At 54.4% G+C, this 140,817-nt stretch overlaps 1 protein-coding gene across 4 annotated transcripts; it reads left to right on the top strand.

The window, feature by feature from the left end:
- The first annotated feature begins 55,884 nt into the window (after positions 1–55,884).
- MPPED1 (metallophosphoesterase domain containing 1) lies at positions 55,885–134,518 on the top strand. 4 transcript variants are annotated; one of them, XM_021091407.2, is made up of 7 exons: positions 55,885–55,962; positions 68,480–68,811; positions 77,608–77,789; positions 108,334–108,559; positions 127,758–127,873; positions 130,207–130,320; positions 132,253–134,518. In XM_021091407.2, exons 2-7 carry the CDS (start codon positions 68,588–68,590, stop codon positions 132,369–132,371), a joined length of 981 nt encoding a protein of 326 aa, XP_020947066.1. In that variant the 5' UTR covers positions 55,885–55,962; positions 68,480–68,587; the 3' UTR covers positions 132,372–134,518. The 4 variants fall into 4 exon arrangements, with proteins under 4 accessions (XP_020947066.1, XP_084811182.1, XP_084811184.1 ...); XM_084955056.1 differs by lacking the exon at positions 132,253–134,518 and having other exon boundaries at positions 128,830–130,262; XM_084955057.1 differs by lacking the exons at positions 55,885–55,962; positions 132,253–134,518 and adding an exon at positions 65,691–65,743 and having other exon boundaries at positions 128,830–130,262.
- Positions 134,519–140,817: the final 6,299 nt, after the last annotated feature.

Below are 140,817 nucleotides of genomic sequence, written 5' to 3'. Positions count from 1 at the left end.
AGCCAAACACCCTCTGCCCCAGGCTAGGCTGCACTGGTCCCACCTAAACGGTTAGAGAAAGGAAAAGAGCCACGTAGGTGCTGGGGCTTCGCCCAAAAGAGATGGAGGAGGAGTCGTTTCCTTTAGAAAGAAATTTACTAGGCGATGACCCCCTGGGCTGGACACTGGAGACAGGAAGAGACCTGGCTCCTGCTCATGGGGAGTTCAGGCTGGAGACCCTGGCACCTGAATTTTGCAGGAAGCAGCCTGGTGAGAGGGTGTTGCCTCTCAAATCCACCTTTGTTCTTCTTTATTATGCTGCATGGCTCCTGCAACTGACCTCAGGAGTTGTGGGGTGGTTTGTGTGTGTGTGTGTGTGTGTGTGTGTGTGTGTGTGTTTTGGTCCTTTTAGGGGCACACCAGGAGCATGTGGAAGTTCCCAGGCTAGAGGTCAATTTGGAACTGTAGCTGCCAGCCTACGCCACAGTCACAGCGATGTTGGATCCAAGCCACATCTGCGACTACACCACAGCTCACAGAGATGCTGGATCCTTAACCCACTTAGAGAGGCCAGGGATCGTACCTGAGTCCTCACGGATGCTAGTTGGGTTCATTACCACTGAGTCACAACGGGAACTCCGGAATTGGTTTTTAGACCTGAGTGGACACAACTTCATAATCAGCTGTGTGTCCTCAAGGAAGTTCCTCAGCCTCTCTGAGCTTCGGCTTCCCTACATATAAAATAAGAATAAGAAGCTTTCTTCATAAGTGCTTGGTGAGGAAGAGATGAGATGACACACAAGGTTCTTGGCATGGTGGTGGGCATGCAGGTGACACTCAGTAAATGCTGGTATAAGTTTTAGACAGGCTAGAGTTAGTGCCAAGGACCACATGTAAAGAAAAGTGTATGGGGAGCTCCCTTTGTTGCTCAGTGGTTAAGGAATCCAATCAGGATCCATGAGGATGCGGGTTCGATCCCTGGCTTTGCTCAGTGGGTTAAGGATCTGGTGTTGCTGTGGCTGTGGTGTCGGCTGGCAGCTGTAGCTCTGATTTGACCCCTAGCCTGGGAACCTCCATATGCTGTGGAAGCGGCTCTAGAAAAGGCAAAAAGACAAAAAAAAAAAAAAAAGAAAGAAAAAAGTGTATGGGATGCCAGCCTGGGGCGGGGGGGGAGGAGGAGGAGCCTGGCTTAGAGATGGTCGGTGGCTCTGGATAACTTAAACCACACAAGAACTGTTGGAAGGAGGTAGGTGTCTCACTGAAAAAAGAAAAGACAGCCTAAAACACAGGCCTCAGAAGAACCAGGACCAAGGCAGCTCAGGGATGCGGGAGCTGGGGCCACACTCTTCAGGTCCAGGATGAATCAGCTTCAATGAGTCTCTGTCCTTGAGTCAAGATTCAGGTTCCCAGGAGTGAGTCTAGTGGGTCAAGCGAGGTTAATGTGCCCACATTGGTTGAAGTGGTTTGGATGCCCGGTGTGATGAGCCCCCCAGACGGCAGGCTGCAGGAGATCGCGGTGTTCCCAGAGGAGGCGCCACAGCCCGACTGCAGGCACAGCAGAGGCTGCTCTAGGGGACAAGGAAGAAGAAAGGAAACCTTGGCTGAGAACCAGCTGTGTGCCTTCAGGAAGGCTTCTTGGAGGAGGTGGCATTGACACTAGGCCTAGAAGAGGAGGGAGAATGCCACACTCCAAGGGCACGGAGGATAGGGAAAGCAGTGCTATCCTCTGCCACCAAGGGTACCTAGGAAGTACTTGCGGAAGGGTGCCACCTCCCTTGAGGGACAGTGGCATTTTTTGGCTATGCCTTCCTTGCCAAATCAGCAACTGGGCTTTAACTTCCTCTTTGGGATTCTGGTCTTAGATAATCAGTCGCATACTACTCGGTGAGAAGACAGTCCCATAATTACCATCAAACCACGGTGCTTTTGTTTGGTGGCATTCTGGTAGAGCAGTGGGCTCTAACATTTATAAAACATCTGCCGCATGCACTGTTCTGGGCAGAGCTTCTGTCTTGCAGGAACTTAGAGTCTAGTCAGGGAGAGAAATGAATAGAGAAATGAACAGAGAGTCACCTCTCAGCGACATCTGAGGCCTATACAAAATGGTGTTTTAGGGTAAAGGAAGGAGGCAGGTCTGGTTGGGTAGGGAGAGGGCACATGTGAGGGTAAAACTTCACTGAAGAGGTAAGTCGGGTTTTGTAGGATGAATAGGAGTTCAATGGGTGGCTGGCGGATGAAGAGCTTTCCAAGTGAAGGAACAGGGGCAAAACATCCTGGGAGAGCAGAGGGTACTGCGAATCATTTGGTGGGCCTGGAGGCAAAGGTGCAGAGCAGAGGGAAGCCAGGCTGGTTTCCCAGGCTATGACTTTATCCTGGAGATGATGGGGGGGGATCATGGGAGGGCTCTGGGCAAGGGAATGACAGGGCAAATTCTAGAAAGAACTCTCTGGCCTGGGTGGGGCACTGTGAATAGGGTTACGGCATTTGTTTCACCCCACCTGGATTCTTCTCTGCAGGTGGCTTTTTTCCTGAGAGCAAAATCCTGCTACTCTGGGAGTCCAGGGTCCAGTCCACTTGGGAACTACCTCTCTCTACAAGCACTCCATCCTTCTGGAGAGCTGTCCCAGCCGTTTGCGTAGTAAAGGCTCCTGGAGATGCTGCAGCAGAGACATCCCGTGTCTGCTTGGACCAGAGGGCCCCACAGTGATTTGATCACTTTCCTCCACCTTTTCAATATTAATCATGCAGCACTGTTAAGAGTCTGTGGGGGAGTTCCTGTAGTGGCGCAGTGGAAACAAATCCGACTAGGAACCATGAGGATGTGGGTTCGATCCCCGGCCTCTCTCAGTGAGTTAAGGATCTGGTGTTGCCGTGAGCTGTGGTGTAGGACACAGATGTGGCTCGGATCTGGCATTGCTGTGACTGTGGTATAGGCTGGCAGCTACAGCTCCGATTCAACCCCTAGCCTGGCAACCTCCATATGCTGCTGGTATGGCCTTAAAAAGTGAAAAAAAAAAAAAAAAAAGGAGTCTTTGGAACACTCTTTGAGAAACAGCCTGGAGCCTTTTTGATCCCAGGGGTTTGCAAAAACTGGTTTAAGTAAACCTTCACCACTGTAGAGCCAGAGTCTCCTTTGCCTTTGGCCACAGAAATCCAATTCCAGGGGCTCCCTTTGGAAACTGGAGAAAAGCCTGGGAGACTCCAGTGAGGGCCTGTGGGCACAAGTCACTAAATTCTTAATTTATACCAGGCTGTTGCTCCCAAACTCACTTCATTCGCCAAATACCCCTGCCAGGAAGGGTGATAATCCTCATTTTACAGATGATGCAACTGAGGCTCAGAGAGGTGAAGTGATGTGTTCCAGATGCTTCGGGTAAAAATACCGGGAAAGTGGGTCCCCAGAGGCAAACAAAGGAGGATTCTTATTCTTCTTTCACTAGCGGGATGAAGAGCTGACGTGTAAAGAAGAGCGTGAGGAGGGGAAAGGGGCTCAGACTAACCCCAGGCAACTTGGGGCCAAGAGAATGAATTCTTAATGGCCGAGAGTAAATGGGTAAAGGATGCAAATAAGCAGGTTACAGAGTAGGGATTCCTGCAGGAGAGAGTATTTCCAGGAACAATGAAAAAAAGAAGTCTGGGTACAACCACTAAGGAAAACAGTAGGGAGGTACACCTCAGAAAACTAAATATAGAACTACCATATGAGCCAGCAATCCCACGCCTGGGCATATAGCTGGACAAAACTTTTATTCAAAAAGATACATGCACACCTCCCCCCGCACCCCATGTTCATTGTGGCACTATAGCCAAGACATGGAAACAACCTAAATGTCCAATGACGGATGAGTGGTTTAAGAAGATGTAGTACATACACACAATGGAATACTACTCAGCCATGAAAAAGAACAAAATAATGCCATTTGCAGCAACATGGATGGAACTAGAGACTCTCATACTAAGTGAAGTAAGTCAGAAAGAGAAAGACAAATACTATATGATATCACTTATATCTGGAATCTAATATACGGCACAAATGAACCTCTCTATAGAAAAGAAACAAACTCATGGACATGCAGAACAGCCTTGAGGTTGCCAAGGGGGAGGGGGAGGGAGTGGGATAGACTGGGAGTTTGGGGTTAGTAGATGCCAACTATTGCATTTAGAGTGAATAAGCAATGAGATCCTGCTGTATAGCACAGGGAACTCTATCTAATCACTTGTGACGGAACATGATGGAGGATAATGTGGGAAAAAAAAAGAATGTATATAAATGTATAACTGGGTCACTTTTCTGTACAGCAGAAATTGACAGAACATTGTAAACCAACTACAATAAAAAATAAAAAATAAGAAGTCTACCTTCACTGCTATCATGCGATTGGCAAAAAAAAGAAAAGAAAAAGAAAAAGACCAGTAACACTTAGTGCTGGAGAGTCTGTGGGGAGATGGACAGTCTTAGTCTCAGATACTGCTGTGGGAGGTAAGTTGGAGAAGTGTTTATACAAGGCTTATCTCCATAATTTTGAATGCTCTTTCTTTACCTCTCAAGCGGGAGGGCACAGATGAGAGCATTCTGGGTGTATGTAATAGTCTATATTTTGGTCTGGGTGGGACTACAGACATATATACCTGTGTCAAATGTATGGTGTATATTATGAGCCTTGCTCCATGTGTTGTATAAAAAGGAAAAACTAAATAAAAACTAAATAAAATGCAAAATTACCTTTGACTCAACACTTGCCCATCCAGGAATCTCTACAGAAATGCTTTTGCTCCTGGACAGAGATAGCTGTGCAAAGATATTCAGGACACAATCATTAGGAACAAGGAAGGCTTGAAAACCACTTAAATATGTTTCAGTAGGGGAAGGGTGGAGTAAATACAATGGAATATTAATATGCAGCCACTAAAGAACACCTTGCAAAAAATGGTCCAGCTACATTGTGACAAACGCAAGTCTTAAAACAAGATCTGTGACCCCCATGCTTGCAAAACGCACAACTAAAAATCTCTCTCTCCTTGCATGTATGTATAAAGTCTCAGAAATCGAGGTCCAAATGTAAACAGCAGTTGCCTCCAGGGAGTGGGATCAGGAGGTTGCCACTGCGAACTTTTACCTTTTCACTTGTACCCATAATGTGTCATGGAATTGTTTTGCAATCGGCAGTCACTGCTTTGGCAATTAAAACAAAACAATAAACAAGCAAAAAAAACCCAAACAATAAAAATAAACTCAATCGGTAGAGGCACCTGGCACCTAGTAGGTGCTCGCTAAATATTTGTTAAAGCAGGGATTCAACTGTCCCTGGGCTGCAGGCGCTCCCACCCCGGGTGGGTGGGCCACGCTTGATCCTGTCTGGGTGCCAGTTCCTGCACCGCCGCCCCCGCCCCGGAGGCTCTGGGGGCCTCGGGATGTTGCTGGAATGGATGCTAATGGAAGCTTGGAGCCGGAGGCCACATTTCCCTGTGGGGACTGCTCCACGGCCAGAGCTCTGCTTGCCTGGCCCCAATTTTTATATGCGAGGAGATTAAGAAAAAATAAAATAAAACATTTAAAGCAACCCAGCCCTCCTTTCCGTCCACCGCGGGTGAACGGCGGAGCTTCGGGCGGACGGGCCCCGGCGCCTGCAGAATCGCCGGCCACAAAACAAACACGCCGATGGCGGGGACAGAAACACTTTATGCGCGGCCCCTCCTCCCGCGCTGTCACTCACCGCCCCGGGCGCAGCCCCGCCCCCGCCCCGCCCCCGCCCCGCCCCGCCGAGGACTTTTTGAAGTTGATCAATGAAACATGTTTTATTTACGGGCCCATTGGCGGGCGGGGACTCTGCAAGGCCTTCGTTAGTTCCACATAATGAAAGAACGGGCCGATGCAAGGGGGCTTGGGAGAGAAAAGACGGAAAATTAGAGTTCGGTCTGCTCACTTAAAAAAAAAAAAAAAAAGAGAGAGGAGGGGGTGGGGTAGAAGTGGTGGCTTTGCTCCCTAAAGCTCGGGCCGCATTCAGAGCCTGCGGAGAGGTCCTCGCTCAATCCTCTTAGTCCAGACAATGTAGGGCCGGGGACCCGCCGGCCTGCGGCCCGCATTCCACCAGGGGATGCGAGGGCGATGGGCTGTTTAAATTGCTACTTAAGTTTCCAGCTGTTTTACCAGTGATTTGCCCAACCTAATAGCTCTTTAAGGCTTTAAACAAGAAAATAGCTCTTCTCACGACTCAAAGAAGCGGCGCTGGTTAGTTCAGACGGCGCCCATTGTCCGAGGCTTAAACCCTTCCCTGCGCCGACTCCCCTCCCCCCAGCAGCCCCAGACTTTGTCCAGCCCGGGGGGACTCTTTATCCTTTTAACATTCTGCTTTGCCGGGCCTCCGTCCCGAGGACCTCTGAATAAGTCCTTATTTGAGGGGACTGCCTGTCTGCTGCCTTTGGGCATTTCCCAAACAAATTAGTAGCAAATAGTAATAATTGGGATGACTGTGGCCCCAACTCGCCCGCTGCCCACGCGTGTCGGAACGTGGAGACGGAGTTTGGGGTGAAGGAGAAAAAAGAAGCTTGTGGTGCTTTGCTCAGCAAAGGAGGCCGCAGCAGGCTAATGCCTTAAAAACTGCGCCCTCTTTTGGGGGAGAATTTTGGGGAGTTTTAGAGTCAAAAAGGAGAAACACAGGGTTCCAGAGAAGAATCAGAGTGGGGGTAACCATGCATTCTTCTTTCTTTGGGGGAATCTTAGTCATCGAAGTTGGTGTCAGGAGGTCTCAGTGTGACCCCGGGGGGGTCATCTGGGTTATTGTATCTTGATTTTTCCCAGAATAAAAATACTTCCATAAAGGGCCTATTGATCAGCGATTACAACAATCTCGGAACCTTCCTGAAAACGTTATGTGCTTATTATCTTTAACCCACAGGCAACTGTGCTCAGGGTGCCTCTCTCTATGGCTCACGGGTGATGGTGTTTAGGGTGCCATCAAGCAAGGGAGAAATGCCAGGAAGGGCCCCAAGCTGTTCAGTTTTAAACTCTTGATTTCTAAAAGCAGCATAAGGACGATAACGTTTCTCTTGTGCACAAGGTGCCTGCATCGTGAGCAGAAAAACTATTAAGTGAGCACCTACTGTGTGCCAGACCTTGGATGGGGCACTCTTCTTCCCTCATCCTGTTTCATTCTGGCACCCATCTACAAAGGAGGTGGGACTGCTACGATGGCTGTTTCATAGGGACACAGGTACAGAGGAAAGAGTCACTTGGCCAAGGTCACACCGCAGGGTCAGGGCTGGTCTGATTTCCAGGTGCAGACTCCTAGGCACCTGCTGCCAGGTAGCCACGGAAACTTGAATAAGCCAGGGGTGGGGACTCCTGGGATACGGGTTCTAGCTTGGTGCATCTGGCCATGGGCACTTAGAGGGCCGCTGGGCCCAGTTTCCAGGAAGTTCTGCAGGGTTAGGGGGACTGGGCAGGGGAGGAGGGGACCATCGGGAAGGTGGGGGTGGGGGGTTGACCTTATCTGTCAGAGTCTAGAGGCTGCCTTTAATTGTATGAAAATAACTCTCTCTCTAATGATCTAAAAAACAGCAGTTGTATTCCTGATGATTAAAATTATACATGTCAATTGCGGAGACCTTGAAAAATATAAAAATGAATAAAGAAGCACCCATTAAAGATTTAGCCTGGCGTGAACACTCCGTATGTGTGAACTATCCCCATTGTCTTCTTCGTCCCCCTTATCCTGAAGAAGGTACTGGAGCTGAGGGCATGGTGGTGTGTTTCCTCTCAGTCATTTTTTTCCATATATATAAACATACCCATTTTTTCCGACCTCGCCCCTAGCATATGGAAGTCCCCAGGGCCAGGATCAAACCCACGCCACTGCAGCAACCCAAGCCGCAGCAGTGACCACGCTGGATCCTTAACCTGCTGAGCCACAGGGAACTCCAGACATACCCGATCTTGATTGTAAATATGCTGTGCACACATTTTGAATACGTGTGCTTTTCTTCCTATGATTCTTCAAGCCGCAAAGCTTTGATGAAGGCTTGCTGAGTTCCCCTTTTGACCCCGATGCCCTTGATTTGTTCTCCTTGATTACACTAGATTTTAAGTAAGGGCACAGATGGTTGTGCAAAGGAGGTCGGTAGAGAGGGGTGGGAGATTTTGCAGGTGAACAGAGCACAGGAGGAAGGAAATCCCCAGATACGCTGTATGTTCAAGGTTCAGTTTGGGAGGCAGAGACCCTCTCTGCCCAGCTCATAGCAGGAGGTAGGGACAGCATGTGGGGCCTCAGAGCCAGACTCGGTCAAGGGGTGTAGCTTTACTCCTGCAGGCAATGGGGAAACACGGGTGGTTTTTTTTTTTTTTTTTACGGATGGTTTTTAAGCAAGGGCCAGGACCAAGTCAACGCTGGAGGGCCCGCCACTAAGGTAGGGGGGAAATGCAGCCCTGAGGTCCAGCCTGCCTCCCCACAGTGGAGCAGTGGCTGCTCCAACAGAGTGGAAGCTGGCTTCCTGACCTTCCTCCGCCACAGCTGGGGAATGCGGCCCAGTGCTGTGGGCCTGGGTTGGGCCATGCTGGAGCCCAAGTTGCCACTGACTCTGGCGGGGGAGGGAGGAGCTGACCTCTTACCTGCCCCTCTCACTCCAGACACTCACAAGGGAAGACCCAGTCCCTCTTTGTGGTTTGTTGCTTTTTTTTTTTTGTTCTTTTTCTATTTTTCTTTTTGCTTTTTAGGGCCACACCTGCAGCATATCAAAGTTCCCAGGCTAGGGGTTAAATTGGAGCTACAGCTGCCGGCCTACAGCACAGCCACAACAATACAAGATCTGAGTGGTGTCTGCAACCTACACCACAGCTCATGGCAGTGCCAGATCCTTAACCCACTGAGTGAGGCCAGGGATCAAACCTGCATCCTCATGGATCCTAGTCTGGTTATCACTGAGCCACGACGGGACCTCCACTCTTTGTGATTTGGGGAGTAGGTGAGAAGGGTCCATCTATTTTATTCCATTTATTTATTTATTCCATTTATTTATTTATTTATCTATTATTTAATGGCCGCACCCTTGGCATATGGAAGTTCCCAGGCTAGGGGTTGAATCAGAGCTGCAGCTGCTGGCCTACACCACAGCCGCAGCAACGCCAGATCCGAGCTGCATCCGGGATGTTGGATCCTTAACCCACTGAGCGAGGCCAGGGACTGAACCTGCATCCTCATGGATACTAGTCGGGTTCTTAACCCACTGAGCCACAATGGGAACTCCTCACCTAGATATTTTAAAACTTTTTATGTCATATTTCTTAAACTTTTTTTTTTTGTACAAAAGAATGTGTTTTCAAAAATAGTTGAATCAGTTCTCCTTTCTCTTTTTGACTTTCTCAATCATTTTAAAGACTGGAAGGTTTTTCAGCCCTCCAATATTACTTTTTGGCCAGTCTTCCTAGGATTTGATTTGCTGTATAAATTATTTATCCTTCAGGATATGTGAAATAGATTTAAACTTATATTTATTCAACATCCCTCTCCTCCTTAGCCGGAGACGCTGCTATCCTGGTTTGTGCTATTTTACGTAGGAAAGACTGTTTCTCAGTTCTCAGCAGCTCCGATTGGACCCCCAACCCCGGGCACTTCCATATGCCGCAGGTGCAGCCCTAAACATAAGAAAAGAAGAAAGCAAAAGAAATATCTAGGTGAGAAAAAGCATAAGCAATGAAAAAGTATAAGTATTAGCTCTCAGCTAATCCGGTATTTTCCTCTCAGACAGGTCTTATTCCTCATCTCTTTGCAAGTAATCTTTGGATTTTCCACTCATTTAGTTCCTCAAATGAATTTTATTCTGGCTTCTGGGTATCCTTCTTAGAAAGATCTTTCCTTTCCAAGATTATAAAGAACCTCACTGATGTTTTCTTTTAGAAATTTTTGTTGTTGTTGTTGTTGTTCTAAGGGCCACACCCGTGGCATATGGAGGTTCCCCGGCTAGGGGTCGAATCAGAGCTACAGCTGCTGACCACAGCTGCAGCCACAGCAAACACAGGATCAGAGCCACATCTGTGACCTACACCACAGCTCACGGCAATGCCGGATCCTTAACCCACTGAGCGAGGCCAGGGATCAAACCCGCAACCTCATGGACCCTAGTTGGGTTTGTTAACTGCTGGGCCACGACAAGAACTCCTTTTAGAATTTTTATAGTTCAGTATTTTTTGTTTAAATCTTGGCTCCATCCGGAATTATTTGGCTATAAGGGGTGAGGTAGGGATTCGACTTTTATTTTTTCCACGTAGTTGGCTACCCAGTTATCTCAAGGCCCTCCTTTGACTAATTCGTCTCTTTCCTCTGATATGAAATGCCGCCTTTTTCCCACGTGTTGAATTCTCACATCTCTTTCCAGAGATTCCTGTACTCTGGGCTGGATTGCGTGTCTAGTTCTTTTCCGGTACTAAACTTTAAAAATTATCCTACGTTCATAATACATTTTAACACCTGGGAAAGCCAGACCTCCTCCATCATTTTTGCTTTTCCTTAGCATTTCCCTGGCTGGCCTCCCATGTTTATTTCTCCAGATGAAATTGGGTATCATTTTGTCAAGTTCCAAAAAAGTGAAAGAAAATAAAAACCCTGCTGGTTTAGGGCCTTTCTTATCAATGAGTATAGTTCCTCCCTGCCCCCAGATCATGATTTTAACCCTTTATCCGTCCATTTTTCTCCATTTTTCCTGTGGTACAAAGATGTTTGTCTTATATAGTCAAATCCTTTCCCTCAAAAAAAAAAAAAAAAATCCTCAATGATTTTTTCCCCCTGGGGTTGCTTGCGCCCAAGGCATATGGAGAGTCCCAGGCTAGGGATCTAATCAGTAGCCGCCAGCCTATGCCACAGCCACAGCAACGTGGGATCTGAGCTGCGTCTGCGACCTACACCACAGCTCACGGCAACGCCGGATCCCTAACCCACTGAGCAAGGCCAGGGATCGAACCTGCAACCGCATGGTTCCTAGTCAGATTCGTTAACGACTGAGCCACGACAGGGTTCCCGTCCTCAATGATTTTGAAAGCTTGGAAACATCCTATTTCTCCAGAGATCTGGTCAATATCTGCATATATTTTTGGACAGTCTTCCTAAGATTTGCTTTGCTTTATAAACCATTTTTTAAAATAGCTCTACCCACGGCAGGTGGAAGTTCTCAGGCCAGGGATCAAACTTCAGCAACAGCAGCAACCCGAGTCATGCTACAGTGACAGCACTGCATCCTGAACCTGCTGTGCCCTCAGGGAACGCCTATATAAATCAATTTTGTTGTCAGTATATGTGAACAATGGGAAGAACGCATCTAAACTGATTTTTTATGGGCCACCTCCTCCATCATTCTTTGCCTATTCTAGACAATTTTTACTGTGTCTTCAATTCTTTGACGAGAGGGCTTCTCTTTCTCCATTCCATTTCATCCATACCTGCTCTGCTGTTTAATCCAGGGCTTCCTCATCTATTTTAGCACCACAGAAGGCTGATTGCTTATGTTTCTCAAAATATTCTTTGGATTTCTCACCCTTCTATTTCCCAAAATACCCTGGGCTGCGTGATTCGTTGGGCCCTCTTGAGAACCCTGTGAAAAAGGCTCGAAGCATTAATTCCATTAGCTGGGTGTCCTCTTGGACTGAGAGGGGTTGAGGGACAGACTAGATGAAACACAGCTGTCACAGCCCCAAGGGACTGAAAGTGTCCCTCTAGGATCTGAAATGCCCCTTAGGAAGCGAATCGTCTGGTCAGCCATAGCGTTGGTTGTTCAGTTTGACCTGAAGAAGGGGGTGGGGGGGATGTGTATACAGCAAGCATCCAATACTCAGCCTCATCGATCAGGGAATCTTCAGTAACGCTGCCACCCACAACTGTGAGTCGGGGTGGGGGCATCTGACAAAAGGGCAGAGGGGGAGGGGCACGAGGTGGGATGAGGTTTCTGCGCATGCCTGGGGCAGCCTCCATCCCCCCATTAGATTCTACTCTGTGATCTCAGGTCCTTGGAGCGTCTCTGGAGGGCCTGATGTGTCATTCTTTGTCATCAGCGTGGGTGACAACAGCGCGGGGCAGCCAGGCTTCTTTCAGGGAGCTTGGTTCTGAGATGAGGGTCCAGGTTAAGCATCCTGGGAAGATCCGTCTCTTGCATCGGACACAGAGATGTCAGTACCAGCAGTCCCAGAACGATCTGGAAGGTGTATGAGGATGGGGTCTCAGAGATTCCCCGCAGGAACCTTCAACCCTTCCGGTGTCACTTCCCCCCCCTCCCCCGGCCCCACGCAATGGCCCTGATGGTGACAGGGGGCCGGAGAGATGCCTCTCAGGTCACAGGCAGAGTCACAGGGGAAATCACACACCCGGCCTCAGGCCCCGCCCTGGCAGCCCTGGCTGGCAGGCTCTGTCTAGGATCAGGGGGACATTGTTTATTTCTTTTCTTTATTTTTAGCTTTTATTTTGATCAGACTCATACAGGCAAGTGGTTCTACAAGGTTTGTTAAGAAAAACAGCCTTTTCCTGCCGCCGCCGTCCCGCACTCTTTCCCACATGCCCTCCCCAGAGGCAACTATTTCACCTCCTTTAACTTGCGATTTTGGTTTTCACCTCTGTGCCTTTGGAACTGCATCCTAAATTTTTTCTTCTTAGGGTCACACCTGCAGCATATGGAATTTCCTGGGCTAGGGGTCAAATTGGAGCTGCAGCTGCCAGCCTACACCACAGCTTGTGGCAACGCTGGATCCTTAACCCACTGATGGAGGCCAGAGATCGAACCTGCATCCTCATGGATATCCGTCAGCTTCTTAACCTGCTGAGTCACAATGGGAATTCCTGTAACTGCACCTCCATGTCTCTACTTGTCGGTTTTGTTGGCTGACTTATTCTGGGAGGCAGGGATTTTGGTTTCCTGCCTCACCTCCGCCATGCACACACCTTCCTGTGTCCTCAGACCTCTCCGTATAGTCTTAGAACGCTGGCCACCTCTGTGCTCAGTCCTTGAGGGTATGGGCTCTGGAGCCTCTACCCAGGCTCCAGTCTTTCTGCTGCCACTTACTAGCTGTGCGATCCTGCACAAGTTACCCAACCTCTTGGTTGACAGCCGTCCACCAGGCCTTGCTCGGCTGGAGCTTTTTTTTTTTGTCTTTTTTTTGTTGTTGTTGTTGTTGCTATTTCTTGGGCCGCTCCCGCGGCATATGGAGGTACCCAGGCTAGGGGTCGAATTGGAGCTGTAGCCACCGGCCTACGCCAGAGCCACAGCAACGCGGGATCCGAGCCGCGTCTGCAACCTACACCACAGCTCACGGCAACGCCGGATCGTTAACCCACTGAGCCAGGGCAGGGACCGAACCCGCAACCTCATGGTTCCTAGTCGGATTCGTTAACCACTGCGCCACGACGGGAACTCCTCGGCTGGAGCTTTTAAATGAGTTCGTTCACCCAATCAAAAAAATGGGCAGGAGTTCCCGTCATGGCTCAGTGGTTAACGAATCTGACTAGGAACCTTGAGGTTGTGGGTTCCATCCCTGGCCTTGCTCAGGGGGGTTGGGGATCTGGCATTGCCGTGAGCTGTGGTGTAGGTCGCAGATGTGGCTCGGATCCTGTGTGGCTGTGGCTGTGGTATAGACTGGCGACTACAGCTCCGATTCGACCCCTAGCCTGGAAACCTCCATATGCCTCGGGTGCAGCCCTAGAAAAGACAAAAAAAGACCAAAAAAAAACAAAAACAAAAACAAAAAACAAAACCCAAATGGACAGAACTGAATAGACATTTTCCCAAAGAGCACATGAAAATACACTCCCCGTGATCAGGAAAATGCAAATCGAAACCACAGTTATCACCCTGTACCTGTCAGAATGGCCATCATCAAAAAGGCACAGGAAGTTCCCTTCATGGCTCAGTGCTTAACAATCCCGACGAGGATCCATGAGGATGCGGGTTGGATCCCTGGCCTCGCTCAGTGGGTTAAGGATCCGGCATTGGCGTGAGCTGTGGTGTAGGTCGCAGACGTGGCTCGGATGTGGTGTTGCTGTGGCTGTGGTGTAGGCCGGGGGCTGTAGCTACAGCTCTGATTAGACCCCTAGCCTGGGAACTTCCATGTGCCAAGGGTGTGGCCCTAAAAAGCAAAAAAAAAAAAAAAAAAAAAAGGAAAAAAAAGGAGCACAAATAACAAATGTTGGCGAGGCTGCAGAGAAACGGGAACGCTCCTGTACTGCTGGTGGGAATGGAAGTTGGTGCAGCCGCTGTGGAAAACAGTATGGAGACTCTCCTTCAAAAGACAAAAAATAGAATTACCATATGACCCAGCAATTTCACTCCTGGATATAGATCTGAAAAAAATAAAAACACTAATTTGAAAAGATACATGCACCTCAATGTTCATAGCAGCATTGGTTTCTTTTTTATTATTTAATTTTTTTTTCTTTTTTCCTTTTAGGACCGCTCGCTCGGCATATGGAAGTTCCCAGGCTAGGGGTCGAATCGGAACTACAGCTGCCAGCCTACGCTAAAGCCACCGCAATGCAGGATTTATGCTGCATCTGTGACCTACACCACAGCTCACAGCAATGCTGGATCCCCGACCCTCTGAGGCCAGGGATCCAACCCGGGTCCTCACAGATACTCGTTGGATTCGTTTCTGCTGCATCACAACAGGAACTCCAATAGCAGCATTATTTACAGTTGCCAAGATATGGAAATAACCTAAGGGTCCATCAAGGGATGAGTGGGTAAAGAAGCTGTGGATGTATATATACTATGGAACACTACTCAGCCATGAAAAAGGATGAAAATTTGCCTTTTGCAGCCACATGTATGGACTTGAAGAGCATTATGCCAAGTGAAATAAGGCAGACAGAGAAAGACCAAGACTGTATGATACCACTTACACGTGGAATCTAAAAACTGCAATAAGCTAATGGATATACCAAGAAAGAAGCAGACTCACAGATACAGAGAACACACTAGCGGTTACCAGGGGGGCAGGAGGGGCAATATAGGGGTGGGTCAGTGGGAGGCATAGCCATTGGGGGTAAGACCAGGCTCAAGGATGTGTTGTACAACACGGGGGATACAGCCAATATTTTGTAGTAACTGTAAATGAAAATTAACCTTTAAAATTTGTGTAAACAATAAAATAAAATAAAATGGGTTTATTCACATAAAAGGCTTCAGACAGGGCCTGATAGAGCACGTGCTCTCGAGGGTTAGGATGCAGGGGAGGCGGTGTCCATGACAACCTTCCCTGCACAGTGGTACCCCTGCTCCAGCTAATAATTATCTTGTTTCTCCTTTGCCTAGTTTTCTGGGCAGATGTTGCTAATTCAGTCCAGAACGTGCCTCGAAGGACTGCCAGGAGATACAAGCCTTCTCCAGTCCTGGGGGCACTGGGCTTGGGGGCCCTGGGGTTCCCCAGGCCTGAGGCTGGGCTGCTGTCCTGCGGTTTCCCTTCCCCAGGAGTCTGGGGGTTCCCCTTGTCTTTTCCAGCTTCCTGTATCCCATATTTTCATCTTTTTTGATTTACTCCCTCATCTGGTGAAGTAATGGCTTCACGAGTAATGTCCTGAGCAAGAGTGTAAGGAAACACAGTCCATTCTTGGAGTTATGTTCTATGAAGTCACCGCAGACACTGAGTTAGCAGATCCTGGATCATTGCTCCTAGGGGAAATACAAGATTAGGTTCCTATGCATCTGTGGTCGCAGCATTTTCATCCACTGATCAACACCTCACCTTGCTTTCTGGGTCCTTTATATGCATTTTCTGTTTAAAGTCACCTTATTATTATTATTTTGTGGCTGCACTATGCCTGTGGAAATTCCCAGGCCAGGAATTGAACCTGCACCACAGCAGTAACCAGAGCCACAGCAGTGACAATGGAGGATCCTTAACTCACTGAGCCACCAGGGAACTCCAAAGACACCTTACTTAGTATGTTGCTGATTCATGAACATTGAACTCACAGCCACCAGCACCGTGACTCCCACCTGAACAAAGCTCATTGAACAGGTGGATTTTCTCTGCAAGGTACCTCACAGTTTTCTTGCTCTTGGCAAGACTAGGCAACCCTTCAGTGCTGTGCTTGGAACCGCTTTAAACAGCAAAAGCACCAACAAAAAGCACAAGAAGTGTGAAAAAACATGGCACTAAATAGATTGCAAGAAGGATGCATTTACAGTGTAAGAGCTGGGGCAGAGGGTCACCTGAGGTGGTTCAAATTTTGTTGCCACCCTGTGCATAGGTGTGAATGACCACAAATGCACCACGAGTATTGATTTGGAGGTTACACGTAAATTCTAGTGAGTAAGTGAATGTGCAAATAAGGAATCCGTGAATAATGAGGCTTGACTATAAATCTTTCAAGACTTTAAATGATTAAAGATTCATTTAATCCTTGTGTTGGATCAATAGCTTGTCTGGGTGAAGAAATCTTGGAAATACACTTTCAGAATTTCACAAGTGTCGCTCCTGGGCCTGCTTGCTGCTGGGGTTGCGGAGAGTCTCAAGCTATCTTGGACCCTCAGGTGTGACCCTTTTCCTCTCCTTGGATGCTTGTGGGATCTTCTCTTTGTCCCAGCATCTCAAGTTTCATGGCGATGTGTCCTGGTATGAGCCTCTTTTTATGCTTTGCCCAGAGGGGTATTTGGCCAGTCCTCAACCTCTATAAATTTAGATCCATGTGCTTTTAAAAATTCTCCAAAAATTTTGATGAATTCTTTTCCTTCGTTTTCTCTGATCTGTCTTACTGGAACTTTTATGTTTTAATTTTTTGGCTGCCCTGCGATGTATGGAGTTCCTGGGTCAGGGATCAAATTCAAGCCACAGTTGCGACCTACACCACAGCTGTGGGCAACACTGGATCCTTTAACCCAGTGTGGCAGGCGGGGATTGAACCTGTGTCCTGGTGCTGCAGAGACGTTGCCAATCCTACTGCACCACAGCAGGAACTTCTGAAACATCCATTAATTGGGTGTCATGTCTCTCAGATGTCTCCAGTTCCCCCTCCCTCCTGTATTAATCAGGGTTCTACAGAGAAAGAGAACTAATAGGATCTATCTTTATCTCTGTTTTATCTCTATCTCTATATCCTATTGGTTCTGTAGCTATATCTATGTCTGTACATCTTATTGATTCTATGCCTATCTATCTATCCATCCATCCATCCATCCATCCATCCATCCATCCATCCATCTACACTCATGAGATTATGGAGGCTAAGTTGCAAAGTCTACTGTCTGCAAGGGGTACCCAGGAAAGCTGGTGATGTGGCTCTAGAGGTTGAAGGTTCGAGCTCCAGTCCAAGAGTGGGAGCAGGTTGAGGTCTCAGCTCCAGCAGTTAGGTTCAGAGAGCAAATTCTCCCTTCCTCCACCTTTTTGTTGGATTCAGGCTCTCAGAGGATTAGATGAGACCCTCTCACATTGGGGAGGGCAGTCTGCTTTACTCAGCCTACAGATTCAGATACTAATCTCATCCTGGAAACACCCTCACAGACAGAGAAATAATGTTTAGCCAATATTGGGAACCCTGTGATCCAGTCAAATTGACACATAAAATGAATCATCACACCTATTTCCATCTTTGTTATTTTGCTCTGCTTTCTAGAATATTTCTCCAAATTTATAATCCTCCTATGAGTGTTTAAATCTCTGATACTTTTTAAAATTTCCAAGAGCTCTTTGCAAATTCTTTCTATGTTCACTTTTGGTAGTGTCCTGTTCTTTTTTCATTGATACAGGATCTTCTTTTTCCTCTTTCTCTAAGAATGTCACTGGTAATTTGTTTGTTGGTTTTCAAGTTTTTCTCCCCTTGAATAGTCTCTGTTTCTTCCGAGTTGCTTTCCTCTGGCTGTGGTTTGTCTTCACCACTCACGTGCCTTGCTCCCCTCCCGTGTCTGATCATATCCGGTTGGGTTGTCTGGTCGTGGCTGGTCTTCCTGAGTATGTGGGTGGATCTGAGCTTCTCTGAGTCACTTGGATGGGATGTTTAGTTTGGGAAATGTTATCAAAAGATTTTTCTTCTTGGGCTGGTCAAATTCCCCAGAGGAAACTCTCCCAGTCTCTTGCCTGGCTGCTGGAGTTCCAGAACATGGGTGAGAAAAATCCAAGGACTCTCAAGATCCCATATATGCCTGTCCAGAGGGCCTCTGTCCTACCCTCCCCAGTGTGTAACCCCAGGGAGTGGTTGTGGGGTTTTGTCCCTTGGTGGCCTGAATTGAGGAGAAGACTCTGGTTTTGCAACTATTCCTTGCACAGATGACCGACCAGCCTGCCTCCTCATTTTAGCAAAGCCCCATTCACTTCCTTGTACAGCCCTGGCCCCAAGCCTTCTGTGGATTCATGATGAGATCTAGTTGGTCTTAACTTGCCTCACCACCAGCTTAGAATTTTACTTCCTCAATGTGGTACATATACACAATGGAATACTACTCAGCCATAAAAAACAAAAATATAATGCCATTTGCAGCAACGTGGATGGAACTAGAGGTTCTCACATTAAGTGAAGTAAGTCAGAAAGAGAAAGACAAATACCACATGACGTCTCTTATATCTGGAATCTATTATACGGCACAAATGAACCTCTCTACAGAAAAGAAACAAACTCATGGACATGCAGAACAGACTTGAGGTTGCCAAGGGGGAGGGGGAGGGAGTGGGATGGACTGGGAGTGTGGGGTTAGTAGATGCCAACTATTGCATTTGGAGTGGATAAGCAATGAGATCCTGCTGTACAGCACAGGGAACTATATCTAATCACTTATGATGGAGGATAATGTGAGGAAAATCATGGCACAGCAGAAACAAATCTGACTAGGAACTGTGAGGCTGCAGGTTTGATCCCTGGCCTCGCTCAGTGGGTTAAGGATCTGGCATTGGCGTGAGCTGTGGTGTAGGTTGCAGACGTGGCTCGGATCTGAGGTTGCTGTGGCTGTCGTGTAGGCAGGCAGCTGTAGCTCTAATTAGACCCCTAGCCTGGGAAGCTCCGTATGCTTCAGGTACGGCCCTAAAAAGCAAAAAAAAAAAAAAAAAAAAAAAAAAAAGAATGTATATAAATGTATAACTGGGTCACTTGGCTGTACAGCAGAAATTGACAGAATAATATAAATCAACTATAATTTTTTTTGTTTGAAAAAGAAAAGAAACCCAAGATTTTCATAAACTGGGGAAAAAAAAAAAGAATTTTGCCTCCTCACTGGTAAGTTCGTCCTAAAGGTGATTGTCGTCAGTATCTCCTCCCCCATCCTTTTCATTTTCCTTGGTTTCTGGCTTTGGAAAAGTCCCTTTGCTGCCTTTTTTATAGGGCTTGGGGAGGAAAAATGCTGATGCAAGTGTTGAATCTCCCAGCTCTATCAGAAGCCTCTGTTTCTTTAAAAAAATTAAAGCGCAGTTGATTTACAACGTTGTGCCAATTTCTGCTGTCCAGCAAACTGACCGAGTCATACGTCTATATACATTCCCTTTGTTATATAATCTCTTTCCGGCACACTGGGCTAGGAGCTTCCCCAAGATAAGGAGTGGGTTCTATTCCTTTCTGCGTCCCCAAAGTGAGCAGAGGACCTGGCCTCAGCAAGTGTTAGCTGGATGATTTGGAAGAGAAATGCAGGGTTGACTTTCCCACAAAAGGAAGCAGATCTCGAGCCAGGAGGTCCGACTTCAAATCCCTGGGGACTTCCTGGCTTTGGACAAGTCATTTTGTTTCTCTGTGCCTCAGTTTCTTCATCTGCAAACCGGGTATACCTAGATTCTCTGACAAAGACCATCTAAAACAGAAGCCAGGAGCTCCCTGATGGCCTAGCGGTTAAGGACGTGGCACTGCCGATGCTGTGGCATGGGTTCGATCCCTGGCCTAGGAACTTTCTCATGTTGCAGGTATGGCCCAAAGAAAAACAAACAAACAAAAACAAACAAACAAACAAAAAAACCCCACCAAAACCAAAAATATAGAAGCCAAAAGATATGTGAAGTATGAAGGCACCAAATGAGCCTGAGCCTAGTTTGGATATTTAGCTAATAAGTAATATGAAAAGTATGACCCCAATATTAAAAGTGGGCAATGGTGGAGTTCCTGTCGTGAGTCAGTGGTTAATGAACTCAACTAGGATCCATGAGAACGCGGGTTTGATCCCCGGCCTCAGTGGGTTAAGGATCCGGCATTGCCATGGTGTGTAGGTCTCAGACGTGGCTCAGATCCCCCGTTGCTGTGGCTGTAGTGTAGGCCAGCAGCTGGAGCTTCAGTTGGACTCCTATCCTGGGGACCTCCATATGCCGCAGGTATGGCCCTAAACAGTAAAAAAAAAAAAAAAAAAAAAAAAAAAAAAAGAAAAAAAAGAGGATAAGGGTGAAAAAATACAGGATTGGAAATCTGTAAATGTTATAAACTTGAACTCTCCCAATCTTATAGACTTGAAGAAATATTCTAGAAAGTAGAGCAAAAGGACAAAGATGGAACCAGGGAGATGTGACGGCTTCTTAGCTCTCCTGGGCTGTCATCCTGCTTCTGCCGCTGCTTTTTCAAATAACTTTGAACGTGTCTGTTTCTCTCCCGGTCCAGTCTCTTCCCCTCCAGCCTCATCATCACCATCTAGTTAGTATGTGTTGATAGAACAGTAAAAATGCAGCCTCTGTCACACAACAAGCCCTTGGCCCGCCCTTGAACGTGATAAACACGGTGATCCTATGTAATTACACGTGTAGTTGTGTTTATTGTTACGGCAACCTCGTGAGGTAGGCTTGCTGGCATCACCCCTCTTTTTCTGCTCAGCAAGTGGAGGGAGATGCTGGCAAGTGACTTGCTGAGGCTCGCGAAGCTGAGGCGAGGTCAGGAGGTCCTCGGACCCGGTTTTGCCTGACCCCCAAGCTTGCCTTGCCCCCCTGAACTTGCCTGGCACTGAGGCGTCTGGGGTCAACCTCTGCCCGTGTTTCGTGATTCTTCACAGCCCCCGAGGCCACGTGTTCGGCGGTTCCCTTCGGACCCTTGCAGTCCCTGGGTTTTACATCGGGAGTGTTTCAAGGTGTTTTCTTGTCAAGTTAAAATACACTTTCGCAGGACTGGCGGATCCGATGTAGACGTTGAGACACTGTTTGGCTTGGCACAGCCTCCCCGCGTCTCCCAGCCACGGCGGCTCTCTGTTGCTTTTTGCCAGGACCCGGATCAGAAATAACTCAGCTGTGAAAAAAAACATATAAGCTCGGCGGCAGCTTGAAGAAGATGAATTGCTGGTGGGTTATTTTTCCCCCTTGAGTCAGAAGTGTGAAAAGGAGCAAGGTTTTGAAAGACCCGTGTCTATTTAGGTACTAGGATTAGTTCCATTTTAAGAAAGACGAGGGCTGAGGCCTCGTGCTCCACCAGTCAGGCCAGCTCCTCCTCTGCCAAGCTCTCACGCCCAGGGGTTGGGGTTACCGACACCCACAGGCCCCACGGTTGGTTGGTTGGATTCCAGCTGGCAAGAAGTTGTTTCTTTTTCCTTTCTTTCTTTCTTTTTTTTTTTTTGTCTTTCTGTCTTTTTAGGGCTGCACCCGCAGCATAGGGAGGTTCCCAGGCTAGGGGTCGAATCGGAGCTGTAGCTGCCAGCCTACACCACAGGCATAGCAATGCCAGATCCAAGCTGCGTCTGCAACCTACCCCACAGCTCACGGCAACGCCAGATCCTTAACCCACTGAGCAAGGCCAAGGATTGAACCCGCAACCTCATGGGTCCTCGTCAGATTTGTTTCCACTGTGCCACGACGGGAACTCCGAATTGTGGTTCTAAGCGGCACGGCGAAGCTGTGATTAACCATGAGTGATGTGCAAATATCTTGCACAAATGCCACCCTTTCTCCGGCCACCTAAGTGGACCCTGGTTGTGCTTGGAATTCCTAACTTGAGCAGATGAAGCCGGTTGGGTGTTACAGTGGGGACTGGTTTGTCCATTCATTTATTCACCTTTCTGCACACATTTCCCAGGTGACTTCATGCTTTCGTGCCCACGTCATGACAGAAAAGACTGGATGCCCCTTTCTCCAGGCCCTAGAGGAGCCTGTGGTCTTGAGGGAAAGCAACCCAACGACAACCGCGGCCACCACAGCAAGCCCGTGGGTCACGGCCGTACGCGGGAGAGTGGGTGTTAACGGAAGACCAAAACAAGTTCTGGAACATTCTCAGAGGGAACGTCTGTTCCTGGCCCTCGGCCAGATTAGCTACCTTTCACGGCTCCCCTGGTTATAATTAACATGCTGGGCAAAATATTTTTTTAACTTATTTTTTGACACATTGCTGAGTTGGCGTGAACGTCGGGAAATGATGCATCTCGGGAATGAAGTGGAGGCGGCAGAGCCTCTGACCTTCTGTCTCCTTGGCTGCGTGAGATGCAAAGAACGGGAGATAAACACCGGGCACAACTAGGGGAGGATCTCGGGGGAGAGCCCTTCCAAGGCAGAGGCCAAAAGGACTCTTTCCAGAGGGGAGGCGAGGATGACAAGTCAAGCTTACCCTGCAGAAGAAACAGAAAGGAACAGAAAGGAAACCTGCCCAATTCTGACCTTGACCTTGGGCGGAGAGGAAAAAAAAAAAAAAAAATCTCCCTTGAGAATTTGTAATCACAAGTTGGCCCTCCCGTGCTGCTTGTGTGGTTCATACAAACTCAGCTGGAGAATTTAAAGTGGCCCCTGCTTGGTCAAACCGCCTGTCAACGCTACGCCTCCCTTGAAGAATTCAGCTACAGGTCAGTCTTACCGACCATCCACAAATACAACTCCAAAGAAAGGAGCAGCTCCCAGGGTAAAATAATAAACTTCATGGAGTTCCCTTCATGGCTCAGTGGTTAACGATCCTGACTAGGATCCATGAGGACGCAGGTTCGATCCCTAGCCTCGCTCAGTGGGTGAAGGATCCGGTGTTGCTGTGAGCTATGGTGTCGTGTAGGTGTCAGCTGAAGCTTGGAGCTAATCCCTGGCCTGGGAGCTCCATATGCCACAGGGCAGCCAAAGAAAGGGAAAAAAAGAAAGAAAGAAAGAAAGAAAGAAAGAAAGAAAGAAAGAAAGAAAGAAAGAAAGAAAGAAAGAAAGAAAGAAAGAAAGAAAGAAAGAAAAAAGAAAGAAAGAAAAGAAAGCCAACCTCAACACATTTCAAAGATTAGCTTTGCCGTTTGGACCTTCTGGGAGCTGGACGCTGAGATGGAGGTGAAGGTGCAGGACGTTTGTTGGGGACACTCTTGGGATTGGCATCAGTCGAGAGGGGAGAGGAGGAAGCAGGCTTGTACAGCAGGAGACCCTGAGCTGCAGGCGAATTATCGACAGAAGCCTTAGCCAGCTCTGTGGAGAACTCTGGCCCGTCTCAGCTCTCGGGTTGGGGTGGGGTTGCATCCACGTTGATCGGACGCAAGCTGACCTCTGAAGGAGGCATGCCCTTGGTTGGGAAGGGCAGTTTCTTTAGCCCAGGCAGCCCGCAGAGGCTGACAGTGGAGGACCGCCTCCTGGGCAGCTCCTTCAGCATCCTCCGCATCAGCACGCCCTTCAGTCCCGCAGGCGTCTGGAGCAGCGACCCCAGCATCAGGCGCAGTGTGTACACAAACCCTCTTCTCTGGTCACAGTCCAAATACGTTAGACGTTGCAAACCCAAAAGATAACGAAACAAAAGCTCATCCTTTTGGAAACTTGAAAACAGACCCCTCAACGACTCACAGGCCAGAAAGCTATCACCACCAAGATCAGAAAATACTTAGTCCTTGACCGATAACAAAAATATTTGTATCGTCTGGTGAGATGCCACCAAAGCAGTGTTTGGAGAAGAGTTTATAACCTTAAATGTTTGTATTGGCAAATAAGAAAAGGTCAAAATTGATAAGCCAAATATCTGACTTACAGCGTTGTTAGAATAAAAGCAGTAGAATAAACCCAAAGGCAGTAGAAGAAAGCAGATGATTACAAGCACAGAGATTAATGAGAGAGAAAATAGAGAGAAGGGTAACTGAAAATAAAAGGCAATTCTTTGAAAAAAATAAAAATATTAGACAAATACCTTACAAGATTAATTAAGCTAAAAGAGAAAAGCACAAAGAATACTAAGAATGAAAGAAGCAGTTCACACCGTGGTGCAGTGAGTTAAGAATTGAAGGAGTTCCCACCTTGGCTCAGCAGAGATGAATCTGACTAGCATCCATAAGGACACAGGTTCAATCCCTGGCCTCACCCAATGGGTTGAAGATCCAGCATTGCCGTGAGCTGTGTAGGTTGCAGACACGGCTCGGACCCTGCGTTGCTGTGGCTGTGGTGTAGGCTGGCAGTTGCAGTTCTCATTTGACCCCTAGCCTGGGAAGCTCCATATGCCGCGGGTGCACCCCGCCTGCAAAAAAAGGATTTGACCACAGTAGCTCTGGTCACTGTGGAGACGTGGGTTCGATCCCCCCACCCAGGGCAATGGGTTAAAAAGGATCTGACGTTGCTGCAGCTATGGTGTAGGCTGCAGCTGGGGCTCAGATTCAATTCCTGGCCCAGGAACGTCTGTGTATTGTGTGTGGCCATATGATTTTAAAAGAGAAAAAGAAAACATAGAATGAAAAAAAAGGGCTTGATTGTAGATGCGGCACAGATTAGACGGAGCACCTAAAAATATTATAAACGACCCTGTTTATTTGAAATCTTAAATGATATTGAAAAATACAACTTATCCAAATTGACTCAAGAAGTAATAGACACCACAAATGGTCCCATAATTATTCAATAAATTAAATTAGTAGTTTAAAAATCTTCTTATATGGAAAGCACCAGTTTCTGATGGCTTCATAGGTGAAGGCCGCTAAACATTCCAGGGACAGACCATTTCAAGTTTACCCAAATTTCCACTTCGGAGTGGAGAACTGTAGTCAATACGCTTCAATTTACTTTGTTGGATTAATGTAAGCTTGATAACCAGATAAAGGCAGTGCACTGAAGAAAATTTTCAAGTTAATTTCACTCATGAACATAGATCCAAAAATCCTTCTAACACTGCTCGCTTAGCAAATTCAGCAATAATATTAAAAAAATAGAATACATCACGTTTAATTTGTGCTTATCTCACGAAGTTGAGGTTGGCGTATTGTCAGGAAAATAATTAATACAACTCATCACGTAAGAGTTGAAAGGAAAAAATATATGATTATTTCATCGGATGAAAAAATTCGTCAATAAAATGTAACGTTCATTCATTAGAAAAATTCTTTCCAAACCAGGGGTTGAAAGAAATGTCCTTCACTTGGTAAAGGGACATAGATCCTGATGACGTCATATAAAATAATGAAATAGGAGTTCCTGTTGTGGCGCAGTGGTTAACGAATCCAACTAGGAACCATGAGGTTGCGGGTTCGATCCCTGCCCTTGCTCAGTGGGTTAAGGATCCGTCGTTACCGTGAGCCGTGGTGTAGGTTGCAGATGCAGCTCGGATCCCACGTTGCTGTGGCTCTGGTGTAGGCTGGTGGCCACAGCTCCAATTCGACCCCTAACCTGAGAACTTCCATATGCTGCAGGAGCAGCCCTAGAAAAGGCAGAAAGACCAGGAAAAAAAAAAAAAAAGAAATAATGAAAGCACTACCTTTAAGCTCCAAAGCAAAACAGTGATGCCAAATCTTCTCAACACTGAGGTTAGGTTCTAGCCCAGATTGTCGTACAAGAAAAATATAGAAAACACACAGCTTGAAAGGAAGAAATACAATCAATACTAGAAACAATCTGATCATCTACTCAGAAAACCCAAAAGAATCTACCAATAAATTATTAGAATTAGAAATTTTGTTCGATATATAAAAACACATGAAAGCCAATTGTATTTTTATACACCATCAACCATCTGTGAGAAAAAGTAACCTAGGGAGTTCCCATTGTGGATCCTTGGGTTAAGAACCCAACATAGTGTCTCTGAGGATGCAGGTTCCATCCCTGGCCTCACTCAGTGGGTTAAGGATCCAGCATGACCGCAGCTGGTGTTGCTGTGACTTTGGCATAGGCTTCGGATTCGACCAGCTCAGATTTGACCCCTATCCTAGGAACTTCCATAAGCTGCAGGAGCAGATGTAAAAAAAAAAAAAAAAAGAAGAAGAAGGAAAGAAAAATAACCTAAAAAAGAAGAAGATGCCGTGCAAGGGTCTGGAGGAAAGGCACGCTGTGGGTGGGAATGTAAATTGGTGCAGCCACTGTGGAGAACAGTATGGATGCTGCCCCCCCAAATAAAAAGAAATACAACATGACCCAGCAATTCCACTACCGGGTATACACCCCCCAAACCAAAACCACTCATTCAAAACCATAGACGTACCCAAATACTCATCGCGGCATTCTGTGCAATAGCCAAAATATGTGGTGGGATGGATCCAGGGGCTTGTGGGTGGCAACTGTGGCAGGATCCAGGCTTGCACCTCTGCAGAGTCCCCTGGGGCCTGGGACCCAAGGGAAAGGCTAGAGCCATGAGACCAGCTCCTCCATCAGACTGATGGTGTTCCTTGTGGGGGGACAGGACCCAGGCTGGCTCAGGGCATATGAGGGGCTTGGGGCAGGGGGCTGGGCCTGCAGTGAGCTAGAACCAAGGGAGGCAGTGGTGACGGTGGGGTGTGTGTGTGTGTGTGTGTGTGTGTGCGCGTGTGTGTATTTGTGGATGTGTGCCAGGAGAAGGTTCTGGGCCAGGTCCCCCCAGGACCACCTGGCTGACTCCAGCCCATGAGCATCTCTAGCTACACTGAACTATGGGCACTTCCCGGCCAGTGCTCTCCTGTGCCCTAAGCTGGTCCCTCTGCCTGGATCATGGAACAGCTGTGCCTCGGTCCCCTGCTCAGGTTGGGGATCTGCTCAGTGTCCCCACCCCATGCCAAGTGCCCCTGCAGGCCACTATTGGCCACATTCTGCTGCCTGTCCCTCCCCTCCCCTCCCCCCACGACCCAGGACTCCAGCTATAGGAGGGTGGAAATATGCTGATCCAGCTTGGTCCGGGGGGGGGGGGTGCTGCAGCTCAGGGGCCTGCGCCGAGGGGCGCCGGGGGCATCCACTGTGTGTGTACATAGTAAACCCTGCCTTCTCCCTCTTTTAAAGGCTCACAGCAGTAGCCTAGGGACCTTGGGCAGTGTTTGGAGATGGTTTAGGCTGTCCTAACCTGGGGTGCTGCTAACATCCTCCCACCCGGAGTGAAGCCCCAGACAGTGAAGAATTGTCTGACGCAAAATGTCAGGGGTACTGAAGTTGAGAGATGCCACCATGCAGGGCACGGCTGCCAGCAAGTCCCTGGGTCTCAAATGCAGATGTCTTCTGAAGCCCAAGCCCACAAAAATAAATGTATTGGGGGAAGGGATAGTGGTGTCCAAGGGGACCAAGCCATATGGCCCAGCTGGAACTGGTGGGCACTCTGTGCTGCCAGATTTCCTGGTTTTCAAGAAAACTAAAACTCTGGATTTAGGTATGAAGTCTGATGTTTGAATGCTGGCAACTCATTATAATTTTGAAAAATGTTGTAGACTGAAGGGAACTCTCTACGTCTCCCTCTGTGCTTGGCCTGGGACACTTCCCTCTGGCCACGGGTCCTAGGCGGAGACATAGGAGAGCAGCCGGGCCGCGTGGCCCTGCGATGGCTGGGACGCTGCTGCCCCCCTGTGGCTGAAGCGGGGAGGCGCCGGCTGTGACGAGGATAAGGGGGTCTGGGATTTTCCGTGAGGACCAGGGTTCAGGGTTCAGGTTCTCGCGTGAGTTGAGGTTGATTTTCCCTGGAGACCAGGGTTTGATGCCAGAGATGCCCAGTCTGCATCCAGCGCTGCCCCAGTACAGCGTGACCCTGACAATAGCCCTCTTTCCTCAACTGAAAAATGGGGGTGGAACTGGGGGTTTTGCGAGGGTCAAGTGAGATCGCCAAACAGCCAAGGATTGGCAGTGACTGGCGTGTGCACCACCAGCCTTCTTCACTCCGCATTCGGGGGCCCTGGTGCGGGCTGCCTGGGCAACACTCGCCATCAGGGCCAACTCTGGGTGAGCACTGAGGACGCCTTCTGCGTGGAGGTGAGGTCAGCGGATCCTTCACCATTTAGGAGGCGGGCGCCGCCATCATTCTCACTGACCTCTGATGATGCGGGATGCCCATGGCCGAGGTCGATAGTGATCTAAAAACAGCGGGGCAGAATCAGCCTGCCCCTCCGCCACTAGCTTACAGAGAAGCTCACGATTTACCCACAAGGGGCCTCGGAGCGGCTGCAGATACAGGGAGGGGCCAAAACTCGGAGAGGGAGGGAGGCTCCCTCACACGCACACTGCACACCGTGGATGACCCACCGAGGCTTCCCAGACGCCAGGGGGTTGCATCACTGTCCCAAAAGGAGGCAGGCCTGTCCTGGCTGCTGCCTCCGAGCCGCTAGGTGGCCAGGGAGTCCTGCCTGCCTTTACAGTCTTCAAACCGTCTCGGCTTTGGGGAAACTGAGGAGGCCCGGCACCGCGGAGGGATCTGTGCATCTCTGCACCCGCCGATGAGGAGAGACGAGTGGAGGGGGGGTTTAATTCTTCAGATCAATCCAGGTCTTTAGTGTGTCCGCTCTGACCTCTCACTAGACAGGAGGGGAAGTGAGGCTGGGGGAGGAGAGGGCAAATTCCCAGGTGACCCGGGGACCGGCACAGCTTCCTGCAGGGCCCTCTTCTTGAGTGGGGGTGGGGAGATGGTCTCGGGCAGATGACGTTTGTCGGCTTGGTGTTCTGTCTGCGCATCTCTAGCGGGGAGAAGAGCAGCTCTTGTCGGGGGACCCGGCCTAACTCTTAGCAATGGGGGAAGCCCACCCAAACCAGCCTCCGGAGAAACAGCTGCTCCCTGTAAGGAGGAGGGAGGGCGTCAGGGGCTGTTTTTGCAGCGCAGCAAAGGGTCTTCTGGGGACCCTGTACCCTGCCACCTGCTGGGGCCTAACAGACCTGGCTCCCTATTTGAGCTCCATCTCTTCCTGCTGTGTGATGTTGGGGGAGCCCCTCCACCTCTCTGAGCCTCATCTGGAAAGTATCAGTCACCTCCTTCCTACCTTACAGAACTGGTGGGGGTCATGGGGGGGTGTTAGCTGAAGCCATGTTGCCCCCTCTTCTTCCCCATTAAGCATAGTTGTGCTTATAATTAAATGGTTCCTGACTGGTGAGTTGTTTAATCTTGGCCTCCTGGCCTCGGAGCCCACAGGGACCATGACGGTCTTGTCGGTCACCATGACACCTGTGCCTAGCACAGGGGCTGGCCATTATAACACTTTTGGGGGGTTAATGAAGGTTTAGAGTGTCTGACACACTTCAGATGCGTAAAAACCTCACATCTATGAAAAGCACGTGGAGCAGCTGTTTGGGGAAATTTCGGGGAGGAGGGTGCTGCGCCCCCGCCCCCACCCACGCGGTGGGAGCCCGGGACACACCTGCCCAGGGCTGAGCACAGCTTCATCCTGAAGGACCGAAGGTAAGAGGCACCAGACACACTTCTCACCTATGTCCAGCAGGTGGCGCTAGCCCCTGCCCGCTGGCCCGTGGACGTCCCGCTGCTTGCGGTGGCTTTGCTTGGGCGCCGCGTCACAGTGCTTTCCTCTGCGGGGGTGGGTCAGCTCCCAGCTCCCTGCGGGGAGCAGAGGACTTTTGGTCCTTCATCAGGGCCCAGCTGAGGGGCAGCTCCAGGGAGAAGCGACCCTTCCTCAGGGCCTAGCCTAGGGGTCTGTCTGGGGAAGATGCTCAAATGCTGAGACCTGAAGGATGGCTTAAGGCAGGTGGGAAGGGAGGGCGCCAAGTGGGCTGGGGGAGGGGAAGAGAGGAGGCGCCCTGGCTCCCACGTTTCCTTTGCCTAAAATGAAGAAATGTTTAAATGTATCAATTCATGTGTTTGAGTAGGTGATGAGTGGACATAACAGGAATGAAAAGAAGGAGAGGGGAAGGGAGAGGAGGGAGGAAAAGGAACAGAGGGATGTAGTACAGAAAGGGCGTGAAGTAAAAATGAGGTCTTTCTGTCCCCCACGCCTACCCCCAGTCCCCACCCTAGGGGCCCTCTGAGGTCTTGGCCGCTGCTGCTGCTGCTGCTTCTTCTTTTTAGGGCTGCACCTGTGGCCTATGGAAGTTCCCAGGCTAGGAGTGGAATCAGAGCTGTAGCGGCCCGTCTACACCACAGCCACAGTCACTCGGGATCCAAGCCACATCTGCGACCTACACCACAGCTCATGGCAATGCTGGATCCTTAACCCACTGAGCGAGGCCAGGGATTGAAACTGCATCCTCAAGGATCCTAGTTAGGCTCGTTAACCACTGAGCCGTGACAGGAACTCCGGTCTCGGCTTCTTGAACATTCTTCCAGAGACATCTACCTGGCTGTGTGTGTGTGTGTGTCTATGGGGGCTACACAGAGCCACACCATATAGAAGAGATAGACTTATCTTGAAATACTCCTTTGCCAGAAAGATACAGGTCCAATTAGGGCCAGACTTTCTTGGCACTGCGTGGGGGTGGGGAAGAGGGTGGGGGTCAGACCCTGCGCGGGAAATTCAGGGACTGACTCCCAATATGAGCGCCGGTCATGGAGGCCAGTGCGTTGTGGTTTGTAAAGCCCCCCCCCCTTGGTTTCACACTCGGTGTTGGGTTTGGGGCTCCCAGCAGCTCAGGTTGGGGACTTACAGGTTCTCCATTGTATGGATGGAGGCCAGGGCTGGGCAGTAAAGGGATGGCTCCGTGCCACAGCTGGGGACAGAAATTGGAGCACAAAGCTGGGTATCCAGGCTGCCTCCTCCCCTGGCCCCTCTCCCCCGACCCCAGTGATTTCCCAGGTCCAGCTAGTTAGGGAAGGGCCATCTGTCCCGTGATGGGTGGCCTGGTGGGACCCAAACCAGCTGACCTCACCCAGGCCCTTCCAGGTTTGTGGTTCCTAAAGCCGGTTAGAGACCAGCCTTCAAACTATTTTCCTCTTCTCCCTCCTCCTCCTCTCCCTCCTCCCTCTCCCCCTTCGTCAGGAATCTGCGAGAAGAGTGGAGAGCGGATTATAATTGCCCCCTGCGGAACTCACCTGCCATGAAAGGGTGTTAAATAACACGCAATTTACATGTCTTCCCTGTAGGAAATTATAGAATCAGAGCTTTCAAATTAGCAATAGATTTTTCTAATTGAATCTATTTCCCGTACGGCAGGTGACGTGAGAAATGAGCGGGTAGCTCAGTTTCCCCTGCAAATGGACCACCAGACAATTGAAGGAATTAAATGCTTATTAAAGGTACGGGTAAAATTGATATTATGTTTCTGGGAAATATGTCTGCAGAATGATAGTGTCAGTGCATCTGGGTGTGTTTGATCACTTTCGTGACAAGATAAAGGATGTCTGTACCCAAGGAGAAGAAGGAGGTGGACAAAGGGTGGACCTTAGAGGAAAAAGGGAGACCTATGGTCACCTGTGGGCACCTGTGCCTTTAAGCCGCTTCTTGGCCAAAGCCAGGGTCTGGGTTTTGGGCTTTGCTCTGTCCTGTTAACCTCTCTCAGTCTGATTTTTCTTTTTCTTTCTTTCTTTTTTTTTTTTTTTTTAGCTCCACACCTGTGGCCTATGAAAGTTCCCAGGCTAGGGGTTGAATCAGAGCTGAAGCTGCCAGCCTACGCCAGAGCCACAGCAACGCAGGATCCAAGCCACGTTGGCAAGCTACGTCACAGCTCACAGCAACGCCGGATCCTTAACCCACTGAGCAAGGCCAGGGGTCAAACCTGTGTCCTCATGGATCCTAGTTGGGCTCCTTACTGCTGAGCCACAGAGGGAACTCCTCTGAGTCTATGTTTTCATCTGCAAATGACCCAAGATGGTTATGGTGAATGTGAGGAATGAGTCAGACAATGTAAGGGAAGCACTTAAAACAAATGGTGGCTTGCACATAGTAGGTGCTCACTAAACAAAGATGTCTTCCTGCAGTTACTGCTTCTTATCATCATCATGTTTGTCTTGTGTAGTGGTTGTCCGAGATAAGCCACCCTGATACTGAGTGGCTTAAAGCCACATGCATTTATGATTTCATGGTTTCTGTGGGTCAGGGGTCTGGGTAGAGCTTAGCTGGGTGCCCCAGCTTCAGAGGCTCTGGTAAGGCTACGACCAAAATGTCAGTCCAGCCCCTGCAGTCTCACCTGAAGGTTCACCTGGGGACAGGTTTGCTCCCAAACACACGTGGTTATTGGTGAGACTCAGTTCTTCTGCTGGAGGCCACCCTCGGCTTCTCCACGTGGGCTTCTCCAGGGTGGCGGCTCATAGCGGGGCAGTGCACATCATCAAAACCAGCAGTGGGGAGTTCCCGTCGTGGTCAGCGGAAACGAATCCGACTAGGAACCATGACGTTGTGGGTTCGATCCCTGGCCTCACTCAGTGGGTTGAGGATCCGGTGTTGCCGTGAGCTGTGGTGTAGGTTGCAGACACAGCTTGGATCTGGCATGGCTGTGGCTGTGGTGTTGGCCCGCAGCTACAGCTTGGCTTGGACCGCTAGCCTGGGAACCTCCATACGCCACAGGTGTGGCCCTAAAAAGACCAAAAAAAAGACAAAAAACCCCCCAAAAAACCCCAGTGGGGGTGGGAGGTTGCAGTCTAGACTGGAGTCATCACCTGCCATGGCCCCTGGGTTAGAATCAAGTCCCAGGTCCTGCCCATGCTTGGGGCAGGGGTGTCCCTGGGGCCTTAGTAGAAGCCACTAGCTGCAACAGTAACCAGGGGCCTGAGGCAGAGAGGACCACACCCTGGCTCTGGGGTGGGTGCCCTGATAGCAAATCTTTTGGTAGCCGGGGGTCAACACACCCTGAGCTCTTCACCCAGAGCAGGAGAGATCTCAGTGGAAGAATTACCAACCCCAGGAGTTCCCGTTGTGGCGCAGTGATTAATGAATTTGACTAGGAACCATGAGGTTTTGGGTTCAATCCCTGGCCTCGCTCAGTAGTTTAAGGATCTGGCGTTGCCATGAGCTGTGACTTGGATCTGTGTTGCAGATGTGGCTTGGATCTGGCATGGCTGTGCCTGTGCCTGTGGCTGTGGCATAGGCTGGCGGCTATAGCTCCGATTAGATTCCTAGCCTGGGAACCTCCATATGCCGTGGGTGCGAAAAGGAAAAAAAAAAAAAAGAATTACCCACCCCAAAGCAAACCCCGACAGGAAAACTTACTGATGGAGGGCTTGATGGAAGAATCAAAGCTTTTCAACCAATTTATGTCATGTATTCATTTATTTTTGGCTGCCCCTGCGGCATGTGGAAGTTCCCAGGCTAGGGCTGGAACGTGGGCCACAGCAGCCACCCCAGTCACAGCAGTGACAATGCCAGATCCTTAACCTTGACAGCCACCAGGGAACTCCTCAAGCAAATTTAGAACGTGCAACATGGGTCTCTAAAATATTGGCCTTGGCAGAAAAAAACTGACACCTAAGAAAACCCCCAGTGGCAGGAGCTATGATGGGCAAGATGTGACATGACTGCAAAACTGTCGGGAAGATGAAATTGCCAGTGCAAATGTCATGGGGAAAATATCGATCCTAATGAAAGTAAGTTCAGTAAAAAAATGAAAGCGAAAATAATAAACTAGAAACAGGTTAATCGCATTTGATAGAAGATTGGCCGAGAAACTAAATTAACATAAGGAGCTTCAGTCCAGAAAATCTTGCTCTCAAAAATTATACAGTGCCGATGGAATTCTGCTTCTTCTTATTTTTTTTGGCCATGCCTGTGGCATGCAGAAATTCCAGAGCCAGGTATCAAACCTGCTCCACAGCAGCGACAACACCAGGTCCTTAGCCCACTGAGCCACCGGGGAACTCCCAGTGCTGATAGAATGCTAATGAAAATATTGATATTTTCATAAAGAGGAGGTCCGATGGCTGGGCCAGGACTCTGCCCCCAGCCAGCCCCAAGCTGTCCCCCCCGCAGGCAGGGCTCATGAGATCTGTGCCAGCTCTTCGCTCTGTCTCAAGGGGGTCCCTACCCCGGCTCCGTCCCCTTCCCAGGGCTCCCAGGGCTCCCAGGGCTCCCTGGGCCTGTGGGGCAAGTGCTCCCCTTGTCAGGGACCCTCAGGTGGGACGATGGCAGGGGCTCAAGGCAGAGGTTTGGGAGCAGAGACCAGGCGGGCAGGCGGGCCAAGGGGGCCGTAGCCATGGGGGTCTGTCCAGCCCCAAGCGCCTAGGTCAGCACTGGGGTGGGTGGGGGGTGCTGGGGAGGGGTGGTCAGCTGAGTCTGGGAGATGGGAGACTGAGGAATGGGGAGAGTCTAGGAAAGAGAGTGGGGGGAAATGGCCATTTATTGAGCTCTTAATGTGTGCCTGGCCCCTGACCACTGTAATCCGGTGCAGACCCACAACCCCACTCCACTCAGGAGCCACTGTTTCCGTGTGTCCATTTTTTTTTTCCTTTTTCTTTTTAGGGCCGCACCTGCGGCATATGGAAGTTCCCAGGCTAGGGGTTGAATCAGAGCTACAGCCGCCAGCCTACACCACGGCCACAGCAACGCTGGATCCTTAACCCACTGAGCAAGGCCAGGAATTGAACCTGCATCCTCGTGGATACTACTTGGGTTCTTAGCCCGCTGAGCCACGACAGGAACTCCTCCACGTGTCCATTTTATCCATGAAGATACAGGCCCAGGGCACGGAGGTCCCTGGTTCAAGGACATACAATGAGCAGGTGTCAGGCCCACGTCCGTCTGTCTGTCCCTCTGTGTCCCCACAGCCCCCTCAGGCACATGGCCTCTCAGCCCATCAAGATCCTTTCTTATGGATTAACCCCTCCCCAATTAGTCTCTCTAATGAAAAGCGCCCTTGTCTTTCGCCTGGAAACCCTCTCTCAGGAAGGGCTTCACTCCCCTCTGGCCCTTTGTCCCAGGCTTTCCCAACCTGGGCCTGGCCACCACCCCGCCCCCCTGGTCCCACCCCCCTCCCTCCCGGGGCCCCATCTCAGGAGGCCCCTGGTGAGGTCATCTCTGTGTCAACGGGAGCCACACAAAAGGGCTGGGGTCTGTCTTTCTGCTGAAGAGGGAGATTTGGGGTGGGGAAGAGAGGCAGGAGCTGGCAATTACAGGTTCCACAATGGGGCGTCAAGGGGCCTCTGCCAATTAGAGCTGCTGCTGGGGGAGGGGTTGGGGGAGGGGGGAGGGGGGGAGGGGTGGGGAGGGTGCAGCAGCCTGGCAGGGCCCAGGAGGATCAGGCCAGGTAGGTTCCGACATTCGTTGTTCATTCACTCCCCACAGATTCACTCATCCCTGTTAACATTGTCTGTGCGCCTACTATGTGCCAGGCGCTGTGCCAAACACCAGGGGTGCAGCTGTGACCCAGCAGGTGAGGCCTGGCTCTGGTGGAGCAAACACTGGCAGATAAACACATGGGAAAGACAAACGTGTGTCCCAGTTTCAGAGTCAGGGGCCGTGAGGGAAATCAAACAGCAGGAAACCTTGGAGGGGCAGGGGTCGGGGGGCGCGGGCAGGGGAACGAGAGGACCAAGGTGGTCAGGGGAGGCTTCTGGGAGGAGCTGACATTTGAGCTGAGACCTGGAAAGCAAGACCTGGCCAGCTGTGCCACAGCTGGAGGAGGAGCGTTCATTCCAGGCAGAGACCCCAGCAGAAAGTGCAAAGGCCCTGGGGCCGGTATGTGCTGGGCACGTGTGACAATAAGGCCAGTGTGGCAGGAGCAGGGTGGGTGACAGAGGAGAAAAGGAAGCCGCAGTGTCGTAGAGATGGCGCCCATCAGCTCCCCGGGGCCCTCGGTTCACAGCTGTCCCCATCTCACTGTGTAGGTTGGTAGCCTGACTGTTTCGGCAGTGCTCCCCACCAGGGGTTCCCCCCGGAGACCCGCTGCTAAGGCTGACCAGCACACTGTTGGGTCGTGCGCGCGGGGGCCTATGTATTGTATGGAGCCTCAGCATTTTATTCCCAGTATTTAACCTGATAACCACCCCCGGTGGCCAGCCAGGGGGGCTCTTCCCGTGGCATCCAAGGAAGCCTGAGACCCAGGAGGGGGAAACACCCACGCAGGGTCACCCCCTGCACTGGCTCCCTGGTCTCTGGCTGTGGGGTGACCTTGGGTCCCGAGGCTTTTCTCCTCTAGGATCCCAGCACCTCAACCCCCTCCCACCCCACTCTCTGGGGTGTCCTGGCCCCTCCTGCTGGGTGGATCCAGGCATGTGTGTGTCGTAAAGCCTTGGCGGTGGAAGCCACTTAAGGGACAATGAGCTTCTGTCCTCCCCGGCAGTGGAGGGAACTCTGCACGTGTGTGTGCGCGCACGTGCATGCAGGTGTGTGTGTGTGTGTGTGAGAGAGAGAGAGAAAGAGAATAAATGAGCAAACATCTTTTCCCAACTATTCCCAAGGTCAATAGGTAAAACGTAAGTGAGACTGACATTAATTAAGCTCCTACTGTGTGCAGACACCTCCCAGACCTCTGTAAGCACGTTCTCATTCGATCCTTGCAAAAAGGCTCAGAGAGGTTAAAATGACACGTGGTCACCCAGCTCTTACATGACGGAGTCAGCACTTGACCCCTAGGCGTGGGCTCTCCCCACTTGCCCAGGCCTCTGCCTGCTGTGCCCGCCCTTCTTCGTAACCCCTACTCATCACCCCTAGGTGCATGGCTGCGTGTCTGTGACCCTCCAGCGTGCAGCTCACAGGAGGGCTTGGGGGGCAGGACATGCACAGCCCTCCTGCTGGGCACCTACCACGTGCCCGCTGCCTCGTGGTCCCAAACTTGGGCGTTTCTCCCCATGGTCCTGGGACGTGGGGCCTCGTTTACAGATGAGGAGACGGTGGCCCAGGGCGGCTCCCCCAGGCCCTGGCTCAGTGCTGGGGCTCTGGGCCTGCAGAGCGGGGACGAGGCTGATCCTGGCCGCTCCCCACCCTGGGCAGCCTTGGCCGGCAGGTGTCTGGGCTTCTACTAGGACGGTTCCTTGTTCCAAGATACACCATCCTGCCAGCGCCTGGGCTCGAGTCATTTGAGGGGACGAGAGATGGGCCTAAGGGGAATTCTGGGCAGGAGACCCCTGGGAGGGGGCATTGGGAGGGGACAGAAATTCCTTGTGATCATTGCCCACCGCACCTGCGCTGTATCGATGACGGAGGTGACCTTGGCACAGGTTGCCTCTCACCAGCCTGCCAGGGAGGCCCTCAAGGGCGCTAGCGGTGCCCCGGGAAGCGGGGAGCGTGAAGGCCACTCCGAGGTGGAGGGGCCACTGGGCGGGCGGAAGGACGGGCTGCCCTGGCCCTGCCTGAGATGTGACCATGGGGCTGCTGGGCTCTTAGGGTGCACGGACACTGGGGCAGGATCCTGGGGAGCCCCAGGGCGTCTGCCATCCCCTGCACACTTCTCCCTTCCTCCTGCCCAGTGGTTTTCAGCCAGGTGTGTGGGTCAGTCAGTCCAGGCCCCACACACCCTCCTTGTGGCTTCGGCGTGACCTCAGTTTCCCCTTCCATTCTGTGGGTCTGCCAATGGTCATCTAGCAGGGGCTTCACGAGGATGGAGGGAATGAGGATAAAGCCTGTTGTCCCCTCCTCTGAACCCGCAGTCCCTGGCACCGACAATGACAGCAGTGCTACCGGCCGTGGCGTCTGCTGAGCCCGTGCCGTGCCAGGCACTTTCTAAACACTTCACCTGCCCTGACTAACTGAATACTTGTACGAGGTGGCAGTTATAAGTAGCAGCAGCAGCAGCAGCCCATCTTACAGTTCAGCTGAAGAGGCCCAGAGCAGTGCAGTGACATGGCTGCGGTCACCCAGTGGGTGAGTGACAGGGCTGGGGGGCTGGTTCCTGAGCCGATGGGCTCCTGGCCTCTTCCCACAGCTTCTGTTTCTCCCTGGGCAGGAGCCCAGCTTGAGCACAGGGTTTGGCACAAGGGCTATTTGTGGAAGGGCTGAGGGATGGAGGGGACTTGGCCGGGCAGAGTGTTGCCGACTGTGTATTGGAGGGCTGAGGTGGCAGCAGGAGGCCCCGCCGATGAGGCCAGGGCAGGGCTGGTTGCAGGGAGCGGGCCCTGCTTCTCTGCTAAGCCGCTCAGCAGGGCCAGGCCACTCAGCGGGAGGACGCCTGCTCACCGAGGGACAGCACGCCAGGCGGCTCCTTGACAACGTGGAGACAGTCTGGCCCTCCACCCCCATGCGCTGCACGTGGGGGAGACAAGAGGGACAGGGCAGCCCTGGGCAGCTGGGGCACTGAGAGCCCCTGGGACCAGGGCAAACACGCAGCTCGGCACCTGGGCGTCTGCACCTCCCTGACGCAGCAAATCTCCCCGCAGCCTCTGTTTGTGGTGTAAACACCCTGCTTCCTGCTCAGGGCTGCCCGGTCCTGCCCGCCCTCCCTTGGTGCCAGGCGAGAGTGGTGGGGGGTCCACTTGGCTTCCTTGGGCCTCCTGGGCCTGTGGGTGGCGGGTATTTGGAATGTGAGCTTCCAAGGGGCCATCTGAGTGGCACCAACGACCACTGTCAAAGAGAGGAGGTGAGTTGGCACCAAGGGACTGGCTCCAGGTTAAGACGAGAAGGTGCAGCACAGGCCTAGAAGGATGGGCCTAGAAGCAAAGGGCGTAGGCAAAGGCCACGAGGTGGATCTTATTTATCAGAAACATGAGGATCTTGGGGGTCCCACAGGCCCCAGCTCACTACTGTATTGGAGTACCCAAAGCTACAGGAGGGCGGATCTTGCCCTTCGTCCACCTTTAACTTTCTGGCTGGCTCTTTCTGGTCAACACCCAATATAAACAGGGCGCCTCCCTCTTCATGCCAGGCACCTGCTTGAAGGACAAATCAAGCCCTATAGTAGCCCTGGGAGACCCCTAGAAAGCCCATTTTACAGATGAGGAAACTGTCATTCAGGTAGTAAGTAGAAGAGCCAGGATTTGAACCTGGCCCGAGCAAGCTCCAATGACAGTGCTGGCTCCAGGAAGCCACAACACCCCTGGAACTGCCCCCCATCTGAGAGCCCATCTGCCCTCATGCCTCCTTCTTGAAGTTACCAGTGTGTGGCAGCTATTCCCTGACTGACTGGAGTGGGCATCAGCTCAGGCCATCTCAGGCCTCACAGGGGCCAGCTCTTACCCATGAGGTCTCCTCATTAGAGCGGGAGCTCTTGCAGGGTGGGGCTCTTTCTGGCCTCACCAGATGGTCTAGAGAGGTCATTGTGGCCAAGCAGAGGCCCAGCTCTGGCTCCTGGGTGGAGAGGAGGAGGCCTGGGGAGAGAAAGTCTAACTAGAGCTCCTTCCTCCACCCCACGGCCGTGACCTCCACTCATAGCATCCCTTGGAACATGGACGGGGCAGGAGGAGAGTGTGCTGGGCTGGGTACCAGGGTCTCTAGTCCTGGTCCAGCTCTGCCTCTGATGTGCTGTGTGCCCTTAGGGAAGCTGCTTCCATTTGTTTTCTGATCTGTAAAATGAAGATAACCTCGGCTTTGCAGGGGCGCGGGGGGCGGGGGGGGGGGCAGGGGTTAGAATGCAGATATTTCCCAAAATGTTTCAGACACTGGCTCTCTCCAGGCAAAGAAATCTCTGTCTGAGATGGACATCCGAGTCATTGTTTTCAACATAATGGAGAAGTTCTCCTGAGTATGGAGATTCAGGGGCTCAGTGAGATGCTTTGTCTGGAAGGGGCATCTCCCCTGTCTCACCTCCATCGCCCCAGCCCCTGTGGGGGGGTCCAGTCCTCCAGGTCTCTTATGACCTTCTGGTGGTTGAGTCCAAGTTCTCCTGGGGCCCCTGACCTCCCTTCCTGGAGAGGGTCTCTTTCGCCAGAGGCCTCCTCTCCCTCCACCTGCTACCCGAGACTTGGATCATGCTGTTGGCCCTCCCGACTCTGTCCCTCATCCATTCCCTCCCGCTCCTGGATCACCTCCTGGGCCCTCATTCCCAGCCTTATTGCCCAAAACACGGTGGTAGTCACGCCCGCCCTGCCCCATGGCCTGAAGCCTGCCCACCCCACTGAGGGTCCTTCCCCCTGGGCCCTACCCCACCTCTCTTCTGTCCTTTTTACTGGAACACGCCTGGCTCCCTCTCGCTACAGGGCCTTTGGGCTGGTCCAAGGGTGCTGGGCCGCACTAGGGACGGACATTTAATCCTGGGAGCCTGTCAACCTCCCACGTGTAATGAGAAGCCGCGTATCAGCGACTGCCCTGCCCAGAGACGCTCCTCTCGCTGGGATAGGCCAGACGCACTCGGTGCTATGTGACTCCGCCCCCGCCACAGATGATTGGTCCAGGCTGAACACCTGACCCAAGCGCTGCCCAATGGGATTCTCTCCCGTGAATCTGAAGCCGGAAGAGGGAGACCTGGAGCCTGGAAATGGGAGGGCTCGGCAGGTACTGATGTGTGTAGGGTCGAGGGTCTCAGAGCCACGTGGGTCTCTCCCTTCCACACACTCGTTTCTCAACTCTTCCTTCAACCCGTTGTCCTCCCAGATAACAGCCTTTTTCCTCACGCTCCTCAGACGTGGTTTCTGCTGTAGACACTCTTCTCCCTCGCAGTTGCCCGGCCAGAATGGCAGCCCTGGACCCCAGCCTCAGCAGGTATCCTGGGAGCCATGAAGTGGCAGACGGAGCTGGCTGGCTGCCTTTGCCGGTCTCCAAGGCCCTCCTGCCGCTCAGATCTGCTCCCCTCCGGAAAGAGGGCAGCGGGAGGCTGGGCAAAGGCGGTGGCCCACCCCCGTCCGGACCCTCCTTTTACCCGTCACCAGGCTGACCAGGAAGAATCAGGATCGCTCTGGCAGAAGGGAAGTGAAGGCTTGGAGAACCACGGGGGTCTCCACGGAGGGGACCTTGGAGCCTGGGCGGCCTCTCTTATCCTCACCTCAACACCAAGGGCAAGGGACAGTTTCCCAAGGCCACCGGCTTCTCTGCGAAAGTCAAGTGTTCCCCTGCCGCCTCTGGGGGCACGGTCAGGATGGGGGCAGAGGTCCAGAAGTCAAACATAACTGTCCCGAAGGGCCAACTGGATGTCCACGCGTGGGGAGAAGCAAATAGACCAACAGTGGGGCCACGTGAGGCCCCATCTCCCACCCCTGAGCTTCTTTGGCCATCAGGCACCCAGCTGACCTGACTGTTGGCGGCATCTGGGGTGAGTGCTCACTGGGGCTTTGACCTGGGTGAGGGTGGGGACCCTTCTCTGAGGAAAGGCCTGCCTTCGCTCAACTCTGAGGGGCTGCCGAGAGGTTGAATGAAGAACGTGTCAGCAGAGGGAACTACCTTCTACAGACCTCTGACTGTCACTCTGCTGTTGATTTCACTAACGTAGACAGTTTCCAAAGAGGCCTGATTGGCCCCCAGCCTCAGTTTCCTGATTTGTAATGCGGAGGTCTGGCTCTCCCAGCACTGACCCTTCCCTGCCTTCTGTAGCTGAGGGCAGGGGGCTGGGTGCTGGGTGCTCCTGTCCTGCTGGCCTGGAGTCTGTGCCTGAGGACACGTGGGAAGCGGCCAGAGGTGGGCGTGTGCCAAGGCTGCTGCTGGCGCTCCCTCTGGCTGCCTCAGGGCGATGAAAGGAGCTGACGGCTTGGCAGCGGCTCTCAGGGAAGGCAGCAGCCGGGCTGGCGGCCCGGCCGTGGGGATGGTGGGAGGGGCTCCCCGGGAGGAGAACAAAGCACTGAGGGTGCTGGGCTCCAGGGGCAACCAAAAGAGGTGGGAGGTGAGGGAGTGGGCAGAGTTCTGGGGCTGATTTGGAGTGGGTGGCCCACACGAGGACCATGGCACAAGGCGGGACGTTTGGGTGCAGGAAGTGCAGCCCACCTCATGGCTTTGTGAGCCCAGAAGGGTAACTTAGCCTCTCTGAGCCTCAGTTTGCACACCTGCTCAACAGGAACAACAATACCGACATGGCAGTTCACTGCTGTGCCCTAGTGTTTACAAAAGGGTGTGGCACAAAGTAGGTGCTCAATAAATATTTTTGGAATTAATGTATAAACATGGGAAGATGGAGGATGGGATGGGCGAATCCATGCTTAGCAGGATGCCTGGCACATAGTAGTTCTAGATAAGCAATAGCTTTGTGGGGTTTTTTCTTTCTTTTCTTTCTTATTCTTTTTTATTTATTTACTTTTAATTGTTTAATTTTTTTTTTTTTTAACCAGGGGCAGAGGATTGAGCTAGCATGGAATCCCAAAGCCAATAAGAAGGAAGATGGTAGGTGTGTTTGGAGAGTAGGGTGGAGGTGGGGCATGGAACAAGACTGGAGATGCCCCCAGGACAGAGCATGCAAAGCCACAGCCAGGAGGCTGGACTCTGTCCTGGGAGCAGGGGGAAAAGCCCAGATGGCTGGGGGTGATGAGCGGAACAGTGACAGACACCAGGAGGCCACTGGTGACCTTGCCTGGCCTGAGAAGAGGGCCAGGGAGGCGGGGGAGCAGAGGCAGCACGTGTGGAGGCCTTTTTCAGGAACGTTGGTTGAGAAGGGGAACGAGATGGGCAGTGGCGGCAGGGTGGTGGGGAAGGTGCAGAGGTCTCATGTCTCAGGTCAGGAGACACGAGAAGGTAGAAATGCAGGTGGAGAGATGCTTGTCCGCTGGGGGTGCCTGAAGATGTAGAAATGCAGGGACTGGCTAGAGGGCTCCCTGGAAGAGGCAGAGGTGGGGGGCAGCCCCTGAGAGGGGGCTTTGGGACGGGCTGCAGCGTTAGGTTTAGGCCAGGAGGGTTCCCGTGGTTCTGTGGGCTACAAAGACTGGGCATCTTTCAGGCAGGAGGTAGAGAGCTTCAGGCAGGGGAGGGGGCAGGTCTCGGGGGGACGAGGCATGCTGGAGGGTCAGAATGCTCTGGCGGACCATGGGAAGGCCCAGCTCAGAGAGACCACCCTGCAGGGAAGCGACTGCTTCTGTTACACAGGGCAGGGCAGAGCTGCCAGCCAAGGCTGTGGGCAGGTGGGAGCCCTGTGGGTCCAGCGGTCCTTTGGGAGATGCAGGTAGACAGTGTTTGTAGGGCCAAGCCCTCCCAGTGGCTGCCTGGACCCTGAGCAGGTGTTCTGGGGCAGCATCCTTGTTGACAGGAGCGATCGCTGCAATTGATTTAGTGATGTCTGCTCGGGGCACGCAATGGAAGGTGTAGGGCTTGAACTGTTTCTGTGCCACCCCTCTGGCCCCTGCAGCAGCAAAGAGCCAGAGGCAAGGGATGGGCCGGTGCCAGAATGGGTGTCACTCCAGCTCTACCAGGGACTCAAGGTGTGACTTTGGGCAAGTCCATTCTCAGCTCCCACGTGTCATCTGTAAACTGGAAATAACAATGCCACATTCCATGTGATGACGAGGATTTAAAGCGCTGTCTGTGTGCTTAAACACAGCAGGTTTGTCACCTTTGTGACAGGCTGCAGCAGCAGGGCGGTGTTGGGGGCACTGGGATGCTGCATGAGTGATGTTCACTGGGGAGGTGGCCTGGGGACTGCATGGCCACACGCATCTTTCCTGTCCCCTCAGCTGTCTACAGACCACTCACTGGCAGGGAGGGAAGCCCATGGAGGTTGGGGTCATTGCAGTCCTTTTGGCCAGGTCACCCAACAGCTCCAACCTCACTTTAAAATAAGACAAAGTGGAGTTCCCGTCATGGCTCAGTGGTTAACGAATCTGACTAGGAACCATGAGGTTGCGGGTTCGATCCCTGGCCTTGCTCAGTGGGTTAAGGATCCGGCGTTGCCCTGAGCTGTGGTGTAGGTCACAGACGCGGCTCAGATCCCACGTTGCTGTGGCTCTGGCGTAGGCCAGCGGCTACAGCTCCGATTAGACCCCTAGCCTGGGAACCTCCATATGCCATGGGAGTGGCCCAAGAAATAGCAAAAAGACCAAAAAAAAAAAAAAAAAAAGATTTAAAATAAGACAAAGTAAAATAGGTGATTATGCTGACGAATCGGAGCAGTAAGCTTTATGGGCAGCCCTGTGGCCTCTGGCATCAACCACCCTGGATGGAGCAATCATGAAAGTCTGTTTTCAGCTCCCTCCCTCCACCCTAAACCCTCCTCTCCAGGGACTGCTTATCCCTCCTTCTGATCAGAGGACAGATTATGCCCCTCCTATGTTTCTTTCTCAATCTGGGCCTTAGTTTCCTCTTTGTACAAAGTAGGTCCCTACTTTGATGAGTCTGACTCAAAACTGCTATTAGGATAGGGCTAGGAACATTCAGACTAGAGTGTGAATGACTGCCCCTGCAGCAGAACAACAGTCCTTTGCTGGCTTCTTCCCTCGCTCCATGCCCACCTAAGAGCTGCCTTTGGTCTCAGCACTGGTCTGGATGCCATTCCTCTCAGGGAAGAGAGAGCCTGGGGCTCATCCAGAGAAGAGGACTGAGATAGGGTGGGGGCAGGCTGTGTGTGGCCAGGTTAGCTGAGGGAGGAGGAGGAGGGGCGGGCATCGCAGTTGGAGGAGGGGGCTGTGAGTCTTGGGGGAGCAGACTCAAGTGTTCTGCTGATGGACTCTGGGCTCCTCGGGGCCATCCTGGAGGGAGCTGAAGGTGTAGCCCTGGAGGTGGGTGGGGAGCAAGAGAGGAAGCAGCTGCAAGCTCAAGAGAGGGAAGAACCTTCTGCCAGGCGAGGTGTTAGATGCCTGCTCTCTATGTCTGTGAGTCTGTTTCAGTTCTGTAGATAGATTCATGGGCGCAGGAGACCTACAAGTAGAGGCACGAGGGCCCTTGCGGGAATGGGGGAGGGGTTTCCTTTCGAAGGAGGGGGTGGGGGGACATCGCAGGAGGAAGCTGGCACTCCCACCCCCACTGCAATGCCTCCCTGGAATTTTGCCTTTCACCAAGGATAACAGCTCCCCAGTGGGGGGATTTCAGGCATCGGAAAAAGGGAATGCTTCCTGGAGCTCCTCTGTCTAACACATCTGGTGCGTTGTGTCTACTGAACACCTGCCCAGTGGTGGGAGTGGAGCTGAGGTCCAGCAGTGAACAGCACGGGGATGCCGGTGGTCAAGGGGGGCTGGGACAGAGGCCTGCCGTGTCACTGCTCTGTACTCGCTGAATCACCGCCGGCCCTGGGCAGTCTGTGGTCCTTATTCCGCGTGATGGGCATAACCAAACGGGGCAGGTTTCTTACCCTGGCAGGCGTCTAACACCTTGGACTGTGCTCACCCGTCCAGCACTGCCTCTCACAGGTGCGGGGTGCCGGGAGAGGGGGGCTTCCAGCGGGAGAGAAACGGGGTGGGGCTCTGGGATGGTGCCAGGAAGCCCCAGACACCTGCAGCTGGACCCCAAGCCTGCTCAGCTGCCCCACTGACTCTTTTTAAAAAAATTTTTTTATTAGAGTATAGCTGATTTACTATGTTGTAATTGTAAATTAGAGCCAATTTCTGCTGCACAGCAAAGTGACCCAGTCATACATGTGCATACGTTCCATTTCTGATATTACCGTCCATCATGGTCTATCCCAGGAGACTGGATAGAGTTCCCCGTGCTGTACAGTAGGACCCCCATTGCTTATCCATTCTAAATGTACTAGTTTGCATCTACTGACCCCAAACTCCCACTCCCAACACCCCCCCCCCCTACCGCCTGGCCACCACAAGTCCGTTCTTTATGTCTGCGAGTCTGTTTCAGTTCTGTACATAGATTCATTTGTGCCATATGTTAGATTTCAGATATAAGCAATATCACATGGTATTTGTCTTTCTCTTTCTGACTTAACTCTTGTAGTGTGAAGAATCTGTAGTTACATCCATGTTGCTGCAAATGGCATTATAGCATTCTTTTTTTATGGCTGGGTAGTATTCCCACTGTATATATGTACCACATCTTTTTTTTTCTATTTTTTTGTAGGGCCCACACTCAAGGCACACAGACGTTCCCAGGCCAGGGGTTGAGTTGGAGCTGCAGCTGCCAGCCTACGCCAGAGCCGCAGCCACTGGGGATCCAAGCTGTGTCTACAGCCTATACCACAGCTCAAGGCAACACTGGATCCTTAACCCACCGAGCGAGGCCAGAGATGGAACCTGCATCCTCATGGATACTAGTTGGGTTTATTACCACTGAGCCACCACAGGAATTCCTGTACCACATCTTCTTTATCTGTTCTTCTGGTGATGGACATTTAGGTGGCTTCCTTGTCTTGGCTGTTGTAAACAGTGCTGCGGTGAACACTGAGGTCCTGTGTCTTTCAAATTATGGTTTTCTCCTGAGAGATGCCCAGGAGGGGGATGGCTGGATCACATGGTAGTTCTGTGTTTAGTTTTCTGAGGACTCTCCATACTGTTTTCCGTAGTGGTGGTACCAATTTCCATTCCCACCAGCAGTGTGGGAGGGTTCCCTTTTCTCCACACCCTCTCCAGCATTTGTTATTGGTAGATTTTTTTTTATTTAATGATTTTATTTTTTTGTTATAGCTGGTTTATAGCGTTCTGCCAGTTTTCTACTGTACAGCAAGGGGACCCAGTCACACATACATGCATGCATTCTTTTTTCTCACGTTATCATGCTCCGTCATAAGTGACTAGATACAGTTCCCAGTGCCGTACAGCAGGATCCCATTGCTTATCCATTCCAAAGGCAATGGTTTGCATCTATTAACCCCAAATTCCCAGTCCATCCCACTCCCTCCCCTCCCCCTTAGCAACCACAGTCTGCTCTCCAAGTCCATGAGTTTCTTTTCTGGAGAGAGGTTCATTTGTGCTGTATATTAGATTCCAGATATAAGTGATATCATATGGTATTTGTCTTTCTCTTTCTGACTTACTTCACTTCGTATGAGAGGCTCTAGTTCCATCCATGTTGCTGCAAATGGCATTGTTTTGTTCTTTTTTGTGGCTGAGTAGTATTCCATTGTGTATATATACCACATCTTCTTAATCCATTCATCCGTCGATGGCCATTTAGGTCGTTTCCATGTCTTGGCTATCATGAATAGTGCTGCAGTGAACATACAGGTGCATGTGTCTTTAGATTTTTTTAATGATGGCCATTCTGAACTGTGTGTGCCCCATTGACTCTTGATCCCACCCAAGTGGGATCAAGACCCTGGCTCAGGACCCTGTCACTGGCCATGGGCCGAGGTTGAGGGCCAAGTAGTTACAGTCCCATAGTGGGCCCAGGAGGGGTAGGTTGCCTGGGTAAGTGCTTCCTGGGTGGGATGGCAGAGCCCCCCCCCCCAACCTCCACCCCTACCAGCGGGATATGGACTTAAGAGCAACGGGGAGCCCCTGAAGGTTCCCACGCAGGGGAGGGGTGCCCTGAGTGCAGAGAGGGGAACAGGGGCCCAGGGAAGGCATGAGGATGGGAGGGCCTGGGCTCAGGTGGGCAGGACTGGGTTTGCTGCCAGATGCAGGAGAGAGGGACAGGAGGTGGGCACAGGGGCGTCCAGGTTTCAGGTCTGGCTGCCTTTGAAGGAGGTGCCTGCTCTGAGCAGGTGCCTGGTGCCTTCACCTCCAGCCCTCTGCTCCCTGGGGCATTTGTTCTAGGGTCTGGCCCACCCTGGGGGCTCTGCTCTCCGCTTGGTCATGGCCCGAGCTTCTTACCAGAGCCTCCTTGCGTGAGTGGGAGCAGCAGAGGACTGGGCCCAGACCTCACTCACTTGATCTGTTCCCAGGTCCCAGGAACAAATCCCACTTTCTTCATGTTTGGCACCGACACCACCGCTGACCAGCCTGGAGGTCAGACAGTCTGACTCGGACTCTGTGTTCTCACTATGGTCATGGTACCTGGACCCTCTGTAGGGTTCTTGTGAGGGTGGGGTCACCCCTGTCCCAGTACCCTCAAACCCAAGCTGCTTTTTTTTGGGCCACCCTGTGGCAGATGGAGCACCTGGGCCAGGGATCTGTGGCAACACCGGATCCTTAACCCACTGTGCCGAGCTGGAGATCGAACTTGCGTCCCAGTGCTCCCCAAACCCTGCTGATTCCGTTGCACCACAGCAGGAACTTCTCAAGCTGCTTTTGAACTGGGTTACGGGGTAGAGCTGCTCCTAGACAGCAGTCCCAGAGCGGGGAAGACACCGGGCATCCAGCAAAGGCCAGGGCTGCCCAGAGAGTTCTGGTGAGCTCCAGCAGCAGCACCAAATGCCCCCAAGGATGGAGGGCCGGGTTTTCAGGGCCCACTGACATCTGTGCTTCACCTGAAGCCACCAGGACCCCGGAAGGCAGGCGGTACTTTCATCTGTTTTTCAAATGGGGATGCAGAACCAGGGCCACTGAGCAAATCATAAACTGAGCTGTAGGGGGGACTGGCAGCCTGAGGACCCCAAGTGTCCACAGCTCACCCACCACTCCATCCTGAGCAGGTGCGTGGGCTGTGAGATCGGATGAGAAGACACTTGTAAAATGCCTGAGACTTGGGAGTTCCTGTTGTGGCTCAGTGGGTTAAGAACCCAACTAGGATTTGTGAGGATGCAGGTTTGATCCTTGGCCTTGCTCAGTGGGTTAAGGATCCAGCATTGCTGTTAGCTGTGGTGTAGGTTGCAGACACAGCTGGATCTGGTGTGGCTGTGGCTGTGGCCGGCAGCTGCAGCCCCAATTTGAACCCTAGCCTGGGAACCTCCATATGCTGCAGGTGTAGCCCTAAAAAGCCTGACTGTTTATTATCTAGAGGTCACGGAGCCCTGGCCATTTTATCTCCAGGGCCTGTTGTCACCACCCCTCTGTCCCCTCCTCACACCATCCACAGCCGAGGGATCTGGCCAGGCTCCACTGCCTCGCCTGGGCTCTGCTCTGGGCTTCAGGTGGTGCTGGGTGAGGTGCCACCTCTGCCTGCTCTTCTCTCTGAACCCCTCCCTTCTCCACCCCAGGGTGCCCTTTGGTGTGGGCCTCTGGGCCTCTGCTTGCTCCGCCCCTCCCCCAAGTGCCCTCCCCCCTGCCCTTGTCACTTTGTCACTGTCTGAGCACCTTTCCTTCTTTGCCCCCAGGAGGGACACAAGGTCCCTTGCATCTGTCCCCCTCCGCTCAGCAGTGTGTGGTCATTGTTGGTTTCTGGGACCCACACCCTCTGGACCCCTTGCCCAGGGGCAGGGCCAGCTCCACGTCCTTCTGTGTCGCTGGCTTTGCCTGGCCCAGAGGAGGCGGTCGTGGTGTCTGTGAACTTTGTTGAATAGGAACCTCCTCCTGGCCTGCCCTATGTTGCACCCATTTTTCAGGAAAGGAAACCAAGGCTTTGAGAGCTGAGGTGTCATATCCAGGGGCCCACGGAGTGCAGGCGCTGCGGGGATGGGAGCCTGGGGCAGGCCCAGCTCCACCTGTTCCCACGTCCTTGCTGTCTAGGAGGTTGGAAGAGGTGGCTGCCGGGGAAGCACCAGAGAAGGCTGTGGGGCAAGGTTGGCTTGGCCAGGACCCTGGATAGCTCAGCAGAGCTCAGCAACCCTTGGTGGTGCTGGCACAGTGCCTGGATGGGGAGGGGGGGCGCTTTAGTGGGGTTGGAAGGAGCTGGCCTAGCATCTGGGGGCAGCAGCGTGGGTGGAGGAGAAAACAGGTGCTCTGGACTTTGAAGACTGGCTTTGCAGTCCCGACTTTACCCTATCCTAGCCGGACAGGACTCAAAAAAAAAAAAAAAATCTCCTGGTGCCTCAGTTTCTTCATCTGTAAAATGGGCTCTTTGGTCTCCCTTCACAAGGAAAAGTGCCCCTAGCCGTGGTCCCAGCCAGACCCTTGTGAGAAATAAAACCAGCTCTAAGAAATCTGGAAGAATTCTCAAGAAACAGTCAAGGCTCAGAGACAGCAAATGAGGGGCGGGGCCGTGGGTGCTTCGAACCCAGGCCACTCCCATTAGCTGTGACTGGCAGTGGCAGCAGGAGCTGAATCCTCCCCCCAGAGGCCTCTGGGCTGCAGCATCCTCCTGGCTCCTGCAGCCCGGAGGAAGCGGAGGGTCCTGCCTGGGCTTGGCCTCTGTCCAGCTCTTGGGGACACCAATCTTGGAGGAGTATCGCCTGGGGCAGAGAAGGCCATTCTGGAAGCAGATCTTGGGCCAACTGTCCAGTGATACATTTGCCTCACCCTCCAGGCTGACTGTCCTGGGCTGACCTCTTTGGAAGCATCCGCTAAGAGTCTGGATCTGGTTTTTTATTTATTTATTTATTTATTTATTTTTGTCTTCTCAGGGCCGTACCCCTGGCTTATGGAGGGTCCCAGGCCAAGGGTTGAATCGGAGCTACAGCTGCCGGGTGACACCACAGCCACAGCCACGCCAGATCCAAGCTGCATCTGCGACCGACACCACAGCTCATAGCAACACCAGATCCATAACCCACCGAGCGAGGCCAGGGATGGAACCTGCGTCCTCATGGATCCTAGTCAGATTCTGCTGAGCCACGATGGGAACTCCTGGATCTAGTTTTTCACAAGGGCCCGTCGCTGCACTTGGCTTGCTGGGTGATGGCCCGAGGGTCATATGGCGGGGGAAATACCCTGGAAGGTGGGGGTGGGGGTGGGGAAGGCTCGTTTGGCCAACAGCCCAGCCGGATCCTCAGCTCGGGGCAGGAGGAGGGACCTCCTGGCGTCTTTCCACATCTAGTCCTTCATCTTTGAGCAAGCCCAGCAGCGAGCTGCTGCGACACTCTCTCCTCAGGTGGAGAAAACTGAGCCTCAGGGAAACATGAGGCCCCTCGCAGGTTAGTGGCAGAACTGAGTTAGAATCCAGATCCCGGAGTTCCCGTCGTGGCGCAGTGGTTAACGAATCCGACTAGGAACCATGAGGTTGCGGGTTCGGTCCCTGCCCTTGCTCAGTGGGTTAACGATCCGGCGTTGCCATGAGCTGTGGTGTAGGTTGCAGACGCGGCTCGGATCCCGCGTTGCTGTGGCTCTGGCGTAGGCCGGTGGCTGCAGCTCCGATTCGACCCCTAGCCTGGGAACCTCCATATGCCGTGGGAGCGGCCCAAGAAATAGCAACAACAACAACAACAACAACAACAACAACAACAAAAAAAGACAAAAAAAAAAAAAAAAGAATCCAGATCCCCAGACTTGGTCTCTAGAACCGTGAGGGCATTTGCAACCCCGACTTGCTCAGCGCCACCTGTGTACCACGTGTTCTACACCCACTGCCCTCGAGGTAGAAATTACCGTGCCGGCTTTACAACAATAAAAACGAAGAGGCTGGGGTTCAGAGTCACAAGCTCTAAGTGGCAGGGGCAGGATTTGAACCAGTGGGCAGGGCATAGCTCAAGAGTTGAGGCAGTCATTACAGGCTGTAATGAAACCAGAAGTGGGCGGGGCCTGGGCTCCCTGATAGGCTGTGGCTTCGGGGCTCTGGGTGGAGAGCAAGGCCTGGATTAAGGCCCACGCCAGATGGCTGCATTGAGACCGACCTGCCTCTGGGCTGTGTCAGGATCCAGACGGGCCTGTGCCAGCAGGCGGAGCCTCCAGAGGGGTGTAAGTGGGCAGAGGTGGGGGTGCAAAGCCAGGCTTCATCCTTCCAGCCCCAGCTTGGGTCACCTCCTCCAGGGAGCCTCTCTCAAGCCCTCCCAGCCCATGCTGACTTCCACCTCCCCTAAAGCCCTCTGATCTCCTCTTCTGGGGGGGTTCCATGGCCTGACACAGTGCCTGGCATGCCGGAGGGGCCAGTGAGTAGCTACTGAATAGCAACTGTGTCCCGCAGGCTGGCTCTGAGCCAGGCACGGCGGAGGACCTGAGGAGATGCTGGAAAACTAAGATGCCCTGTCAGCGAGGCACTAGAGACCTCCATGGCCCGGGCCTTGCCAGGCCTCTGGGTCATCCCAGCCCTGCATGCACCCCATACTCTGCTCCCACCCCTCTTCCCGAAAGCACCCCACCCCTCCATCCCTCACCATATTCTGATGATCACAAGAAAGTTGGAGACAACAAAAAGATCCCGGAAATAAAGTTAAAAATCACCTAGGGAGTTCCCATTGTGGCTCAGCGGGTTAAGAACCCGACTGGTATCCACGGGGATGCCAGTTCCATCCCTGGCCTCGCTCCGTGGGTTAAGGATCTGGTGTTGCCATGAGCTGTGGTGTAGGTGGCAGATGGTGCTCGGATCTGGCGTTGCTGTGGCTGGGACCTAGGCCAGCAACTGCAACTCTGATTCGACCCCTAGCCTGGAAGCTTCCATAGACCAAAGGTGTGGTCCTAAAAAATCTAAGAAAGGAAAAAACTCAATAATCTTATCCCCAGAGCGGACATGTCGCTGTACGTACTTTTTTCTGTTTCTCAGTTTTCAAAGCCCAGAGTCAGGTGTATTCTGGTGGAACCTGCTTCACTTGTTTTCGGGATGTGCGCGGAGCACGGATGTTTTCCCGCCACATTACATGTCAGCCACTTGATCTGGCCCCTTGAAATTCCCTGGACATACTGCCAATTTTAAAACGGATCCCCTCTGGCTGGGCAGCTAGCTTGCTTCCGATTTGGGGCTCCTGTAAACAGCCTGTAGTTATTGCCCTGGAACACCTCCTGGGAAGGTGAATTTCTGGGTCGGGATAGCACCATGCTCTTTCGAGACTGCGAGCCTTTGCCCGGCTGCCTGGTCCCTCGCCTGGCCTGTCCCCATCCCTTTTATCGTCAGAGTAAAGTCTTCCTCGGCCGCAGCACGCACCGTCACCTCTTTCCGAAACCTCCCTGGGCTCCATCTGCGGCCCTTCTCCCCGCCCTCAGCCGCCCTCTTCTCTCTGGTGTCGGGAACATCTGCTGACCTCCTGCCTCTCCGAGGGCAGACGGCCTGCCTTCTCCCACGTCTCTCTCCCTGGCTCCCAGCACATAGTAGGCGCCTGGGAAATGTTTCCCAGCTGAACGAGCCATCATCCCCTGGCTGATTTCGCAGTGTGGGATCGTGTGGTGTTTCTATTAGTCTCCATGAACAAGTGCCACTGTGTTATTAAATTTTCCAAAAGCAGAATGTCTGCTGTGTTTGCCAGATTGGTTGCTCTTTTAGGAGCGGGTCTACCCTGCCCATCCCGCATTCCTCATTCTCTGTCTTTCTGAGCCTGTTCACAGGGCACCCAATGAGCTCCGGGCCCGCGGGATGCAGTGCTGGGGCCTGAGGGAAACTGACCCCCAGGAGGCAGCCTGGACCAGGGTAGGCGTGGGTCAAGTTCTGAGCTCAGTGCCTGGGACTGGCTAGTGCAGGTCGTGGCGGGGCCCCTCGGTGGGGTGCTCATGCTTTGCTCCGAAGGAAGTGCTAAGTGCCAGGCATACAGTAGGTGCTTAATAAATGTACATCCCAGGAAGATAAGAGACTGTGTTCTGGGAGACGACGGGGGTGCTGGTGAGGTCAGAGGTGGAGAGGAAGCTGATCTTGGAGGACGAATGTCACACAAACATCTCTGCTCTGCCCCAAGACCCCAAATTCTCCGCTGTCCCCAACCACGTGTCTGCCAGGGTGTTCCGAGGCTTTGTCCTTGGCAGGTAACAGGTGGAGTCTGTTGGCTATTGAGCCCAAGTCCTGTTTCCCAGGCAGGTATGATGGACCCATGGAGACCCTGTGCTGGGGGGAGAAAGATGCTCCTGGCCGAGTCTGAGCTGCTCCTTCCCAGCCCAGAGTTGGGCAGCCAGCCTGGAGGAGCTGGGAGGCTCTGTGTGCTTAGGGGAGTTTAAGTCAGCGCTTCTCATCCTTCATCTGCTTATTCATTAACTCATTCACTTGACACTGGCCTTGTCCCGGATGCTGGGGCACAAGACACCACAGGGCATCTCGCTCAGATACCTTCAGGGGCAGCCACGAGCTGCTGAGCACGGCATTCAAGGCCTGCCTTCTGGGCCGCTCCAGTCCCTCGGGGCTCCCTCCCTGCCCCTCTTCCTGTGTCTGCTGTTCCTGCCGAAGGCAGTGCCCAGCACATATTCTGCTCTTTCTTCCAGACCCCGTCCCAGACCCTCTTCCACGAAGCCCTCCCCCATCCCCCATCTCTCCTTCCCCACCTGACGCTCCGTCTGGGGTGATCTCTGCCTTTGACGCCCCTTCGGCTTTACTCTGGCCACAGCTGGATGGCAGGGGCTGCACTTGGGTGTCCTTGGATCTCTGGCCACCCAGCAGGGGCCTGGCAGAAACAGGGTTCCCAGGACAACCCAGGTACCAAATGGATGTTGCAGCCGCCTGAGCAGCAGAGCCGACAGTGGGTTTGGGCCACTGACCAAACCTTCTCTGGGGCAGCAGGCCTGTGCTTTTTCCTGAGATTTCTTTCCTCAATTCCTAGGTGACTGCTCCCACACTCTCCTCTGCCTGGCCTGGGAGAGCCTGCTGCACTGGGCATCTGCAAAGGTCAGCATGGCCCCGGGGGCCAGAGCAAGTGATCATGGGGCGGGGGGGCATGGACATTGGGGAACCCTCTCCACTGTACCCACCCACCACATGTTCCACCTCTCTCTCCCACTCCCTGGCTGACCTTGGATTGCCAGTCTGGCCTCTTTACTCTGCCCCAGAATCGTCCCAGTGATTCTGCAAAGTGAGGTCCACAGACAAAAGTATGTGCACCTCCAGGAAGCCCTCCTGGGTAGCTGTTCCCACTTCCCCTTCTGCCCCTGGCCCCCCTCTGGCCTTAGGGCCCCAGCCAGGCCTCCATCATCCCCCTCCTCTGTCAGGGCTGCTTGAACACATTCTAAAAAGAGGTCAATTTCAAAGATGCTCCTGAGCAAAAACCTTCTATGGCTCCCACTGACAAAAAGCCTACCCCCTTGGGCAGCCATCCAAGGCCCTTCCAGATCTGGCTCCTCTCCCTCCTCGACCCCCCATTTCCTCTTTCTCCAGCCCCACTGAAGCTGCCACCCCACATATGCCCAGGCCTTTGCAAGCCCCGTTCCTTCTGCCTGGAATGCCTTTTCCATACCTTTTCTCCTGGGCATACACTTGGCTGGGGTGTGTCCATCTCCAGGAAGCCCTGCTGGGTAGCTGTTCCCACTTGCCCTCCTGCCCCTGGGAGGGGAATTTTTCTGTGCCCCTGCCTGCCTCCCTAAGGCCAGGCCAGGCCTGAGGCACCACACATAAGTTGTCCTGTCTTGAGGGTTGTGTCTGAAGCTCTGATAAAGTCGGGAGCAGAGGCACAGTGTGATGTGTGTTGGGCGAGGGGGACCCACGTGCATTTCTCGGGGTGCCTGAGACCGGCCTCTGAGGGGCTACACCTCCCTACCTCCTTCTCAGTCTGGGAGGCCCCAGCCTGACCTGTGCCCTGTGGACTGCAGTCTCCGTCCATGGCAGAGGCTAGAGGTCACGAGGGGCCTCTCGAAGTCCCCAGGGTAGGGCCACCGCTCCCAGGGGTGTGGCTCTCCCCCCACACCCCCCAATAAGGCAGGGCCTTCTTCAAACCAGGGGCCAGGTCCTCGGCCCCACCTGCGTGCTTACCTGCCCACTCCAGGTTAGGCCTCCGCTGGCCACCTACGGTACCCCGGGGTTGGGGGCCTGGGGCCCCCAGGGAGAAGACGCGGGGGGCGCAGGAGGGGGCCGGGCCTAGGCAGCCAAGGGGCTGGGGTCTGCAGCTCTCGGAGAGCGGGGCCGAGGGGGAGTCTCAGACTCCCGGTGGGAGGGGCCCGGGGCCGGGTGCCCTCGCCGCCCCGGGAGAGGGTCCGGGCCGGGGGCGGGGGCCGAGGCGCCCCGGAAGGAGCCGCGCACGCCCCAGCACGCGGTGCCCGCCGCGGCGGCCGCGGATCCGGAGGTGAGAGCGCCCCCGCCCACCCCGCGCGCGGCGGGGCTGGGGGCCGGGGCCGGGCCGGAGAGGGGCGCGGGGCGCGGCGGGGCGGCCGGCGGCCCTTTTCCGCAGCGCGGGCCCTGCGCCTCCTCCCCGCGCCCGGGCCCGCCTCCCCGCTCCCTTCTTCGGGGCGGCGGGATGCGGGCGCCGGGCCCGGGCGGGGGCCGAGGGCCGAGGCCTGGCGGGCTAGGCTGGGGCCCCGGCGGGCGGCCGCGCGGGGCCGGGGACCCAGGGCGCGAGCGCGCCCCTCCCGGCGCCGGGGCGGGGGGAGGCGGGAGGAAGCGGGGAGGGCGGAGGGCGGCGGCGGGCGGGGGAGCCGGGGGAGCTCGGAGCCGCGCGGCGGGCGGGCGGGCGAGGGAGCGGGCGGCGGGGAGCCCCCCGCCCCCCGAAGGAGGAGTCTGGCTCCCACTTGCTGCCTCGGACGCGCGGCGAGGCGGCCGCCGCCGGAGGAGCCCCCGCCCCTGCGCGCCTCCCTCCCCGGAGCCGGGCCCCTGCCTCCCTCCGTGCGCGCTGCTGCTCGCGGCCGCCGCGGCCGCCGAAGAGGAGCCCGGGGCCAGGTAGGGCCGGGGCGGGCGCGGCGCGGGCCGGGCGCGGCGGGCGCGGGGCGCGGGGCGCGGACGCCGGGCCGGGCGGGGGGCGCGGCCGGGCCCCTCTCCAGGCGCGGGGTGACGCCCGCGGCGCGGCGCAGGGGCGCCCGCAAAGTTACTTTGGCTTCCTCTGCCCGGTGCCGGCGGCCGGGCCGGGCACCCCGGCTGCCCGGCCGAGCGGGTGCCGCCGGGAGGGGCTCGGCCGGGGCGCTGGACTCCGACTGGGGCCGAGGGGTCAGCGAAACTTTTCCCCAGCTCGCCACTCGCTGCTGGCTGCTGGCGGAGTTGCTGGTGGAAGAAGCGCATTGGTGGGGTGCGAGTGATGAAGATGGTGGTAACAATAGCAGCCCCTAGGCTTTGAGAGCCTACTGTGCGCAGCAAAGCCCCTGCTGGGACTTGGGGGCAAGGGAGGCAGAGACTAATGCTGGGCTAGTGGCCACTTTTGCTAGGCATTGCTGGAAACTTCATCCTGCCGCCCACCCATCCACCCACCCACCCATCCATCCACCCATCCATCCATCCACCCACCCACCCATCCATCCACTCACTCATTCTACACATATTTATTACTGTCTGCTGTGTACCAGGCGCAGGGGATTCGGTGGCTAACCAGGCAGGTTCCAGCCCTCGCAGGCAATATTTCAGGGAATGCCCAGGCTGAGGAGCAGTTCTGTCTCTTGTGTGTTTATTCTGGGACTTGGTAAAGGAGAGTGACCCCGGGGGACACAGGGGAGGGTCAGTCTGAGAGCTGATGTGTCCAGGACTCTGTGGCAGGCCACCAGCTTTGGGTCGTAGCCCTGAGGTGTCCTCCACCCCTTCCCCTCCCACCCGCTCTCCACCGGGGCTGCCTGGCTGGGGGTGGGGTGGGGGTGGGATCAGGAGGCCCCACCCTGGAAGGGGCCCCAGAGCTGCTCGGCTGACCTCTGGGGGCGGTCTTTGCCCCCAGGGCTGGGTCAGAGCCTCCCCCAAAGACCCTTGCAGGCTTGGTTGCCTCCCCTCCCCATTTCCAAGGCCTCTATTGAACGGCCCAGAGGAGAGCTTAAGTGGCAAACAATTATGAAATTAAACCAGGGAACAAAAGTGGGCTGGTTGGTGAATGGTGAGCTGGCTTCCCAGACTTGAATGGCGGTAGAAGACTTGTTAGCTGGATCAGTCATGCAGGGGGAGTGGGAGGGGGTGTCAGGCAGGCATTACCAACATCAATACCCTACCTGGTATCTGGAAAAAAAAAAAAAAATTAAACCAACTTCATGAATAATTGGCCATATTGGCTAAAATGCTTTAGGGGATCGGAGAGGCCACTGGCCGACTGCCATCTTCAAGGCTGGACCATCCACGGGAGCCCACGTACCACGGGACCATTTGGGGAGGGGGGGGGATGTGGCTGGGCAGAGGCAGGCCTCTGGTGGTGGGGAGCACACGAGGGCTGTTGACCTAGCCGGTGGCCGTCCAGAGGCATTCTGGAGCAGGGCACAGTTAGGGGGAACCTCGGTGGGGGGGGCGTGCATGAAAAACTGCTGCACGACAGCTTGGCTCCCTGCAAATTGGCTTTCCGAGTGGCAGCCCCAAACACTTGTAAAATCTTTTTGCTCAAGATGGGTTTCTCGGAAACGCTGTCTCCTTGAGCTCCCTCCGTGGAGGCACGTTAATGTGCTGACGGCCAGTCGGAAGGCGATAGTCCAGTCGCAGAGGTTTAATCGCATATTTGGAAGTGGTTCTGCGCAGGGCTGCCTTCCTGTTTATTTCTCAGCCTTAAGAATTTCCGAAGACCTGGATGGAAGGTTCAGAGTGTCCCCTGCATGTGGGGTGTCACCTCTCCGATGCATTTGCTATGGGAATACTTAAGATCACTCGTACCCTAACTGTGTTTATGAGCTGTGGGCTGTGTTTATGGACAGATAGACTAGATCTAAGTTTAGGTGAGAGGCTAGGGCTGTAGGGTCTTTCTGTTAGTCCCCAAATTGTGTTAAAAAGCCTGCCTTTTAAAAATTTCCCAGGGAGTTCCCATTGGGGCTTAACAGGTTGAGAACTTGATCAGGATCCATGAGGATGTGGGTTTGATCCCTGGCCTCCCTCAGTGGGTTAGGGATCTGGTGTTGCCCCGAGCTGCAGGGTAGGTCAAAGACAAGGCTTGGATCCTGCGTTGCTGTGGCTGTGCTGTAGGACCCCTAGCCTGGGAACTTGCATATGCCGCAGTTACGGCCCTAAAAAGAAGAAAAAATTTCCCAGTCCACCCATGAGACTCTTAAATCTTCATCCAATGAAAGTGATTCAAGTTCATTTGTTTTCCCTTGAACTTGCTACATTCCCTTGCAGACACTCACCTAACACTGGACACATCTCTCTGCCCCTGTCTGAGGGGTTTAAGCATGGCACAGAGATTCCACCGAAGGGTAGCACCCAGGGAGAAAAATCAGCCTTCTGGGTGCAGGTTCTCGACGAGTGGAAAAAAGAGAACCCTCCCCAAAGTGCAGTCGTTTTTTAATCTATCAAAATGATTTCATTTTTCCAATTTCAGGCCTGTGAACTGATCATGAATAGCAGGGCAGAGGAAATTAATCGGCCAGGCAAAGACTTTTAACAAGTAAATATTATGCACAGAAAAACATGCAATTAGTGGAGGTTAGTTAATGCCTTTCAAGTTGCGGCGGCGAGCTGCCTTTAAGGGTGGCATTTCTGCGTTATCCCTGAATTGTCTGTCAAAAATCTTTAATGCGACAATGTGACATGTCTCTCCCATCGCCCCTCCCTCACCAGGAACAGAAAAAGGGTCTTTTCAAGCGTCCCCCCCCATTCTTCTTCTCCCTGAGATCTCTCTCTTCGGCAGTTGGTACCTTTGTCTGCCTGAACCTCTGGAGAGAGGGACCCTGGGAAGGGACTCCCCAGGTGCCAGGGCCCTGGGATGGGTCCTCGGGCTTGCTCTGTGCCCACCATCACACGGTTAAAGGCATCTCAGAGAAGAGGCTGCTTGTGGGGTCTTCCTTCTGGCCAAAGGTCTCACCCTCTGGGATCAGGGTGGGCGTGAAGCAAGCACTGGTCTAGGTTTCGCGGGTCACTCTCAAAGCCGTTCCCTGCCACCGTGTGTCCTGGGGGGGTGGATGTTCCGCAAGGAATGAATCCGCCAGCCAGCATCCTCTCCAGACCGCCGTGGACACGGTTTGACTGGGGTCTCGAGACGTCGCCACCATGTAGATAGAAAGCAAAAGAAACCCGGGAGGAAGGGAGAGGAGGGACCCCTTCTCTGGGGGTGCTGTTGGGGGGAAGGTAGAAATGGCTCCTCGGTTAATTTGATTTGCCGTGGCTCTCCCTGCTGACCTGGCCATTCAGCTGCCACAACGAATACTTTCTTTGGACATTTTACCCCCTCCCTCCCCCAGAGAGACAAGACTTAGTTATGTTTTATTTGCCTTTAAAATATCTATGACTGACGAAGGCAGCCCGGTCTCATGAAAAAGAATCATCTCAAATTGAGATTACACGTTATAATTTTGAACTCAGAGAGTGGCTTGAGGTGTGCCTTGGTTCTTCCATGCCTTTCTGCGACTTAGCCTTTGGAGGCGTTTCTTGGACGTGAACGTGGCCAGCTTGAGGTCAGAACCTGCTCATATATCATAAGTAGATGCAGCTACCAAAAAAAAAAAAAAAAAAAAAGAAGTCTCTCCTCTGATTTTGATATGCGTTGAGTTCAGAGCCAAGACTGAGGTCCAACTTGGACCCACCACCACCCCAGCCCGCACCTGAAAGTTTGCCTCTGACACATGACTTCACATTTTCCTCCCTCCTTCCAAGAAGGATTTGAGGCTCGGCGGTGATACACATGAAAAGACTTTTGGCATCGCCCGTGCTAATTTCATCACTTTAAGGAGAAAATGATGCCTGCTTCCTGTTTCCCCTTCATCTCATTCTTTTGCATTTTTCGACAGTACTGCAGCCTGCAAAATATCTTGCACTGGCTACCTGAGAAAGGGTAGCTCTTCCCTGCACCTTGCCTGTCCCCCTTCTCAACGAAAGGGAGCTTTAGGCACTGCAGTGCTCGTGTGCTCGTGGAGAAGGCAAACGTTCCCTCCCCCACCCCAGGCTCCTTGCACAAAGGGGTGTGTGTGTGGGTGGGGGGGTGAGGAGGGGGGGATGGAGAAAGGAGTTTTGCTTTTGTAAGTTTGTCATTCAGACACATTCGTTAATTCATCATACTTTGGAGGTCTCATTCTTCATTGCAAATTCCCGCATGATCCCAAAAAAGAAAGGCACTCAAACTGATCGTAAAAATGGCAAACCCCCCATCGCAGACTTAAGTGTAGAATTACCATAGTGCTGATTTGATTATGCTTCAGTGACATCTGTTTAATAGATTTCCATGAGAACTGTAAATCCACATTCACTTTCTTTGCAAATTGTATTTGAACGCTGAGCACCCAAGACCCTCTCGCTTCTCGTCCTCCCCAACCAGCGGTGTCCCCGTCTCTGTTCGTGCTGCGTGCGACCCGACGCGTACGTGGGAAGGGGATGCAGGGTGCCGACTCTTCCACGTTTACCTCTTGTTTCCTTTTGTGTGCGGGGATGCCTGCGTGCATGTTTGAAACGGATCCGAGCAACTTCCCATCTCAACTCCACAGATAACGTGAATCTCCAAATGCTTTATTTCGAAAACTAGGACATAGCACTTTGCGGAAGGAAAAAAATCAGTCCCATTCACCGTTATTTATGTGATGGCTGATCTGCTAGATGGATAGAGAGAGCACCAAGAATTATAATAATTTATGGAGCGGAGCCCTGGTTTACAAACAGATTTCTCAGCCCGAGCGTTGAGGGTTTCTTTGCTTCTCCGGCCTCGTTCGGTGCCATGAGAGTGGAGAATATTCAGAATTGGAAGCCCAGCCGGGTGAACTGGCTGCATTCATATCTAAAATTAAAAGAATAAGTGAGCAGCTATTTGTGGCAGACAGGACATGATCCAGTAAGTAGCACTCTTCATCATTCTGAAATAAAAGTACATAATTGGAAAATGAAGCGGCAGTGACTGCTGGGGTGGGGGGTGCGGTGGGCGGCGAGGAATTAGAAAGTGTAATTTAAAATCATGTAGTCATAATTCAAAATGGGCCCAGCTAAAAGGGTTTAAAGTGGTAAATGCTTTAAAGTCACTTGTGGTTGCTCCTTTTTCAAGAATATGGGCTAATTTTCACAATATTTGTGGATTCCTTCATCGACTTAGCTCATCAACGTGGCTGCTAATAACAGCTACAGGCCAGTATTTTTTTTTTTTTTTTCCCTCAGAAACCCGCAGTGGATTCTGAAGGAGGTCAAACTTAGGCTGTCACTTTAGGGGCATAGGGGGATTGGGTCTGATTTTGTTTTTCCTATTGGGCCATTTATTCTCTTTCTTTTCCTTTGAGTTCCTTTTTTTTTTTTTTTTTTTTTTTTTCCCTTACCCTTTTTGATGTTTGCAACTACTCATCAATTGCATGTTTTCAGGCACAAGCAAAACAAGGGGGGGAAAAGCAGCTTAAACGTGATTTTTGAGCATGGCCTGTAAAAGCATCATTTTCAAACCCCACACCTTGGTACTTTCCTGTTAAATAGAATTTCCCCTGCATTTTGCTTTTTTGGGGGGAGGGCACCACTTAGGAGATGTGAGCCGAGTTTTTCTGCCACGTTTTGCCACATTGCAACCAAGTTTCCAACAAAAGCCTCCTGGAGCTGGCGAGCCCTGCTTTGCTGAACCGGCTTTCTGGTGATGGGCCAGAGCAGGCTCCTGCACGCTGGGCTGACCAGTTGGAGGGGCTGGGGCTGCTGGCTGCCCCCACTCAGGGCCGGAGGAGGAGAGGCGTGGGAGTGAGGATGGGGCTGGAATCCTGGGGGGGATTTCTGGGGGGCCAGGCACCCTCAGGACACTCCAGAGGCGCACAGTTTCTCTCTCCTGGCTTCTCCTGTTTCATGGATCCTCTGTAGAAATGGGTTGTCATCTGACTTCGGAGTCAGACCATGCAATATTTTCCTAGCCGCACAGTTGTGGCTGCAAACACGCCAATGACCAGAAAACAGACATTGGTACCTTTGGGGGGTGGCTGCCTAAACAGCCTTGGGTTGGCTTTGGTTATGGCGACCTTTCCCCTTTATGACTTTTTTTTTTTTCCTGTTTTTTTTTAGGGTCACACCTGCAGCATGTGGGAAGTTCCCAGGCTAGGGGTCGAATTGGAGCTACGCTGGCCTAAACCACAGCCACAGCCATGCAGGATCCAAGCCGTGTTTGCAGCCTACACCACAGCTGGATCCTTAACCCACTGGGCGATGCCAGGGATCAAACCCACGTCCTCATGGATCCTAGGTGGGTTTGTTAACAACCACTGAGCCACGACAGGAACTCCCCCTTTATGACATTTTTAACTCTTGAAATGGGGGCACTTGTGAGAACCAGGGAGGATGCTGGTAAGAATGACTAACGGGGACCCACCTTGGCTTTGAGGAGCCCGTGGGAGTGGATGCCTCTAGTCCGGTGGCAAAGCAGAGCTGTTTTTGGCCCACAGGTCAGCAACCCCTGCAGCCCAGGGCTCGTAGCTTCTTGTCACTTATCTGTGGTGCAGAGCTGGACTGCGGGGACCCGCCGGGTGTCACCTTGCAGAAATCCAGCAGCTGTGGTGATGCTCCGTGTCAGCCAAGGCCTTCTCACTGTCTCCTTTTGGGCTTTTGGCACATGCTGGCGGGCCTCATGGCTTTCTCGGGGACCCCCCAGCCCCCTCTCCTCTCCCTCCTCTTAAGGGTCAGAGCTGCCCTGTGATCTCTCCGGCTGCTCCCGCCGGGCCCCAAGCCCTTTCGAGGGTCAGTTTCACATCCGAGTCATTGGGTCCCAGAACAGGGACTGCCCCAGAGTGGGGGCAGTGGGGGTTTCAGGGCTGGCCGGTGTCCTGTAGTGACCGCTGTGGGTGACAGAGTAGCAAACCTTGCCTGGAAAACTGGTCAAGGGCTGGTGGTCCTGGGTGTGTTCAGTCATACCACCCTGGGAAGTCGTGGCCACCCACTTGCCCAGGGATGGGGCGGGAGGCCTGGAGCCGGGAGCCCCCTGCTTATCTGAGTATCTCTGCATTGTTCTTGGACATTCCAAGCGGAGCTCCTGGGCTTCATTAGGAAAATGAATTTCCATTCCAGTGGAAAAGATGCTTAGTGAAGCACCTACTGTGTGCTCGCTCCTATCCAGAGGTTTTAGGAGGGAGGTTTTGGCACCTGCGGATTTATAGATGAAAAATCTGAGATCCAAGGAGGTTAAAGCTGCTTTGGAGTCTGGGCTTGAGACCTCGGGGCCTGTGCGGTTTCTCTCACCCCCTCGCGCACTTGTTCACCTGTTGTCTTATCCTTTGGCTTCTCAGCTCAGACACACGAAAGACATCGACTCTGGGGGCTCTGGTGAGCGGGACCCTGGGGAGCTGTGGGCAGAGGTGCCCAACCCAGCCTGGGGAGGTTGGGGGCAACACCTCCCTGAGGCCCCAAGCCAGGGGACCCGTGTGCCTGCAGAGGTGGGGGTGCAGCGCAGAGCCTGCCAGGCAGAGGGAACAGCGTGTGCGAAGGCTCAGAGGCGGGACTCCCAGTGTGCCAGGGAAACGCAGTGAAGACCTTGGCGAGGGTGGTGCCACGGAGGCCGCTTTCCATCAGGGCAGCAGGACGCGCCTGGCGAGATTCAGCCGGTGGGAGGGAATGGCAAGAGTCTGATGTGGTGTGTGGCCTTGGTGATGCGGCTGGGAGGCCAGACAAGGTTGTGGCCCGGGGTGGGCGTCTGCCCTGTGTGTGAGTTTCCCATCCTCTGGGTTCCCAGTTGCTCCGTGCCGCCTGGTGCCCCATCTTCCAGGCCTGACTTCCTCTTGGCCTGACTCAACTCACGGCTCCTGAGGACCAACAAAAAAGTGCCTTGGAGGGGAAAACAGAAAGAGACGCCGCCTTGCAAAAGAATAAGACTTTTGAAAACCAAGCCCTGAAAAATGGGGTTTTTCAATGAGAATTTTTCAACCCAGAAATTTTGAGAATATCAACTCTTCCCAATCTGGGCTGCATGGACCTTTGTGGAGGGGCAGGCACAAGGCTTATCCCTGCTGTCACCTCCTGATGGGACCAGTGAGGAAGCGGAAGCACAGGGACGTTGAGTGACTTGACCAGGGTCCCACAGCTAAGCAGCCCTGAATTTGAACCCCGCTTCCGCTGACCTCAAAGTCCAGGCCCTTCTGCATTGCAGAAGGCCACCGGCGGCCCACAGCAGTAGTCACATGAGTGAGACCACTTACGGATGCCGCCTCTGCCTCTGGGCCTTTGCACTTGCTGTTCCCTCTGCCTTGGTTCTCTTTCCCGAGTCTGGAGGTGGCTGGTTCTCTCAGCATTGACCTTTGAGGTGATGTCACCTCTTCAGACAGGTCTTCCTGGGTCGCCGATTTAAAGTAACAACCCTCCTTTCCCCCATCTTCCATTTTTCCATCTCCCTGTCCTGTCTTCTTCCAGGTACATAGCATTATCTGAAAGCATCTTTTCTATTTCCTTACCCGTTTGCCTTATTGTCCCCCCACTCTGGTTCCTCGAGGGCAGTGACCTGTTGATTCTTTCACTGCTCCTGGCATCTGGAACAGTGCCAGCGTGTAAGGCCAAGGTAAACATGTGTTGAATAAGTAAGAGCATTCATCCATCCACTCCACCGTCCTCCTTGTGGTCCCATTTCCTTCCTGCCCACTGGCACGGGAGAGACACCTGTGGCCAGGCCAGGATGTGTGACTTGCTCAAGGTCACTCTGCTGGACCGAGAGCCAGGGCGGAAGCCGCGGGGGGGGGGGTGTCTCCCCACAGCGGGTCCCAGCGCGCCCCGCGTTGCCTGCATGCCATGTTGTTTTGTGGACCAGGTGTCTGTGCTTCTCAGCTAAGAGCTGTTTGTTCGGGAATCGCTGCTCCCCCTCCGTGGATCGGCTGTGTTCTCGGCACGGTGGCTGATGTTGCTGCGGCTCCATAAATATTAAATGGGTATTAAAAGAAGGCTCTGCGCTCCCAGTTCCCCTGATTTCTCTGCGCAGGGCCCATTGCAAACCCTCTTTATGTGAAATGCAGCATTTCACTGTGGAGCGCCTCGCGGGACGCCTTGCCGCCTGCCTTTTCTGGCTGAGTCCCCCGGTGCAGGGTTCTCCCCCACTGCGGTTGGCCGCAGGGCATGCAGGTGCCCGCTCCTTGCGGGTAGCGATGGGTGGCTGGTCCTGGACCCCTCCTCTCACAAGGGATGTGCCTAGCCTGGCCAGCCGCCTTGCAGGATTGTAGGGTGGTGAGGGGAGAGAGGTGATGACTCTTAAACCTTTAGCTGAGCCCTTTTTCTACCCTCAGGCCTGTGCTGGGCAATAGGGGAAGAGACTAGCTGTACACCTGCTCTGCATCCCTCCCTCCATCCCTGAGTCCCTCCCTCCATCCCTCTCCTATCCCTGAATCCCTCCCTCCATCCCTGCATCCCTCGCTGCATCCCTTCCCCATCCCTCTGTCCCTGAATCCATCCTGCATCCCTCCCTGCATCCCTCTCCCATCCCTGCATCCATCCGTTCATTCCTCCATCCTTCCACCCCTCCCTCCCTGCCTCCACTCATTCACTAATTCGGTATTCGTGAAGCCTCTGTGATAGGCCCTGGGGCGTGTGATGATGACAGTGACGATGATGACAGCAACATATTTGAGCGTGTACTGTGTCCTGGGCTCAGTGGTGAGCAGTCTACATGTGTCACCTCATCTAATCGTCACGGCTGTATGAGGTGGGTACTCTTTTTCTCTCCATTTTGTGGATGAGGAAACAGCCCCTGCAGGTTAAGCCATTTGCTCAGGGCAGAGTTGTACTGGGGTGAGCAAGGGACACCCAGGCCCTACCCCCAGGGGACATCCGGGCTCTCCGTGGGACCCTGGGATGAGCGCCCTGATCGAGGCCTCTCAGAGGAAAGAGTGGCTTTGTTGAGGGGTGAGCTGCGGTCCAGGCTGCCTGCGTCCAGACCTCAGCCCCACTCTCCGTGTGCTGGGCTTGGCGACAGGCTTCGTTTCTCTGTGACATACCTTCTCATCTGCAGAACGGGAGGCTTAGGAACCCGAGCCCCTATCTCATAGGTGGGTGGTGAGCCTTAGAGAAGGGCTCTTTGCCAAGCGTGTGCGTGCCGTGCTCTGAACCTGCTCACAGCACCCGTTAGCTGGGGGCCTCCAGGCACTAGCGCCCCCTGGGCACAGAGCTGTGTGGCTGGAGTGTGGGCAAGGCTCACGGGTCACAGGCAGTCAACAGGAGCCACGGGGAGCCACGGTGAGGACTTGGAGCAGGGGCTGGATGGGATCAGCTTGCATGTGAGACTGTTTGGGTTCTTCGGGACTCCTGGGGTTGCCCTCTTTGCTCACACTGGACACCCTTGGACCACAGGTGCCCCGCTACCTGGGCAGCACCTGCACATAGCAGGTGTCCAGGTGGACCGAATAGTGATGTCTGTAGTAACGGCGAATGTCAGCCGGCTCCTGGGTCCCTGCCAGGCGCTGTGCTCAGAGTTCCCGTTCCTTTAAAGCACAGCTGCCCTGGGAGGCGGTGTTACTGTTACCACCCCCACTTGCCAGAAGAGGAAGCTGAGACTTAGATTAGCAAGTTGGCTTAAGGTCACACAGCAGGTCAGCCCAAGGCTGGGACTCAAACCTTTGATCAGATCTGGGCTGTTGGGGACCCTGGACCTCGGCGTCTGCTCCCCGAGGCCTCTCCCAGGGGTAACAGGACGGGCACAGGCGCCAAAGCCAGGACACCCTGACTCACCCACCTCAGCATCCTGCCACGGCGTCCACCGGGAGACCCGATTCGCTTAGAAACAATTAACAGGACAAAGAACCAGAGCAAGTACATCCCGGAGGGAAAACGATGATTTTTTTTTTTTTTCTTATCTTCCCAAGTGGAGAGGAGGGAGGTGTGCTGTGAATCAGGATGGAGTTTGGGGGGAGGAAGAGGGGAGGGCAGAAGGATGCTGCTGTTTATTGCACCTTGTATGGGCATGATCGTTGGGATTTTAAAAAATTAATAATCCATTTCTCCTTTGCATCTAATTAAAATGTTCTCCAGTCTCTAATTTTTTGTCATTTTCCTAATCTAATTTGTTTTCTGACTGCGTCAATTCTTCTTCCACGTGCAAAGCAAAGGGGATTTTTCTTCGTCTAACGTGACTGGGGTGTGACCGTCCAGGAATAGTTTCAATGATGTTATTTTCTCCTTGGTTAAATGCGGTACAAATGGAATTGTCGGAGGGCCTTAATGACCGAAACCTGAAAGAAAACAAATCTTTGAGGCATTTCCTATTTACATAGTTAAAAAAAAAATAAGGAAAAGAACAAGAATAAAGACGGTCTCTGAGGAAGCGTTGGCCGCTGCGGCAGGTGTGTGAGCGTGCTGGGCTAGGATGGAGTCACCCTGGGCCCCTGTTTCCAGGATTCCACGTAGCCAAGTTGGAATCAGAAAAGGGACACTTTAAGAGTTCCCGGGTGGTGCAGCGGGTTAAGGATCCGGTGTTGGCACTGCAGTGGCTCAGGTTGAAGCTGTGGCTCAGGTTGGCCCCCGGGAACTTCCACATGCCGAGAGTGAGGCCAAAAAAGAAAGAAAAGGGACATTTTAATCCAGTAACTACAAATGCAAAGTGCATTTTCCGATGAAAGAAGTTAAAAAAAATATATGTATATACACACACACACAGCATTTGTAAGCTGTGATTCTGAGTGGACTCAAAGTTTGACTGGAACATCAGAGATTCCTGAGATCCTTATAAGGCATTTGGGAAGGTTTCTTTTCTTTCTTTCTTTTTTTTTTTTTAAAGTAGATCCCCTCTCCCGGCCACCCCCTGAGCCAAGTTGGTGTACAGCAGTCTTTCTGGGAAAAACCCTTCTCTGGGCACTGCTCAAAGATATCTTTAGGCCAAAAGGATGTTGATGGAGGAATTTGCGCCCATGCTGTCTCCACCTGCTCAGGCTTGTAGGGTGCGGGTGTGGGGCCCTGTAGGAGTGTGTGTGTCTGGATGGAGGGGTGGGGGGATGGGGTCTGTGCAGAGGGGGTGTGGTTGGAGGTGAATCTTTCTTACTCTCCAGTTCCGAAAAGTGAAACCTACCTTACCTGTTTACAGAATACCAGCCATTGTCTGCCCCATCTCACGGTCACTCTGTGGGCTTTGGAGGATTTTGTGGAAGGCAAAAAAAAAAAAAAAAAAGTCTTAAGTATTTAAACATGTTGAACCATGCATGCATCCGTCCGCAGCGTTGTGGCTTTTTTTTTCTTTTTTTTTTTTTTTTTGGTCCTCTCCCTCCCTTGCTTTTTCTTTTTACCAAAGTATATTCATCAAACTGCTGAGTTGGAAAGATTTGTAATGAGTTTTTGAGCTGTACGACTGTGTTTTTTTCCCCCCCTCCCTGTTTCTAAATCTTCATGTGACATTAAATAAAGCAAATCCCAAACAGATTAACTGTCGCACGGTTCTGCTCCGTCTCCTCAGTCTGTTCCCAGGTCTGGCTCGGGGCCGGGCGCCGGCGGCGGCGGCGGCGGCAGCGGTGGCGGGGGCAGCGGTGGCGGCAGGAGATGCCCGGGCGGCCAGCCGAGGTCCATGTGGCGCGCTAGGTGGGACCCCGGCGTCCTGAAGGCAGAGGCGCTGGCCCTCCTGCCCTGCGGCCTGGGCATGGCGTTCTCCCAGTCCCACGTGATGGCTGCTCGGCGGCACCAGCACAGCCGGCTCATCATCGAGGTGGACGAGTACAGCTCCAACCCCACCCAGGCCTTCACTTTCTACAACATCAACCAGGGCCGCTTCCAGCCACCCCACGTGCAGATGTGAGTGGGCAGCGGGAGGCGGGGGGCGGGACGGGGGCAGCGGGGGCAGGGCTGGGTGTGTCCCCTGGCTCCTTGACGGCGAAGGTTCTGGAAGCCCAGGACCAGCGGCGCTCCGAGCTGGGAGGGCTGGGTGAGAAGGTGCGGAGGGCTGGTCTGTGGGCCGATCCTGGCCCGGAGTCGTGTTTCATTTGGCCGGGAGAATGTTTTACAAATATTGAAGAACGAGGTGATTGCCTGTAAAAATCCAGACTTCTGGCTCTGCCGTGCGAAACCCCAAGGCCTGGCAACCCCAGGCTCACGTGTCCTCGTGGCAACCTCTGGGGGGCTGAGTTCCAGCCGCCCCTTCTTGGTATTTGGGTGAATGACCCCTGGTCTAACGCGTGGTCCTCGTTGTGCTGATGGGGACACTGAGGCCCAGAGGGGACGGGACTTGCTGCAGGCCCCAAGGCAGGGGACCCTGGCTTTGGCCTGGCTGCCCCGCCTCCCTTCTGCCCAGAACCCCCTGTGCTTCTGTCGAAAGAGCAGAGATGCTTTCCAAAACGACTAGGGAGCTCTGCAGCCCACCTTTGGAGCTGATGGAAAATACCGGGGGGTGGCGGGGGGCCCTCAGCAAGGAGGCCACGGAGGGAGCATAGGCGCAGGGCTGCCGGGCACAGGTGGAACCATCTCAATCCCTGGACTTTTCCCTGCCGTCCAGAGAAGTGCAGGTGGCACAGGGCGGAGGTAGGTAAATCCCTGCCCCTGCCCCTAGAGTGGCTGCCTGCGGCGCTGGAAGTTCTCCTCTGTCCCTGCCGCCCCTCCCACCAGCGCTGCCCTGCAGGGCTTACCTGATGAGGAAACAGAGACCCAGACAGGTGACCCACGGGCGCCCGCACAGCTGGCACGCACCAGAGCTGGCACCCACTGCAGCCCAGGGCCCTGTCCCCGCTTAGCCTCCTTTTGCTGTGACGTCTGTGGACACGTGTATGTGGCTCCATCTGAGAGTTTAGGCATTTGTCTGCTCCATTGTTGAACCTTCCCTCCACCCCTGTGGGGGGGCCCTGGTGCTGGGTCTGGTCACTGACAAGTCTGATGAGGGGGGAGCCCCCCATGCCCCCTCAATTGTACAGGGAGGTCAGAGCTGTGATGGGGAGGCTCACCAGGCTGGGTCAGATGCTCTTCCCGCCCCCCCCACCCCCTCAAGGACCTGGCCCTGGCTTCCTCCAGGGCCAAGGGCACCACCTCTGGGGAGCAATGGTCACGTGGGAAACTAGCATCTGGCCCTTTAGGGAGTTGGAGGAATGTGGCATGTGGCTTGTGTAGAGAAGATGACAGGGGTGGGGGGCGGCTCCCTCTCCCGGGCCCGGCAGAGTGGGCAGGTTGCTGCCTCGTGTTGCTGGTGGTGCCCTCAGGGCTGGTCCCCTATTGGAGAGGGTGCAGCAGAGAGAGAATTCACAGGAGGAAGGGGCTCGCGAAGCAGGTGGGCACCAGGCCTGGGGGCGGGTTCCAGCGCTGGGTACACCCTCCTCCCTGCCGTGCTTGCTCTGGAAAATGCCTGCTTCCTTGGGGGCTGCAGGGCTGGCATCGTTAGGTGCTGCTTATCTTTTCTTGGGGGAGAGAGATTTCTCTTTGGGAAACTGCCTCCCATGTCTGTTATGGAGCCAGATGGGTGGGTTGGTACAGGGCAGAAGGCCCTGCATCCCAGACACACTGTTCCTGGGTCTCTGGGACCTTGAGGCCAGGCAGGGCGGCTGCAGGGAGGGGCCTGCTCTGTCTGGGTGTTCTCCTCTGTGGATGGAGTTGGTCCTCCAGAGCCTGAGGTCCCCGGATGCGAGAAGGAACGGGCGGGAGCACTGGGCCCTCAGGCGGAGCAGGTGGGTGGTGTGTGTCTGTGGCTGGGTGGGAGGGGCCTTGAGGAGGAAGCGGGCAGAAGGAGCCGCAGGGCTGAGCAGCGAGGGGGCTGGAAAGTGCAGAAATGCCCAGCTGGGCCAGCGTGTCCCCGGCAGGAGTGGCATGGGTCCCGCGGGCCAGGCTGTGTCTCGAGGAGGGGCACTGAATGACCAGATGGGAGAGGGGTGATTTCCCCACGTAACAGCTGGACATCCCTGCTCATTCATTTATCCATCCATTCGGCGTGTTAGTCGGGAACATGGGCTCCGAGCTCACCTGCCTGGGTTCGAGTTCGGGCACTGCCACTTATTTGCGGGGTGTCTTCCCGATGCCTCAGTTTCCCCATCTACGTAATGCTGCTCATCTAAGATTAAGTAGGTGAATCCACATGGGGACGAGGGCATTGTCAGTACAGGCTGGCTGGGCCAGGTGCCAGGCAGTGATCAGAGACAGACCCCTGCCCATGCTGAGCAGACCCTCCAGCGGGTCCTAAAAGCCGTGAGAATGCAGCAGCGGGTCATACTGGTGGCGATATTCGTCACTCAGCTGGAGCGGACAGAGCAGACTTGCAGGGGCCTGTCCCACCCCCATCCCTCCTAGCCTGCTCTGTGCTGTCCCCTCCTGAGGCCAGGGTCTGGGCTCCCGTAGGCAGTGGGGCTGGGGGGGCAGCTGAGGGTTCGGGGCGAGTCCTGGGAGGAGCGAGCAGTGAGCCCCGGTTCTGGATTCCCTGCCCAGTGCTCTCTCATTGCCCGCTCAGGTCACCCTGGCTTTGCGACTTTGCACAAAGCCGGGTGAAGGCGGGGCCGTGCCGGGACTGGGGTGGGGGGTGCTGCTCCCTCCCACCCCTACTGCTTTCAATGCACACCCTGCGTTGGGGAAGGGTGCGGGTTTCCATGGCACGTTTCCACTGAGGGAGATGCCGGGCGCTGAATGCCACTTCCTGACCCGTGGTTTATCACCGCCCGGCTTTGTCTCTGGGGTGAGGGAGTGAGGAGCCTTATTTAATAAGCCCACAATTTATATTTGATAACAGCAGGGACGGTCCATGCCTGGCCCCAGATTGAGCCCTGGGACTTATGCAGCTGCCCCTAGAGGCCCTGGTGGACGTGAGGCCACCTCTGCCTGAGGAATGCATGTCTGGATCTGGGCCTCTAGGTTTGGGGCCCTGAGACTGAAGACCCCTTATCCTGGGGCCCAAGAAGCCCTGCGGTGGCCTGGGGAGAGCCCTTCTGGGCACCGGCCCCTCTGTCCTGGGCGACCTGGTGCTCAGCGACAAGGCAAGCGCAGTGCTTGAAGGACAGGCTAACCCGGGGGGTCCGCCTTTAGGTGTCTTGGGAGCTGGTGCCTGGTGTGGCAATTCCTGGTCTTTAAAAGGAGTCCTGGAGTTCCCGTTGTGGCTCAGTGGGTTAAGAACCTGGCTAGCATCCATGAGAATGTGGGTTCAATTCGTGGCCTTGCTCAGTGGGTTAAGGATCAAAAGTTGCTGTAATCTGCAGTGTAGGTGGCAGAGGCGGCTCAGGTCTGGCGTTGCTGTGCCCGTGGTGTAGGCCGCAGCTGCAGCTCCATTAGAGCCCTAGGCCCCGGCATTTCCACATGCCGTGGGTGATGCCACGGGTGCGGCCCTAGGAAGAAATAAAAAAGGAGTTCTATCAGTGGAGACTAAAGCCAACTGTTTAAAGACCCTCCAGGCAGGTCGGGCTGTGCAGGGTCCTTGAAGAAGGTAGCTGGGCAGGGAGCACGGCTCTGTGCGGGCCTGAGTAGCCCCTCTGTGCCTTGTCCCCAGCCTTCCCTGCTGTGCCAGGCTGGCGTGCTGACCCCCTCTAGAGGTGAGTCTGCGGCTTCAGAAGGGACGCGGTGGCCCCTTGCCCGTCCCTGTGCTGAGAGGTCTCCAGGAGACAGTGCAGGTCAGCCTTGAACCCTGGAGGGGCTGAGGGGGCACGGTGGGAGGGAGGCCCTCCCTTGGGCTCTGTCCGTCCTCAGGCCCCATCCCGCACCCTCTCCTCAAGGGCTCCAGATGCGGTAGATCCGTCTGTCTCTTCTGCCATCCTTCCTCCAGCCTTTGCACATGCTGTTCCCTCTGCCTCCCCTACTCTTTGTCCTGCTAACACCCACTCATCTTTAGATCTGGCCCAGGTGTCATTTGCTCCGGGACACCTTCCCTGGCCCCACCCCAGGTCTCCCTTGGCTGCTCTGCCCAGATCTAGGCACTCAGCGTCTCCCCTTTGTGGCACATGCTTCCAGCTGTGGTTATACATTCATTTGTGGGACAGTTTCCCCAGCGTCTGTCTCCTCCGCCAGCACGGGCTGTCCCTCGAGCCTGGCACAGAGGATGGGAAGAGAGGAAGGAAGGGGAGCGAGACGAGGCGGGGTGCACGCCCCATGGAGAGTGGGGATCAGGGAGGGCTTAAATTTGGAGGAGGCGGGGAGGAAGGGCGGGCGTGGGGCTTGGGGAGCAGTGGTGGTCTCCTTGGAGCCAGTGCTCCGTGGAAGGAGCTTTGGGCTGTTGTGCAGCATGGAGCCCACCAGCCCCTGCCCTCCTCTGTGCCCAGTTTCCCCACTTGTAGGATGAGAGGAGGCGGCTAGCGGTCTCTCCCATCAGCGCGGCTGATGTCCAGTCACATGGCTGGACGTGGTGTGGGCTTCTTTTTTTTTTTTTTTTTTTCTTTTCAGGGTCGCACCCACGGCATCTGGAAGTTCCCAGGCTAGGGGTTGAATTGGCGCTGCAGCTGCCGGTCTACACCACAGCCCCAGCAACACAGGATCCGGGCCACATCCTCGAACTACGCCTCAGCTTGTGGCAACTCTGGATCCTTAGCCCACTGAGTGAGGCCAGGGATCAAACCCACGTCCTCACAGACACTATGTTGGGTTCTTTTTTTTTTTTTTGGTCTTTTTAGGGCCACATCCATGGCATGTGGAGGTTCCCAGGCCAGGGGTCCAATCGGAGCTGCAGCCACCAGCCTACACCACAGCCACAGCAACGCGGGATCCCAGCTGTGTCTGTGACCTAGAGCACAGCTCATAGCAACGCCGGATCCTCAACCCACTGAGTGAGGCCAGGGATTGAACCTACATCCTCATGGATGCCAGTTGGGTTCATTAACCGCTGAGCCACGACGGGAACTCCCTATGTTGCGTTCTTAACCTGCTGAGCCACAGCGGAACTCCTGGACGTGGTTGTGGAACTTTGCTGAAGGGCCAAGCCCTCTGCCCTGCGCCCTGAACTGCAGTGCCTCACTTCCCCAGAAGTAGAGGTAATGGGGGGAGGCCTTGGCTTCCAACACCCACAGGAGTCTTTGGTGCCAGGAGCTGCCCTTCCAGGGGCCAATGGCTCAGGGAGAGAAAGACCTGAGCAGGGCCAGGGTGCAGGAAGTGGGCTGCAGGGGGCGCTCACCAGGGCTTCTGGTTCTCAGTTCTCACATCTCCGAGAGAGTGGGTGGTCCCCACCTTACCCCGCTGACCCATAGGCTGGCAGGGTCCAGGGCACATTGAGGAGGTCGCCGAGCCAGGGTCTCGGCCCAGGTCTGGGCACTGATGGCTTCGTTCTCTGTCCTCTGTCCCTGCCGCCAGGAGGAAGATCCCGTGGGAAGGTCCTCTGTGAGGCTGGGAAGAGGCGGGGCCAGGTTTTAGGTCTCAGAGAGAGAGAAAGAGAGAGCATCACAGCTTTGCTTGGGGCCACCCCAGCAAGCAGACACTTAAAGGAAGTTGGGTTTGGTCCCCCAAACTAGGAACATTTGTTTCTGTCCCTTCTCTTTGGTTCCCTAAGAACATCGCTGGGAAGTTAGCATTGTGTTTTGTTTCTTCTAGTCGCAAGAAAGTGTGAGGTTAAATGCTTCAGTTCCTGTTCTGAAGACTCAGGTTCAAATTCTACTCTGTCACTTACTAGCTGGGGCCCTGGATGTGGGACTGACTTTTCCAGGCGTCAATTACACAGCGCTGCTATCACTCAGGGGTTAGGCATTGCCAGTATCAGAAACCCAACTTAAATTGTCTTAAGGGTAGTAATTAGCTAGGAAATCCGGATTTGGAAGCAGCTTCAGGCACAGCTGGATCTAGGGCTCGAATGATGCTGTCAAGCTCTCCTGCCCTGTGTAGGCTCTCTCTTTTTCTCCAGTCCTTGATTCTTCTTGCCCTTTTACTCACTTCTAAACACAGCCAGGGTTTTTGGGAGCTGCATGAGGTGGTCTCTGTGGGTGTCCTGTCCTGTGCTTAGCAGGTGTTTGATATTTAGGAGGCACTCAATAAGCAGTTGTCCACAGATTGAATGAAAGAAGTAGAGCCTGGAGACAGTTCAGCTTGATATGAGTTTCTGGAACCAAAAACTGGCTTCACATTCCAGCCCCACCAGCTTCCATAGCTGAGATCCTGGGCAACGCAGCCCTTTCGGATCCTCGCTTTGCCAATCTATAAAATGGTCACACCCATAGTGCCCTGCTCAGACTGTCCCTGTGAGGGTGGAGAGAGTGGATGCTTGTAAAGTGCTTAGGACATAATGAGCTCTCAACCCATGGGAATCATCGATATCATTACTGTTGTTATTATTTCAAGTTGAGCATTTGTTACCATCCAAATAGCCGGAGGATGGTGCAGGGAAATAAGAGTCTCTCTCTCTCTTTTTTTTTTTTCTCTGGGGATTATTAAGTTTGCATCCTCACTGAGCTCAGAAGCCTCCGGGCGGAAAGAAATAAGAGCAGAGTTAATTAAAGAGCTTGGGCTTCAGCAGTGGGCCCAGCCCGACGAGCGCCCCTGGAATGCGGGTGCCCTTGGCCGGCGATGGTGGCAGGAGCGGAGGCCTGCTCAGGGCTTCTCCACACAGGGACTCTCAGGAGGAGAGGTGGCTCCCGGGGTGGCGTCTCCCTGCCTGTATCTCCCTTCTTTGTCTCTGACTGGGTCTCTGGCTCCTGGTGGCCACTTCTCAATCTCAGGGTATGTGAGCGGAATGAATGAATGAGTGAATTTGATTGGCTCACTCATGTTCCTGTGCCAATAGTCCAGTAGTGATTGGCTGCCTTGGTCCAATCAGCTGTGTTAGGGTAGGACAGGTGGACTCGGGGGAGCAGCTTCCTGCAAGACTTGTCTGTCACATGGGGTGGGGGTTGGGACCCAGAGGACAGAGGGATGGCAGAAATAACTGGGAGGGAGATTTGCTTCCAGACCAGCTGAGGCATCACCTCCTCTTGGAAAGTTCAGGGGACCCCAGGCCAGGTTAGGGCCTTTTGGCCTTTTCTGGCCTCCAGCCCCTCTGCCGCCCCATCAAATCTTGTGCTTTGCGGTCACTGCCTGGCCAAGTCTGTCTCCACCATCCGCCTAGGATCAGGCCGGGTCCATTCAGTTCCCCAGCTTTGAGTTTCGGGCTGGTGCCCAGTAGGCGGTCAGGATGTGTTGTGTTGAATGGACCGGGGAATGAATGAATGAATGGGCGGATGGATGGATGGGTCAATGGAGAGGGGAGAGGAAGGGTTCCCAGCACTTACCTACTGGGCCTCATCAGACTCAGGGATCTTTCCTCTCCTCCTCGGTCTGGCCTGACTCCGACCTGCCCAACCCCAGAGAGGGGCCCCGGGAGCCCCTCCTGTCGCGGCCCGGTGGTGGGGAGAGGCTGGCGGGCCGCTGCAGCGGATGGAGTGCACAAGTGCTCCCTGCCCATTAGCATGCCGAACCCTCGTCTCTCGGAAGGTGTTAATTAAATTTCTTCGAAGTATATTGTCTGAAAAAAAAAAGGATAATTAGAAAGATGTCTTTAAAAGTATTTATGTAACTGATATGGTACCGCTTTGGGTTTGCCGCATAATTAGATTTAAACACTCCTCGAGCAGCATACTCATTTGGAGAGAGCAGCTCGTTGAAATGTCATTGCATTGTTTTTAAGAGTTTTGAGCCTGGCAGAACCAGTCAGCTGAGGAGGCAGAGTGTGGTTCTTGGGGGGAGCACTGAACCGGGAGCAGCGGGCTGGGTTCACTTCCCATGGTCCCCGTTTATTCCCAGGGACACCCAAGTCCCCACCCAGTGTCCTTATCTGCAAGTCAAGGGGGCTGCCGGGGGTTCCTGGGGACCAAGGCGTCACGGTTGTGCAGCTCTTTTTGCTCTTCTGAGTATTTTTTCTAGGGAGGTAGCTCCATTTTACAGATGAGCAAACTGAGGCCAAGCATTTTGCCTAAGATCACACATTTAGCGCTGAGCGGCAGGTCTGGGATGTGAAGCCTGGTCTTCTGATTCCAGAACTGATTTCCTGCCCGGCCTCCAAAGCCCTTGTTCCAAACATGATCAGACCATCGCATCATTTTGAAACATGGCCACCTGTCTTTAGTGCCACAGGTTCCCACCAAGTCCCCTCTCTCTCACGGGGCTCCCTCTGGATGCTCCTTGTGCTCCGCAGAGCATGGAGGGTCCATTTTTCCAGCTGGACAAGGGACCTCAGGCCGTGCCTCCTGGATGGGGCCAGTAGCACCCCAAGGGGGTTGAAAAACTCCCTCTTATTATAAAGCACAGATACTCATACAGTAAACGAACAGATATGCAGCATATCTCTAGTGTTAAAATTTCTTGAGAGGGAGGCGAGTAGGAAAAACAATCTAAGAAGACTCCTTGGGGGCCGGCAAGGAGGCAAATGGTTGAGGGCCTCTGCTTGTCAAACAGTGGGTTACTTGCAATGATCGTACAGTGCCTGGTGCAGTTGCCAGGTTGTACCTGCCAGCCCCCCCCCGCCCCCCGCATTTCCTCCTTTGACCCTCACAACAGCCCTGGGGGTTCCCGTGCCAAGAGGGGGAACAGGCTCAGGGGAAAAATGTTTCCTACTGGGCGGGAGGGTCAGGATTCGGATGCAGGTTGGGCCCATCCGGAGGGCTAGATGGTTCTGAGTTGGTGGGACGTGAGCTGCAGGCTCCCAGCTCGGTGGCCTTGGGCCTACATGATCTTCTCTGTCCCCAGGGTGGACCCGGTGCCTCACGACGCCCCCAAGCCACCCGGCTACACCCGCTTTGTCTGCGTGTCTGACACCCACTCGAGGACGGACCCGATACAGATGCCTTACGGTGACGTGCTCATCCACGCCGGGGACTTCACGGAGCTGGGGCTCCCGAGCGAGGTGAAGAAATTCAACGAGTGGCTGGGTAGGTGCCTGAGGACACGCGCCCCGTGCCCGCCGCCCTTCCTCCCTGCTCTGCCCGGCCCCTCCCTGGCCTTTGTCACCTGTCTACCTGCCCTGGTAACTGTCCTTGACCTCCGGGACCAGGCCACCGCTCTCTCACTCTCCCCGCCCACCCGGAAGGTCTCCTGTTCCACCACTTGTCTCTGCTGTGACTTGCCATTTGTTTGTAGGATTTGGGGCCTGGGAGACCCCCCCCCCGCCTCCAAAAGGGATTTTTCCCAGGTTTGTTTTTGTCCGCTTGTGTGTCCAGCCCCCAGGCATGGTATAGGTAGGGGCTCAATAAACAGTTGATGAGTGCGTGATAATTGATGAATAATTGATGAATGAGTGATTGAATGAATGAATGAGGAGCTGAATGAGTGAATGATGAATGTCTGTCTGGGAACAGGAACGCCAGGGCAGGGACCCAGCTGGTAGGTGCCAGCTCAGCCACCTACCGCCCTCAGTGGCTTCCCCAGTGAGGGGGCCCTCCAGGCTTCCGTGGTGCCCAGCAGGAGTCCAGGGGGCCGGTGTGGGCTCCCCCACGGGCAGCTGTGGGTACAGGCAGTGAGGGGAGCGCCGTCCCACGCCGCCCCTGGGGATGGTGGGCCGTGATTAGTAAGCACACCCCCAGGGTTTTGTCTTTGGCTTTTTGCTTTTTTTCAAAGTAAGAAAGACATAAATCTGGAGTGCCCCCTGGGAAAAGCTGCTTTCTTGGAATTCACTCACAGTGAATGTCTCTGCCATGGCTCATGGGGACAGATGGACGGCCCCTGGACGGCCTGGTGTGCAGGCCTCCTGTCTCAGAGGTGTGGGTACGGGTCGGGCCCACCTCCCCTCGCAGCCCCTGGAGGCCGCCAGACGGCCGCCCCCTCCCCAGGGGCGTCCCGCTGTGCAGTTGGCTGGGAGCTGCGCAAGCTGAGGGCCAGGAGCGAGGCGGGGAGCTGCAGCGAGAGAGGCCCGGCTTTGCCAGTGGAGACAAATATTTACCAGCAAGGCCTTCCCCTCCGTTTGGCAGGCGTGGAGCTTTAAATATTGATTTTTCAAATGGGAAATTCTAATCAAGGGCCCTGTTTGGGCTGAGCTGTGTGCAGGCTGGGACGGGAGAGGGCTTCTGCCGGTGAGGCTGCCCCAGGCTTTTCCTCTTGCCCCGCGCTGCCTCCAGGGCTCGGCTGCTTCTTGGGGGGGCCCCTCACTGAGGCTGGCTTCTCATCCCCCTGCTGTGGGTCTCAAAACGCTGAGTCAAGGGTCTGTGTCCAGGCAGAGAACAGGAGGGGCCAGGCACCTACTGTGTGCAGGTCGGTAGTAGGCTTCTTACCACCACTGCCCGGTGATTTGGAGGAACCGCTGTTTGGGGTGGGTGCTGTTGGGGACCCTCTCTGATGAAGCAGATGTTGCCCGTCCCCACTAGGGTTCCCAAAGCTGGGGACTGTGTCTGATGTACCCCAGCCTGTGACATACTCCTCTCTGTGCTGAGTGAGTAAGTGGGCCACACTGGGGTGTGCTGTGTGTGTGTGTGAGCTGTGGGGTCTCAGCTCACGGCCTGGGGGTGGCCTTCTCCCCGGCAAGGGAAACTGCAGGGACAAGCTGACTTTGGGCTGGGCCCTGCCTGAGATGCTGGGAGCTTAGGCTGGGAGGGAGCTGCCACGGGAGGAGGGGTCACTGCGGCCAAAGTGTTGAAGGGCAGCCTTTGAGAGGGGGCGTGGCGTGGCGTGGCTGGAGGAAGGGGGTTTGGAGGGAGGATCATGAGCCTGGAAAGCGGTGGGACCTCCCTGAGACTCTGAAGAGAGAGAGGAAACCCGGGGCCTGGGCAGGCCAGCGTGGCGCTATGGCCGTCTTAGGAAACTCTCTCTGCCTGCCTCTTAACAGCAGTCAGAACCACGTGCCGTGGGAACTCAGCGGGCTTTCTTCAGAACTTGCACCTGGCGCTGGATTGATGTGTTTGCTGGAGGAGGGCGGGTGGGAAGGGTGGATTCACCGAGGGGTCCTTTCCCCGGGCCTCTCCCTTTGGCTGCCTAGAAGTGTTTGCAGGTGTCAGTGCTTGTAGCTCAAGTGGGGCCGGGCGGGGCTTCAGGCTGGAGCTGAGCACGGAGCCGGGGGGAAGGTGCACGGGAGCGAGCGCCTCCGTGGGGGCGGCCTTGCGGCGGTCCATCGGCAGCTGGCCTGGGGGGACGTGCCCACCCTGCAGAGTGAGTCACCTCTGGGTTCATGTGCTTGGGGACGTGGGGGTCGTGACGGAGCCGGACTCCTTGGTGCGTCGGGAAAGGTGTGGCTTTCTAAAGAGCTCGTGTTGGTGGAGTGTTAGCATGTGCTGCGTGCCCTTGGTGTATTTTCTTAAATCGTGTTACCCTCTGGATGAGGGAATGAGGCAGGAGCGGTCGTCCTTCTCGTTCGACAGAGGAGAAACCAAGGCTCAGAGCAGTGAGGGAACTTGCCCAGGGTCACACAGCAAGGAAGTGGCAGAGTGGGGATTTACGTCCAGGTGGTTACAGACTCGGGAGCCAAACTCTTGTCATCTCCTCTCTGTCACCTCGCTTGCTCTGATGGCGAGACCTCTCACTGTGCCTTTTGGGGCCAGAGGTCCGGGGTCAGCTTCCTCCTGGGTGATTTTGTGGCAGCCACTGACCGCTCACAGCCTCCCTGGCCTCATTTTAGTGTAGTTTTATGCGTTTGTTTTTGTTTGGGCCGTGGTGTGCTGCGGCTTGATGTGGGATCTCAGTTCCCAGACCAGGGATTGAGCCGGGGCTGTGGTGGTGAAAGTGCCGAGTCCTAACCACTGGACCACCAGGGAGCTCCCACCCTGGCCTCATTTTAAATGGAGGGCACAGGCTCCCCTTGCCCCGACTCCCTCTTTGGAGAGAGGTTGTTTGGAGGCTCCACGGGGATGGGAGAAATGCTCACGTGTGGTAAACTGTAAAGTGCTGTGTCGAGGCTATTATTGCCCCGGGGAGCTGGCATGTATTAGGTCAGGGCTCTCCCTGGGGAAGAGGCGGGCGTCATGGGCTGGTCCCACGGCGGGGGGCGGGGGGTGGGCAGAACTGGACTTGGGCCTTGACGTTGGGTTGCAGGGAGGAGGGTGGGCGAGTTTGTGTGTAATAAAAACACGTGGGGTTGCCGAGAAAGGTTGACCTACAATCTCAGCGGGCTTGGCTGCTCTTACACACATGCACACACATGTGCACATGCATGCACACACACATACACACGCAGAAAAGACTGGCAGGAATATTCATTAGATTCAAACACCTCACTGCGAACTCTGTGCCAAGCGTGTCCCAGGCAGTGGGGTGACGGTGGGGGGTGGGGACAGGGCCACCCTCTCCTGGCGATGGGGAGGCAGGACAGTGGATGGGCAGAACTGTTCTCGTGATGAGCGGCTACAGAGCACTGTCCAGGTGGGGTGGGGGGTCAGGGGTCGGGGAATGGTGACCGAGTGCCCCTAAGTGGCACTTCCCGAGGAGGTGGCTTGGGCACGGAGGTGAGAGCGAGGTGGTTGTCGGAGGAACATTCCAGGCAGAGTCCCTGAGGGCAAGGGGAGTGTGGAGGGTGCTGGTTCATATACGCCCTGTGGGATTTTAAGGACACTGGATCTTTGGGAAGGTTTACACCCGGGAATGAACTTTAAAATGGCCAGGATTGCAGGAGTTCCCATCGTGGCTCAGTGGTTAACAAATCTGACTAGGAACCATAAGGTTGCGGGTTTGATCCCTGGCCTTGCTCAAAAGGACAAAAAGACCAAAAAAAAAAAAAAAAAAAAAAAAAGGCATGGATTGCAGAGTTGGAGTGAAGCAGCAAGGCCAGAGAGGGCAAAGGCTCTGGAATATTCCAGAAGTGATATCTGGGTGGTGGAATCATCACGGATTTTTTTTTTTTTTTTGTGTGTGTGTGTCTTTTCTAGGGCTGCACCCGCAGCATATGAAGGTTCCCAGGCTTGGGGTCTAATCGGAGATGTAGTCACCCGCCTACGCCACAGCAACAGGATCTGAGCCGCATCTGCGACCCACACCACAGCTCACATCAACGCCGGATCCTTAACCCACTGAAGGCCAGGGGTTGAACCCGCCACCTCAAGGTTCCTAGTCGGATTCGTTAACCACTGAGCCACGACAGGAATTCCCATCAGGGATTTTTATTTCTTCTTCATGTTTCTCTCTCTCTCTTCCCTCTGGTTTTCTATAGGGAGCATGTATTAATCTTGCAGCCTTAAATAAAGGCAACACTAAAATCTCATTGTTTTTAAAGACATGTTGGCCTCTCCGGGGTCCGGGGCACAGTATATCCTGGGATGGGGGTGGGGGCAGCACTGGCCTCGGGTCAGTCCTGGTGTCATCCAGCCACTCAAGGTCACCTGGAGACCCCTTGCTTGGCCAGCGGGGTCCCGCCCACCTCTCAGGCGCACTGAGAAAGTTACAAAATGTGAAATTCATAATCAGCTTCTTCCCTGTTCATTGATCTCATGGAAAGCCTGAAATCATATTCTAGGGGCCACTTCCAGACAGACAAGAGGAGATGTAGACAATTAATAAAAGCCTCTTTGTAAGACAAGATCACCAAACTGGCGAGACGTGCAGCTAAACTCAGGCAACTCTGATTTGCTGTCAGGGGTGCTGCTCCCAGCGTGGCTGTGAGCGGGGTCCACGAGGGGCCCACTTGCAGGCTTCTGTCCAGGCCTGTGTTTCTGAGAGGGTGCTGGTTGGGGGTGACGGGGCCCCTCTGAGCAGACTCTTTTTCCCATTGGCTATTAATATCCCAAATACATTCATGAAATAGAAACGCCAGCTTGATTTGTAAATGTCCGAGTGAGCAGCTGAAAAATTGCTCAGGATGGGCTTTCCAGCTATAAAGAGGGAAAGGAAGAGCAAAACTTGCTGAAAATGGAAAAGAATGTGCTAGAAGCTCCTTGCAGCTAATGGTGTGATGAAGGACAGGCATCGTGGAGCCCACAGACCATTGGGCTCCCGACACGGACACCTAAGACGTGTCTGCAGGGAGGGGGGGCAGCATGGAGGTTAAGAGCTCCCCCCGGAAGTCAAGCCAACCTATCTTCACCCCTGCTTCAGCTTCTTTGCTGTGTGATCTTAGCTTAGTCACTCAACCTCTCTGTGCCTTATCTGTAAAATGGGGAGATTTAGCTACCCTACGGAGTTGGAGAGGATTGAAGAACAATGTTCCCATACATTCTGGGCTTAGCACATTCTGGGCCCATGGAGAAGCCCCTAGGAAGTGGCAGCTCTTATGGTGAAATGCCCCCCTCTCCCTGGTCCGAGTCCCCCACAAAACAAACACCCCAATCGACCCGCTTCAGTGTCGGCCGAGCCATTTCATTCCAGCCACACTGGCCGACGCAGTTCCCTGCTCTGGGTCTTGGCTCCTGCTCGCCTCCCAGCTGGAAACAGTTGCATCCCCCCTCGCCCTGCCCCGCCCTCACCTTACTGGGTGGCTCCGGCCCCTCCCTGTGCACCCAGAGTTCCCTGTCCAGGCCTTAATGGGCCTCACCTTGTAGAGGGAATTTTCTGCGTCTTCAGGCCTCCTCGACCCACAGCCCCCGGAGGGCAGGGCGCGCCTGATCCTCAACACCTGCTCAGCCAGGTGGGCCCGGGGGGCTGGGAGTGAGTGCTTGATGCTGTGGGCTGGCTCCCGCGTCCCCAGCAGGGCTGATTGCCTTCGGCGGGACAGTGGTAAGAGGGGCATTGGGGAGGGCGGGGCCGTGACACAGAAGCTTGTGAGCCGTGGTTTGTTGCAGCATGGGACCTGGGGACAGTCTGTGAAGTGGCAGAGGCTGAGTGGGGTCTCCAGGATGCAGCTAGGAACTGAGGCCCGCAGGTGACTTGTGCCTGACGGGGGTGGGGGGGTGGGGCAGGTGTTCTAGGCAGGTGTTCAGGTTCCGTGGAAGCCAGGGGTTGTGAGGGCAGGATCAGACGCCGAGCACCCAGGAGCACCCACCCCCCAGGATGTAGAGGCCGCAGCTGACCCCGCAGCGGACCCTGAGGCCTGACACCACCCACATCCTCCCCAAGGCAGGAATGCTGGGCCTGATCTTGCCTCTTGCTCTGAGTGACAGCCGTGCCACCAGGATGCCACAAATCTCACTCTCTGTGATTGGCAGGTGCCAGGCTGGCCTCCCCCCGCCTCTGCCTGGAGAAGCCCGCAGCCTCTGCAGCCTCAGACCCCAGCCCTGGCCTTGGAGTGACTGCCCAGAGGCCACGGGCAGCTTCTCACCGCCCCCCTTCCTCCCCACCTGACGGGATGTTGCCCCATCTGACTCCAGCTGCCACACTGTTTCCCTCTCGGGGTCCCCCCTTCGCCATCCCCCCCCTTTTGCTCCTCGTTCTCCTTTTCACTGAAGGTGGCTCCTCCCAGGGCCAACCTTGGACCTTTCAACTACCTTTTTTCCAGATGGTAATCAGACCCCTCCCCAGTTTTCCCAGATGATAATCAGACACCCCCCCCAAGTTTGCTCCTGCCCAGACCCGCAGACACCCCCATCTCTCCCCAGACCACATTGCTCTTTGAGACCCAGCCACCCAGGCGGTGGTATATTATTCAGTCTTCTCCGAAGACACCTCTTCCTGGCTGTCCACCAGGATTTTAGATTCACTCTGTCCCAGACTGAACTCCCAAATCTCAGCCCCAGCCCCAGAGACTCTGTAGTGAGGTGCACATGTCCAGTGTGGTATTTGAGACCCTCAGCTCCTGTGCCCCCCACTCCTGCCCTCTGAGGCTGCCAGGGCCCCTGCTGTTATTTTGGACCTGCTGTTTGTTGTCTGTTCTGCCTGTGTCCTCTTCACACACTTCTGTCCCCTGCTTCGGGCTCCCAAGTGGGCCATCCTGCCAGATTCCCCTTCCTCCTGCAGGACCCTGTGAGCCCCTCGAGGGTCGAGCTGGCACCCTGGTCAGTGCAGGGCCGCAGAGCCCCGCCTGGCCTGGCGCCGAGGGGTGCCATGGGGTGTCTGTCGAATAAAGCGGGAGGGTCTGCCCAGCACACCAGGAGCCAGTTAATGAAGTGGCGCTACCCTTGGAAGAAGCAGGCAGGGAGGAAGATGAGGGCCTGGTAATGGAGTGTTTAGAAGTTATAATTAACTTTTTACTGGCGCCCTCGCATCAAACGATCTATAAGACAATATAAAAGGGGTCCAAGGATTTACTTAAATAGAGTGAGGTCTTTTGCAAGTAAACCCTTAATTAAAATCTGTGCGGGAGAAAGGGAGAGAAAGGAGCTGGGAAATCATTCCGAGGTGGTTTCTTTAGTTTTTGCCTCATTTGCCACTGAGTCGAATCCCCCGCCCCCCACCCCTGGGGGGGCCCGCAGTGTGGGGGGGGTGCTGAAATGGGCTGGACGCAGTCCTGTGGCCTCTTTGCCAATGGCCTCAGGGGCCCGTGGCAGGGGCTGCAGGTGGAGCTGAGGGGCCTTGGCAAGGAGTGGGGGGCTTGCTGACCCCACGAGGGAGCAGGAGGCTGGTCACAGGTCCTGCAGGACCCTGTGAGCCCCTTGAGGGTGGAGCCGACACCCCGGTCAGTGCAGGGCCTCAGAGCCCCGCCCAGCCTGGCACTGAGGGGTGCTTTGGGGCGTGGAAAACGGTTTTTTCAGACACAGCCAAAGGTTGCTGACCTCCTCCCCCACTCCTCAAGCTCTGCCCATCTCCGTCCTCCGGGGGGCCGCCAGCCTTCGGGAAGCTGTTGTCACTCTACCCTTGGGCAGCTTGTTCAAGTCTTTGCTTTCGTCTTATCCCCAAGACAGAATTTTCTTTACCTCCATCCTCCCCGCCTCCCCACCGTGAGACACAGGCCTTCCTTCTCCCCAGTCGCTCGCTGCCCTTGGGCCATGTACCCCACCTTTCTCACCTTCGTCTCTTTATGCCCAGTACCTGCCACGGGCCGTGGAAGGTTCCTCAGTGGGCATCTGGTGTCTCAGGCCCCACCCAGTCCATGCACCCCCCACATGTGGGGCTGGACACCCTCTGGGTTTCCTTGGGCAGAGCTGTCCCGGTGTCCTGCCCCTCGGAGCCAGGGTGCTGGGGGTGGGATGGGGTTTCCTGGGAATGGCCGCAGTCCCCAGGGTGTGAGCTGCTCAGGCTCTGCGGGCAGGTCAGGTCTGAACGGCCTCACGTTGATCTAGGCCGGGACTCACAGCCTTTTCACCAGAGCAGGGGACTGGGGCACTGAGTCAGGGGATCCGGAGACCCGCTTCTGACGCTGCCCTTCGCCCGCCGGGTGACCTCGCCTCTCCTGCCATCCATGCCCACGCCCATAAAACGAGATGTTTGGCCCACGTGTTAAGTGAGCCCCCTCCTCGCGCTCCTGCTTGGACCACCTGCTCCTCCTGGGCCCCCCTCTTGCTGGCCTCAGAGCCCCGGTGAGGGTTAGGGGAGCCTCTGCCTCTCCTGCTGGCCTGTGACCGCGGGAGGACGGGGGAGGAGTCCCCACAAATCTCCGTCATCCCTTGTCTTGGCGGGGGTGGGGTGGAGTGGGTGCTGTGTGCCTGGTGCTGCAGATTTGGTGACGACCAGAGGGCCCACAGGCGGGGGCAGGCAGTAAACAAAGCAAACCAGCCGCCAGATCATGTGGGTGACCAGAGAATCCCATCAAGTCAGGGCCAGGTGGTGGCGACCGTGGGGGAGGGTTCTCCACCCACGTGGTCTAGGATGGCCCCTCCGAGGGGGTCCTGAGCCAAGAAGGACCCAGCCGTGAATTGACTGGTGCGCAGCCCGAGGCCCACAGGCTCGAGCCCAGCGATCCAGAGGTCAGGGAGGGAGGCCTGGGTGTGTGGATTTTATTCTGAGTGGTGAAGGGGGGGAGGCGCGGGAGGGTTGTGGTCTGACCCAGTGTTTCAAAGACTCTCTCCACTGCTGGGTGGGGCCTGGCCAGGGCAGTCAGTGGAGGGGGGCACTCTGGGGCTTCAGGGGAGGCAGGGGGAGCTAGGAGCAGGCCTGGGGGTGCTGTGTGGGGTTCGGCCCCGCCTGGAGCTCCTGCTGCGGCGGAGATGGGGGGGGGCTGTGGAAGGCAAGGGGGATGGTTACCTGGTATCCACAGAGCCCAGCAGGCCTGGCCCAACGTGGGCAAGTATTTGTCACCAAGTATTTGTTAAGAGAATGGAGACGGAAGATAAAAACTTGGTGATGTGGCTCCTTCAGTCAGAACATCCACCAGCTTAGGATCATTGTCCCTGGATGTGTTCGGTAGATTTACAGTGAATTCTGGTGCATTTGCTCATTTGCTCACAGTGGCCTGTTTCGGGAACAGGTTGCTCTTCCCACGCAGATGCAAGATTGAATCATTGTTGTCGTTCTTTGTTTTTTTTTTTTTTTTAATTTTTAAATTATAGTTGATTTACAGTGTTCTGTCAATTTCTGCTATACATCAAAGGGACGCAGCCGTACATATATATATATATATATATTCTTTTTCCCATAGTATCTTCTATCGTGTTCTATCACAAGTGATTAGATAGAGTTGCCGGTGCTGTACAGCAGGACCTCATTGCTCATCCATTCTAAATGGAATAGTGTGCATCTGCTCACCCCAAACTCCCAGTCCATCCAAGATTGAATCTTTAAAACAAATGAAAAAAATTCGACCCTGGGCCTTCTTGTTTCTGGCTCTTTCCACTCGGACGTGGCTTGGAGTCCAGGGGGTTTGGCTGTGTGTGGTCACGGTGGCCAGCGTGACTGATGAAGACGAGAGAGCCTCCCAGAAGAGAGGGAGGCTCAGATAAAAACTGCAGGGAGGGTGCGCGGTGGGGGGATGGGGTATTCATTCAAAAAATTTTCGTTCTCTGTTCTTCATCAAAAAAAAATTTCTCACGAAGCCAAGCTGCATTTTAGGGCCTAGAAGAGAGAAAATTAACTTCTAATAAAGATGAAAAATCTAGAATTCTAAGTGGTAGTCAAGCGATTTTGGCCAGCCGTCATTATAGTATTTTCATGTTAATGTATAAACCCCTTGAAAGGTGTGCTTAAGTGCTAATTATCTATTTACAACAGAATGGCTTTGGAAATGAAATGAGACCCACTGGTGTGTGTTGTGTGTGTGTGTATTTCAAACATGTTTTGCAGTGGGTTTTTTTTTTTTTTAGATTATCATCCTAAAAATCTATGCCTTAAATTAAAAAAATTTTTTTTAAAATGTTTAAATAAGGTAGAAAGAAATGTATTTCTCTGAAAGGTCTGGGCTCTCTGAAAGTTCTCCTCAGTTCTATTTTGTGTATTTTGTTGTTCGGTTGGATTTTTTACTTGCTTATTTGTGTCCCATCCTGGGTCAAAGGATTTGAGATGGTTTATGGCAAGAGTAAGAAGAGTGAAATGGTAGAGTGTTGATGATAAATTAAAAGCCAGTGTAGATGGAGTTCCCATCATGGCGCAGCAGAAAATGAACCCCAATGGTATCCATGAGGACGCAGGTTCCATCCCTGGCCTCGCTCGGTGGGTTAAGGGTCTGGCGTTGCCGTGAGCTGTGGTCTAAGTCGCAGATGTGACACAGTTCCGATACGGTGTTGCTGTGGCTGTGGCAAAGGCCAGCAGCTATAGCTCTGATTTGACCCCTAGGCTGGGAACTTCCATATGCTTTGGGTGTAGCCCTAAAAAGACAAAGACAAAAAGAAAAGAAAAGCAAAGAAACAGAAATAAAAGCCAGGGTTAAAAAAAGAAATCAGAGCTGCTCAAAAGGAGGGCCTGTGAAATAGCAATGGTTGGGGTTAGTGTGGGCTCTTTGAACTGGAAATTGGGGTCTGAGTTTCCTGGGGGCCAAGGTGAAAAAGGTAGATGGATTTGACAAATGGCTGTGATTATTGGGTGGGGTAAAATGGCAGCCTCTCTGATTGGTTATCTGCTAGGGGCATGTTTAATGTCCATTTCACTCATCTGTGCGTCCCTGGAGGGTCAGACCGTGTCCTGATCATTTCTGTGTAGAAGGACCTTGGTAGAGGTTTGTATATTCAAATAATGACAACGAGTATTTGCTTAGTGTTTCCCAGTATACACAACGTTTCTGTCATTCATTTTGTGCTTTCTGTCTCCCCTCGTCTTTTTTCTTTTGGATTGATTGAAGTTTCTTTTTTCCCCTCTACTGGTTTGGAAATTCTACATTGCTTTTCGATTTGTTTCATGCTTCCTCATAACACTTTAATATGCATATCCGACTTAGTCTCAGATTACTCAGCGTCGCTGCTCTTCCCGAAGGTCCTGGCATGCACCCACCCTGCCCTCGCTCCACCGTCTTATGGATCTTTGCTTTTCTCCTTTCTAGCTTGTTTTCAACCCTGCCCCGCAGTAGTCATCATCCTTATTGTGTGTTTTCCCATTTGCATCTCATTCTTTGCTCAACGGATGCTTGCTGAGCACTTTCTCCGTGCAGAGCCTGATTCTGGACACTGAGGAGGTAGCAGTGAACACGCAGAAGGGGGCCATGGATAAACAGAGCTATCATGTGCTGGGGGATCCGGATAAGGGGACAGGGCGTGACATCACCCTCTGATGAGGGGGACTGTTGAACAGAGCCCAGAACGGAGGGAGCCCCCCTTGCCCATGCCTGGGAGGGCCTGCTGGGCAGAGGCAGCAGCTCTGAGTCAGGAGTCTTGGTATCAGGTCTGATGACAGAGCTTGGTCGGGTCCCTCGGTGTTCTTTCTCCATCCTCGCCCACATGCAATAAAGAGTTGGAGGTGCAGGTGGTCTGGCGTTTTATACATTTATTAAGCCAAAAGTACCATTTCAGAGAGATAGCTCATGTGTGTGCAGGTTAAAAGAGGGCCGGACTCATTCTACAACTGTTTGTATGCCCCCACAAAGGCGGGCCTGAGTGGAGACCCATTTTTCTTGCCCCAGCCCCCTCCACCTGTGCGTTAAGGGCTGAGTGCTCTTTGATCCCTGTATGGAGCATATGTGATCTTCTGATTGGTTTTGGACAGGATGCCTTATTCTCATGGGGAACAGGTTATATAGAAGCGGGGGGAGGACTGGGTGACCTTCCTTCCCTACCAGGCTGGTCAGTAGGAAGGGGCACACCATGAGACGTGGCAGAGGCTTTGGGGTTTCGTCTCCTGGAAGGGGACTTGAAGCCTGTAACATGGACGCATTTGAGGAGCGGCAAGGAGGCATGTGGCTGGCGTGCCATGGAAAGCCTGGGGGCCAAATGGGAGAAGCAGGGGCTGGATGGGGACCGAAGAGGGTAGGTGGGGTTGCTTCACGTAGGAAATGGCACTTGAGAGCCGTGTTTGGACAAGTGGAGGGTGGGCCTTCCAGCTCAAAGGGGCAGGTTACCCAACCATCAAAGGCTGGAGCTTCTACCTGCTATTAGGTTGCATTCGTCCATTTGTTCAACATGCATTTATTAAACACCTACCTGGTTCTAGACTCTGTTAGACGCCGAGACTACAATGAGTGGTAAATAACCAAGTCTCCTCCTCGAGAGAAATATAAACAAGGAAATGCCATGACAAGAGGGAGACAACTGGGTGAGGTGGTACCCTGCGGCCCGGTAGACACTCACCCGCCTCCCAGGTGTGAGACGGAGGGCAGGTGACTCGCCTGCCCTGCATCTCGGGTTCCTCGTCCAGCCAGTGGAGGATGGCGAAGCCGTCCTCCCAGGCTGGTGATGGCGAGGATGAGAGATGAGGTGTGAACAACCACCTGTGCTCGGAAGCTTTGCTGGTGTCCCCGCTGTGAGCCTCCCTCTTTGCCCCGAAGTGCATCCTTATTCATCAGCGCTGGTGCGAGGCTGTGGAACCATCGGAGGAGATGGTCGGTCAGATGAGAAACAGCCGGTTGGTCATTCAAGTGTTGGGGGAAGCAAGGTTCTCTCGCTGGTGTGCTGCTTTTCTTTTTTCTTTCCTTTCTTTCTTTCTTTCTTTTTTTTTTTTCCTGCAAACATGGGGCGATGTGTTTGGATGTGAAATCAGCTTGTGGGTTTTTGAAAATGTCATTTTCATGTTGGACTTCATTCCAAAACAGGAATAGTCAACAAGCCAGAAAATCCTGGCCAGCACCGAATTGAAATGGTCTGTCTCCGTGTGCACACAAACTTCTGAAATGTCTGAGAGATTCTGTTTTCCTGTCCACGCTGCCTTCCCCTGCCTGCCCCCTGCACTTGGACTCGGCACAGCCTTTGTCAGAGGTTCTGTGCCTGGTTGGATCTGGAGATTGTGAGCACCGTGTAGAGAAGGGGTGGGGACTGCTCCGTTGTCCTCGTCGTTGTTACGGAGCTGTCCCTTCTGGTGGGGTGTCTCCCCACCTGGTCTCTCCCGGCCAGCCCTTCTCAGATTTCAGGTGCCTGAGAATCCCCTGGTGGGAAGGGGGTGACTGGTTAAAGTGCGCGTCTTGGTTCAGCAGGCTTGGGATGGGCTAGAGATGCTGCCTTTCCAACCAGCTCCCAGCCCTAGAGCTGCACGGTCCAATACCATGGCCCCTGCCTCTTGTGGCCCTTGAGAACTTGCAGTGTGGCTCTTGTGATGGAGAAACTGACTTTTGTGTTTCATTTCAGCGTAATGCATTTGAAATTAAATAGCCATAGCCACGGGAGGTTAATGGTCCCTGCAGGCACAGGACAACCCCTTGGGGTATCTGCTGTTACTGCCTCAGCAGATGAAAGGACTGAGCTCAGAGAGGCCAAGCCCTTGCCCAAGAATGGATAGAAGTGGAGTCAAGAGTCTAACCTGAGCCCCATGCTCTTTAAAACATTTTTGAATTATTTTTTAGCACCTGAGGTGACTTTCCTTAAGTGGGAACTTTTCCTGGTGTATCTAGAAACTCCCTGCCCATTGTGGTAGCGGCTCCTCCTTTCTAAGGCTGTTTTGAGGTTTGCGGTCAGAGTAGCTCTTGATAGCTACAGACCAATGAGACAAAGTCACAGTTTATTTGCTGATGGGATGCAAGAATGTCCAACACCGCCACGTTTTATCTGCGAAAACCATGTTTTGCTATCAGGCCTCACATACGCGTTGCACAAGGGCTGGATGAGAAGAATGAATTTTTTCTAGACGACACCGTGCAGTTTAAAGGTGCTTATTACCTCTTGTTTGCTCCCCTATCCCTCGAAACAAACAGCCTGGGTCCTGAGTAACGCCATCCCCACTTTGCAGATGAGACTGAGTCTCTGTGCAGGAACGCGGTTGGTTTCCTGGTCACCCAAGGGGTCCTGGCTCTCAGAGGCCACCTTCTCAGAGAGGCCTTCCTGGTGGCCCGAGATCCGTCTGTTCCCCTGCCTTTGTTCCTTTCATATCTGTTATCCTCACCTGACCTAGCTCTTCATTCTTGGTGCCTTTATTGCCAATATTCCACGAAGGTCTGCTTCTAGGGATCTTGCCTGTCTCCTGCCTGTGGCATCTTCAGCACCGCGGACAGCACCAGCTCCCCGTGGGTACTCACTGTTGTTTGTAAATTAGGTTCCTGGAGTGAGAGAGGGGCTGCTGGAGAGGCTGGAGAGGATGCAGGCTTCGGAGCAGGCGAGACTACCTCCCCAGCCTGGCCACGTGCTTACTGGGCAGCTTTGAGGAGGTCGGTCCTCTCTCAGGCCTCAGTGTAGACATCTACAACGGGCTAACACTCTTTGTAGGGCTGTTGTGAAGACTGAATAAGACACTGCAGGAGTTCCCGTTGTGGCGCAGCGGAGACGAATCTGACTAGGAACCATGAGGTTGTGGGTTCGATCCCTGGCCTCGCTCAGTGGGTTAAGGATCCAGCGTTGCTGTGAGCTGTAGTGTAGGTCGCAGATGTGGCTTGGATCTAGTGTTGTTGCAGCTGTGGTGTAGGCTGGCAGCTACAGCTCTGATTCGACCCCTAGCCATGGGAACCTCCATGTGTCACAGGTGCGGCCCTAAAAAGACAAAAAAAAAAAAAACCCACGCTGTAGTTGGGATCCCGTTCAAGCACCTGGTTCTGGAGAGACCCCTCGAGTTTGGATCATAACTCCGTTCTTCCAGTCTTCTGGCTTTGGGCCTGATTCATCCTCTCCCTGAGCCTCAGTTTTCATCTGTAAAAGGGGCTGATATTGGGAGGGTTCAGGGAGGCAGGGGCTGGCCTGGGCCCAGCTAGGGGCCTGGCATGAGATGAACACATAATAATAAATGCAGCCACTGCTCTCGTCGTGGCTGTTTTATAAGTGCATGAGGCGTGCCCGGTGAAAAGTAGCTGCCCAGTGGTGGGAGCTTTAATTACTGTTACTAACGGCATGCAAGGAAGCTTTATTTATTTATTTATTTTTTAAATCATATATTTAGAAGTTAGGGTTTAGTTCTTTGAAATTTATTTTGAAGAAAATCAATTTTTTTAAAAAGAGGGTATAGATTTGTTTCTTTGATTTCTCGTAAGAAGAAGAATTTCACACCTTTCCAAGTGTGTCCGATGCAAATGAAGATCTGAGAGCTCCCGGGAAGGCCGTTTGGAGCTAATTCTGGGCTGGTTTGACAGCCGCGACACTGAAGGGGAAGCATAGAGCTGACAAAGCAGGCCTTTCTCTGGTAGCGTCCCAACCTCTCACAATAGTCAGGTTAGTCTGGAAAAGACTCCCATTTGTCCTGTTGGTGTTTGACAGAAGGTTTTTGTTCAGGGATCCAACCGCGCCCCTCCCCCACCCCATCGGCTTCATGCTTCGTTGGTTCCCTGCTGTGTCCCAGGTGAAGTCCAGATCTTTGCCAGGTAGTGGAGGCTCCTGGGGTACCCCACCTGCCCCTCCCAGGCCTGTCTCCACTTGCCCTGGGCTTCTAGGCAATTGCCGAATACCTGGCAGCTGGATTTTCCCACCTCCGTGCCTTTGCTGGTGCGAGGGACTCTTCCGGGATGACCCTCCTAGCGTGGTCTGTCTGGAGAGCTGCTCGACATCCCCGACACCTGTTTCTAGGATTCCCCCCACTTACCCCCCTTCTCGGAGCCCCTCCCTCACTCCTGGTCTGGGAAAGGGAAGCTCGCTGCGCCGTAGGGTTCCCTGTGGCTTGGAACCACCCATCGCTGATCCCGATTGCTTGCGTGTGTCTTCTCCACGCTGGACGACGGGAGAAGGGGCCGGGTCCGGACCTCTCTGTTCCCACCTCCCAGCACTGGGTCTGGCACTGACCAGGGCTGAGGAATACTATTGACTGTGGAATAAAAGGATGCATAAACAGGTGGCGAGGTGATTTTACTTTCATGTGTCTCAATACCCAAGATGTTTATTTATTTATTGAAAATTGTTATTACAGTTGATTTTCAATGTTCTGTCAATGTCTATTGAACAGCAAAGGCACCCCGTCATACATACGTACGTTCTTTTTCTCATCCTGTCTTCCATCATGTTCTATCACGAGATTGGATGCAGTTCCCGGTGCTGTACAGCGGGAGCTCATTGCTTCTCTGTTCTAAATGTAATAGTTTGCGTCTATTAACCCCAAACTCCCCGTCCATCCCACTCCCACCCCGCCTCCCCCCTCCCCCTTGGCAACCACACGTCTGTTTATTCAGCTCAAAATGCTTGGTTTTACTAAGAAGTCTTTGAAAAATAGGAACCTTTTGCCTTCATCATTTTTGCTACTGCAAAGAATATTGTTTGGAATACAGTTTTTCCCCCTTAAATGGCTTGTCTGTGGGTATCTGAAGGCATCAGAGGAATCTTTAGGGGAAATATTTGTTCAGTAACATGAGGGCCAGGCATCTGGCCGGGTAGCCGTGCCTTCCATCCAGGGCTGTTAAGGCCCAGGTGAAATTCACGCTGGGAATTTTCTAGTAGAGTAGAAGCAGTGGTTCACTCCTCACTTAGGACTCTCTCTCTCTCTCTCTCTTTTTTGGCCTTTTTAGGGCCCAACTTGCATCCTCTGGAAGTTCCCAGGCCATGTAGGGGTCGCATTGGAGCTGCAGCTGCGGGCCATGGCCACAGCCCTAGCAACTCGGGATCTGAGCCGTCATGGCAACTCTGGACCCTTATCCCACTGAGTGAGGCCAGGGATTGAACCCAAGTCCTCATGGATTCTGGTTGGGTTCGTTACTGCTGGGCTGTAATGGAAAACTCCCTCAATTAGGACTTTTTGATGAAGGGAGGAGAGTGGCGGGGGCAAGACTCTAGATGGCCACTCAGTCCCTTTCCACCTCTAAACCTTGACGACTTCGGAGTTCCTGTCGTGGTGCAGTGGTTAACGAATCTGACTGGGAACCATAAGGTTGCGGGTTCCCTCCCTGGCCTCACTTGGTGGGTTAAGGATCCAGCATTGCCGTGAGCTGTGGTGTAGGTCGCAGATGAGGCTCCGATCCCGCGTTGCTGGGGCTCTGGTGTAGGCCGGCGGCTACAGCTCCGATTCGACCCCTGGCCTGGGAACCTCCACATGCCACGGGGAGCGGCCCTAGAAAAGGCAAAAAGACAAAAATAGATGTATAAATACATAAACCTTGACGACTACTTATGTTCTAGAACTGTTTGCTTCCAGGATCAGAATGATTGGCCTCCAGGGTTCTAAGACTTTGAAAACAGGATTTCTAGAACCCCAGGAGTTTCAACAACCTATGGTTCTACCTGCTCAAAATTCTAGGGTCTGGGATTCAGGGCTCTCAGTTCCCTTCTTCTAAGATTCTTTTAAAATTTAAACTGTGGTTAAATATACATAACATTGACCTTTTTAACCTTTTTCAAGCACACAGTTAAGTGGCATGAAGTACATTCACGTTCTCCTACAACCAGCACCACCATCCCTCTCCTAAGTGCTTCATCTTCCCAGATTACCATTAAACACGAGCTCCCCTCCCCTCCCGCCCCAGCCTCTGGCACCTGCCACGGTATGTTTGGTCTCTGTGAATTTGACTACAGGAACCTCATATAAGTAGAATCATACTTAGTTTGTCTTTTTGGTGTGTGTGATGGCATATGTCCTCTAAGTCCATTCTTGTAGTAGCATCTGTTGAAATTTCCTTTCTTTTTTCTTTTTCTTTTTCTGTCTCTTTAGGGTCTCACCTGTGGCATATGGAGGTTCCCAGGCAAGGGGTCAAATCAGAGCTGTAGCTGCCAGCCTACACGACAGCCACAGCAACACAGTATCCGAGCCACGTCTGCGACCTACACCACAGCTCACGGCAATGCCAGATCCTTAACCCACCAAGTGAGGCCAGGGATCGAACCTGCGTCCTCATGGATGCTCGTCAGATTCATTTCCGCTGAGCCACAATGGGAACTCCAAAATTTTCTCTCTTTTAAAAGTTGAATTATAGCGCATTGTGTGGATTTGCCACGTTGTATCTACTTGTTTATCTGTTGGTGGGCCCTTCGTTGTTCACGCCTTTGGGGATCGTGAACCATGCAGCTGTGATGGAGTTTCTACTTGCCTTTTTGAGTCCCTGCTTCCAAGTCTTCAGGGGATATGCCCAGAAATGGAATTGCTGGATCATATGCTAGTTCTGTGTGTAATTTTTTTGAGGAAATTCCTTACTCTTCCACAGTGGCTGTTCCATTTTCGAAGAATTTTATTCTTTTCGATGCTACTGCCAACAGGGTTGTTTCTTAACATCCTTTCCCGATGGTTTATGGTTAGTGTGTAGAAACGCAACCGATTGTCTTGCCGATTGTTTTTGTATCCTGCACCTTTGCTGAATTAGTTTGGTTTGTTCCAACATCTGTGCTGCTTTTGAAAAGGGTCTTTAAGGCTTGTTGATGAAGCCACAAGCTATCTTCAGATACCATGTTGTTGCAAATAAAGCCATGAGAACGCTTCTTAGCGAGGGAGACTTTGTAACGACTCAAATATATGGCGTCATTTTTTTCTTTTTCTTTTTGGAGGAATATTTAATGCAGAAACTCTGGCCTTACATAGTAGGTATTGGTGGTTGGGACAGAAATGGAGAAATCGTGGCTGCAGCTCCACATGGATCTGGGTTCAGATTCCCACTTTTCTGCTTACCCACTTTGTAGTTGTTTAAGCTCCCTGAGCCCCAGTTTCTTCATCTATCCATCTACGGCCCATTTCGTTGTGAGGGTTAGACGTAGGGCACGAGGGAGTCCATCTCTGACTCAGCGGGTGACACCGGCGACGTCCCTAGCAGCTATGGGACCTGCCAGGTGAGGAGCTGCTTGGCCAGATCACCTGCCTTTGAACCTGGCTGCCAGAGTCAGCCCAGCCCCGAGACCCTCAAAATCACAGAGGAGTCAACCAGTTAAGGTTTTCTGCAGGTTCTGTCTTTCCATCAACTTTAACTGTGAACCGGTTCGCTTTGGTTCTAGGTTTTGAACAATATGCAGAACAAGCGAGAGGTCGGGCTGCCCCGGGCAGAGTTAGGAAGCAGGTGAGGAGTGCCTGGCCTCTGATGCCTTCTTCTTGTTTAATTTAACTTTTATTTACATTAGGGTAAGGTCTGTACACGGTGAGTCACAGTGTGCTCCGAGGCTTATGGTAAAGCCAGCAGTCCCCGCCCCAGTTCCCTCCCCAGACCTGCTTCCTGTTCCCCCTGCAAATCTGGCAGCTGCTGCTTTATCACCACGGTGTCTTGAAGGAACAGCTTTATAGTGCTGGTTTTTCATTTTTCAACTTTAGAGATTATTTTTTGGCCGCGACCGTTGCATGTGGAAGCTCTGGGGCCAGGGATCAAACCCGCACCGCAGCAGTGACCTGAGCCACAGCAATGACAACGCAGGATCCTTAGCCTGTTTGGTGAAATAGTCATTGCACAGAGTATTGTTTTTCTAAAGTAAATTAAACATCGTTTCATGTGTTTGCCCATTTTTTCCACGTACCCATTGTCGTGGTTCATCCCTGTCCCCTGCAGAGTCTGAAGTGGCCCTGGCAGTGTGGTAAGCCGTGCCAGGCCATCTGCTGGCTCATTTTTCTTGTATTTCCTGATCCCCCGACCCCTGGCCCGGTCTGGACTGGCTGCCCTCCAGGCCCGCGTACACCCGTCATCCTGCTCTCCCGTCATCATCTTCGCCCTTTGCCTTCCTCTGTTCTGGAGCCCCTGGTGCTGGGATCCCATGGCTTCCTTTTTCTTGGTTTACTCCCTCGTTTTAGTGGAACACACCCTGTAGTAACTTTCTAAGAAAGAGCAGTGCTAGAGAGAAATATTTGGCAAAACTCTTTATTTTGTCCTCAGTTTTATTTTTTTTTTCTTCCTTTTTTAGGCCATACCCGTGGCGTCTGGAAGTTCCTGGGCCAGAGATCTGAGGCGTAGCTGTGACCCATGCCAGGTCCTTCACCCACTGTGCCCCAGTGGGAGCTCCCTTAACTGATTGTCTGGGGGTAGAATTCTGGGTGTCGGATCCTTTTCCCTCAGAACGTGGAAGGCCATGCTCCATTTCTTTTTAGTTTCCAGTGTTTTAGCTCCACTGCTGTTTGGATAGCTCAGCCATCGCTGACAACCTGTTTGTTTCTGGACAAGACACCTCAGGAGTGGGTGTCTTTTGATTCTTTATTCTGGCCATTCAGGTGACCTTTTAATGGAGCAAATATTGACCTTTAATCCTAGGACATTCTCTCATTCTCTTTTGTCCCCCAAATGTCCCTTTCCTCTTTTTTTTTTTTTTTTCTATTCCCCGACCCCCCATGGAACTCCAATATGGGACCTCTGGGTTTGCTTCTCTGATTTCTGCCTCTTCCGGGCTGGGTACTCCCTTCATTGCCTTTTTGTTTCAGTCTCTGGGAGATTTTTTCTTCACCTCTGTCTTTCTGCTCTGTAACCAAGACTTAAAATTCTGCCATGTTTTAGTGTCTTTTGTTAAGCGCACCCTTTTGGAATTTCATGGGTGTGGTATCTCCTCTTATCTCACAAAATGCTAATTATATATTAATTTTTTCCCCCTGCACCAGCTCATTTCCTGCAGCTGCCTTTCTGCTTGTTGGCTTCTGCCTCTGTTTGCATCTTGGAGGCTTTTCTCCAAGGTCTGATGGTCCTGTGTGTCGTGTTTAAGAGCCAGACATCTGAAAGCTGTCGATAAGCTGTGTGCACAGGTGTGTGTGTGGGGGGGTGGGGGCGTGCCATGGTGGGTACCTGGCATCTCTTCGGGGAGCCCCTGGTTGATATCTGTAGGTTTTTCTTTCTGGACTTGTCTTTCTCCCCAGTTTCCCTGCTGGCTCCCAAAATGTGGGTGCTCAGCAGGGCTCAGCAGGGCAGGGGCCTGGGGTCTCTGCAATCGCTGTGCTTATTCTTTCACTCTGTCCTCCTCTGGCTGAGCCTCCGATCTCACTGCCTGTCTCCTGCAGGCCCAGTGGTTCCTGTGAAGCTGTTTTGTTCCCTTGAGAGTAAACACCTTCTCTTCTGGGGAGATGGGGATACAGGGCGTGGTGACAGGTGTGATGGGGGCGGGGCCTGGACCTACCTGTTCCTCTAGGTTCTTGGTCAGACCACACACCTGAACCCGGGTTCCAAGCCGCCTGGGGCTCTGGCCACGGGTCATTTTGCTTCTTGTGGAGGGTCGTACCTTTTCATTTCTTCACTGTCGATTTCACAGGATGGCAGCAGCCAGGAGGAGGTGGACAGACGTGGGTGCTCAAAATGGCCCGTCCTGTGCGAGCGCCTGTGCTGCCTGCTGTTTCACCCTGTTAACACCTGCCTTAGGAACCCTCCCCCTGGCACCACCTGGCAGGTCCTAGAAAGCTGAACGTGCCCTCAGAGGTCAGGGCCTCCATGCCACCTCCTCATGGGACAGAGGGGGAGATGGAGGCCTGAGAAGGGGACCACCTCACCCCCAGTCCATGATGTGGTCACAGAGCTGAGGCTGAATCCAGGCCTCCCACCCGGGGCTCCTCCTGTCACCTGGTGACACACCTGGGCCTCATGCCCATGGACTCTTGATGTCTGGGGGGGAGGTGAAAGCCACAACAGTTTGGGGGCTCCCTCTTTTTTTTTTTTTGTCTTTTTAGGGCCAAACCTGTGGCATATGGAAGTTCCCAGGCTAGGGGTCTAATCAGAGCTGTAGCCGCCAACCTATGCCACAACCACAGCAACGCAGGATCCGAGCTGCCTCTGAGACCCACACCACAGCTTACGGCAATGCCAGATCCTTAACCCACTGATTGAGGCCAGGGATCGAACCCGCAACCTCATGGTTCCTAGTCGGATTCATTTCCTCTGTGCCACGATGGGAACTCCGGGGCTGCCTCTTGATGGTCAGGGTCTTAATGGTGATCCTTCTGGAACATTCCATAGTCGATTTCTCGGGGACCTTTGGTGAGTCATTGACCTCACCATCTGACCCTCGCCACCTGTCCTGAGTAGTGGTAACACGTGGATTCAGTGAAGGTGTATGAGCCCCTCCCTCTCCCCTCCCCCACCCTCCACTGGACACAGGAGAGGAAGCAGACTTTGGAGGAGGGCCAGGCAGTGGGGGAAGCAGATGAAGCGGCCACAGCAAGAGCACAGGCTGGGCAGGGCTGGGGAGCCTGCCCCCTGCTGGGGTTGGGTGAAAGAGGGCACTCACGGTGAATGAGGGCGCTCATCCTGGAAGAAGCGGCACTTGAGCCCCCTGGAGAGGGGCAAGTTAAATTGGAGCTAAGTTGGAGCTGGCTCGGAAGGAAAGGCAGGAGGATGGAACAGCATGAGCAAATGTCCAGAGGCTGTAAGCTGCCCAGAGAGGTGCCCCGGGCGTCATGCTGGCAGGAGGATGGAACAGCATGAGCAAATGTCCAGAGGCTGTAAGCTGCCCAGAGAGGTGCCCCGGGCGTCATGCTGCGGAAGGGCGAGGTCAGGGCACCAGCAGTTCTGGCCTGGAGGGGGCGCCATAGCCTTTGGTCTGAGGTTACCAGCTTGGCCCCTGGTGAGGGCAGTGGGGGACCTTTGGCAGAGCGTTTGGGCATGTGTGTTCTGGTAGGCTCTGACTTCTGGGGAGCGTCCCACAAAGTTTTTCTGGCTACAGGAGGCCTAATTTGGGGGAGGAAAAATGCAGAAACGGTTCAGCCGTGTCCCTCAGCCTAACACCCTCAGTCCTGCGGGCTCCGTGGCAGCAGTTGAAACCGGCATTTGAGCACGATGAGGCCCGAATCTTCCGATTTTTAAAACATTTCCCAGGAGAAACAAATGTTTGAAAGTTAAACATTTTGGCTTTTAGGATGAAACAGAAGAAGAATTGTGTTTGCCTTTTAAATATGGGCACCAGTGTTAGGTTGTGAATCCAGAACGCTCCCATAGGGGACAGGAGCGGGCCGGGCGAAACTGAGTGGTGGGGCTGGCCTGCAGCTCTGTGGAGGGTCTGCCCTCCTGGGAGGCGTCTGTCCCACGGGAGTGTCTCGACACCCAGTCTGGGCAGGTGACCCAGACTCCTGTGCTGCTGTGTGACCCCAGGCAAGACGTCGCTTTTCTCATCTCCATCTTTGCGGCTAACTTTCCTGGATTTTGTGGTGGAGCATGGCATTTAAACCTCCTGACAGCCCCGAGGACAAGGATAACAGCCACCGTGCAGGTTGCATAAATCGTGCCTTTAGTTTTCTGAATGCTTTGGCACCTGGAGGGATTTCCCTTCTGGGTTAACCTATTCTAGAAGGAGTAAAGGATTCATTTCCCACAAGCACAGGGGCCAGTCCGGGGTCTACACCTCACCCGCAGCCACCTGCTGTCCGGGGCTCTCATGATGCTACAGGGCTAGAAGCAGACACCTGGGGACGGCCCTGGGCCCCAGAGCCCACCCACACACTCAGAGCCTGCTTGCCCTTTTTCTGGGGAGCTGTGCATATATACTTCCTCCTCAGAACAGTTCTTTCCATGTCTTCAAGCCTTAGCATCCGTGATTAAAACAAATCCCTGTATAAATACGATTACAGGGCCTTTACGTGTCTTCCCAAGTTTGATTGTTGTAAGAACTCTGGGAGGGACCCTCAGCCTTCTGCCCTTACACTTGAGCGTGTGGAGGCTTGAAGGAGTGAGGGTTTTCACTCTGGGCCAGATGGCCAGCGGGAGACAGAGATGGGTGAACCTTGCTTCCTTTTTTTCTTTCTATTTTTGGCCACCCTCTGACATGTGGTAGTTCCCCCGCCAGGGATTGAACCCACGCCACGGCTGTGACCTGAGCCATAACAGTGACAATGCTGGATCCTTAACTGCTAGGCCACCAGGGAACTCCCATCTTTGCTTTCTATAGATGTCTGGAGAGGGAGTATAAATTGTCCCTCACAGCACCGGGCATGGGGACATGCTCATGGCAGGGCAGCAGAGACCTCATTCTGAGGGCACAGCCCGTGTGCGGTATGCGCCCCTCACTCAGCTCTGCCTTTGGCCCGGGCACCTGTCTTCAGCCTCTCCCACCTGTTCGCCCCCCTGCCCAGCACAGAATTCCCTTCTTGCACTGCTGGCTGCATCCTCCGCGTGTGTGTGGCTTTGTGATTCCGGGCCTGGCACGTGGTGCACCCGTGGCATCTCAGAGCTGCCTCTCGGAGCCCTCTCCATGCCCGAGATGTTCTAGACTGAGCATCATCCCGAGAAGTCTGCTCCTGGGAATTTTCCCCACATCGGCAAGTGTTTAAACACAGAGCTGTCAAAGACGCACTAACAGCGCAATCAGAGACCATCCTGCCGTCTCTTTATTCCGCTCCCCTCTGCTGGGTTCTGCGAGACGGGAATGGGCGGAAGGAGCCCTAAGTGGGCATTTTCCTGAGTGCCGCTGCGTTTAGAGAATACCAAACCTCCGCCAGCCTCCGCACGCCGCCCGGGGAATAGCAGATTATGGAGAAACTTGCATGTATCTCGTTGAATGTAACAGATTATGCAGTTGAAAGGCAGCATTTCTGTTCAACGGGATGGGTAAGTGTGAGCCATAAAGAATCAAAACCTTCTGGAGGGAGATTAATCCTGGAAGCGCAAGTAGCAGACTTCGTTTGCATCTGTCTTTGTGTCCGGCATCCCGTGCACACTCGCTGCCGTGTGAAGTGGACGTAGCTGTCTGGGTGTAGATGGCAAGTGAAAAGTTAGCAAGACCGCGGTCATCCTCCAGGGCTCTGCCCAGGGTCTTTGTACCACTGACAACTCCATGGCCAGCAAATGCGGGGCTCTCCAGTGAGCTGGCTGAGGAGGAAGGAGGCGTTTGGGGAAGAAGGGGTGACCAGGGTCGTGCAGAATGTAGATGCTGAACAATGCCCGCCGGGTCCAAAAAGCAGGGAGGGGGGCTGGTTCCTGCGAGGAACTGGTTCTGCTTCTTGGAGACTGAGGCTGGGGCATCCGCATCCTGGCGCAGGAGCTCAGCAGACCCTCAGGTCCCTGTGCTCCTCCTCCCGAATGTCCTCCTATCTTTCCCGTCCCCGGCTCATCCCCAATGTCCTGCAGAAGTGTGACGGCTGTTCCGCATTTCCGAGGCAGGAAGCGGGGATTCCAGTGCTGGTTCTCTGTTGTCTCGCTGTGTGACCTCAGGCAAGCCCCTTGCCCTCTCTGAGCTCATTTCCTCCTCTGTCCAATGAGTGGTGTAGATTGACCTCAGGACGGAGCCTCGTTCGTCAGTGTGTCCCCAGTGGTGCCTCATTCAGCTTCTGGAACACAGCTTATGGGCAGCTGACCGGGGTTGGGGGGTTACAGTAGGGCCCAGCTTCAGGGAAGAAAGTCATTTCCAGCTCGATGGGCTTTGGGGGTAGGCTTCTGTTGGGCTGAGGAGGGAGGAGGGCGTAAGAAGGCATTGGACCCATCTGTCCCCTCTCGGAGCCTCATGGTGCTGATGTGGCTGCCGAGATGCCTGCTGGAGAACACCCCCTCTCTAGAGATTCAGGTACTCCTGGCACCTTGTCAGGGTGGGTGCTCCCATCTGGGCACTGTACGAGTTTGTCTCCCTAAAAAGCCTCTGCAAGCCAATCAGTCTTTGAGGCCCCCACCCCACACACTCCCAGTCCCAGGTCCTCTGATGACTGCTTGTTGGCCATTTATCCGCAGTCAGGTTGGTAAGAGCTGTAGGATGATGTGAGCACCTGGTGTAGCTTTAGGTTGTATCAACAGAGGTAGCAGCCCCTGATCAGAGGAGAGGACTTTTTCACCTGCCTCTGTGATAGTTAAGCCATACTAGAGCCTTAGTTCTGGCTCTCCTATCCCCACCTGCAAGAGAGCAGTCCTCATGGGAGAAGATTCAGGGAGGGTCAGTCAGGATTATGGGTGAGGGAGATGGGTCTGAAAAACAACTGTCCTCCAGGACAGTTGGGGGAAAACTTTGGAGGAAAGAGAGGGATCTGAGTAGACAGAGACCAGTTGGTGTAAAGGAGACAGAGTTATCTCAAGATGGATGGATAGATTTATAAACGCATCCATCTATTTCTTTCTGTCCATTCATCCATCCTTAATCCATCCATCTTTGCCCATCCGTCCATCCATCATCCATGCAGCCACCTCTCTACCTGCTGAGAGGCAGTGTTGCATGGTGGTGCCAGTTCAGGATGAGTTTGATGAGGCCAAGCCACAGAAACTGTCAAATGTCCCTTACCCTCTGTGCTTGTTCATTATTATTGATTTGTGCAACCTCTCTGAGCCTCTCTTTTTCCAGATGTAAAATGGGGGTAGTTAAGTGTCTTTGAAGGTTATATACAGCCGGCAAGGTGCCATGTCCAAGTGTGCGTCCAGAAAGATGTGTTTTTGGCTGATGGTCACAGTGCTGGAAGATTTCTGTGCTCGCAAGTGGATGAGCCCCCTACCTCCAAGCCCCCTGCCTCCATCCACTTTTCAGGGACAGACTAGACATTATTTGAGGGTGTCGGGCCAGCATGCTGTGGCTCCTGCTCCCCCCGCCCCAGCACCAAGCTGGTCCTTGTCCCCGTTGGACTTCCCAGGGAAGCTTTACCTCCTCTGATCCGAAGTGGGAGGAACAGGGAGAGCGAGAGCCTGCTACCCACTCCCTGATCCCTGGCCGTCAGGCACTGCGGAAATAAATGACACGGCAGTACAGTTGGAATCATTTGCTAATTTGCTTAAGTAACACCCCCGGTCAGAGACATGACATAAATACGTTAGTGCGGCTCAGGATCCCGCAGCCGGGGCGGCGCTCGGAATGGGATGGATAAGTGACAAGAAGTGGAAACACAGAGGACCAGAACTTGAAGGCCGTCGTGGTGGCCACGGCTCCACCTGCTCCTGCAGTGTGGCCAGGGACTGGCCTGGTGGCCTTGAAAGAATCTGAGCTAGAGGTATCAGCCTCTAGCATCCCCTCCTCTGTGCACCTGCTGAGGGACCCGGCAAATTCCTGACCCCGGAGCCTTGTTGCCTAGCACCAAGGTGGACGTAACAGTACCTACCTCCGGAGATCCCGTGGGGATCGGAAGGTCCAGCCTTTTTATTTTGTTTTTTTCTGTTAGGGCTGCACCTGTGTCACATGGAGGTTCCCACTGGAGGGGTCAAAGCGGAGCTGCAGCTACCGGCCTACATCACAGCCACAGCAACGCCAGATCCGAGCTACCTCTGTGACCTACACCTCAGCTTGTGGCAACGCCAGATCCTCAACCCACTGAGTGAGACCAGGGACCAGACCCGCATCCTCATGGATACTAGTCAGGTTCTTAACCTGCTGAGCCACAACAGGGATGCCAGGTCCAGCTTTTTATCAAGGAGGGCGGGCTATCCTCCACAACCCTTCTCCAGCTGCTCCCGCCTGACCCCCGCCAGCCTGAGCATCTGAGCATCGCTGGAGGGGGTTCTCTGCACCGTGTCACCTCTGGTGCCACTGAGGTTTCATTGTCGGGGAGGCAGAGGGGCCTTGAGGAGCTCATCCCCTGGTTGGCCGCACTGAGGGGCCAGGGCCAGGTCTGTTCCCTCCAGGTCTCCAGGGATCACATTCAATTTTTAAGAAAAGACAAAAAGGCCAAACAAAATATGTCTGTGGGCAGGGCTGGCCTGCAACCTTCTAGTCTGCAAACCCTGGCCCAGGGAAGCGGTCTCTTTTTGAACAGCAAGGGTGTGGTTTGTTTCCAGGCATGATCTGGTGTCATCCAGAACAGTCTTGCAGGCAGGCATTAATCTTCCCATTTTACAGATAAGGAAACGGGGGCCCAGGGGGGTTAAGTCCCACAGCTGGTTAGTGGCAGAACTGGGCCTGGGACCCAGCTGTCAGCTCTCGAGCTCATGCCTGTCGTGGGACAGGCTCGCAGACTTGATAAACCCCAAAGAAGAGAGAACACTGTTTTCTCAAACCGGTAAAGAAGTCTGGGTGGCTGGTGAGGCAGTGATGGACAGATGATGGTTTTCTGAAAAACTTCACTCCCTGGTCGGGCTGGGAACCGGGGCCCTGCCTTGGCCACAGAGCTTGTGGCCCAGCTGTGGGGGTGGGGAAAGTTTCTACCTGTGTTCTGGATGCGTCCATTTCTTTGCAATTAGAATATGTAATAGTCGTAGTTATAGCACCTGCAGCTCTATTGTACAGCATGGCTGTAAATTCGCCCCGCCCCTTCCCGGAGCCTCCGTGAAGCTGGGAAAATGGGGTTCTTCCTAGAAGGCTTATAAGGAATCTGATCACACGTCCATCGCAGCTGATCCAGTGTTGGGGCCTCAGTTCCCGGGAAGGCAGACAGTCCTGAGAATTTGGAGAAGAGGCACTTTAGGAATTGGGTTTCTGATGGAAGGCCCACACAGCGGAGGAGACAGTTTTAGGTCATGGTCAAGGGTGGGAAGTCTCTGCTGTCCTGGGCTATGTTACCCCTGGGTGGGGCCAGCCATGGCGAAGGGGCTTGGGGAGCCCTGGGGGCAGAGGAGGTCTTAACCCCCCAGAAAGGGGCAGGTACCAGGCACACACTCCTTGAGTAGAGGGGAGATTGAGGCTCAGAGAGGTTAAGGGACTCGCTTGGACGAGAGCTGATGATTTGAACTGGGATTTGAACCCTGGTCAGCGGGCTCCAAAGTCGGGCACTTTGCCCTGTGTGTGCTCCTGTGGGGGTCGTGGTCACCTGAGAATGGAGAAGATGCTTCTGAGGTGTGGACCTCTGTGAGCTCAGGGGACCGCTCGTTCTTCCCTGGAGTCCAGAGGTCAAGGTTCCCAGCGGGTAGCTGCGGCTCTCCGCGGGGCGGGATAGGCTCTGTGTCCTGGCCTGATGGAGGGCCCTTGCCCGGGCTCTCCCCAGTGTGTGGAAGGCCTGGGGTCACCCAGGACCTGCTTAGAATCCAGCTCTGCCTCCTCTCGTCACGTGGCCTCTGGCACAGCAGCCCCCAGCTTCCTGAGCCCGGGTTCTGCCTCCGCGGGAAGAAGATGCTGAGAGCCTGGCCTGGTGCCTGGCGCTCAGTAGGGCTCGTGTGCGTATCCAGGATTGTGCTCACTAGACTCTTATGCGGAAGAATCTGGACAAATGAGTGGACTTTCTTGCTGAAGCCAACGCAGAGTGCGTCTGGTGGGTTTTGTACCTGCCCCTTAAAACCCAGTCGGTGGCCACAGTCACTTTCCAGTGAAATGGCTGTGAAATGTCACCATTCTCCTGACCGGACACCCCGTTCTCATCGAGCCCGCCGTGCTGGGCTGACACCTTCGAAACACACCCCTTGGTGTTTGCCTCTGACCCACCAGGGCACCCCTCTGGGAGGGGATGGGAGAAAGCCTGGGGCCTCAGGGTTCACTTTCCACAGCCTTTTTCTTGTCTTTTTAGGGCCGCAGCCACGGCATATGGAGGTTCCCAGGCTAGGGGTTGAATGGGAGCTGCAGCTGCCGGCCTACACCACAGCCATAGCAACACTGGATCCGAGCCACGTCTGTGATCTACACCACAGCTCACGGCAATGCCGGATCCTTAACCCACGGAGCAAGGCCAGGGATCGAACCCGAGTCCTCATGGATCCTAGTCGGGTTCGTTACTGCTGTGCCATGATGAGAACTCCCAGATTCATTTTTAATCCTAATCAGGAACCGTTAGGGCTTCCTCTCCAGGCCTGGGGAGCCTGGAGGCTGGGGCCACTGGGAGGTGGGGAGTCTGGGGTCGAAGTCAGGCTGGCTCCCCGGGGGGTTAGGAGGGAGCTGGGGTGGGTGGCTGTGGTAGCCTTGGGCGGCTCTCCTGGAACCCAGCCTGTGGCCAGATCACTGGGGAGGCAGCGAGCACACCTGCTTCAGGCATTTGCAAGGCAGAGCCCCAGAGAAAGGAAGAAGCAGAGCATGGAGGCGCCGCCGGGGCTTTGCTGAGAGCAAAGCTGGAAGGCCCCTAGTATCCGCTCAGCGTGTGGTCTGCATAGTTTTGTTCTGATCCCACCTAGGCTGTGTTTTGACTTTGAATTCCATGGCCGTGGGGGTGGGAACGGGCATCGTAGTCTCTCCGGAGCGTAGGGTCTGCAAAGGTTTGTTCTGGGCGCTGCAAAGACCTTGCAGATCCTGTTGACAGTGCGGCTGGGGAGGGCAGGGCTGGGGTCCAGGGCAGGGCATCCTTCTAGTGGAAAAGCGGCCCAGACAGAAGAAAGGGAGGCGGGGAAGTCCCGAGGCTGAGGCCGGGCTCTCTGCAGCTCGGGGGGACCCCCGGGGGAAGCTGTCCAGCCCCCTCCCGCTGCTCTGGGGGGCTGGTGGCCCGTCACCCAGCAGAAGCCTGGCTGGCAGGCTGCAGGGATGGTGGTCAGAGGGCACTTGTTGGGAAGGAGGGTCAGCCCTGCCAGGGATTCTGGTGGCCCGTCCCCCTGCGTCAAGCACACGGGGGCTTCCAGAAGCCAGCAGCGGTGCACCGTGTGTGTCCGTGTCCGCCCTGCAGGCAGCCTGCCCTACGAATACAAGATCGTGATCGCAGGAAACCACGAGCTGACCTTCGACCAGGAGTTCATGGCCGACCTCATCAAGCAGGACTTCTACTACTTCCCGTCCGTGTCGAAGCTGAAGCCGGAGAACTACGAGAACGTGCAGTCGCTGCTGACCAACTGCATCTACCTGCAGGACTCCGAGGTCACCGTGCGGGGCTTCCGGGTCTACGGCTCCCCATGGTGAGTGTGCCCAGCGGGCGCTTCCTGACCGCTGGGGAGAGGGGAGCTGTGCTGGGGGCGTGGAGGAGCTGAGGCTGAGTGCACCCAGGGGAGTGGGCCTGGGAGCAGCCGGGGAGAGACTCAGACCAGCTCCCCCACTCACATGCTGTGTGACCCAAGGTGGGTCACTGCCACTCTCTGAGCCTTGGTTTCCCCATTTCTGGCAAATAATTAGGTATGCTATACTGTCTCACGTATAGACAGGCACCGTTATTATTCCCATTGTCCAGGTGAGGAAACTGAGGCACAGAGAGGCTGAGGGCCTTGCTGAAGATCACACAGCGAGGAGTGGGCAGAGCTGAGATTATACCCAGGTAGTGTGGTTCCAGAAGCCCTGCTTTTAACCATTATTCTCTATGCTCGGCATCTTCTCGTATTGTCTGTCCCTCCAACACACACACAAGATGCGTGGCTGGGGGTATAATTGATTAGCCAGACTGGGAGAGGTAGTCGGAATTTCTGTGGCAGGCCACGGACCTGGTTTACTGCACTGGGGTCGGCAGGTGTTTAAGTCACAAATACACATCGAGCCTTTGTTCTCTGTTGGGGACGTGGAACAATCAGACCTCATTCCTGGGCTCTCCTGGCTGCGTGGGCATCAAGTGAGCAGAGTCTTGACTGGTCTGCTGGACAGGCAGTGTGTCCAGAGGAACCGGGGGATGATGGTGGTGGCAGTGAGGGTGAAGGTGATGAGGATGGTGAAGGTAGTTGTGGTGGTGATGAAGGTGATGGTGAAGAAGATGATGGAGGTGATGATGAGGGTGGTGATGATAGTGATGATATGATGGTAATCGTGATGGCCATGATGGCTATGTGATGACGGTGGTGGTGAAGGTGATGATGGAGGTGATGACGGTGGTGATGATGGTGGTGATGATGGAGGTGAGGATGATAAAGGTGATGATGATGGTGGAGGTAATTATGATGGTGATGATGAAGATGATGGTGATGATGGTGATGATGATGGAGGTGAGGATGAGGATGAGGTGATGATGCTGATGATGATAAAGGTGATGAAGGTGACGGTGGTGATGATGGAGGTGAGGATGATAAAGGTGATGATGATGGAGGTAATTATGATGCTGATGATGATGGAGGTGAGGATGATGGTGACGGTGATGATGATGGAGGTGAGGATGAGGATGAGGTGATGCTGCTGCTGCTGATGAAGGTGATGAAGGTGACGGTGGTGATGATGAAGGGGAGGATGGTGGTGATGATTAGCAGCTTCTCGGCTGGGGCCAGAGCCGTGCCACTGATGTACTCCTCATGCTGCCGCCTATCCATTCAGGGGCCCTCCTTCTGCTGGTTCCAGAGGCAGACACCCCCTCTGTCACCCCCAGTGGCCAGAACAGTCTCATCCACCAGCAGCAAATCATTCCCGAGAAACTAGAGTAAGCTGACCCCTGGGCTTAAATGTCCCTGAGAACTTTCCCTAATCCTTACTCAGCTGTGTGGGGACTATTTGTCCCCATTCCCCAGGTGGACAGACTGACTGGCCCTTAGAGGTCTGGCTGGCAGTAGCCACAGGGGGCCAAGTGCTGGCAGGGGGAGGAGGACACCATACACGGAAAGGACAGACCTCAGGTGCTTGAAAGCGTGGCTTGATCCTGGAAGGCTCCGTGGAGAGGGTGGGGTGCTTGAGTCTTGAAGAAAGAGGAGGGCATTCACAGCCATGAAGGGGTAGCAGAGCCTGGGACAGTGCCACCATCCAGAGGGGCACACATAGGGAGGCTGATGGGTAATCTCAGGGGACACAGGGCCTGTCGAGGGGCAGGGACTTTAAGGCAAGCAGGTGCCGACAGGGGGTGGCTGGGAAATGCCCGGGCTGCCCTGGCTGATCCCAGTGTGACTGCCTGCTGACCGGAGGCTGCAGGTGGGTTTTGGACATGGTGCCATCCTGCCGAGGCCTCCTCCTGGGACAGGGGGCGGATGCTGCCTTCCTGGAGCCCTGGGAGGTGCCTCCTGTCATCTCCTGCTTCCTTGCCATGTGCCGGGACACCACAAACCCTCCTGGCGGCCTGTGAGGTCTCAGGCCAGGAGTGGGGGCCCCTCAGGGGTGTGATGAGCTGGGGGAAAAGGGCAGGAGAGGGGAGGAGGCGGCCGAGTCTGCCTGGCAGGCCCTGGCGGCCCAGGCCTGGGAGGCGCATGGGGGCGGAATCTGTTTAGGGGAAAAAGCAGGAGGGGGTCATTGCCCAGGGAGGGACCAGGAGGTCTGGAGGGGAGCGGGCGTGAAGGGAGGGCTGGAGCGGGAGGGCGGGTGGGGAGGCGCGCGGCGGGGCAGAGGTCAGGCGGGTCAGGGGTCAGACCAGGGAGTCGGGACTGGATCTCTTTGTCCAGTGGTTTCCAACACCCTGTCTCCCCTGTACTCCCACACACCCCTACACACATGCACACACCCCCATACACACACAAACACCCCCACACACACATGCACACACACACACACCCCCCTACACACATGCACACACCCCCATGCACACACACACCCCACACACCCACATACACACATGCACACACACACACATACACCCCTACACATGCACACTCCCACCCCCACCGATGCACCCCCCCCCACACAACCCCCCCATGCATACCCATACACACATGTACACACCCACACACCCATGTGCACACCCATACACACCCACATACACAGGTGCACACACACCCCTACACATGCACACTCCCACCCCCACCCATGCACACCCACACACACAACCCACACCCCCCCAGGCATACCCATATACACATGCACACACGCACACACCCATATGCACACCCACGAACACACACACCAATACACAAACACCTATGCATATACACACGCACACACACACACTTCCCCCCACACCCCATTTTTAAAAAACTTTATGTTCCGTAGAAGTTAACGGCATGGCTTTGGGGCCAAGCATCTTGGGCTCAAATCTTGGCCTCACCTGTGACGGGCTGTGTGACCTTGGGCGAGTCCCTTGGCCTCTCGGTGCCTCTGTTCCCTCCTCTGCAGGGTGAGAGTGGCGGTGCCCCACCTGCAGAGGTGTCAGGAGCCCTCCATGGACTGCCTGCCTGGGGCCTGCTGCAGGCTTTCTGTGAGCAGAGACGCCGTTCTCGTTATGTGCTGTGTGGGGCCCCCCTTTCAATGCAGCCTTGCCGGGAGCCCAGGGTGTGGGTCGGAGGCCAACAGGCATCACCCAGTGTCCTTCCCATCCCCACCCAGAGCAGCTCTGTGCACCCTACCCCTGGGTGCAGAAGGTCCCTTTGGATGGCCAGCTCCCCAGGCTCCTGGCCAGGGTGGCAGGCTGGGCCTGTGGTCCCCTCTGCCAGCCCGAGGCCAAGTCCTGGTCCTGTGGAGGCCGCAGCGTGAGGCCACTCTCGGCCTTGCTGTTGTCCAGCTGCTCTGTGCTCCTGTGGTCCCTGCTTCAGCAGTTCTGGGCCCTTTAGTTGCCGGCCCCCTGCGGCCTGAGTGGAAGGAGCCCCTTCTCCTCGACCCCTACCTGTCACTGAAGCAGGGTGCACACCCCGCCCTGTGCCACGGTGGGCCCAGCACCAGGCTGTGACAGTGGGAGGGGCTGCAGGACAGAAAAGGGGCCCCAGGGAGGCCCGGTGAGATCCAGGAGGGCTCCCTGTTGGAGGGGGCACTTGGAGGAGGCGTGGGTTTCCACAGGAGGAGGAGCCACGTTTCTGAGCTCCTGTTATGTGCTGGATCCGCCAGACTTTTCTTGGTCCTGATGTCGGTTCACAGCCCCTAACACTGAGGGCTAAGGGGTAGCTCGTCTGCATTCTGAGATGCGCCGCAAGCCTGGGTTCCCTGAAGCCCCGTCTGGGACTGGGAGCCGATGGTGGGAGGTGAGACGTGGGCTCATGTGCTGGGCAAGTTTCATGCCGTTTGCCACTGTGGGAGCCAGTTGCTTGCACCTGCTTCCGTGGCACCGTGGAATTAATCCCGAGTTCCTGCTGCCACCCCTCCCTGGGACCTGAGTGCCTGCCACCAGGACCCCAGAAGCCTCAGCAACAGCAGTGGCTGGGCAGTTGGGGGGGTGAGGGAAGGGCTGTTGCGTTTGGGTACCGCCACTTCTTAGCTGTGTGATTAAGGCGAGCACCTTTGCCTCTCTGGTCCCGCTGTGTAGGGAAATGCTACTACCCCCTTCAAGGCAGGTTGTAAGGTCTGTGTGGGCCCGTCCCAGGGAAGGCCTTGGAGTTGGCTGTGGTCCTTATTAGTGGGGAGCTCCCGGGCTGGGGACCCGGACAGAGACGGCTCTATTCCAGCTGATAGCTCCATAGCCCCGGCGGGGGGCGGGGCGGGGGGAGGCCTGCAGTGACCTCATTTTACAGGTGCGCGGGTAGGGGCCCAGGTGAGGATGTGGCCGGCTCAGGGCCGCATGCACACAGCCTGGTCTTCTGGACTCTGGTCTGCTCCAGGAGGGAGGCCCTTTTGTGAACACCTACTGTGTGCCAGGCGGGGCACACAGCCTTACTGTGTTTTCTGCGATCCTCTGAGCAGCCCTGGGACGCACATCGGCCTTGTCGGCCCCATGAGGACCTTGAGACCTGGGGATCAAAATGTTGTTCTCATGGCCACCCGTTGACTAGTTAATTCATTGATCAGGTATTTGTCCCCTGGCCCCCCCTGGAGACGTGCCAGGAGCCAGACATGCAGCTCCTGCCTTCACGGGGTTACGTCCGTGTGGGGGCACGTCAGCCACCAATTCCATGATTCAACAAGAGCCCTGGGGGAGAAGCTCTGGGTGCTGGGGTCAGGGAAGGCTTCCTATGGGAGAGCCAGCGGCTGAGGAGGTACCAGCAGCTACGGGGGCCAGAGTCCTGCAGGGGGCCGGGCACCTGACAGCTGCTGTGGGCCTCGCGAGAAATGGAGCCGCTCAATGGAAGGGTGTGACAGACAGAGGGAACAGCCTGCACAAGGGCCAGGAGGGTCAGAAGGGCATGGGCCTATGGGGGGCGCTGAGTGTGGCTTCCAGGGGCCCAGTGAGAGAACAGAGGCCAGGGGCTGGGCCACCAGGCTGGGGTGGTGGTGGCCGTGGTGGGTGTGGCTGTCGCCCTGGGCTCCCAGGGGTCTGAGTTACAATTCTCTCTGCCTGAGGCCTGGAAGGGACACATGCTCATACGTGCAGAGCTGGCTCAGTCATGCTTGTAGCCTGGAGCCATGCACACCAGGGACGTCCCCACCACCCTGACCCTCGCTCTACCTCTGGCCGTGGCAAGTCACGGCCCTCTGAGCCTCTGTCTTCCATCTGGGCAAGGGGAGCAGCAGCGTCCTCTGTGTGGGGTCCCCAGGAGAGGCCACACGGGGGAGGTGGCACTCCCCAGTCCCCAAGAAGGTATTCATGGCCAAAGAACCTCGAGGCCCGGCTGCCGGCGCTGCCTGATGCGGGGGGCTGTGCGCCTCCCACATGTCTGTCCAGGTGCAGGTGGGGTGGGCTCAGCCCTGGGTGCCGGTCCCCCGGGCATGTAGCAGCTTGTTAGGAGGGGACGGACAGCAAAGCTGACGGTGGTTGTTGCTAAATTCAGACCCTCGGGGTGTGATGCATTGCCCACCATGTGGAATAAGTGGAGACTTTAGCAGCACCCTAAAGCATCCTAACCCCAGCCGGTGGGGATCAGGGGTCAAATAAACCACGGCCATGAGCCCAAAATCCGTGGCTGCTGGGGCCCGTGGGGAAGGGAGACCTGTCCTGTGCAGTCTTAGAAGGCAGAGCAGGGACACAGAGGGCAGTGACAAGAGGCAGGTTCTCATCAGTGTGGGAAGACTGTCCCCCAGGCAGGAGCCCAGAGGCGAGGCCAGCTGGCTTTACTGAGGAGGGAGCTGACCGTCACAGGGGGCATGCAAGCAGCCATACACTGGTTGGGTCTCCTGGGCATATGGAGACCCAGCCCCTCCCCTACTTAGGGGGCCACTGTTCCTCTGCCTCAGGCTGCTGAGCCCCTGTAAGTAGAGGGATGCATGGGCCTGCCCTTGGGGACATTCTTCTGGTGCTAGACCTGGGAGGGCAGCAGTGGGACCAGGCTGGCCTTGACCCCGAGGCCTCGCCAAAGCAAGCCAGCAAGAGGAAGCAGCCTTTCCGCTAAGTGTTACCCCAGGAGACGCTCTGCTTGAGAGACGGTGGGTCCGATTTGAGCGGCTCCATTTCTCGCGAGGCCCACAGCGGCTGTCAGGTGCCCGGCCCCCTGCAGGACTCTGGCGACCAAGAGTGGATCCAGCCCCCCTGCCCCCGTGAGGATGGGTCCCCATCGCCCGTCCCATTTTGCAGGGTGGGGAGAGCCAGAGAGAATAACTGTTTAAGAGGAGTTATGTCCTCTGCACTATTGGCAAGGTCCTCACACCGAAACAGTTATTTGCGGTTGGTCCCAAGTCCCCATTTAACGGGGCGCACCGTGTTTCATCTGGCCGCCCTTTTCCGGGTATTGGGGTCTGCCTGATTTTTGATCTTTATGGAAATGGCTTCATGCAGTATGTGCTGGGCCGTGTCAGCTCCTTTTAGTCACTGTTGTATCTGAAAGATTCTTCCACGTCACCGTCTGCATTCGCGGTGTCTTTCTCCCTTGCGGGGTAGGATGTCACCGTGTGAACATATCAAGATGCATTTCTCCATTCTGCCGAGTTCCAACCCCCCTTGCTTTGGGGCTATTATAAATAGTGATACTCTGAACATCCCACACATCTCTGTGTACACACACACACACACACACAGGCACACACACCCCAGGAACGGAGTGGTCAGGTTATACACACACAGCTCTTTGGCAGAGGCTGTACCAGCCTCCCCCTGTCGGCAGTAGGTTGCCTCACCTCCTCGGGGGCTCTTGGTGTTGCGCTTGTAAATTTGTATCCACCTGCTGGCTGGCTTGGTGTCCCAGGGTGGTTTTCATTTGCGTTCCCTTGATGACCAGTGAGGTTGAAAATCTTGACTGCGTGGATGCCTTCTTTTGGGAAGGACGCAGGGCTTGTGCCCATTAAAAAAAAAAACAAAAAAACAAAAAAAACAGGTTGTCTGCCTCGTCCGGTACTGGTTCACAGAGATTCTTTTTACGCATTGACTGCCAGCCTGTCGTCACCTGGGATGTCTCAGGAGGCTTGTCCTCCTCGGTGACCTGTCTCTTCCCTCTCTTGGTGCTTTCAGAGGACCCGGGGTTCTTCATTTGGGGGTAGTCGAAGGTGTAAGTGGTTTTCTTTGTGGTGAGTGTTTTTCGTGTCCTCACGCCCCCCACCCCCGAAGTCAGGAAGGCGTTTCTATATTATCTTCCGAAATCTCTGCGTTTTGCCTTCTTTATGTTCAGGTGTCAGTCTGGCGGCTGCACCTGGGCTGATGGTGTGAAGTAGGGACCCCGTTTGGGGTTTTTCCCACGTGGCCTGGCACCAGGTACAGAAGTCCTCCTTCCCAGCAGCCCTGGGCTGCCCCCGTCGCTTCGCACGCGCGGTCTGCACCTGGGGTCCCTCCTGCTCCTTCGGTCCCGGGAGCTCCTGGACCACAGTCCTAATTGCTCCAGAACCGACTTCTTCCAGGTCTCTTTTCCCAACTGGGACGGTTGAGGCTCCCGGAGAGCAGGGACCTGACTCTCTCTCCACGGCCCTCCCACCAGCCCAGCCTGCATCCTCACCCCTGTCCAGTCCTGCGGCTGGGGGGGGGACGGGGACAAAGCTCTCGCTGGAGCCCGGGGCTTGGGCCCCCTCCCCACCGACACCCCCGGGTGCTGTGACTTTCTGGAAGTTCTCTCTGGTCCTTCAGATGCAGACTCGGCACTGAGCCTTCGCTGTGAGCAGCTTAGAGGAAGGGGGCGGGAACCAACCGCAGAAGAAGAGGAAGAACTCAGCTGTTACAAAATCCTAAGTGTTAAAAAAAAAAATCCCGTATACATACCGTATTCATTTATGGGTTTTGGATGCATTTTTTGTTCTCATTTAACTGAAAACGGCCTTGATTTTTTTTTTTTTTTTTTAAAGGAGTGAGGGAGTGAAATTGGCACGCAGCTAGTCCATCTGGTCTAATTACTTCTGGTATTTTGAAAGAAGGCATCTAATCCTGCTGAGACAGGAAACTTTGAGAAGTGGCTGCCGGGCCGCTGCTGGGTGTCTGGGTGCGGATCCGCCGCTCGGAGGCCTGGGCGCCCGCAGGCAGGACCTGGGTACCCGAGGGCAGGGCTAGGAGGCTGGGCACCTCTCTTGGAGCAGCAGCCAGGAGCCTTGGGGACCAGCTCTTTCCAAACAGCCAGGATCTGCAGGGCTCGGACGCACACCCAGCGGGCAGGGCCCAGCTGAGTGACCTCAGCGTCTGTGAAATGACAGTGGGATGGTGCCCTTGTAGGACTGCTCCTAGTACTCAGGGAGGTCATGGGCATAAGTTGCTTGGCACACAGTAGGCATTCAACACATGCCCCCCATCTCTAGCCTCTGCCCTTGACTGTGGGGGGGTGGGGGGGTGGGGTTGCTGCTGTACAGCCGGGGGGGGGGGGGTTCAGGGCAGGACTGGGTGGCCTCTGGACCAAGCTGGGGGTGGTTCCGCAGCATCCTTGGACACCCTCCCGCGCCCTTTCCCTGCGGGTCCTCTTCCCGGGGCCCAGTCTTTCCCCGAAGCCCTCTGCTCAGCATCGAGGCATCCTCTCCTGTTGCCTACCACCCGTGAAGACCCGTACTTCCTGGTTTGGCGGCTGGCAGTCCCCGGGCTCTAAGGCTGAGCTTGTTCCACTTCATCCACCTTTCTGGTGGCTTCAGCCCAGGCTGTGGCCAAGAGAGGCCAGTGCTTTCCCGCCCCTTCCGTACCTGAGACGCGCGTTCCACACGCAGACTTTCCGTGAGCTGTGCACAGTGGTCCCACTTAATCTGCCACTTACTCTCTGCAGGACCCGGCAGGGCTCTCTGCAACCCCGTCTTACAGGTGCGGTGCCGTGCGGCGTGGGTGGGACAAGCGACTGGCCTCAGATCTCAGCCAGAGGCAGGGCCGTGCCGGCTTCCTGCCCAGGCAGTGGCCTGGACCAGCCCCACTGGCTCCGGGGCCTGTCCGGCACCGTCCCTCCCACAGCCCCTCTTGGGCTGCAGAACCAGGCGAGGCTGGCTTTCAGGGTCCTAGGTTCCCAGCCCTGGCCAGTGACAGGTGCTCTGTGAGCCCCGGGCCCTCTCCGGGCATCCTCCCCTCCCAGGCTCTGCCCACAGAGCCACTGGCCGGAGCATCGACGAACCTCGGCAGGACCCCGCTTCTTTCTGGCCTTGAGTCCTGGTCAAGGTGGGAGCAGCCTGTGTCTGTTCAAGGGAAGCCGTGAAGCCTGCCTCTCTGGGCCCCCGTGGCCCTCCTGTAACAGCGACGTGGCGGGCTCGAGGGTCCCCCAGGGACCGAGCCGTGTCCTCCACCAGCGTTCCTGTTGCTGCTCCCAACATCTCATTCTCCAACAACAGAGCGCACATTGGCCAGCCTTCCCGCCACCGCCGTGGATGCATTTTGATGGAGGGAGAAAATTCCTTATGGTCTGGCCCTACGCTGTGCGCCTCTGCGTGTGCACACACACACACACACACACACACACAGGGCCCCCCATCACACTGCAATACACAGGCACACAACACACACACACAACTGTACGCACACACACACATAGGACCCCCACACCACACATGCACACGCATACACACAACTACACACACACACACGACCCCCACACCACACATGCACATGCATACACACACAACTATACACACACATACACACACACACACACACACGACCCCCACACCACACATGCAGTACACAGGCACACACACGCATATCTAGGACCTCCCCACCACACATGCACACACATACAACTGTACACACACACCACACATGCACACACGCGCGTGTGCTCTCTTCTCCCTCACACTCAGGGGCTCTCACACGTGGGGTTTCTCCCCCGCCCCCTCCTGTCCTTATCTTTCTTGATCTCACATCTTCTGCACTTGTCTTTACAGAAGCCCCTTCACACACACGTGCGCTATTCTGCGCGAGATTAATGTTTGAAACGAGTCATCTGCCTTCTCTGCAGCGTCCCCGCGAAACAAAAGATGAATGATTCTGCACGGCGGAAGGGTGGGGGGAAATTAATTAGGAATGACAAAGGACCCCGTTCTCTGGTTCCACTGATCTTGCTGCTGACTTGCTGCCAAGTGTGTCAGGCAAGGTGTGTGACTGACAGTCCCGGGGACGCGTCACGGGCTCCTCCTAGCCCTGCCCCTCGCTGGCAGCCATCGGCCCCCCGGGTGGGTGGCGTGGGCTCCCTCGCTGTGGTGGCATCTCCCCCAGACCCCGCTGGGCTCCCCGGCCCCAGCAATGAGAGAAGAGCAAGGCTGACCTGTCTGTGTGGGAGCTGGGCAGGCCGCGGTGGAGGCCCCAGGCGTGGGCCGTCCCGGGATCAGGGGTGAAGAGTCAGCAGGAACTTGCCTGGGGAGCCTGGGCATGTCAGTGACTTCTGAGCCTCGGTTGCCCCTGCTGCAGAATGGGGGGGGGGGTCTCAGCCTTCCCGGTGGAGCCAAGAGGGTCCTGGGAGGCAGGAGGGCCAGTGATGGGGTGCTCACTCAGTGCTCGCTGGTTCTGTGGGAAGGCAGAGGCTGTGGCTGGCTCCCTGGTGGTGGCCCCAGAAAGCCTGGCCTTTGAAGGGAGGGGGAGCTGGGGCAGGAAGAGCAGACAGGTTAGGGCCAAGGTGAGAGTTTGGCCTGGAGGGGGAGAGGGGACGGAGCTGGGCAGGCTTGTCTGAGAGCACAGGCGCGGGGTCCCTGCCCCCCTGGCCCCAGCTTTCACCCAAGAGAAGCAGGAGTGAGGGAGCACCTGGCCTGAAGGGGGCGCTCTGAGAGGCTGTTCCCTTCTACCCACAGGGCAGCCACCCTCAGCCCTCACCCCGGGGAGTGAGTCAGGATGCAGCCCAGGGTGTGAGCATTGCCTCATCTGTGAAATGGGCACAGGCTCCCGCCGGGCAGCTCAGGGCAGCCTGAGAGAGAATGGGGGGCCCAGCAGATGGCAAGAGTTCTGGTTCTGGTTCTGGTTGTGAGTCTTGGGGCTTCGTTGACGTCCAGAGGGTGTGGGGAGGAAAGGGTTAATGCTTAGTTCTTCCCACCTGCCTGCCAGGTAGGCACCTGTTGTTCGTTATATCATTCATTCATTCATTCGTTCTTGCACACTTTGTGCAAACCTTCCTTGAGGGCCACCTGGACCCAGCCCTCAGGCGTTTGATCCGGGCCAGCCCTGAAGGAGCCGGAATAAGGGCACTCAGAGTAGGGAGGGTCACCTGTGCTTGGGGATGGAGTGATCAGGGGAAGCTTCCTGGAAGAGGTGGCCTTCGACCCAGGCCTTAACTGTGGGGAGAGACCAGGAAGGGCATTTCAGATGGCTGGAACAGCATGAGCAAAAAACCTGGAGGTGAGAAAAGCCTGGGCTGTGTTTAGGAAACAGAAGGTTGGCTTTTTTTTTTTTTTTGCTTTTTTAGGGCTGCATCTGCAGCATGGGGAAGTTCCCAGGCTAGGGTTGAATCGGAGCTGTGGCTGCTGACCTACAGCACAGCCACAGCAATGCCAGATCTGAGCTCAACTGTGACCTACACCACAGTTCACAGCAGTGCCAGATCCTTAACCCACTAAGGGAGGCCAGGGATCGAACCTTCTAACTCATGGATACTATCCCCACTAAGCCACAATGGGAATGCAGAAAACAGAGGATTGTGGTGGCTGGTGGGTGGTGAGCTCTCTGGGAAATCTGAGCAGGACAGTCCAAAAGGTGGGCTGGGGCAAAGCCCAAGGACCCTGTCTGGGCTTGTCCTGGAGTAATGGGGAGCTATGGAAGGTTTTGGAGTAGAAGAGTCATGGGGGGGGATGAGAGGCAGGGCGCCAGGAGCAGAGTCATAGGCTGAGTCCTCCTCCATAATGAGGCTCAGAAGGGCCTGGCAGAGGACATTTGGGAGCTGCTCAGAGGGGCAGACAGGCAATTGCCATTGAAGAGGGAGAGCCCATGGCGCCCCACCCCAGCAAGATCCTCTTTGGGTCAGTGGCCTGCTGGGCACAGGACGCAGGTGCTGGGATCCCTGGTCCAGGTTTCTCTTGCTTCCTGTGTGTCCTCATATTTCTTGACCTCTCTGTGCTATCATTTCCTCATCCTTAAAGTGGGAGCCCCCTAACAGCTTTTCTTTAAGGGTTAACTGAGCTGAGGTGTAACAGTGGCCGGTAAAGAGGGGTTCACTGTGGAAGGTGAGGCGGGATCCTGGTCCTGGTATCATTATTCCAGATTGAAGCAGAGAGCAGACGGCCTGGGTCTGAGCCCTGGCTGTGCCGCTTGGTTACCAGGTCACCGCGGACCATTCTCTGTGCCTTGCTGAACCTCCGTTTTTGCATCTGTAAAAGGAGGCACTGATGGCAGTTGCCTCCCAGGTGGGTGGGAGGACTGGGGACTTGGGAGAGCCTTTGGAGCTATGCCTGTGGGTGTCTGCTCTGTGCCCCCTCAGCATCTCGTCTACGACCCCCCACCCCTCTGCTCTGCAGGCATCGCTCCCCAGCCTGGATGCACTAATGGGCTCAGCCCCACCCAGGGGCACCCGGGGCCTCCTCACCCTGCACCCCAGCATCCCTGGAAAGGGAGTGGCCATACTCCAGCCTAATGGAATGGCCCCCAGTGCACCCCCTTTCCAGGGGCGTGCGCCTTACCTGGGGAGACGGAGAAACCGGAGCGGGGCAGGCTCCACGTCAGCTGTTTTCTACAGACAAGTATCGCCCCCCCCCCCAACCCCGCCTGCCGTTAGGGAACCGGGAATTCACGCTTCAGGGGGAAACCGCTTAATGATTGGCCACGGGGAGGTCATTTATATTGGCTAAGCGGCCCTAATTAGACTGGATGCGGAGGTTACCATAAGCGCACAAAAAAAGCTGTTAAGGGGTTAACCTCTGCGAGATTACATTGTATTCAGCGCTCTGTTAAAGTTTGAATTAATTTTTCCCATGGGTTTGTTCACATTCTAATTTTCAACTAAATGAGACATCTGTTTCAGAAAAGGAAAATTCGCTCTGGTTGTCATGGCAACTATCATTCTGTAAGAAAATTATTCCAATGGTTACTTTAGAACAGAAAGACAGAAATCCAGGACATGAAGCCGCCTGCCATCACTCGGGTGGAATTCTGATCCACCCAACCTCCTCAGGGCTGCCATGCATCCTGCACGATGCCAGGGCCCCAGGGCTGCCGGCCCTCAGGGCAGTGAGGCCAGGTCCCAGGTGCCAGTCTCCTTGGGGACAGGGACCGCAGCTCTGGCCGTGCCCAGCCTCGCGTCTCACGTTGGGTCCCAAACCACGGCTGCCCCCAACGTGGGTGGGGGCCTCGGGGCCAGGCTAGATCTGGGCTGCTTGGGTGACAGGCCCTGCCAGCCCCTGCCGGCCCTGTGCTCTGTCTGGAATCCTGGGCGGCCTCAAGCTTCACTCTGTCCCCAAAGGGCCGTGCAGGATGAGGCCAGAAGGCCGAGTGACCAAACCCGGGACCCCAGGGACATCGGAGAGGGACTGGTGCCTCCTTTCCCTCTGGCTCCTCTTTCTACGGCACAAACCTGAACGGACACGGTGCAGGAGTGGCTGGAGGCTCTTCCAGACCCTGTGGGTCAAAGGCCTCTGGGGAGCGAGGTCGCCTGGAAGAGCCCGTCTCCCCACTGCTCTGGCCCCCGCTCCTGGCTGTCCTGGAGCCGGGACCCCCAGCCTGTGGACCGTCCTGTGATTCTGCTCCCTGTACATTTCAGCAGAGCTGCCGGGTGCTCAGAGGCGTTTTCCCAGCGCCTTAAACCCTCCTCCCGCCCAGCCTCTGCCCCTCCCTGAGGGTCAGGTGGTGGGATACAGCCTCGAGCAAGAAGGGCCCGCCCTCACGGGCTGAGATCTGGAGCCGTGGGCATTGTCGTCCATTCCACCTGGAGGGGAGCGTCTGGGAGAGGCCGGGCGTGGGTGTCGGGTGCCAGCTTCAGTGCCCTGGACCAGCCTCTCCGGGCATCCCCAGGCAGGGTGGATCCCAGCATCCCTGGATCTGAGGTGAAGTCTCCCAGAGCCACGGAGGGGTATCTTCAGGGAGCTCCGCCCCCGGGGGAGGCTCCTTGGTACTGGGTCAGGCTGGGACATGGCTCCGGCAGAGGCTCCTGGGGTCTGTGGGGTCGCATGTATTTCGCACTGTCTTTCCCCAAAAAGCTCGCCTTGCTGCGGCTCACGGGAACTGACAGGCGCCTTCTCTCCATACTGATGAGGCCTTGTCCCCTCTTGTAAATATTTGATTAGGTTTTTGAAAAACGGACGTTCTGTTTGGAAGGCGGCACCAGAAGGGCGTTGCTGCTTTTCCTGGGTGCTGACGGGCTCCTGGGGACACTGCTGCGCTTGGCTTTCCCGGCAGCCCCCGGGCTGCATGCTGAGCCTCCCCTGCGGTGACCCTGCCCTGGCTCAGCCAGAGTGGGGCTCTGAGTCTGCCCAGGGTCTGGGGGCTTCAGACACGGCAGAGCTGTGCACTCAGTATATTGGGGCTGTCAGCCGTGTTTGACCAGGAACCGTGGTAGGAAAAGCAGGGTTTTGTTTTTTTTTTTTTTTTTTGCATTGTGACTCAGTACAGCCTTATGTGGGTGTCTATTTAAATATAAATATATTTAACTAAAGTATCCCTTCCCTGCTGTGATGCTTTCTATTCTTTTCTTTTTCTTTGCTTTTTTTAAAATGCCGTTTGACTCTTCAAAGTGCACATTTGTAAAACCCTACCTTGCAGGCCAAAGGTTTCTCCTCCAGCTTCCGTGAGTGGGTTTAGGACGGGTCCATGGCAATGACGGAGGGGACGCTGGTGGCGGGGGTGTGGTGATGGAGCCGGTGGTGGTGGTCGTGATATGGGACTGATGGCGGTGGTGACAGCAACGGTGGTGGTGGTGGTGGGGACGGAGGTGGGGGTGGTGGCGGTGGTCGTGAGGGTGGCGACGTGATGGAGGTGATGGTTGGGATGAGGAGGATGCCAGGGATGAGGATGGCGCTGATGCTGATGCTGATGGAGAGGATGGCAGTTGCAAAGCACTGGACCAGGCGCTGTTTTAAGCACTTTCCGTGGACTAATTGATGGAATCCTTTCAAGCCTTGTTGAGGCAAATGGTGTGATTATGCCCATTTTACAGATGGGGTATTTGAGGCAGAGGGAGGTTAAGCCACTTGGCCAAGTTCACACAGGTAGTGAGAGGTAGACCCATTTTCGCCAAGGTCTGCCTGGCCCCAGGATTCCCTTGAAGATGGGTGTAAAATTGTGGGTGGCAGGGAGGAGGTGTTTTTCTGCGGAGAAAATCCTTAGCTTTCTGCAGACGTGCAAAGGCAGGCCTGTGTTGCGTGTGTCTGAGGGAGGAGGTGGGCTGACACAAGCCCTAGTGCTGCCCATCCATCTGCCAGGCCCCAGCCCCGGCCACATGGTTTTGTCACCTGGAGGGCACTTCCTGTGGTTGGGGAACCCTTGGACAGCCCAAACCTGGGGGTGCAGACAGGTGGGCCTGCCCTTTGCCGTCTGGTTCTCCCCTCCCAGGTCCAGAGGACAGATGCCCAGGCCCCCACCTGTACAGGTGGTTCCTCTGGAACCCACTCATGGGCGGGTATAGGGGAACTCCATTCTCCCACAAGGACAAGGCAGCTTCTTCCCCAAGGCCAAAACTTAGGCTGGTAGAGGCTGGGGGAGAGGGTGGCCTGGCATGTTCTGTCTGCTCTTAGTAAGTTTTCCCGGGTGGGACCTGGAGGCTTTTTTCCAAACGTAGGGGTCACGTTCGGCTTTGAAGTTTTGGCTGCAATCCCAAGACAACAGGAAGGGTCCCATGTGACAGCCTGGTAACACCTTATTCACTCAACCAGCCCTCTCTCAACACCATTCCTGCAACAAGCATTTGCCCCTCCCGCAGGCAGGTGCCAGGCGTCCAGGGTGAGAAGGGAGAGGGGCAGACAGGGCTTTAAGGGATAAGCCTGGCGCGGGGCCGGGGGAGACGAGGAGGGACCCGGTGTCCCAGGCAGCGCTAACTGATGAGCACACCTGGCAGAGGAGGGGCTCCCGCACGTGTCTGAAATGGCCAAGGGACCTTCGGCCGCAGTGCGGTCCCTCATCTTCCTCCTTCACAAGCCCACGTTCCAGGAGATGGTGCTTCAGACTCGAAGGCTCAGGGGAGAGAGGGTCCGATCTGGGCTCCAGAATGACCTCTCCCTTGATTCGTTCTGTGACCCTGGGCACTTCCTTCCCTCTCGCTCAACTTCCGTCTTCTTGTCCAGAACCCACCACGTGGGATGGAATCGGGGTTTTCAATCGCTGTTCCATGGACCTCCCCAGGGTTCTATAGAGGTGCATTGGGAGGCTGCCAACGGGGTAGAGCCATTGGGTCAACAGTCGGGGGTGCCAGCCTCCCGTAGAGGGGCGCCTGGGCCGTGAGAGGGAGTTCACTGGGGCCTTGGGTGTGTGAGAGGCTGGGGCCGTGGAAGGCCAGCCCTAGGACTGATACCCAGTGTATATCGAGAATGGTAGCGGGCACAGAGTTCCCGCTGTGGCACAGCAGAAATGAACCTGACTAGTATCCATGAGGATGCGGGTTTGATCCCTGGCCTCGCTCAGTGGGTCCAGGATCTGGCCTTGCCGTGAGCTGTGGTGTAGGCTGGCAGCCAAAGCTCCAATTTGATTCCTAGCCTGGGCGCTTACATATTCCCCCCCACTGCCCCGCCCCGCTGTAAAAAAGAAAAAGAATGGTAGTGGGGTGCCCTGCCTGCGATCCATGCACCTGGGCCCAGAACCCTGAGCCTCTTGCTTCTCTGTGCCTCTGTTTCCTCATCGGAAAAATGGGAACAACTCTAGCCCTTAATGCATAGGATTCTGGGAACAGTTAGATAAACCCATCCCTATAATGTAGTTAGATGGCTTCTGGCAAAAAAGCAGGTGTGCAGGAAGTGCTGGTGACAGTTTTTTATTTTCTAGTCATTGGCCCTTAGTCTCCTCACCCATAAAACAGAAAGAGAGAGCCCTGTCCGCCCACCTTTGCTGCAGGTGTGATGGCCCCGGGTGGCAGGTGGGGAGCTGAGGGCGGTGATGAGGATTTGTATTAATTTCCTAGGGCGTCATAGCTAATGATCACAAACCGCGTGGCTCACAACAGCAGGCAGTTATTCCGTCATAGTTCTGGAGGCTGGACGTCTGAAGTCAAGGTGTCACCAAGGTCGGTTCTCGCCCAGAGGACTGAGGGAAACTCTGGCCCTGACACTCTCCCGGCTTCGGGTGGCTGCTGGCAATCCTTGGGGTTCCTTGGCTTGTAGAGACAGCACTCCAAACTCTACGTCTGTTGTCAGTGGCCTTTTTCTATGTCTCCGTGTTTTCCCATGACCCTCTTACAAGGACAGCAGTCATGGGGTGAGGGCCCACTCTCCTCGGGTATGACCTCATCTCCCTAAGGTCACATTCACAGGTACTGCGCTAATACCTCAACATCCACGTAGGGTGGCGGATATCATTTGACCCACAGGAGTGGTGGTCATGGGAATGATGTGGTGGGAGTGGTGGTGGTGGTGGTGGTGGGGTTGGTGATGGTGACGGTGTGACAATGATAATGGTGGCAATAGTGATGGTGTTGGTGGCGATGATGATAATGGTGGTGGGGGGGTTGGTGGTAGTGATGGTGTGATGATAATGGTGGTGATAGTGGTGATGAAAATGGTGATCGTGGTGAGGATGGTGATGGTGATAATGGTGGCAATGGTGATGGTGGTGGTAATGATGATAATGGTGATGGTGGTGTGGGTGGTAGTGATGGTGGTGGTGATGGTGTGATCATAATGGTGATAGTGGGGATGAAAATGGTGATGGTGGTGAGGATGGTAATGATGGTGATGGTGGTGGGGTTGGTGGTAGTGATGGTGTGATGATAATGGTGATGGTGGTGGCAGTGATGGTGTGACAGTGATAATGGTGGCAATGGTGATGGTGTTGGTGGTGATGATGATGGTGGTGGGGTTGGTGGTAGTGATGGTGTGATGATCATAATGGTGAGGATGGTAATGGTGGTGATGATAATGGGGATGGTGGTGGGGTTGGTAGGGATGCTGATGGTGATGACGGTGGTGATGGTGGTGAGGATGCTGATGGTGATGGTGGTGACTTTATAAACGCTAAAGGGCTGTGTTCATATGGGGATCTTATAATGACTTAAGCCTAAGGGCTGATTTTTAGTTGGGAGACTTTTGTTGTAAATGAAAATCCAATTCAAACGGATTCAAACGTAACTGGGACGTGCAGAGGTATGGTGGGCGTCTGGTGAGATTTGATCCAGTGGCTCCCCTGGGCCTGTGTGCCAGCCATCTCCCTTGGGACAGCGTCATGGGTGCCGACAGCTCCCAAGGCCGGACGCTCACTGGTTTACATACAGGGATGACAGCGTTCTGTTCTCTTGTCGTTGGAAGAAACATCTGGAATTCCCTCCAGCTGGAAGGAATTACCTTTGACCCAGTGGAGGAGAATGCCTTTCACTGATCAGTCGAGGTTCGGGTTGGGTAGCAGGTTGGGGTTCCATTAACTGGCCTTGGTCCTCCCAGCCCTGACCTTAATGCGAGGGGGTGGACTCAGCCCTTGGAGCCCCTGCTGGGGGCTTTGGGGGTGGAGTGGGGGGGCGGGAATGAGCATCCTTCTGCTGGAGCCTGCTCTCTTGCCTGGGGCTCCACCTGCCCCAACGGTAGGAAGGATGGAAGAGGAATTTCCCACCTGGGGGCCGGGTAGGCGTGTTCTTCTCTAGATTCCCTTAGAAGAGCTTGGAGCAAGAGAGCCTTTGGCAGAAGTTGACTTTTTTTTTTTTTAACTTTCATTTAAAAATTATAAGAAAAAGAATATATGTACATGTATGACTGAGTCACTTCGCACTACAGCAGAAATTGGCACAACACTGTAAATCAACTAGACTTTAATGAAAAAACTTAAATTATATAGATAATACTTGTTCCTCACGGAGAAGAGAGATGAGGGTGAAGCAAGAGGGACAGGGCTGGTCGGCATCCGGCCGAGTCCAGGCACATCCCCACCTTCCCCTGGATTTGAGGTCCTGGGTGCCTGGCTGGTCCTGGTGACCGGTTGACACTGTGACCTCATCATTGCCCCCCCTCTTGGTGGCCCTCTCTGAACCACCTGTTCTACTCCCACAGGCAGCCCTGGTTTTACGGCTGGGGTTTTAACCTCCCGCGGGGCCAAGCGCTGCTGGAGAAATGGAACCTCATTCCCGAAGGCGTAGACATCCTGATAACCCACGGACCGCCGCTGGGTAAGAGGCAGGGTCCGCCCCTGGGCTGGGGGAGGCTGCAGGGGGTGGGGTGTTGGGGCAGGGGGTGGGCTGCGCCTGAGGGGCTCTGTTCTAACTTCCTGGGGCAGCAGGGACAAGTCACCCCATTGTCCCCCTTATTTCCTGAGGACCTACTGTGTGTGCCGGCTTGATTTGTTACCTCCTGGACTACTCACAGCCATGTGGCAACGTCAGCATCAGCTGCTTCTTTGCCACACGGGGCACCTGGCAGCTCAGGGAGGTCAGAGGGCAGGCTGGGCCCTGGACTCTCCAGACCCAGGTCTTGGGGCTGAACCACCAAGGTCACGCCTCCTGGCCCCCGTGCCCTGCACCCCACACTCCATCAGACCACCGTCCCAGCGGTCCCCAGGGCCTGGATTCCACCGCCAGCCTCTTTCCTCCTGCCCCCACGGCCCTCACAGGGGTCCAGGCTGATGTCACGCTCACCTGGTCTCCACCTCAGCCTGCTCACTGCCTCTCAGGCCCCCCTTCCAGCAATGCCTGGGGGCTTTCTCAGCCCTCCCCCCACCTTCCTCACACATCACCTCCCATCCATCGGCAAGTTCTGCCTCCAGCTGTATCCAGCTGCTCCCTTTCCTCTCCCCCTGCGCTGTCCCCCCCGGCTCCACGCGTGACTTCCATCTCTTTGACGACAACGTGGTCTCCTCGCTGGTCCCCTAGCTCTGAGTCTTGCCCCTCCCAGTCCACAATCCGGGAGGAGGGAACCCTCTGAATCGTCAGCTATGCCACTCCCTCCCTCTATAACCCTCTGCGGCTCCCTTGGTCCTTAGAATGAAGTCCAGTCTTCCTGCAGTCCTGCCAGCCCGCCCTCGTCCTCCCAGCACTGCCTCCGCCAAACCTGTCATTCTTCCCTCGGTGTCTGGGGCCGCCCGGGCCACACTGGACCAGGGCTAACCCGATGCAATGCCTGCCTTTAGGTTTCCGGGATGCCGGGCAGAGAGAGGGGCACGGAATGGCCAAGCCCCATGGGACACAGTCGGGGACGAGGGAAGCCCGAGACAGGCACTGTCAGAGGAGGCTGATGGACCGGGCGGCCTCAGCATCGGCTCTGAGGAGGCAGGAAGGGCGGGTGGGCGGGCATCCCAGGCGGGAAGGGCTGTCGGGTGAGGCCCGGCCCAGCTCCAGAGTCCTTCACTCAGATACCTGTTCAGGGAGAAGCCCTGAACACCTGCTGTGTGCCAGGTGCCCAGCCAGCACCCCGGGCCCCCTACTCCACCCTCACAAAGTGTGAAGCGGAGGCTTTCTTATCCTTCTTTCTGAACAGAGGGAGCCCCGAGGCCCAGGCCCAGCGTGGTTTCAGCACTAGGCCCGCACACAGTGAGGCTCGGGGCAGGATTTTTGTTCTCTCTCCCTCCCTCTCCTCCTCCTCCCCGCTTCCCGCCCTCCGTTCTGCCCACAGCATCTTCTGGGTTCCTGCTCTCTGAAGACCTCACCACACCTGCTTTGGGGGTGCCTGTGTGCTCACCCAGCCCAGCCTAACTGTCAGGTGAATCGTTGAATGTGGCACAGAGAGGTTAAGTGACTTGTCCAACATCACACAGCCAGTAGGTAGCAGAGCCCAGGACTGAAACCCAGGTGTCTGCTCTAAGTCTCCTCCCCGCCACGTCCCGCCTCTCCCCCCTCCTTCTTCTCTCCACCCCCCTCCTTCTCTCCCCCCACGCCTCTCCGCTCTAAGTCAGGCCCACTGCGGGCTGCCTGATTCTTTAGAAGTTTCCCTCGTCCTCTTCCCAGCCGTCGCAGAAACCTCTTTCTCCCGCGCAGACAGAGAGGGGCTGAGATGAGCCCTCGCGGTTCGCCTGGAGTAATCAATTATTCTTCGTTTGTGTAGTCGTGTGAGGATAATAAGCAGCCACCATATGGGGCGGCTCCGGGAGGCTGGCGGTGCGAGCAGACCCAGACGCGGGCCACGTGAGTGGGGCTGCGAGGATGAAGTTCAGTTTCACGATACTGCGATGTTTGTTTAGAAAGTTTTCAACCTGGAAACTCTGCTCCCAGGCTCAGTCTGCTGCTGGCCCTGGGTGCCCTTGGGCCTCACCCATCCCTCTGGGGGCTCGCTTTGCTTCTCTCTGCAGTGGATGGATGCCAGCCTTGGCCCACTTTGAGCCTGCGTGGTCGGGGGCTCGCAGCTATGAAGCCCCCCCTCCCAATGCCTGGCCCCCTCAGGCTCCCTTCACACTGGAGCCAGGCCCGTGGGCCCAGGGCTGCGTGTCTCTGCGACGGCAACGCTGCGGCTTTGGGGTCCGAGGGGCTGGGGGCTGGGCCGTTGTGACCCTCCCGTCATCTCCCCCACACAGGCTTCCTGGACTGGGTCCCCAAGAAGATGCAGCGGGTGGGCTGTGTGGAGCTGCTCAACACGGTGCAGAGGCGCGTCCAGCCGCGGCTGCACGTCTTCGGCCACATCCACGAAGGTCAGCGGGAGGGTGGGGGTGGGGGAGGGCCTCACCTGCCCGGGGCGCCTCGCTGGCCCTTCATTGCCGAGGTTCACGGGAATGCCTCGCGCCCTGGCTGTCAGTGAGCGATTGCCGAAATCCAAGTGTTCCTTCCCTGGAGCCCCGCAACCCTGCCGCGCCCCAGCTGGGGCGTCTTGGAGATGGCTGGGGGCTTTTTGCAGGAGGGGACATTTGGACGGGACATGGAAGAGGCGGCGTTAGATTGCAGCGGGGCATGCTATGGGCTCCTTATAGCAGGTGGCCCTGTCCTGTTGCTGACAACCCTATGGCCTGGCATACAGTAGGTGCTTAATGAATGTGGAGGACTGCCCGCCTGCCCTATGGACTCTAATGGCCCCTCCTCCCATCCCCACACCCCCCAAAGACATTCTGCCTTCTGTCCTGGGGGAAGGACCCCATCACTGGAGGGGTGGGGGACGTCCACTGACCTCGGGGCTGTAGGCTGGGTGACCATGAAAGTGACTGGTGATGTCGGCTCCAGTCCCGGCTGCCCGCCCCCGCCCCCAGCGTGTCACGGCCCACAGGGCTTATTACCTCATTAGACCTCAGGCTTCCTCACTGGGGCCTGCTTTCACCAGTTTGGCAGACCCCTCCTTTTATTCCTTGTGAATTTGATCCCACCTGTCCAAGGCCTGGTCCCCTGTCTCCTGCTGGGGAAGCACGTGGGCTCCCGTGGGGCCTGAGGACCAATGGTCTTCCCTGAACCTCTGTCTGCATCCGGTCCCCTGGGCCTCGTGTGCCTGGCCCACCCGAGAGCACTTTCCAGCTCAGGAACGAGCAAGGCTCAGCCCCGCCCCTCTGCAGGGTAGTGTCCTGCAGGAGTGAGCCGACCTTTCCTGGCCCCCAGGAGCTCACAGACTTCCGGGCAGCAGATGAGCAATCAAAGGCAGGATCTGAAACGGCACGGGGGAGACAGACAACGCGCGTGCTGTGAGACAGTAATAATGGCTGTCATTTTCTGCAGCCCCACTGTGGGCGTGTGGTGCCAGCAGATCCAAGATGTGTGTGAGCCACACCACACCCCTGCATGACTGCACAAGCTAAATGGAGGCTCCAGAGAGCTGGTAACTTGTACCAAGGAGGGGAGGTGTCCCTTTTGGATAGAGGTGATCTGAGCTGGAGGGTAAGGAGGATTTTGATAAGTAGATGTGGTTGGAAGAGGGTATGATGGCGACAGAGGCTAAGAGAAGAAAGTTTATGATGCTGGTGATGGAGATGATGATGATGGGGATGATGGAGATGGTGACGATGATAATGATGATAGTGATGAGGATAATGATAGTTGTGATAATGATGGTGATTGTAATGATAATGATAATGGGTTGTGAGAATGATGGTGATCAATGATGGTGATAATGATGGAGATGAGGAGGATGATGATGCCTGTGATAATGATGGTGGTGATGGTGATGATGGAGATGAGGAGGATAATGGTGATGATGGAGATGAGGAGGATAATGGTGATGATGGAGATGAGGAGGATGATGATGGTGATGGAGATGACAGCAGCGATGATGAGCATGGTGATGGTGGTGATGGAGATGAGGAGGATGGTGGTGATGGAGATGACAGCAGCGATGATGAGCATGGTGATGGTGGTGATGACAGTGACAATGGCAGTGGTGATGGTGAGGATGAAAATGTCAGCGATGCCTCGCCATGTGCTTTCCAGACCTGGGCTGAGCGCTGCATGTGGATTAGGATCCCGTTTGCTCCTCACTGCAGGCTTGGGAGGAGCACCTATCATCATCTCTAGTTACGGATGAGGAGACTGAGCTTGCTAGTGTGGGTAGCTCCCCCCAGGCTTAGTTAGCCGCTTGTAGCTGGGACACCACACCCAGGGTCCTGGTGTCACCCCTCCGCCCTGACCGCCGCGTGCTTCCTTTCCAGGGTACGGAGTCATGGCGGATGGGACGACCACCTATGTGAATGCATCCGTGTGCACCGTGAACTACCAACCCGTGAACCCCCCCATAGTCATCGACCTCCCCACCCCCCGGAACTCCTGATTGCCCTGCTGCCCCAGCCCTTCCCACCTGCATCTGCGACATGCCTGGCCGCGAGCACGGACCCCCAGCCACCCTTCCTTCCATGCAGACAACCCGCCTGGCTGCGGCCACCAGCCCAGCAGATGGGTTGAGGCCTTGGAATGAAGAAAATCGCCTCTGACTCTTCAGCCTTCTGCATCCGGAGCCGGGCCCTGTGGGTCCCCGTCAGGGGTTCTACGCCCGTCACTGGTCTCCGCGTGTACATCCCTTGTGTCCCTCGTTAAAGGACCTCATCCACTCGCGGCCCCGCCCGCCCGCTCGGGAAATGACTGACCCTCATCCTGCTTGGCTGGACACCCTCGTGGGTTTGGCGAGCCACTGCTCTTGGACAGATTTTGGAAGTTCTCGCACAAAATCCCCCTCTAAGCGAGGGCCTGTGTGGCTGCAAGCCTCAGGGCTGGGAGGTGGGCAGGGGGGCGTCGTGGCCTGAGTGCAGGCAGCCCCTCTGCTCCTTCCAGGCCTCCGAGGGGCGATCAGAGAAGACTCAGGAATCCCGGCCGCGCAGGGCAGGCCCAACAGCCGCGAGCTTCATGTCCCGTTTTCTGCCCCGGGGCATTTTTGCCCATGTGAACAATGGCCTGAGCCTCCCAGGCCTCCCCCCACCCCCCCACCCCCCTGCTTGGAGCCTGGACTTGGGGGGTTTGGTCTCAGAATGAGCCTGTTGAGGGCCCAGGACTGGCTGGAGGGTTCCCGCGCCATGGATGCCCCGGTCCCCCGGGGGCTGCGCTGCTCAACTCAGCAGCCCGGAGGCCCCTGTGCGGTCCTGGACACACACAGACACACACACCCCCGTCTTCATCGAATGAAGGGGATCCCGTGTCTCTCATCGCTGTGCTCGCATGGGTCTGTCCCCTCAGATTCTGTCTGCCGTGCCCACAGCTGAGGAAGGCTGAGTGGCTCCCAGTCCCTCCGGGTACCCGCCGGGCCCCTGACGGGAAGGTGGCACAGAGAGCGTCCTGGCTTGGCAGTCCCACCCAGGGGACTTCTTCTTTTTAAATCAGTGCTAGGAGTTTGGGGCTGACTCTCCGAGGGAGAGAGGACCTGGAAGCCCAGGTCGGGTGAGCCAGCGAGGCCGGATTGGCTCGTGCAGCATCAGAGTCTGCCTGTATTTAAAACTGGGGTGTTTTGTTCATCAGTTTTGTTTGTTTTTCTCCTGCATCCGTTTTTGGTTTTTTAAAACACGTTGCATTCGTCGCCATCACTCTTTTGACACCCTCACCTTGTGCACCTGTGAGGTGAGCCTTGCTCCCCTCCCCAGCCCCGGGCCTGGGAACCAGCGTTTAATGAGCCCTTTGCCGATAACCATCTCCTTTCTGGCAGTGGCTGCCAGGTGGCTACCGCTGGCCCCATTTTGGAGATGAGGAGATGGTTGAGATCAGAGAGGTGCGGTAACTTGCCTGAGGGAGGCACAGCTCAAAAGGGGCAGAGGCAGGATTTGAGCCTCGGCCTCTGGCTTCACAGCCCCTGCTTTGCCACCACCCGAAGCCCTGTCCCGCAAGGCGATGCATGGTCCAAGGCTGGTCCTGTTCAGCACCTGTCTGCTTCATTTCTCACAGACCCCCCTGGAGTCCTGGCGGATCCTGTCCTCTGAGCCCAGGGCACCGTGATCCTTCCCTGCATGCGAGGGGCTCCTGTGGGGCCAGGGGCACTGTCCGGGGTGCACTGTAGCAGCTCCGTGTTGGCCGAGGCCAGCTTTGTTCCACGGGCTGCAGGGCTTCAGGAATCCCCATTTGGCCGGGGAGGTTCCTGGCAGCCGGGGATGTTTACAGGGTCTCTGGGGACCCCGCAGACACGATGTGGGCGTGCATGCACGGGTGGAGAAGATTCCAGGCCCTTTCAATAGCCTCTACTGATTTTCTATGCGGACCAAGAACTATAAAATTTTTTTCCTAAGGTATCTTCAGAATATGGTGTATTTTTATGTGGAAAAGAAAAGTTATGAAGGCAGCTGTTACCTTAAAAGAAAATTCATTAAAAGTCCTTGAGGTATGAAAGATGCCAGCGGCTCCTCAATCATTTCGGCATAACTTGATTGTGGCTGTAATTTTTTTTTTTTTTTTTTTTTTTTTTGTCAAGCATGTCAGACAATAAAGTCTTTGTAAAAAGCAGAGACATCCTCCTGAAGCCTCTTCCTGTGTCTCTGGGTGCCGTGTGGGGGATGAGGGGAGGAGTGGCGTCCCCCTGGCCGGGTCCTGAGTCCTGGACAGAGTTCAGAGGCTGAGGAGCTTCCATGTGCCAGCGACTGGCACCCTTCTGCTTGCTCCAGCTTCCCCAGGGCTGGGGGCATCTCGGGGTGGTCGGTACGTGCAGTTCCGTGCCTTGCCGGGTTCCAGTAGCTCGAGCACCTGGTTCCCCCTCCCCAGACAGAGTATCTCAAGATGGCCTTAGCTCCGGGCTCTTCTTGGAGTGTCAGGCTTGATCCAGTCCTTGTTAAGCTGAGGGGTCCAGGCGTTGCTCAAGAAAAGCTCTGGCTTCTATAATGACTCTACCCCCCGGTCCCTATGCTGTGAAAGTCCTGCCATTTTCATCCATCCATCAAGCCCATCCACCCATCCACTCACCCACCCACCAGTCCATCCACCCCACAAGCATTCACTGAGCCCCTCCCATGGGCCTGGCTTGGAAGAGGGGAGAGGCAGTGATGGATTTAGGAGGTAAGGTTGATGAAGGGTGGGTGTGGGGATGAGGCACCGGAGAGCCAAAGCTGATAATGGAGGTTGGCTGCCAGTCTTGGTGGGGAACGTGGGGGCAGGAAGAAGGGGTTTGAAGATGGATATTGCGTTCTGCAGCTCGCGGCAACGCTGGATCTTAACGCCCACCGAGCAAGGCGAGGGATCGAACCCATGTGCTCGTGGATACTAGTCAGGTTCAGTTCTGCTGAGCCACAACGGGAACTCCTAGGATCTTTCTGATTAATGTCTCGTCCCTGAAACCGCATTACCCTCCATCACCCAATCTGCTTGGCCTCCTTGGATAGTGATGGTTTCTCGGCCTCCCTCCATTTTCATGGCCTTGGAGGTTTCCAGGAGTACCGGCTGAGTACTTTGCAGAATGTCGCTCAAGTTGGGTTTGTCCGATGAATTCTCAGCATTTGTTCAGGTTTGTGTGTTAGGAGGCAGAGGTGAAGTGCCTTCTTCCAAGCCCCGCATCCGCAGTGACGTGACGCCAACCCCGATCACGCGGCCAGGGAGGCCTGCCAGGATTCTCCACTGTAAAGACAGCAGTTTCCCTTTTCTGTACTCAGTTTATCAGAAGCGGGTCACTGGTCCAGCTCACGCTCAAGGAGAGGACAACGCACATCAGAGCATGTGGCCTCTGTGTTAAAACCGCCACGTTAATTAATACATATTTGGGGGGGCACCTCGAGGCTACGCAAACCTCGAGTTTTGCCCACGAATTTGAGCACCCGTCCGTGGATCTTGCCCGGAGCACTGGTTGACTGGGGTGTTCTCCTGAGGATTTTCCATTCCTTCTGCCCTCCTACCGTTATTATTTGGAATTGTTCTGTAAGGAAGATCTGGCCCTTCTCTGCCATTTATTTATTCATATCCGCACCGATATTCTTTAGGTTAGAACGAATGCTGGCATTTATTGTGTTGCTCAACTTGCTCTAACTTTGTCTAGTCGGGAGCTCTTTCAAGTTGGCTCCTGTGTTCTTTGGTTTGGTTTGAAGGGCCATACTCAACGCATACGGAGGTTCCCAGGCTAGGGGTCCCATCAGAATTGCTGCTGCCGGCCTACACCATAACCACAGCAACACAAGATCCAAGCCGCATCTGTGCTCTACACCACGGCTCACAGCAATGCTGGACCCTTAACCCACTGAGCAAGGCCAGGGATCAAACCCGAGTCCTCATGGATCCTAGTCGGGTTCCTTACTGCTGAGCCGCAGCGGAAACTCCATCTTTTGACATATTTCTTTTGGCTGTCGTTGTTAATTTGTTTCACTTCCTTGCTGTCTGCCCCAGGCTCATCCAGTGTTTGCATCAGCCATTTCTCCGTAGAGTTCTAGCTCCCTCTGTTTCGAAACTAACAGCTGGACTGGAGATGCCCTAGTTGCTCCTGGGGTATCACTGCTCCTGGATTCTAGACTCTAGTGGACAGAGCTGGGAAATTTTTACGCGTACTGATCCACGTATATGCACCGGGATCTATTCCTGTCTCTGTAACTGTCCATCCGTCCCCCCATCCACCCACCCACCCATCATCTATCTATCTGACAATAAGCATTGGTTCCTACCGACCCCTCCGCCGACGCTGACCCAGCCATGCCGTGTTTCTTCCTGCCTTGGCCACACCTTGCGCGTTTGCAACTTTTGTCTTAGACCATGAGAAGCCTGGCTCCCTATCTACAGACAGCTCACATATCTGTCCACCCTCGTAGACCCACAAACGCCTGCTCTCAGAACTGCCGACCTGTACCCCGTAAGGGCCCACCCAGACCACAGGGGTCACGTGCCGTCTTGAGCTTTACAGTCCGAACTGTTTGCCAAGATTAGTGTGGTTGGCTCTCCCCCCCGCCCCCCGATTCAGGGAGGTCGTGTCCCACATCTGCAATACCAGCGGGTCCTTTTGGTCTCAGTCCTCATTCCACCCTGAGACGCCCCCAGACCCGTTGGGTGGTTTTCAGTTGGCATGTAGCGAAGGCCACTCTTTGTAATGTACGGTTCCGTGGGTTTTGACAAAAGCCTCCACAGACAGAGGGACCCACCACTCCAGGACCATAGGGAGCAGTTCCATTACCTGAAAAATGCCTTGATTTGGCTCCTTTTTTATTTTATTTTTTATTCTTTAGGCTCCTTTTAAATCACACTGTTTTCCAAAATGTCTCTAAGTTTTTGTATCCCACTGGCGAATGAGTCCCATGAGTCCACAGCCTCACCAGAGTTTGGTGCCGGCCATGAAAAATTTTAGCCATTGGAGAAGGTGTGTTCTATCTCCTTATGGTTTCCTCCTTCCTTCCTTTCCTTTTTATGGCTGCACCTGCGGGATATGGAAATTCCTGGGCTAAGGGTCAAATCAGAGCTGCATCTGCAACCTATGCCGCAGCTTGTGGCAATGCTGGATCCTTAGCCCACCGAGCAAGGCCAGGGGTCGAACCCAAATCCTCATGGAGACTGTGTTGGGTTCTTTTTTCTTTCTTTCTTTCTTTTTGGTCTTTTAAGGTCCGCGCTCATGGCATATGGAAATTCCCAGGCTAGGGGTCTAATCAGAGCAGTAGCCACCAGCCTACACCACAGCCACAGCGACGGCAGATCTGAGCCGCGTCTGCAACCTACACTACAGCTCATGGCAGTGCCAGATCCTTAACCCACTGAGCAAGGCCAGGGATCGAACCCGCAACCTCATGGTTCCTAGTCGGATTCGTTAACCACTGCACCACGACGGGAACTCCATGGCTTCTTAACCCACTGAGCCACAATGGGAACTCCTCTCTTCATGGTTTTAATTTCCATTTCCCTGGTGACGAATGATGTTGAACAGCTTTTTATATGCATATTTGCTAGATTTCTTTGATGACGTGTCCAGAACTTTTGTCCCTTTCTTTAAAAACTTAGCCCAGAGAAATCTACTCAGTGCTCTGTAGCGACGTATATGGTAAAAGAATCTGACAAGGGGGGGATATGTGTACGTGTGTAACTGATTCACGGTGCCGCACACCTGAAACTAACACAATATTGTAAGTCAGTTATACGCCAATGAAATTTAACACATTTCTAAAAAATTAAGTTTAGTTTTCTTGCTTTTGAAATTTCAAGTTCTTGATGCATTGAATACCATTCCTTTAACTGAATATGTGACTTGCAAGTCTTTCCTTCCCGTCTGTAGGTTGTCTTTTTCTTCTCTTAGCAGTTTCTCAGAGCAGAAGTTTTTAATTTTCATAACATCTAATTTATCAGTTTTTGTTTTATAGATCGTGCTTTTGGTAGAGGACCTGAAACGCTGCCAAACCCAAGGTCATGTGGATTTTCTCTGATGTTTTCTTGTAGAAGTTTTATAAGTTTTATGTTTCATATTTGAGTCTGTAGTGCATTTTGAGTTCATTTTTGTGTAAAGTGGGAGGTATATAACAAGCTTCTTGTTTTTCTTATGGATACATTTCTCCATGGAACTACCTTTGCACGTTTGTCAAAAACCAGGTGACTATGTTTGTGTGGATATATTTTTGGGCTGTTTTGTTCCACTGATCTAGAGGTCTGCCATTTTGCCAAAATCATATTTTTTTTTTTTTTTTTTTTTTTTGTCTTTTTAGGTCCACACCTGTGGCATATGGAAGTTCCCAGGCTAGGGGTCAAATAGGAGATGCAGCTGCTGGCCTACGGCCCATCCACAGCCATGTGGGATCCAAGCCTTGTCTGTGATCTACATCCAGCTGAGCCCGGCCAGGGATTGAACCCAAGTCCTTATGGATGCTAGTCAGGTTCATTACCACTGAGCCACAGCAGGAACTCCTGCACGATTTTTTTTTTTTTTTTTTTTTGTCTTTTTAGGGCCGCAGCCATGGCATATGGAGGTTCCCAGGCTAGGGGTCGAATCGGAGCTACAGCTGCCGACCTACACCACAGCTCATGGCAACGCCGGATCCTTAACCCACTGAGCAAGGGCAGGTGATCAAACCCACAACCTCATGGTTCCTGGTCAGATTCGTTTCCGCTGTGAGGAACTCCCATATGATCTTGATAACTATAATTTTAAGGGCAAATCTTGAAGTTGGGTAATGTGGGTGCTTCCAAATTGTTCTTTTTCACAGTTGTGTTGGCTACGCTAGTTCCTTCACTTTTCCATAAACATTTTTGAATTGACTTACAAATTTATAAATATATATATGGAGAGAACCTCATTTGGTCTGATAAGCTTCTTTTCTCTGTAGTTCAAGTGTCCGTCACTAATCTTGAAAAATTCCCAGCCATTATTTATTCAAATATTTCTTCCGTCCCATGTTCTCTTTCTTCATCTTAGTTTCCAGTTATACATATGGTAGATTAGTTTGTATTTTTCCACTTCTTTGCAATATTTTGCTATCTTTCCCCATTCTTTACGCATTTTTTTTTCAATCAGGGCACATATTATTAACCTATCTTCAAAGTCATTCTTTTTTAAAAAATACCTTAAATTTTTTTTTTTAATGGCTACACCTGCAGCTTATGGATGTTCCCAGGCCAGGGATGGAGTCTGAGCCCTAGCTGGAGCAACACGGGACTCACTGCACGGGACTGGGGAGCAAACCTACACCCTCGCAGGGAGCCCAGCTGCTGTAGTCAGGGCCTTAGCCTGCTGCACCTCAGCAGGAACTCCTCCTCTCGCTCTCCTCGATTGTGCACAGTCTACTGACGAGTCTGTCAAGGCAGCCGTGGTCTCTGCTACTGGGTTTCTCATTTCTAACATTTCCATTTATTCTCATCCTTCTTAGCTTCTTATCCTTTCCATCTCTCTGCTGAAATTTCCTAGCTGATTATGTGTGTCGTACACTTTCTCCACTGGCGCTTTATAACGTATAAACTGATCATTTTAAATTTCCTTTTTTCTTTTTTAGGGCCGCACCGGTGGCACATGTAAGTTCCGGGGCTAGGGGTGGACTGGAGCTGCAGCTGCCGGCCTACACCACAGCCACAGCAACGCCAGATCCGAGCCGCATCTGCAGCCTACACCGCAGCTTGCGGTAACGCCAGATCCTTAACCCGCTGAGTGAGACCAGGGATCGAATCTGCATCCTCATGGATACTAGCAGGGTCTTAACCTGCTGAGTCACAATGGGAACTCCTAAATTCCTTTTCTGATAGTTTAAAATCTGTGTCATATCTGAGTCTGCTTCTAATGATTGCTTTGTCTCTTCAGACTGTTTTTTTCTTTTCTTTTTTGTCTTTTTGCCTTTTCTAGGACTGCTTCCTGCGGCATATGGAGGTTCCCAGGCTAGGGGTCCAATCAGAGCTGTAGCCACTGGCTTATGCCACAGCCATAGCAATTTGGGATCTGAGCCGTGTCTGCGACCTATGCCATAGCTCATGGCAACGCCAGATCCTTAACCCACTGAGCAAGGCCAGGGATGGAACCCGCGAACTCATGGTTCCTAGTCGGATTCGTTAACCACTGCGCCACGACAGGAATTCCTGTTTTTTTCTTAACTGACCTTCCGGATGCCTTGTAAGTTTTTATTGAAAGCCGGACATTTGTATATAGCAGCTAACTCTTTCTGTAAAAAGTCAGCAGGAAAATATTTTAGCTTTATGGGCTACGTACAGTCTGCTGGTCCTTGTTCTTCTTCCTTCTCCAAGCTTTAAAAAAATGTAAAAGCCATACTTTGCTCCTGGACTGTGTGAAAATAAGCCACGAGCCCTGGCTGGTCCACTGGCTGTGCTTTGCTCAGCTCTGATACAACAGGGCAGTTGATACTGAGGGGGTATTTTTT

Source organism: Sus scrofa, chromosome 5 (assembly GCF_054392235.1).
Source record: "Sus scrofa isolate SSC_HxYL_T2T_F1_AM1 chromosome 5, Sscrofa_HxYL_maternal_Yorkshire_Landrace_v2.0, whole genome shotgun sequence".
Lineage (NCBI taxonomy): Eukaryota > Metazoa > Chordata > Mammalia > Artiodactyla > Suidae > Sus > Sus scrofa.
This window is presented reverse-complemented; position numbering and strand designations above follow the sequence as displayed.

Bases quoted from the DNA above. Each gene is read 5' to 3' on its own strand.
- MPPED1 (XM_084955056.1), top strand. From the start codon at position 68,588: ATGTGGCGCGCTAGGTGGGACCCCGGCGTCCTGAAGGCAGAGGCGCTG. The intron at 68,812-77,607 runs GTGAGTGGGCAG...CTCTGTCCCCAG, and splicing joins CAGCCACCCCACGTGCAGAT to GGTGGACCCGGTGCCTCACG. The intron at 77,790-108,333 runs GTAGGTGCCTGA...TCCGCCCTGCAG, and splicing joins GAAATTCAACGAGTGGCTGG to GCAGCCTGCCCTACGAATAC.